The sequence below is a fragment of the Centroberyx gerrardi genome, chromosome 11 (assembly GCF_048128805.1).
Source record: "Centroberyx gerrardi isolate f3 chromosome 11, fCenGer3.hap1.cur.20231027, whole genome shotgun sequence".
In the NCBI taxonomy this organism is placed as follows: Eukaryota; Metazoa; Chordata; class Actinopteri; order Beryciformes; family Berycidae; genus Centroberyx; species Centroberyx gerrardi.
In genome coordinates, this window is record NC_136007.1 from 21657150 (window position 1) to 21795789 (window position 138640).

At 43.5% G+C, this 138640-nt stretch overlaps 5 protein-coding genes across 7 annotated transcripts; 4 read left to right on the plus strand and 1 right to left on the minus strand.

The window, feature by feature from the left end:
• The first annotated feature begins 2063 nt into the window (after positions 1-2063).
• On the plus strand, positions 2064-9043 carry ube2g1a (ubiquitin-conjugating enzyme E2G 1a (UBC7 homolog, yeast)). The gene is made up of 6 exons (XM_071901397.1): positions 2064-2235; positions 5699-5801; positions 5964-6061; positions 6769-6947; positions 7516-7635; positions 8704-9043. The coding sequence occupies exons 1-5, from the start codon at positions 2190-2192 to the stop codon at positions 7600-7602; spliced, it is 513 nt and encodes a 170-aa protein (XP_071757498.1). The 5' UTR covers positions 2064-2189; the 3' UTR covers positions 7603-7635; positions 8704-9043.
• A 3868-nt stretch (positions 9044-12911) lies between these two features.
• Positions 12912-28697, plus strand: ankfy1 (ankyrin repeat and FYVE domain containing 1). The gene is made up of 25 exons (XM_071900978.2): positions 12912-12951; positions 15156-15363; positions 16496-16614; positions 17277-17412; positions 17572-17695; positions 18531-18680; positions 18806-18971; positions 19398-19602; positions 19819-19887; positions 19982-20184; positions 20292-20389; positions 20848-21049; positions 21296-21394; positions 21551-21704; positions 22250-22418; positions 23334-23452; positions 24568-24724; positions 24892-25092; positions 25213-25389; positions 25499-25646; positions 26238-26328; positions 26550-26674; positions 26818-26964; positions 27058-27148; positions 27488-28697. Exons 1-25 carry the CDS (start codon positions 12942-12944, stop codon positions 27618-27620), a joined length of 3501 nt encoding a protein of 1166 aa, XP_071757079.1. The 5' UTR covers positions 12912-12941; the 3' UTR covers positions 27621-28697.
• Positions 28698-29488: 791 nt separating this feature from the next.
• cyb5d2 (cytochrome b5 domain containing 2) lies at positions 29489-30813 on the minus strand. The gene is made up of 4 exons (XM_071900986.2): positions 30558-30813; positions 30175-30315; positions 29878-30064; positions 29489-29694 (listed from the first exon to the last, which is right to left on the minus strand). Exons 1-4 carry the CDS (start codon positions 30811-30813, stop codon positions 29526-29528), a joined length of 753 nt encoding a protein of 250 aa, XP_071757087.1. The 3' UTR covers positions 29489-29525.
• A 234-nt stretch (positions 30814-31047) lies between these two features.
• On the plus strand, positions 31048-66110 carry zzef1 (zinc finger, ZZ-type with EF hand domain 1). Of its 3 annotated transcripts, none has more exons than XM_078286584.1 (54): positions 31048-31514; positions 32539-32683; positions 32837-33031; positions 33223-33406; positions 33556-33755; positions 34189-34399; positions 34608-34724; positions 36109-36287; positions 36546-36644; positions 36760-36851; positions 36944-37089; positions 37998-38103; positions 38265-38483; positions 38808-38920; positions 39102-39322; positions 39774-39907; positions 40003-40073; positions 40171-40285; positions 40812-40977; positions 41217-41338; positions 41436-41558; positions 41738-41907; positions 42004-42085; positions 42203-42404; positions 43147-43280; positions 43410-43650; positions 43807-43886; positions 43985-44075; positions 44164-44665; positions 44785-44949; positions 45518-45637; positions 45790-45951; positions 46485-46617; positions 48149-48287; positions 49861-50026; positions 50157-50419; positions 51014-51186; positions 51800-51995; positions 52111-52274; positions 52789-53069; positions 53349-53523; positions 53647-53779; positions 53873-54099; positions 54831-55139; positions 55220-55320; positions 55412-55547; positions 55793-56152; positions 56321-56464; positions 56719-56887; positions 56995-57093; positions 57321-57486; positions 58309-58459; positions 61416-61487; positions 63329-66110. In XM_078286584.1, the coding sequence occupies exons 1-54, from the start codon at positions 31101-31103 to the stop codon at positions 63407-63409; spliced, it is 9159 nt and encodes a 3052-aa protein (XP_078142710.1). In that variant the 5' UTR covers positions 31048-31100; the 3' UTR covers positions 63410-66110. The 3 variants fall into 3 exon arrangements, with proteins under 3 accessions (XP_078142710.1, XP_078142711.1, XP_078142712.1); XM_078286585.1 differs by having other exon boundaries at positions 38829-38920; XM_078286586.1 differs by lacking the exon at positions 58309-58459.
• A 27778-nt stretch (positions 66111-93888) lies between these two features.
• On the plus strand, positions 93889-136659 carry atp2a3 (ATPase sarcoplasmic/endoplasmic reticulum Ca2+ transporting 3). The gene is made up of 21 exons (XM_071901725.2): positions 93889-94303; positions 107214-107231; positions 107616-107698; positions 113123-113227; positions 113515-113653; positions 118300-118380; positions 118915-119000; positions 119329-119793; positions 125132-125220; positions 126695-126797; positions 127996-128127; positions 130049-130165; positions 130279-130497; positions 130810-131145; positions 132603-132823; positions 132917-133119; positions 133547-133632; positions 134015-134148; positions 135294-135411; positions 135712-135829; positions 136173-136659. The coding sequence occupies exons 1-21, from the start codon at positions 94186-94188 to the stop codon at positions 136214-136216; spliced, it is 3015 nt and encodes a 1004-aa protein (XP_071757826.1). The 5' UTR covers positions 93889-94185; the 3' UTR covers positions 136217-136659.
• Positions 136660-138640: the final 1981 nt, after the last annotated feature.

Sequence of the window (138640 nt, forward strand, 5' to 3'; positions counted from 1 at the left end):
TCAGTTTGCTGTTTAAAATCATCAATTCTAATGAGATTAGGAAGCTTCAAAGATTTTAAAGTACATTCCAATTGAACAACTCCTGTTCCAAGAAGTGGCCCTCCAACAGAGTCAATTATGTCTGCTGGTTCAGAAACTCTCTTGTCTTGCCACATCAAACATCACAGACTTTCCAGACAGAAACTTAGAACAAACCAAATCATTGAACAAATTAAGTATTCCTATTTGGACCAAATAAATATAACCAAATCAAAACAAGACAGAGAATACAAAGTGGAAGATTATCTCTTTCCCATCAGTGCTAAAAAGCAGAGTCGTGTCCTGAGCAGGTACACAGGCCCATTGACCACCAACTGGAAAGAGACAGAACACACAGCAGAAGACTGCTACCTAAAGAGGAGTGCATGTGTGGCCACTGCTTGACGGGAGAAGCTGAGATAGAGATCCACTTCCTCCTTCACTCCGAGACGTTCTCACAAGTCAGAACACACAGGTTTAACAAGCTGGTCAAGATGAGATCATTTCTCATCTTTAGATGAAGAGGAACATGAAGTGATACTGATACTGATACTGATAGGTGGGGTGAAGCAGTGAATTCTGCTGCCCAATACGTCTTCATGTGCCATAGCCTGAGAGATGTGAAAAAAAAAATCGAAAAATATTTGCCTATTACATGTCACCACGCTTACTCAGTTTTATATATTCTATTAATTTATTATGTTCTGATTCTCCATTACTTGAAATTTACATAAGTCTCATGATCACTATTTTCCTTTATTTTTATTGATATTATTATGTTTATTTTATTATTATTATCAAATTGAATGTCATTTTTTGATGCTATTACTTATTTGCTATTGTTATTTATTACTATTATGATCCATATGTAAGGGACTGAGGGTCATTGTGCTGGAAGGCCGTTAAGTTGCCGTCTATTGCCGCCATGCAGTGTCAGCTGGGAGCATTACAGGTCAAATACAACTGAGGCTGCTGTCCTCTGTGTGGCTGGCTGGATATCAGTCTAACCCCTTAAAACAGATTGTGGCACAGCCAAGAGAGTGAACAAACAATTACATTTTCCAGAGCACAAACAACTGCAGAACAACTTTAAATTCTGCAAGGGTCAGAGCCATCATGCCAGGACAATAAATGTAGTAAATCCATAGGAAGTGCTAAGCCTAGAACTTGTTTTTGCTGCTGTCCTCTTCTTTTATCATGTAACCTAGTTTCTTGGATGACAAATTTGCTCATGATTTGCCCAGATGACCATTCCCATTTTTCAATTTCTTTTCCCTTTGCTTCTTTTACATCCCCCACCCACTCCCCTAAAAACTCCACACTACTATTGAATGTGTGTCTTAACTCCAGCTATGGCACATGTAGACTATGACCCAACCTGCCCTGTGACCTTTAAACCTCTACATCCCCCACATACAAGACGCAATCAAATGAACTTACGAACTAACCACTGATGAAGAATTCCTGACAACCTCCATGACTTGTGTAACATTGAAATTATCCCCAGTTGAGAAAAGAAATACTCTTGTAATCATAGGTTTCACTCTCTGCATTATTATCTTCCACGTACAGTGTACACAGATACATTTGAATACAAAATCAATAATTCTTCCCGTGTGGGGGTCCCTGTGACAAAATGCCACTGATTGGGAATCCGTGGCCTAATCTGTGCGTTTACTTGGGGGCCCATGACATGAAAATGTTTGCAAACCCATGATATAGGCCAACTATTATCTCAACTTGCTGACAGTGTGTCAGGTGGTGCAACTGGAATGCAGAGCATCGTTTACAGAGGGCCTAATTTTAGCGACAGACTAGACTCCACGGCTGCAGCTGGATAACACTTGACACTGCATATGTTTATAATTTAACTTACAAAGCAGAAAGCCACAATTTTACGGTTTATAATATAGAGTTTGGTAAGCATCGATATTTTATCAGTGAGCAATACATACTCCGGTACAGTAAGTGGCGATATAATACTGTTTTTGACCCGCTATAAAATTCAAAGAAGAAGAAGTAGAAGCCTAAGACGAAGAAGACGAAGAAGAAGGATGACGAGAATGCTAAACAGAAAATAGAAGGCACGGAGCAGTTTATTGAACGTTAAGTTAACGCTGTCGCCCCGAAATCTTGACATTGAACATAGCTGCATTTACACTCGCTAAACCATGACGGAGCCTCAGTCAGCCCTGTTACTCAGGAGACAGCTTGCAGGTAATTAAACATTAGTGCCAATTGGATGCTGGCTGCCCAGCTAACGTTGGCTAGCTGTCGAGCTAACGCTAACGTTAGCTTTGATTCAAGTGATGCTGCTGGCGCAAACTGTTTTCTTGAACCTTCCACACTAACGTCCCATGACATTATAATTGCATGGAGATTGTTGCAGTGGCTATCGACAGATCTCTTTCTCAACAAGCATAAATGAGAACGTGAACGTTTTCGTGAACCAGTTCATTTGTTTGTTTGTGTTGACGTTGCATAAGGATTTGAACTGAAACCCGCTGTCAGAAGTCTCAGCGACTTTCCAATAACGGGCTGGCTGAAGTCAGCTAACCTAGCTAACATAACGTTTCTAGCTGGCTGGCCCAATATGTTTACAAATATGATAGCTGACATAACACTTGGTGTTTTGTATTTTTATATCAGATGTTTGCTAGCTAGTCAACTAACGTGATCTTATCATTTTATTGATTTAGCTACCTAAGTATAGTAGTTGACCTATTTTTCCTTGCTTACCAAATTGATTTGCAAACGTTTTTAGCCAGCTAGCTAAATATGTAATCTAGCGTTAGCTGCTGTGACTCTTGTTAGCTGTGACATGCCAAGCTAGTTAGTTAGCTAATGTTAGCATCTCGTGTTATGTCTTTTCTTTACTTTAACACAGCCCACTGCGCATCAAAATTAGCTACCGTAATATTAGTCTCCAACAGTGACATGGTGAAACACGTATTACCCAGTTTTCTCCCACATCATATGGGTTTGGCCTCACATCCAACAAAACAATTTGGATCAGAAGCAAGCCATTACACATGGTTGTCAACTTAGACTTTTTATACAAACGCATGTCACTGGCATGCCAAAGTGCCCCCCTTGTAAAATTCTTTACAGATATTCTGTAAATAGTGATGGCCAGTTGACTCCTGGACTCCTACATTGTTTAGAGTAGGGGTGTACTCTTGATAGTGACGTGGAGATTGTAAAATATGGTGGATTTTATACCATGGCCCCATAATTCTCAAATTTCAATGCACACTCAAAGCTGATATTGCGAAAATTTCCTAGATGCTTGATATCAATGTAGGCTAGAGTTAGGGTTATGCCTGTGAGCAGAGGAAGCCCTCATTTCACAGGCTGACCAGTCACCAGGATGGCCAGCTTGCATCTGTTTTGAATGTGGGAACCTGGAGGTCCATATCATTCAACTTTTGAAAGTTATGAAAATATTGGAATGACCATATTGTAGTTGACAAAAATATGTCTTGTCTTGTGGACATACATTTATAACAGAGGAACTCTTAGAGAAATTACATTTTAACCACACAGGTAGCTACGGCAATGTTGTCACATTTGGTTATAGAAAAGCAAGAACGTGCCTCTAAAATAAGTGTGGAACTTCATTCAAATTAATACCCTGATGCAGCTGCATTTACAAATGGCTGTAAGTGAAAGCTCAAAACAGAGGATTAAACCAGCCTGTTTTCTGTTGATTTATTTCTGGCTATTTTGCTAACTGATTTGAATAACCATACAGCAGGGTTACAAACTTATCACATCCATGAAGTGACACACACACTTTTACCCCTAGAGCACCATGAACAAATCTCACACAGGATTTCTGATTCCTGGACAAAATCAAAATTCCAACACCATCTGTGTCAAGATTCAGACATTTTAGTGCTAAAAGGGCTGATTGCCTGCAAAACTGTGTTATTCTATTCACCACAAGGGCTACATAATATGGAGAAAAAAAATCACATAGTAATTATTAAAAAAAATTGTGATTTCAACAATTTCAAAATGATCAACTGGAGTCAACAATGATTTCCTTGTGACATGGCTAAAAGCAGTCAGTGGTCATAAAAATAACTATATCAGTATTGGAATAACTGACCCTTTTGACTATTTTTATCTTATTTTACTGCAATTGGCTGAATCACACAATACAACCACTGACAATACAGTAGTCACATTAAATAAACTTAAATTGCTTAATTTTTCAACAGCAATATCTCTAATACACAAGACATTAATGGGCGTAATAGAAATGCACTGCAGTAGAAGGGACACTGAACATCTTCAAGCTGCGCTAGGCAACTTTGCATGTTGGCGGCTCCAAATGGCAGCGAAAGGTACCTGAAAACTCTTACTAGTGTAACTTTAACAAAAATAGCCTACCTAAAATAAAAATATGTATTTTTAATCTGAATCACCTCTATCTCTCAGAAATCTTGTTTTGTCCAATCACTATACACCATGTACACATTGTGCACTGCCTTCTCCATCTCAGAGGTCACTCTGTCCTCAATGCTCTGGATCCTCTCCTCACTAATGTGGGGATGTAATGTTTTGGGAGGAGTATAGAGATTACGTATGTGGTTAGAGAAATATTTCCATTCACTCTTGGCCAATTTAGGGCCATAGTGCATCTCAACCACCTCCAGAAGTGGTTTAATTGTGGATAATTGCAGTTGGATTGCTGTCCAATCACTCAAGATGCATTTTAATGCTAGATGTAAATGGGGTCTTAGATAGTTCTCACTGGAAAGCACATACAGTATGTGAGCTCCTGCGAGGGACCCTACCCAGTTCTCATAGATTCAAGGACCTCCATATTGGCACCAGGTGCCTTGCTTTCTGGTCTGCAGAGAGAACCTAAAGCCTCTGTTGCTCCAACACCTTCCTTATGATCTCTTGCCTTGAGATCTACTGGACACTCTGTACAAGCTGTGAGTGCATGCTGAGGGAGGTTGTTTTTTTTTCTGTGCTTTGTTTAAGGCTACTGTTTTGTTTGTAAATTTGATTGTTTTTCCAGCCAATTAAAAAAAGTGGTTTACTGTCTTCTTGCCCAACCCTGCTGGCCAGTCTCATTGTCAGTTGTAAGTGGAGTGGGAATTCAGCACAGTATTTCTACTTAGTTTTCTCACTGGACAGGATATTTCAGTCATGCAGTCCACTATGAATAGTAGACTATGGCTGGGTCTGATGAAGAGCATGGAGCTCAAAACATTGCATTTGTTCATGTTAATAATGAATACACCTTGGCAGGAACTTGCAGTATGCAGACTCTACCTACCTGTTCTATGCTTTGTATTCTGTGTGGCACCTGGTTAAGATTTGATGTACATGTTTTAGCAATAATGTATTGGGCTTACTGATGAAGACCAAATGACACTATGCATCAACTTAGCAATTGCGAAGTGCAGCGTATGTCTGGAGCATTTGAGTCTGGTCCAGTGACTGAGTGTGATTCAGCCCAGGACTACCGGTGGTGTGTGGTTACAGCAGTGTGCTGCTCCTTACTAAACCCCCAGCCAAGGCCTCTTAACACAAGGGTTACGTTGTCTCCTGTGTGGTCTTCAGAAGAGCACAGTGTCAGAGTTTAGTTAACATGGGTACTTGATATGACCTGACAGTGCTGTGGCTTATGTGGGCATTTGTTGTCTTTTTTTATCTCTAGAGCTGAACAAGAACCCAGTGGAGGGATTCTCGGCAGGCCTGATTGAGGATAATGACCTTTACAGATGGGAAGTCCTAATCATCGGCCCCCCAGATACACTGTAGTAAGTCTAGCACTTTGTTTCTTAATATGGGATTTAGAAGGAGCTTTTGTTGTTTCAGCAAGTTATTTCTCTCAACATTACTCACTTCCATAGGTCTGGATCTTTTGAAACTTGTAACTACTAATGATATTGATTTTTCTCTTTGCTCTTCTTTGTTCACAGTGAAGGTGGTGTATTTAAAGCTCATCTGACATTTCCCAAAGACTACCCTCTCAGGCCACCTAAAATGAAATTTATCACAGATATTTGGCATCCTAATGGTATGTACAAATGTAGTGCGCTATGAATTAAATTTGCCTTTGTTTTCTCTAGGTCCTGTTCGGAAAGTAGAGGTTCTAGCTCTGTTAGACGTACATTCAGTGGAATACTTGTCCAGCAGGGTTTACCAGGGCCAGGGTGAGCTTAAAGCGTTCATAGCACAGTAGTTATGGCGTGTTTTTATTTTTAAACTGTAGCACTGCTGAGAAATTCACTGTAGGTAACAAAAATATAATGAAACGCAGTTCTGGTTTTGGAGAAAATTGAGTATCTTAAAGTCTGGTGGAAATACGATTTGGATTATTTAGGACATGGACATGTTAACTTTCATGCATTTTACTCTATTTTGAATGATTAAACTAACATTTGGTTAAATAATGCATTTATTACACTGTATAACTTTGGTACATTCATATAGAACATACTGAATATAAACAATATTCAAGAATGAAATTGACAGCTGGTTTCTAATGATTCTTATCATTCCAAAAACATTACATCAGTGACAGATAGCTTGACAATCCACACTTTCACCACCCCATTAGACACGGCATACACTTTGTGTTTGCACATTTTGAGTAGCATTATGTCATGCAAATGAGCAGAAAACATGGAATTTCATAAACATCAGTTTATAACACAGGATTTGCTACCTAAAACCTTTTCTCCCTCATGAATTCTAATTTCTCCTCCACTGTTTTGTTTCCAGTTGACAAGAATGGAGATGTATGTATTTCTATTTTGCACGAACCTGGGGAAGATAAGTATGGCTATGAGAAACCAGAGGAGCGCTGGCTGCCCATCCACACAGTGGAAACCATCATGATTAGTGTTATCTCTATGCTGGCAGACCCAAATGGTGACTCACCAGCCAATGTGGATGCTGCAGTAAGTTCACTTGTTAAAGGTAGATGATTACCAATGTTATTCGAATGAAATGGATGTGCTTCTCTTTCAAAACAACTTCATACTGTCCCTATTTGGTAAATATTATTCTTCATTTTTACACAAAAAGGCACAGTACGATCCTTAAATGTTGTTTTGCGTTTTGGATGATATACTATAGTAAATCCATGACAAAAAAATAACAATAAATAAAAAAAACTAGAAATTAATACAGCAAATGTCATAATGATGGCAAATATAATGATCATAAAATGAGAAAAACAAATAAATTGGATGATTGCAGCAATGGGACACAGGCAACACAGGAGAAAAAAACATATAAAAATATATAAACTTCTAGGAGCAGAAGCAATATTGCCTTTTAATTTTAACCTGAACAACATGATCATATGATATAATGATCATTTTATGATAATTTAGAATGGCTAAGAAACCCTTGTACAGGGATGTCGGGCTATGTTCCGGCTCATTAGGGGTTGGGTACTCAAATGGGGCTTATGTCATATTAATCAACCACCTTTTCTTATTTCACGTTTTTTTTTCTCTGCAGAAAGAGTGGAGGGAGGACAGACATGGAGAATTCAAAAGGAAAGTGGGCCGTTGTGTACGAAAGAGCCAAGAGACTGCGTTTGAGTGATATTTAGCAAGGCTCTAGCTTCATGTTTTCAGGGTATGTGTTGTGTTCTGGACTCTTGAACCCTTTTATAAGCTAGCCAACCTTGTTGTTCAGAACTGACTTCAGCTGCTCAGGAACGGCTGCCAGTTGCACCAGTTAAACTTAAGTTTGAATGTCGGCTAGGTTGAACAAACATTCTCACAAAGTCTGAGTTTACGCATTACAAAGATTTTAACGGTTGTACCAACTAAAATAGTTCCAACGTAAACATAAAACTTAAATCTGCCCCCTAACAACATCGGTTTGGTAGATGGGGAATCATGCTGGAGGAACAAATACAGGATGGTTTTTGTTGGCACCATGAACTTAGATCACTAAACCGATGAAGAACCAAAGTACAATTTTAGCTAGCTAACAATAAAATAATGTTTTTGTTTACCTCTAAGTGATAGCGGTAATTGCATTAGGCCTAACTGCATAGCTTTGACCCTGTTGAAATTCACAGTTACACCACTTGATGTCACTACTGTTGTCCGTATTGGTTACATATAGGTGTATACATTTGTCTGTGGTTGTAATGTGCATGGGAAACAAACTACAAATGAAGTCTAGTGTTAATACTACTACATAACATACCTATTTAATATTTGGTGTTTCTAACTCAGCCATGTTTATCCTCTTTTTCTTTCACTGTATTACGTAAGTCAGATGATATTACCTTGGCCATTAATAGGGGTACAAGAAATTGATTTTGGCACACGTAATTGGCCACTGAAGGTAAAAACGTCATTGTCTGCAACAGTATTTTGGTCAGTGGTCTCTTTACGCTCTACTAATTAAGATGCACCGCATGTCTCCATGGTGCAACTCAACAAAGATTATCAAACTAACTGGTTTCACTGTATGAATTAGTGTAAACTTTACACCCTGACTTACGATCAAACGCATGTCCAGCTGGTGCAACAGGCTGCCAACCTTTTACTGCACATTATTTCACTCATTATGTATGCCTGTTTTACTACAGTACTGTCTTTGTAATTAGAAATTATGGCGGTGCAATTGACATTTCCATCACTGCTTTATTACTAATTCTCCTGTTATTTGCTGTTTGTTTTCCCATAGGTCTCCAATTGAAAATCAACATGGCACTGTTCCCTGCACTCTTCCACCCTGTTGCCAGGCTTGTCCTCCTTGACTTCAGCAGGAACAGGCTGGCCACAGTAGGCTGCAATAGAACATAACAGTGACTACAAAGGCTGACAGAAAACCGCCAAGCAAGTGCCAACTCAAAAAAGAAAACAACAGAAGATGATAAAACATTTTTTCAAGTCTATGAACTGCTTCAACATTCAGGAAAATATTGTAAAGACGTGTATATAGCACAGACTAAACCGGATAATATATAAACGCCCTTTCCATCCATCAAGACACTTAGACCAAATGAATAGCGCTGGTTTAGATAGAACTTTGAGGTTTTTTTTGTGTTTTGTTTGTTTTTTTAGTCCATTTTCCCTTTATCAACTCCAGTGTGCATTAGTTCTGCTTAGATTGTTTTAACAGGAAGTCTTATAGAGAAAGAAAATGCGATGCTGTTGGAAGAATCTCACCTCTGAAGAGCTTGATTGATTCAAGCAAGACATGAATGACTGGTGAAAAGTCTTTGGTGGAATACTGGCGTATTGGAATACACATAGCATGTCTCATGGGTTCTCATGCTCAGAACCCAACACTGTATGTGGGTACGTGGATGATGTTTTGTTTTTTTTGTTTTGTTTTTTTTGTCCTTCTTCCCCAGTTATGGGTCTTGCCATCCCGCTCAGTTGCCTTTAGAAAGGGAACATGCCCGTTATTGTTCATGCATGCTCAAAAAAAAAATTTTGTGTCTTTTTTCAAAAGTGCCTCCTGATAAAATGCTTGGCCACTTCACCCTGCATTGAACAAGTGTTAAAAATATCAGAAAAGATGGAGAAATTGTGTACCACCTTGAAAATTGTGCGTATGTTTGAATTTATTTAACAGTCCAGTTCACCAGGATGCTGTATATTATATATATACAGCATATAATATTAGATTATCAGTAACAATTTGGTGTAGCAATAACTCCCCTAGTGTGAAGTGTACACATCTTAATTTTTGATGTCCTGATAAAATTTGGGTTGATTTGGGGTCCACTTCTCCAATATTCTGTTATTTTAGCAGCCTCTACTCCTTTTCTGTGTTGTCCTAGTTAGGAATTGTTATGCATGCTTTATCTTTAGTTTACCTTTTTTTGCTGAATGTTTCTGGGATTTGGTTTGCGAATGTTTGAGTGTTTGTGTATACAGTATGTGTGCCCATTTTATTTTCTCCCTCTCTCCCCTGATCCCCAATCTCTTGTTTATTATGTTCTGATGAACTATTGCAGTTTTTGCCTAATGTACAAAGACAAAATACTGATGTATATTTTTCATGTTATGGAAATTGTCACCTGTAGTGAGCTCTTCTAAAATATGACTTTTTTTTTCAATATTTACTTGTGTATTTAATTCAGTTGTATTTTGGGTAAGACTTGAAGAATTACATATTGCTTATGAAAAACAGTGAGCAGGAGGAATTCCAACAAACAAGCTACTGATGTTAGATGTTTGTGTTTTGTTTGGCTGACCAGTCATCTGGTCGCCTTCACCAACTTGGTCCTCATGACAAAGTCAACAGAAACCATTAGAGTATATGAAGAGTGCCACTGAAAACACGCATGACCTATTTATTGCTCAATATTCAAATCCTCTGAAATGTTGCTGTTCCATTAGCAAAGGTTCAGACAGTTAATAAGCTCATTAATATTCCGTATTGAGTTTAACTCTCATGCCAGCAGTCATTTCCTCAGAGAGACACTTCTCAAATGCTAAATATCTGATTTTGGAGTAACACACTTCATGTGAATATTTATTTTGGATAGGATTAAGGAGATTGTGCCAATAGCATGTCTAGACTGTAGCTCTTTATCTTTATCTTACTCATCCTTTTCACTTATTTGCATTCAAACTGCCAATCAGTAATTGTTATCATTTAATGATGTCTCCATCCTTCTGAGTCCTAGCAGAGAACACCTTAACTCACCAGTAATTCTACCAGCCTCTTTATGCCCGATGGCCTTTACAGAGTCACTAACTCTTAGAAATCTGCAGTCTTTGACAGGGCGGACAGTCAGATATTGAAGTTGACACAGCTAACGTCATGACTGGTTAACAAAATGCAGTTCATTTTTTGATTTGGTTCACGGACGATTTAAAATCTGATTTGGATTGGGATGTATGAGTGTGTGCCCTGCACTACATCACACTTCCCCATAAACCCCGTTAAACCTTCTGCTCACAGGATGCAGAACTTCTTGTCATTTCCTGTATTCAAAGGAAATCATCTGGAGGCAGAGTCTGTTCATCTGTTCCCACAAGGCCCCCTCCCTTTAGGACCAGGTTCCTGCTGATGTCAGGGAATAAGACATGTCTCAGTGTTTAAGTTTGCACAAGACCCACTTGCCATTATTTCCGCCTTGCCAGCCGTTAGTGTCCCTCCCTTCTCCACCCTGTTTAAGGTCCTCTGAGATGCTTTTGTTAAGTCTACCATGGTGTTGCCAGGTCAGGCGTTCTCTTACACACATATGCACACACTCACTGACCTCATATGTTTGTGTTCCTCTTGGTTTTAATTGAGTTGTTTTATTTTGTTTTCTCTGAAAAGCACTTTGCGACAAATGTGTTTTGTTAGTCTTAAAAATTAAATTGATTGATTATGAAGCAGAAAAACAAAAAAAACAAAAAATCTTCAGTTGCAATTTTTCCCTCAAAATTATGTACTTGCATGAAGCCAAGCCCTTTTTTCCAATTTTCCTCGAAGGTCTAGCCACCAAATTTCACTTCCTATATAGTAATTTATTTGTTTATAGTAATTTACAGCATCTTATTTTTATTTTATTTAGTTTTTTATCCATTTTCTACTTTACTTGAAGTATTACACTATGTAGTAACTAAACAAAAAAAACAATATTTTGCCAAATGCTCCATTACCACCTGTTAGTTATTTCACCCATTTAAAGAACTGACTTTCAATCCCCCAAAAAGTGATTTAACCATGGGTTCGCCTGGTGTTTCATACAAACATCATACACCCTCATTCAGGCGACCCAGCTGGGTCTGATCAGTCCCCAGCTTCTGTCAAAGTTGTAGTCAAAATGCCCAAGTAGTATGTGTACAGTTCCTCTGTTTGCTCTTAATCCACACCCATACCGAGGCCCTCTGCAGCATCTGTTTTTAATGGCCCCCCTCTTATGCACTGTAGGCCCTGCAGAGAGAGACTGACCTGTGAGCCCTCTGTCACCCACCCTGATGGGCACACACTGTCCCTGTCACCCCAGCCTGCAGCACTCATCTGGGCCCTTTTCCCATCATTGGCCTCCTCCATCTGACATTCCCAGGGAACAACCATGTGTGCCCCCACTGGCCCCCGAGTCCCGCCAAAGCTTTGTCTCCTTGTGGCAGCAGGGTAGCAGCCTGTAGTTGTTAAAGAGACTATGTTGTAACTGGAAGGTCTCAGATTCCATCACAGCAACAGCTATGTGTCCTGTTGAAGTGTCCTTGAGCAAGGCACCAAACTCCAACATACTCACTCATTGTAAGTGACTCTGGATAAGAATGTCAGCTAAATGGGCATCAGTTGGGTATGGTAAGGTGGCACTTGCCGCTTTGCTTAACTGAGTCCAAATCAAGCACAATTGCCAGAATTCTATTTGAAAGCCATACAAAGCCATGTCGAAAAAAGGGACACCAGAGAAGCATTCATGATCAATGTTCATTCTAAGCTGGTTGTTTGGTGACCTATGTCTAATCATTTATCACATTGACCACATAATAAACATGTTCTCAGCCAGCATCAGTCAATGCTCCACTTTGTCCCCATTAATTTTGTCGATATGAGCGGATTTGGACGTTTTGATGGCAAATGATATTAGATGCGGTTGCTTTGCTCCGCTACCTACAGCGTCTATTTGCGTGACACATCATAATTATGTTATTTGACATCAGAAGTACGAGCTTACTAGGAACACCTGAAGGCAACATACTTTCGACAGTCGTTCAATGGACAATTTCAGAAACTTTCCCGCTTACAATGAAATGTAATGTGTGAGTTGTAACCTGTGACTAACCTTTACGTTATATAGTTAATTCAATTATTACAGTTAAAAATGGTCATGTGATAAATTACCAACTAACGAGTTTTTGAGAATCACTTGAACGCGGCATCAGTGTCCACTGGTCCACTGCCAGCCTCCTCGTCATATCGCGATAGAGAACCACCAGGCCACGGAGCTAACGCTAGGCAACATGGCGGAAGGTATGAGATTGGCTTTTTTGACTATTTAATGGTACACTCCCTTTCATTGTGGTATGCGTGTTGAACTATAGGACCGAAGCAACTAGTGTCTAGGCAATTTAATGGACCATGCGTTTACTGCAGTTGAAAATACAATGCACCGCGTTACTCGTCTTGTCACATTCAGCTGGTTAGCAAGCTGTCGTTAGCTCTCGTTGATGTTGCTAGCTATATTTTATTTGACGGCTACTACGAGCTAGCCAAGCAAGTCAGAGGTGGTGCTGGGTTGGACTGCGGAGATCAAATTTAGTCTGGGCAGCTAACTGGTTAGCTAGCTAACTAACCAACCTAGTGTTAACTGACAGAATTGGCATGTAATGTTAGGAATGATTAGCTAGCTCAGACGTTTAAATGTCAACGTTATGGATCGCACTAACCTCTACTGTCATACATGATCTACTGTCTTAATAACACTTGAGTAGCAACGACTATGTTGTGCATGAAGCCATGAAGGCATGCTTGTTGTCGTTCTGAAGTGTCTGTTCTGAACAAATCTGTAAGGTTAGTGGTACGGGACAGGAGACCCCACAGGACAGGTGTCACTCCCTGTCAGGTATCATCTCCACCACTAGGAAGGAGTGGCAGTGCCAAGTGCACCACATACAGTATATGGCTTAGTCACAAGGGGATGTGTGCTCTGTGTGCCTGCTTAAAGAAAATCTACTTAAAAGCTTGAATCGAGAGAACGAGCAGTCCAGTCTGTGCTGTAAACCAGGCACTGCTTGTGGAGCTCCTCCATTGGCAATGAATCAGAAAGCAGATTGTGAGGACTTGTTGAAGTCCACAAAATCTGCTTTCTATCTCTTTCCTACAAAACAGAGAATGCAAATATCTCCCTGTAAAGTCACCCTACAACATCTGTCTTCTGTTGTCAATTGGAAATCTCTAGATAGTTTTATTATATAACAGCCCAGGGTCGTTTTTTTACTAAGTTTGGGAGAGACTAGATCATGGTCACACCTCTTGACTTAACTCCTCAGTATCATATGCTACATGCAAGTGGTGTTTTAGGTTGGATTTTTTGCTTAAATATAAATAATTCATTGTACATGGGGCCAGGCTATCAGAGTTGGAGATAAACCCTTACTTTATAAGCATCAGAAATGCACACAAAATAATAGTCCTGCAACATTAAAGTGGATTGTAGCATTATATGGGAATTGGTCCGCTGGTTGGTCAGTGCAGTTCTAAGCTGCTGCCCCAGCATACAGCCCTTCCTGTGTTGGGCTGATCAGGTGGTGTTGAGAAGCTCCCCCTCTGTTCCTCATGACCAGTAGCAATGCCAGTAACGGTTTACGAGGGAGGACAAAGTAATGTGCCTCCTCAGCATTCTGTCTTCACTAAAACTTTACTGGTTGAAAGGGAAGGAAATGGGCCTCAGTGAAATTATGTGCAGTCTTGGCTCAGGCATGAATCATGCTTGTGACACCAAGCTCTGTAGAAAGTCCTATTCCAATTAGAAGAAAGGGAAGTTATTCACCAAAAACACAATTACTCTTATTTGATTCTGTTACAGTCAGTTTTTAATAACATACATTTTGCTCCATGTATGCCATACACAGGGGGTTGCTTAAAATCTAGGGTTTTTGTGAAAGTGGCATGACATGGCAAAGTGCTCCTAATAAGAAGTTATGCTATGAAATATTGGGGTGGCTCAGCTGGCAAAGTGACATATGATGAACACTTGACTTTGTAGGTGCAAAATCCAGCTCACAACCTTTGTCACATGCCGTCTCCTCTCTTCCCCCCTCTCTTCCATCTTCACTGCCATAAGAATAGTAATCTTGAAAAATGGTTATGTTTTTAGCTTGTTGTCACGTGGGTGAAAGTGTTAAATTGCAGACTTTAAATTGGGAGACCTGAGTTCGATTCCCGGCAGGAATGCTTCCACAAAATTCAATGTTGCTGGCTGTTAGACTTAGTCTTATTAGAAGTGTGATGTAAGCCCCAAGGAAGCTTTAGAGCCTTCCAACACTGCTTTGGCTAATAGTCATATTGGTACAATTGTGTTTTGGAGTGTCTTTATTAGCTGTAGGGTAAAAAAGGCTTTAATTAGTCCAGTTCAACGCTATGTTCAGAAATAGTTCTTCTCTAACCTGCTTTTTTGTCTCCCTGCATCCTCTGTCTTGTCCTTCGTCTGTCCCCTTTCCCTTGACGTGGGACAGAGGAGGTGGCCAAGCTGCAGAAGCACCTGGCCCTGCTCAGGCAGGAGTATGTGAAGATGCAGCAGAAGCTGGCCGACACAGAGAGGCGCTGTGCCGTCCTGGCTGCTCAGACCCCTGGCCAGGCCTCTGCCTGCCCTGCCGCCGGAGACACCTTCATCAGCCGCCTGCTGGACATCGTGGGCGACCTCTACCAGCAGGAACAGTACAGGTGAGGGGGGTAGTCCTTGGGATGGATGAGTGACAGTTTTGGTGGAGGTTTTGAGGATCCAGCAGTCCTACAAATTTTATGATGGAGTTGGGTGTCTGTTACATGGTTAATTAATGAAGATGGGCTGTTTGTTACTTAGCATCATAAAACCTGAGTCTGTTTGCAGACATGGACCTACATATGATTACTAAAAAAATGTTTTTACTTTTACTAATAGGACACATACTAATTTGCAAATTATTCAAGCAATTAAGCAGCCTTCTATCACGGACACGTAACTTCCACACACATTGTGGCCCTTGACAGGCTAAAACCTACAGTCTATGGATAAAACCAACTGTAACTGCAAGTCATACATTTAAATTGTGGTGAGTGCAAAAGCCTCTATCATAAGTTATGTTTTTTCAGCAATAGGTCTACATGTTGTTTATGGGTACACTCAGTTTGTTCAGTAAACTAATCCAACAACAGCAAAAACAGCATTACCCAGACAAGTGGCAACATGTGCCAGTCTACCACTGTTGGAGCTATTTAAAGCTTTTTGTTGACTTCATAAATGATGATCCTCGACCTCTCCACCTCTGGCTATGTCTGTAGAAGAGACAGTTTAAAAGGAATTAAAATATAAAGAATTATTAAAGTTGAAAGGACAGCTAATGACTGTTTTTAGTTCTTGGTACTTTTATGCTCAGGTATTTTCCATAGACCTACATTATGTTTTGTTGATTGCAAACTTGCTGCTACAAGTTCAAGTAAACACGTTTCATAAGAGATTGCACAGGCTGTTTTAATTTCCATTTACCCACATTGTAATACGATGATTGATGTACTTTTTATCGATTTGGAAATATGCACTATTATGCTTTCAAATGTTGTATACTGTCCTCTTTAGATTAATGGTAAATGTAAGCAAAGCTAAAGATTTATTTCTACATTTATGAGAAAAATTGTCCCAGCCCATATATGGAAAAAATGTCCTGTAACATTACAAAAACAGAAATTCCTAGTGTCTAGTTTCTATATTATTGCAGACCTAGAACATTTTTCTTGTTTTTGAAATGCTGTTGTCAGGACTAATATTACCTTGGAAAATGGTTTCAGGTCTCAGTGATGAGTGTCTGTTGTTTTGCAGTGATCTGAAGGTGAAAGTCGCAGGGGAGAAGCTTAGTGCCCATAAGTTTGTGTTGGCTGCTCGCAGTGATGTCTGGAGTCTGGCCAACCTGGCCTCCACCTCAGAACTGGACCTATCTGGTGAGCAGCCCTGGTGCAACACTGTGTTAAAGGATTAGTTCACCCTAAGATGAAAATCCAGTCATTATGTACTCACCCCCATGTCAGTGGAAACTCCACTGAGGTTCGTAGGGCCACGAAACACACATCTTACTCAGCCCTTACAGTAGCAAGCACTTCTGCCATGTTGTAGAGTTCAAACACACGTGCTGCATGTTTGATGGTCCTACAGATTTCAGTGGAGTTTCAACAGACATTCGGGTGAGTAGATGATGACTGAATATTCATTTTGGGGTGAATGATTCCTTTAAGTAGACAATTAACATCACAAGGTCCATTATTGGACACAGCTAGCTCTGGTGAGGTTTTGGCCTTTCTGCCTACATTCCAATAAGCTGATCAGTTAGGTCAGCATAAACACAAGCACACTACTGATTGAACAATGTTAAACTAGTTCTAAAAATTTCTATCCATTGTTAATTTATGAAATCTATGTCTATTTTTTGTGTCATTTCCATGATTTACTAATGCAGCACATAAAACCTCTGAGTCATACTCCTAGTTTATCCAATTGTATCTAATAAATATATATATTTATTGTTTTGGCCTTTTCCCCTTTTCTCCCTTTTTACAATTGATTACTCTGTGCAAATTGCTAACTTTATCACATGATGGTTATCCAGATGCCAAGCCTGAGGTTGCCATGGCGATGTTACGCTGGGCATACACCGACGAGTTGGAGCTTAGTGAGGATGATGCCTTTCTTATCGACTTGATGAAGCTGGCCAACCGCTTCCAGCTCCAGCTGCTCAGAGAGAGGTGAGCAGGGTCATACACTGAAACGTGCTCTGTGGGCTACACTTCAGTTGTACCTGTCATTTCTATAGCTGCAATGTTACTGTCACATCTTGTGTTTCTAGTGTTTTAATGCATGCGGCTTAACTGCTTGAAAATGTATTTGTGTCTCCATTGGGGCAGGTGTGAAAAAGGCGTGATGTCCTCGGTGAATGTCAGGAACTGCATTCGCTTCTACCAGACGGCTGAGGAGCTCAATGCCACCACACTGATGAACTACTGTGGCGAGATCATAGCCAGTCACTGGGTGAGTCCCTCCAGGCAGAGTTCTTAAGTGGCTGATTGGGCAACTTGGGCTGTGTGTGTGTGTGAGTGGGTGGTAGCATACTTGTGTTGGGTGGAGAAGCGGTGGATGAATCACGTGTAATTTCTTCAGTGATGTACAGAGAGAGCTGTTGGACCATGCATGGAAAATTATACATTATCAGACCATCTCAATTTGCTCTGCTATTGATTTCTCTGTCTGGATGATGTGATAGCCTACATACTCCTCTTAACAATGTTCTTTAGTGTTTGAGGCATCAGGTATAATCATGACCCTGGCATTTATTTAGGAGTGTGCATGCCACCTCTGTTTCTCAGAATCAACCAGTAGTTTCTCACCTCAACTTGTGTTCCTCTGTGGGTTATTGCCCTCCCGTTTCCTCCCTTTCAGCACATTTAAGTTATGTTTTCTCCTGACTATGATGGACCTCATCGTTTACGATATAATAAATCTCTCGAGGCCATGACCGAGCGTTGGTCAAGGTTATGTTTATGACTAGGTTGTAGAAAATAATTGCTTATCTGCCACTGGCTTCTCACACCTCAATCTGCTTTTTTCTGCTTTTATTGGTTGAAACTCTGATCACCGCTTTTCACTGTGCAGGAGAGTGAAGAACTCTCAGGCCAAAGAGTCTGTTATACATTATAGAAAAAAAATAGAAATAAGTGTTTGGGTTTTCTAGCTTAAGAAAATTGGTGACACAAAAAAACACAATTTTTCTGTTGACCTTTTTCCATCTGCTGGTTTTACTAAGTGTGCCAATTCTGATATTTTTTCCTGAAGTCTTTATTTTTGTCCATTGATGTTCTCTTCCCAGGATGACCTGAGGAAAGAAGATTTCAGCACCATGAGTGCCCAACTCCTGTACAAGATGATCAAGTCCAAAACAGAGTATCCTCTCCACAAAGCCATCAAAGTTGAGCGGGAAGATGTCGTCTTCCTCTATCTCATCGAGATGGACTCGCAGGTCAGATCCATACGGCCCTTTACGAACAAAAAAAAACAAAACAGCAGTTGCTTTTCATTTGGCATTCATTACAATGTATCAGAGATTGGAATCAAAACACTTCTGTTCATATTTCCTGTTTTCAGCTTCCCAGCAAGCTGAATGAACTGGACAACAACGGTGACCTAGCACTAGACTTGGCGCTATCTCGTAAATTGGAGAGTATCGCCACCACTCTGGTCAACAACAAAGCTGATGTGGATATGGTGGACCAGAGTGGCTGGAGCCTCCTGCATAAAGCTATCCAAAGAGGTGTGGGGGAGTCACTACTTAAACATCACCTTTTCTATTACCCATGATGTAGCATGTATTAGTGTTTCCTGTAGACAAAGTGTCCAAAAACCTTTTGGCTCACCTGTCAAGGTCTGGTCAAGTAAAAAAATGTATCTGCCAAGAATAATTTTTACCAGCCAAATTAATTAATATACATTTTCCATAGAGAAGTGTTTTTAATGCTATTTCACGTACAGAATTGGGTACTAAAGTATTTAGAGTTTTGATTTAATAAATGAAAGCAATAAAGCCAGTTGATGAATTTTCATTGGATTTACCTTTTTCTAGCAGGATCACTTGTCCAGCTCTGGGAGGCCGCCAAATGAATGGAAAGGAAAAACTGCATGTATAGAAACTTGAACTTTGCTGAGTGCTAAAGGTAAATCCTTCTCCCTCCCCCTCCAGGTGACGAGTTTGCCTCTACCTTCCTGATCCGCCACTCAGCCCAGGTGAATGCAGCCACAGTGGGGGCGGTGGAGACCCCCCTTCACCTGGTCTGTTCCTTCAGCCCCAAGAAACACTCTGGGGAAGTGATGAGCGGCATGGCACGGATTGCAGAGGCCCTGCTCAAGACTGGAGCCAACCCCAACATGCAGAACAGCAAGGGCAGGTGGGTCACACAGCTTTCACCCTCTAAACCTATTTGGATTGCATGAGTCAGGAGTGTGATTGTTGGCTGCATTTTATGACTTTTTGTTGCATCAGTGGCAACATTAAGCCATAACTCTGAAATCTTGCCTTATAATTGGGTGGGGAAAGGTTTGTTTGGGTCACCTACACTGCAACAGTATGATGATGCTTAGGCTTTGTTTGTTCTCTTCTATAGAACCCCTTTGCATGAAGCTGTGGCATCAGGGAACGAGCCAGTGTTCAACCAGCTCCTACAGTGCAAACAGTGAGTTGTATTTGAGAACAGAAGGTACCCTGGTCATCATTGAACTCTGTTATCTGTCCTGGTGTAACCTGGTGTTATCTGTCTGTCTTGTTAGGCTGGACCTGGAACTCAAGGACCATGAGGGGAGCACGGCTCTGTGGCTGGCCCTGCAGTATATCACAGTGTCTTCAGACCCCTCAGTAAACCCATTTGAAGACGATGCACCGGTGGTGAACGGCACCTCGTTTGACGAGAACAGCTTTGCAGCCCAGCTCATCCAGAGAGGCAGCAACCCCGATGCACCTGACACTGCCACAGGTACGGCTTAATAAACTCACTCTACAGGAAGCCTGAATGGAACTGTGGCTGTGCCTTTAACACATTTTCATCATCATCTTCCTCTCCTTTCCTCCTCTCTCCGCTAGGAAACTGCCTCCTGCAGAGAGCGGCCCGGGCAGGCAGTGAGGCTGCCGCTCTGTTCCTGGCCACACACGGGGCAAAGGTCAACCATGTCAACAAATGGGTGAGTATTCACTTTAGGCACATCTCAGCCAAACAATGACATTGTTTCACTAAAGCAGAACCACATTTTGCAATTAATATTTATACATTTCACACATTATTGATGGGCAGCAGGGTGACGTAGTGAGTAGAGAGACTATCTGCATAGAATTTACCATTAAGAAATTATGTGGCTAAAGTGCATACCATGTAATGGTATGTCCCCACAGCGTCTGCAATGTCCCGATCCTGCCCCCCCCTCCAATTTCATTGTGTGGGCGACAAAAAGATATTAGTATAAAAAAGAATGTTTGTGCCTGCGTTGCCACCTTTGAATCTCCACAGTTGGAACTTCCAGTTTTACAGAGGCCTCTCTATCACATACTAGGACTTGAGAACTTGTGTTATGAAAATGTGACAAAATGGATAAATTCTCATCTGTTGTAAAAATGTTGCTTATCTCTTTACCCTCCTCTACAGGATGAGACCCCGCTGCACACAGCATGTCGCTCTGGCCTGGCAAGCCTGACAGCAGAGCTGCTCCAACAGGGGGCCAACCCCAATCTGCAAACCCAGAAGGCCCTGCCTGACGACACCCAGGGTGTGGCTCTGCAGAGCCCCCTCCACATGGCCATTGCTCACAACCACCCAGATGTGGTCTCTGTCATCCTCGAGCAGAAAGGTCAGCATGTCTGGGGGGAGTCTGAGGGACTTGGGTTTGTAGGAACACACTTGTGTTGTTTTAGTTGCGTGCAAAGCTAAACTACCTTTCGGATGGATTTGCACACTTGTTGCTCTTGAATGAAGGGTAGGTGTGTAAAGCAATGTCTTATACTACACTACGTGCATGGAATGTCTGATGTCCTTGAAGTTCCTCAAATGTATGCACTTATTGCTTCCTAATTCTTTTTTCCTGGTCCTATTGCAGCCAATGCACTTCATGCCACCAACAACTTTCAGATCATTCCAGACTTCAGCCTCAAAGACTCCATGGACCAGACTGTGCTGGGCTTGGCCCTCTGGACAGGTACACTGAAACAACATTACACCTCCGTTTATGGTGGAATTCTATCACAGTTATTTCTATCTGAATAAAAATGTCTCTGGATTGGATAAACTGGTTGCAAATATGCAAAGTGACATGTATATGTGATCCATAACATGTACAATGTGTCCCTGTCAGGTATGCACACCATAGCAGCTCAGCTGCTGGGCTCAGGGGCTTCTATCAATGACACCATGTCCAACGGGCAAACCCTGCTGCACATGGCCATCCAAAGACAGGACAGCAAGAGCGCCCTGTTCCTACTAGAGCATCAGGCGGACATCAATGTTAGGTAACGCCTGGGTTACACTGCAGCTGTAATGCATTTGTGTTGCTGCAAACTGAGCCATGAGGTTCTTGCATGGAAATATTTAGACGTCATTTTTGGTTGTAGAATTCCAATGCAAATTTGCGTTTTAACTTTGATTCCTGACAAAATGTTTTCATCACAAAATTTCGCTGTAAGCTAGCAAAAAAGGGGAAAACAAGCCGTTAAAGTTTATGCATATATTATCTACTCTTAATAAGAACAAATCCAACACGTGACACCTTCACTGAAACTTAACACATCTGCAGTGGAATGATGCAGGAGTAATGTGATGCTTGCCTAAGATGGGACCAGAGGCGGTTTAGGAGAAGGAAATAATTTTTCTAAAATTATATAATTAGAAAGGGCCCCTGAATGGCTAATTTATCAGACAAATTAATTTTAGGCATGAATTACGCTGTCTGCCAGTATCTAGTTATTTAATACTCATTAAGGGAAATTGTTTGGTTCTTACCAGTCTGGCATGTCTTAAAAAAAAACAAAAAACTGTCATTTTCTCCCCATTCCAGGACCCAGGAGGGTCAGACAGCACTGCAGCTGGCCATCAGTAACCAGCTGCCCCTGGTGGTGGATGCCATCTGCACACGGGGAGCTGATATGTCTGTGGCAGATGAGAAGGGTGACCCTCCGTTGTGGCTGGCCTTGGAGAACGGCTTGGAAGATATTGCATCCACACTGGTGAGACAAATGCATACACAACCAATTTAGAGGCAATAGGACCACTCTGGTCCATCATGAGTAGTTTATTGAAGATAAAATGAGATGATGCTTCAGAGGTGGACAAATTATAAGTGCATGTGGTTGTCCTCTGGGCAATATCAATATTGCAATTTCTTGCAATATTGATACCAGTATATTTTCATTATTGTAATGTACTTTTAATTTTCCCTCTGCCAGGTCAACTTCTTTGACAAAAAATCAGATCTATCTACGCAGAACAACTATACGTTGCTCCTGACATTTCATTTTCAGACCTCATTTGATTCAAGCTCACTTGTTAATCACTATCTGTATCTGCATCATCAAAAACATTCACATCTTGCTCTCCTGTGTTTTTTTTTTCTTGAGAGCATCATGTCCATGTATGTGCCGTGTCCCTTTTTAGCTGAGACCACCCAGTGATCTATGCACTCATCTGTATTGAAATCCACCACATTTAGATGGAAGTTGACTGCTGTTAATGGGACTCGGCTGCTCATCCTCACTGCTCTTCCTCTCACCTTGCTTTTGAAAGCCACTAACTCTGCACACTCCATCGGTGATCTCCTCAAAGAGTCTGTCCTTTTCTAGTAATTTAGTTTAAAGGAATAGTTCACCCAAAAATTTAAATTCTGTCATTATCTACTCACCCTCATGTCAGTTTAAACACTGCTGAAGTTTGTATGTCAATATAACACACAGCAAGTTAGCTGACGCAGCTCCCTGTCAGCCTTCTCCAAAACATCTGGATATCCACGTATCCTATGATACAGATGCTGGCCAGTTTCACCAAAAAATCTGCACCGTTCATGTGAGAATCTGCGAACAGAGTAGACTGTCTGGGAAATGAAGGTGTTCTCTTGCATTTTAACACCCCCTGCTTGTCCCCACTAGGTACGCCATGGCTGTGATGCCACTTGTTGGAGCCCAGGTCCCTCAGGCTGCCAGCAGACCCTCCTGCACAGGGCTGTGGATGAGAACAACGAGGTCTCAGCCTGCTTCCTCATCCGCAGGTCTGCCACTTGTCACTCACCATCACTAGATAAGGGCAAAAATCTATGCCAAGCAAACATCACAGATTATGTCTCAGTTTTTAGCCAGTTAAAATTGTGATACAAGAGAGAAATATAGAAACAGAAACATTTGCCAAACTTAAATGTCCATATGTTGATTATTTGAGTATATGCAACTGTTAGAGTAAACAGAGAGGGCATGTCACCGTAGTTTGTTGCTTAAAGATGGCCCTCTTCTTGAATTGCACTCTGTGGTTGTATTTTATTAGAATACAGCGTTGTTGTACTGTTGGTGGATGATTTGCAAAGGGGTTATGGTATGTTCAGGTCAAGATTATATCCAGCGCAGCTCCAATGGAGTTTGATAACAGAACATTTTTCAACTTTCTGAAACATCAACAGTAAACAGCAGGTTTTGGTATCAGTACCAAGAGCAAGGTCTCTTTATAGACTCACCATTTCGCACCGATGTTCAACAATCATACAGGGAGAAATCCATCGAAGAAGAGGCAGAGAGAACAATTTCTCCACTGACAGTAGCCTCAACAGTCCATAATGCAATGCAGCCACGAGACATATTGAGTTTTGAGTCTTGCTTTTTATCAACTGGAACCTCTCGCTCCACTATCGCTATCTCTATTGCTCTCTCCACCTACACAACCAACAGCTGAATACAACCAGGTTCTCTGGGAGTTGTGGAAAGTCATTCAGGAAAATGTATGAAATCACCAACTGGAAGTAGATGAGGCAGGTTGAGGGGAAAGTGGGTTCACCAAAAAAGTTAATTACAACACTTCATCACCAAATAACTCCTGGAATGTATCAAGATTGATGATATCTAACAGTATAGTCGAGTATCTGAGGGTGAATTTTTCCTTTTAAGGTAGCTGTGTATAGGTATGACATCACAACATGTCTCATTTATGGGTAGACAGTAGTGGTTAAAAAAATGGTGGTTTAAAGGATAGAGAACATATTAATCCCAACCCAAGGGGATTTACTGACCTGGTATAGAGAACAACCAGTTTGCTTCATTAGTCTTTAGCCTTTATGTTAACCTGATAGAGGGAGCTAGCTGTCTAACTCTCTGCCTGTCCTCATCTATGTGTGTGTAGTGGCTGTGATGTGAACAGCCCCAGGCGGCCAGGCCCTAATGGGGAAGGAGATGAGGAGGCCCGTGATGGACAGACGCCCCTCCACCTGGCAGGCAGCTGGGGACTGGAGGAGGTGGTGCAGTGCCTTCTGGAGTTCGGAGCCAATGTCAATGCACAGGTCCGTCCCACCCTGTCACTGGGCCCAGCTTTCTCTGATACCACTCACACTTCTTCCTCGCAGAGAGCCTGCCACTAAAACATACAGTTAATGAGCGGTTACGACATGCATTTCAACTCATGCCCTTTTCTCAGTGTTTAATCCCAGTGTGTGTCAATTTCCCCCAGGATGCAGAGGGCCGAGCTCCCATCCACGTTGCCATTAGCAACCAGCACAGCGTCATTATCCAGCTGCTTATTTCCCACCCGGACATCCGTCTCAACATACGCGACCGCCAGGGCATGACCCCCTTCGCCTGTGCCATGACCCACAAGAACAACAAGGCTGCAGAGGCCATCCTCAAGAGGGAGCCGGGCGCTGCTGAGCAGGTAGCACTCAGATTGTCTCTATCCACAGGGATCGATTAACACTGGTGTAAAAGAAGTGCAGCTAACTGACCGCTCTGTGTATGAAGCTCATCTGACTCTGACCTTTTTCTCTCTGTCCAGGTGGACAACAAAGGGCGTAATTTCCTCCACGTGGCCGTGCAGAACTCCGATATCGAAAGTGTCCTGTTCCTCATCAGTGTCCAGGCTAATGTCAACTCCAGGGTTCAGGACACGGCCAAGCTCACCCCTCTCCACCTGGCTGTCCAGGCTGGGTCTGAGATCATTGTCCGCAACCTGGTAAAACAGCAGAATCTTTTTGGTCCTCAGTATTTACTATTCATGCCAATTTAAGTATTGGAATAGTGGTACAGTTGATAATGGTGTGTGTGTGTGTGACTGCTTCCAGCTGCTTGCTGGGGCCAAAGTAAATGAGCTGACCAAACACAGGCAGACGGCCCTGCACTTGGCCGCCCAGCAGGACCTGGCTACTATTTGCTCTGTGTTGCTGGAGAATGGAGTAGACTTTGCTGCTGAGGATGAGAATGGCAATAATGGTAACTTATTACATGTTTCTTTTTTTTCTTTTTAACTGGGGATTCCCCAGTTGATAAAATGGTGACCAAAATTGACCCATTTTCATTCTAAACAACGACAGATGATCAATCAGCTTGAAGGCCTGTTGATGCTCTGATCCCTCATTCAACTCCATCATTCTTGAGAAACAGAACAGAAGCAGAACAGCTGAGCTATCAGCTCTTAGCCATCATACAATGGGTTGCATGGGTTCTTTATTTAGCAGTATGAACAGAATGTTATACCCCCATATCAAATTCAAAGTAAGGATTGTCATTCTTTTGATGGCAGTACACTGCATTTTTCTTTTACAAAAATATTACTCCAAAGGTAAATAAAAGCACATGGAGGCACTGTACACTTTTTTTTCTTCTTTGTATATTAACACTGGGCTGGTTTTGGACTGGTGTCTACAGATATTGCTTTTTTCAAGTAGGTCAATAGTATCAACTCCAAAAATTCCAGTCAGAGCTTCTCTAATATATGTGGTGTTGTTCATCTTTATTACTGTTTTTTTGTTTATTTTCCCTTTGTTCATAACATTGTGTTGTCTTTGTTCCTCCTGTTCCCAGCTCTGCACCTGGCTGTGATGCAGGGTCGCCTTAATAATGTCCGAGCCCTTCTCACAGAGTCCAACATTGACGCTGAGGCCTTCAATCTCAGGTACACTCGGTCTCTTAACAAAAACAAAAAAAATGGTAACAAGATACAGCAAAGAAAAGTAGAATAAAAACAAAACAGTAGAATATAAACAAGAATGTAGCAAATAGGGGTTAGATAAACATGCAACCGACAGTTCCAACACTAGAGCATAAGCTTAATGTAAGTCTCTGTAGACTTGTGACTCCTTATTTCCTTATCCTCTGATTGTTTCGTCTGCCCAGGGGTCAGTCACCAATGCACGTCCTGGGGCATTATGGGAAAGAGAATGCTGCCGCCATTTTTGAGTTGTTCCTGGAGTGCATGCCTGAATACCCTCTGGACAAACCAGATAATGAAGGGAACACAGGTAGAGGAACCTTTGGATTCATCACTGTGTGACTGGAATTGGCTTGCTTGATTGTTTCCATTAGTCAAAGTAGAAGAGTAGTCCTCATTATAAAGTGAAAGATGCTCTTGCGATAGAATAAACATTTCCTGATTATCTTGCAGTTCTGCTTCTGGCCTACATGAAAGGAAACGCTAACCTGTGCCGTGCCATCGTGAGGGCCGGGGCTCGGCTGGGCGTCAACAACAATCAGGGCATCAACATCTTCAACTACCAAGTGGCCACCAAACAGTTGCTCTTCCGCCTTCTAGGTCAGTTTTCTAACAGTTACCATATTCTAAACACAAACAAATCTAAACACAGTTGAAAAGTTCGGTAATAATTCAGTGTTTTTGTTGGTTTAGATATGTTGTCCAAAGAGCCCCCATGGTGTGATGGGTCCAACTGCTATGAATGTGCTGCCAAGTTTGGTGTTACAACACGGAAACATCACTGGTTAGTAGTATTTTTTTTATATATATACAGTACTGTGCAAAAGTCTTAGGCACCCTAGATTTTTTTATATACATTTTGTCATAGATGTTTATGTATTTGTTTTCTGCATTAGTGTGTCAGTGACTGCTCTTTATAGTAATTTTTTTTTTTATATTTAGAAACTTTTCATTTCATTATTTTTGAAAGCATCTTTGCTTTATGGATTTTTTTTTTTTTTATATGTGCCTAAGACTTTTGTACAGTACTGTATATGCAATAGATAATGATTTTTATTTATTGTTCATGTTTGCATATTGTGTGAAACTATTAATCCTCTGTCTCCTCGACTTTTCACTCCAGCCGCCACTGTGGGCGCCTGTTGTGCCACAAGTGCTCTATAAAGGAGATCCCCATCATCAAGTTCGACTTGAACAAGCCTGTGAGGGTGTGCGACATCTGCTTTGATGTGCTAACTTTGGGTGGGGTATCCTAATGCAGCGGCCCGGCTATCCTCCACCCTCCCACGCTGGCCACGCCAGGCCCAGCTGGGCACCGTTTGTCAGGCTTGCCAGGAGAAGGGACATCAGTAGCAGGACATACTAACAGGAGATCCCCAGACAGTTATGGACCACCACCTCTATACTATTCCAGTCTATGAAAAACTATTAATGTTCTAGAGGGACTTTTCAAATAGAAAGTGAAAACATTGTCTGTTTTTTTTGTTTGTTTGTTTTTGATCCAAGTATCATGTGAAAGTGAAAATGAAAAGCTCACCAGATCGGTGACGGCGGGACTGAGTTTGTTGGACATGGAGATGTTAATCAGGTTGTCTTTCCAAGCTCAATGACGTTGATAATGATTAGATCTAGTTATCACTAGCAAGCAATTGCTGCGCACAGTCAGTTCAATTCAGTGATGAATTCAATGAAACATGTATTGGATTATCAAATCAGCTTTCAGAGGGGTTTACCCTGTTCTCTGGTGGGGAGTTGATAATGGATCATTTCACCTTCAGGAGCTTTCTCGCTTTGTGACCTTCCCACTGATAAACACTTTATGGCACTGCATGAATACATACATGAGGGAGCAGAGGCTGCTGCCGACCAAGAGCAGAGTAAACCACCTCTGAATGTCAAATGCCCACAGATCACTGGATTCTGGAGGGCCGTGCTATCGGCATGTATTTTTCTCATAACCCTTCATCTTTCACTTGTCCATCGCCCCAATTCTGTATTGACTGGGTAAAGTGTGACAGACCAGTAGGACTTTAAGGGACAAGACTTGAGCTTTGTTTTGTTTTTTTTGATAAACAGAGGTTCCAGATGTGTTCATATCTACTTCAATCAGAGATTCAGAATTTAATTATAAGATTGACACTGTATTAATTTACAGTTACAGGTGAGAGATGACACTACTGGATAAATATGTGAAATGGCTTATGTTAATTACTCATTTATAAAAGGTTTTTTTCCACATGGTTGGTACATGGTGTACCATTTATAAGCATCAGACCAAGTCATTTAGTGGTAAAGTGCAGTTTTTAACTCGGTAAATGAGGAAAATGTGATCTGAGAAACCCTTTTTTTTTGTATCACAACAGTGGAATATAAACATTGTCCCAAAAACAAAATAATAATCTTCATGAAGTTACAAAAATACCTATTATGCCTATGCATGTCATATAATTTGTAGCCTTTACATGTTATTATTGTCATAATCATGAATCATGTTTCCAAAATCAGTCACCAAATGATTACATTCCATTTTTGACCTGTCATGAGGTCTTCGTTGGAGTTGTGAACATGATCCCTTAATGTTGCCTCAAGTCAAGTTATTGTCTTGACCCGTCATATTTAATGCTTCTTGATTTCTAAGCCTAACAGGTGCACTTTATCAAGATTACATGACATTTCTGATCATTATGGAGAATGTGGAGTGGAGGGATGGCCAGGCAGTGGGGCCACTTTAGGTATTGTTAAATTGTACAGATAAATGTGTGATATTTTTGACCACTACAACTGTTTTGTACTTAATGCAGTTTGTGCTTGTCATTGTGACAAACTTAAATCTTGCCTCTGTTAATCTTTTATGCACATTGTTTAATCTTTTATGCACATTGTATTGTATCTGTATGCTCAGATATCTAGCCTGTTTCTTCCTGGTGTATCCTTTTAGAGAAAGGGAGGACAACTTTACATAAAGGTCATCAAAATAAGAATAAGGTGTAGAGTTTTCTTCTTTCTACCTCTATCCTTGTCTTCACTTTAGGTGATTTAGATCATGTTTGTGAACAAGTTCATCACTTGGATTTCCAGAAAAAAGTCCCTGAGTTTCAGACTGTGGTGTTGACAGGAGTCTCATGACTAGCTCCATATCCTCTGGGTCCGCTCAGAGCCCACTACTCTCCGATCGGACATGAGTCAGCATGTGGAGAGCAGTCCTGGTATTCCTGCAGGTTGGGGTTTTCCGCTGTGGAGGGGTCTTGTACACACACACAGCGAGAGCCGCTGGAGCCAGGGGTGAAGAGCTTCCTGGGGACACCCGTCCAGTCTCTTTCCACTCCTCCACTGGAGAGAAGCAGAACAAGGGCTCAGTATTGATCATGGTGCATACCAACTGCGCCCACTAGTGTAAGACATGCTCCATTACAGGTAAGCAGCAGCAGCATCATTACATTGCATCCTCATACCTTCTAGGCCTCTCTTTATTTGATTAGGCCAGACTGTCTGCTTACAGAACTATTTCAATACCTCTTAGAGGAACACCAAACCCTTCCTCCCCTGGCAGCACTCCACTCTGAGTTGCATGCTGGGAAGTGTTCCCTCTCAGCCTGGGACTGGGCCTTGAGTCTCTGGCCCTCTGCTAGTGATGCCTCTACCTGTAGCAGGGCCTCTGTGGGCTGCCCACTGTCAGTGTAGAATCGGCCTGTTACCCGACCTAAAACACAACACATGGGATAGGTTGGTATTTTACAAATGGAGATGGACACCAATATGAGTAAATAATGTAAAAGATGTAAGTCAGTTGTAAAACATCATATACCCCACCTACAGGGTTGTAGTCTTTCTGATAGAAGGCTAGCCAGTCATACAGGGCCACCACCTGCAGCGGGGACAGACCAGACACATCATCTGTCTGCCCACTTTCTGTGAAATCACCAGTGATGAAGGCCAGCGAGGCATCTTTACCTGAAAATGCACACATTTTATCAAGTTTACACATGAGCTATTGGATGTTTATGTGCTTTTGTTTGTTGATTTTATTTCATGTTTCTGCTTTTGGTTTCTCTTCCCAGTTATGCCTCTAGTCTGGTGACAGTGGTGGGACTGAATGTCATATCAATAATACAAACATTAAATTATCACTCTATAGGCTACTCCACTGTTAAAGTAAATACAACATGGACATTATATGAGAGAGGAGGAGTCACCTGTCATAAAGTGATAAGCACCACCAGGTCCATAGTGCTTGTGTCCCTTGTTTACATCAAAGACCTGCCCAAGTATAGCCAGGTAAAGGCCCCTGCTGCCTTCCTCCCCGTCGTACAGTGATAATTCATGCCTGCTTATGAGCCGCACAGGTGGCGCTTGGGGCAATTCATTTCCAAATTTTGTGGACCAGTCGCGAGGAATAAATAGCACTGCCAATAACACGGATAAACACGCGAAAAATAAAAAGCCAAACATGTTCATTCAAGCTTCCCCATCAATGTATTGCACTTGCATCACATCAGATTCTAAATTGAAACAGTGACCAAGCAGGTATTTCCGTAATTGTGATCGGTACCGCGCATGCTCGAACTACGACGCAAATGACGTAGCAGCCTGGTTGACGTACTGTACGTCAATGCGGTAGTAGTGAACGGCAGAGCTCTAGGTTAGAGGTCTGTGTACAGACCAGCATAGCTGTTTCAAAACTGACTCCAACTGGGCCGCAGAGAATTTAGGGGAAGCCCTAGGTCGCTGAAACCAACATGGGGAACGCAGAGAGCGGCTGCGGAGGAGGCAGCGGCGACGAGGAAGACGTTGAGACAGAGAGCCCCGGGTTCGCGGAAGACAGTCCGGCCTCTGCGGCCACTGGCGTCGGCGTTGGAGGCGGTGCAGGCTCCGGCTCTGGGAGAAGCGGAAGGGGATCGAATAACCTCCCGGTGCCAACCGGTGGACCACCCAGCCCCGGGGTCCTCTTAGAGCAAGTGAAACTGAGGGAAGCGGCGGCTCGGATTAGCGACTCAGGGGTCGCCATTCCAGAGTCTGTCCTGGCCGGGAATGAGGGTGTACTGGTGCGGTGGCTGGAGGACCGGTTAAGCCGAGGAGAAGAGTCTGTCAATGTGGAACAATTTTGTGAAATGTTGGAGAGCAGAGATGCTCCGAGAGATGAGTGTGAAGAGGTATAATGTGTGCCACACAGCAAATCAAATGTGCCTGTCACTTGAGTGATTTGAAATGTCAACTATGTCATGCCTATCCCACATATGGGGATAGTTGGCAGCCATTTATTTCCTAGTGATGTCGGCTGTAGACATAAAATACCCTGTTACCTTCTGTAAAAATCTTACAGGTGTGTGACAGACACGATGATCTGTCAGTTGGCAGCCACCTTTGCTTGTCAGGTCCATTGTCATTTGGGTTTCAGGTTTGGCCTCTTACAGCAAAACAAGCTGCTTTGTTGTCTGTAGGCCTACATTTGTTGTTCAGCCAAAGGTTGTGTTAACTAATGAATGAGTGCATTAGTCTGTGTTTGGCTTTGTGTGGATGGACATGGAATGCCATGGCTATGCTTTAAATACCATAGCCAACATTGCCTCCTCAAAAAATCCAACTCTTAATTGCTTTCACATTTGATAGAACTACCTGTCTCTTTCTTGGAAAGAATATTTATGAAATGTAAACGTAAATTATACATTGAAGCAATATCATACAAGAGTGCTGTCATAACAACCTCGCGTGTGAGATTGCTTTTATACAACAGTGTATGTAATTGTAATGTAAACAAAGCTATTTATCAAGTAATGGTAATTTGAGACAACAGATTGTGATTTTTGTCTTTTATTTGTCAGTTCTCTCAGAATTCCATTACCAAGTGTTGCCAAGCAACACATAAAATGTTTAGGCTATATTAGAACAGCTTTAAAGCAGAGTGATGCATATAGTAAAATGTCCCAGTGCTGCTATACTGTATATCAGCACTCATGGAATGCCTCCTGTCCAGTCAAATTACTTGACGGGAACTAACTGTTGTATAAGATAGGCTAATCAGTTATCAATCCTTTTGTGTTGTCATGTTTGTTGTCTCTTGTCTATGTCCTTCCACAGCTTTATTGCATCCATAGGGTTTGTTGTTGGTGTGCTATGGGGCTAATATTGTCATAAAGTTTAGTAGCCTGGTTTACCTTGTCTTTGTTCCTGTTTCAGGCCTTTGGTCAGTTTGATGCAGAGGGGGATGGGGTGGTGGATGTGGAGAGCATGCTGATGGCTCTGAAGAACTCCAATGGAGCTAATCTACAGGGAGAGCTGAGTCATGTGATAAGACAACTCCAAGCATGCTCCCTAACCCCAGGTAGGAGAAGTGATTTGTTTATTGTGATGAATAAGGTCAACCTTATTTGAATAGAAGGCTAGGTGTTGTTGACAAGTGGCAGAGAAGTTAACCTAGAATCTGATTTTTCAAAGTTGTGTTCATTCCAACACTACTACTTCTATTTCTTCCCAGGTTTTGTTGATATATTCTCCAAGTCCAAAGACCGGTTAGGGGCACATGCCTCCAAGATCCTGAAATTCCTGCACAGGAACCGTATTCCCAGCAGTGCCATCCCTTTCCCTCTCTTAGAGGGCTACAACAGTATCTGCACCATGAGGTCCACTGTGGTCCAGGATTTCTTGGAATTCCTCTTGCAGAAGGAGAAAGGTGAACACCAGAGATTGGGATGATGGGCATGGCCAGCCAGTGTTGAATGAGCAATTTGAACTACATGCTGTTCTCCAGACAATTTTAAGGATGTGGCAACATTAAAGACATTATATCCAGTAGTTCAAAACTGTCAGACAATCCTCATAGTCTGTCTAATTAGCCTCTCAATCTGTTCTTGTTCCTCTCAGATTTAGATATCCAGTACAGAGCAGAGCTGAACCGTGATCCCGAGGTGGACAAGGTCAAGGTGGTCACACAGTGTTACAGCGCAATAGAAGCCTCATCCAACGTCACAGACATTTACAAGATGACTAACGGGGAAACTGCATCTTTTTGGCAGTCGGACGGCAGTGCACGCTCGCACTGGATAAGGCAAGAGCGTCTGTTCTGGCACATGTGTGACTCAAGACTTTGCGACTGACTGCTCACCCGCACCGATGTATCTGATACTTGACTTGTGGGGTTTTTGTTCCATATACCATCCATTTTAAAGTGGGCTCTTGTCCCTTTGGTGTTCCCAGGTTAAAAATGAAACCAGATGTGGTGTTGAGACGTCTGGCCATTGCCGTGGCCTCCAACGACCACAGCTACATGCCTCAGCTGGTGTCGGTGGCCGTGGGTAAAAACCGGCGCTCCCTGCAGGAGATCAGAGACGTCCGCATTCCCAGCAATGTCACAGGCTACGTTGCCCTCTTGGAGAATGCCAACATCACACACCCCTGTGAGTCACCATATATCAGTCTGTCTGGCTTGCTCATTTATCATGGGCTCTTGTGTTGTTAAATGTGATCCTTGATTGATCCCCTTAGGGAAATATATTTTTGCTTGCTCCGTTCCAGTGAAGCTAGAGTGCAGTTTTAGCTACAGAACAGCGCCCCTGAGTTCAGGGATAGTTGAGTGGTTAAAGGTAGTATATAGTTCACCCAAAAACGAAATATCTACTCACCCTCATGTCAGTTGCAACACTGAAGTTTGTATGTCAATATAACACACAGCAAGTTTGCTAGCAGCTCCGTAGCAGCCTTCTCCAAACCAACTGGAGTGAATGGAGACCGTGTCTTCAAAAAAGGGCAAAAAATTACCATGAAATTACTCCAAACAGCATTTTTGCATCATCGGTGTATTAACGACGTTATCTCTGCACAAAACCCCAGACATCCAAATCAACATCAAGCGCTGCCTGAGCGACGGATGTGACACGCGGATTCACGGCCTGAAGACGCTGGGCTATCAGATCACCAAGAGTAAAGAAGTGTCTGTTTCGGACGCCTCGGCCATCTGGTACCTGTCTCTCCTCACCTCCCTGGTCACCGCCTCCATGGAGACCAACCCCGTACTGGCGCAGACTGTCCTTCAGAGCACACAGTGAGATGCAACTCTGATGCTTTTTATAAAGGAATCTAACATCGTGTTTTAGAAAATCATTGCTTGTGTACGGTAAAAGTTTGTTACGTATAAAAGGGGTGCAACCAAGTTATGCAGACAATCATGAAGATGTTGCGATCTCATTGTGTTTATTTGAGACTTGACCAGTGCTGGTGTTCTGAGGTTTTGTGTCTTGTTCTTCTCCTAGAAAAGCCTTACGTCACATGCCACCGTTGTCCCTAACACCGTCATCCACCGAGTTCCCCAAGTTCTTCTCTATGAACATCCTGGAGGAGGTGGATGGATTTCTCCTCAGGATAGCAGAGTAATGACCCACCCTCCTCTGGGATTACATCAGCACACTGACCTATCATTGCCACACTGAGCTCATCATGCTGACATCATGACAATGAGTAACAGGCTAAAATCCAAACATTGATCCAATGGGATGATGACACACTATCTCCATTCCATTTGACATAGAGAGCAGACCTTTATCAGAGACAGGCCATAAAGTTTTTTTGGCAGGTCCACAGTATCCAATATGCCTAAAACTGATCACCACTACTACTGTAAAGAATTGTGCTGCTCAAATTTATATTTAATTGCCTTTTTAGGATAACTGTAACTGAAAAATAATACTGCATATGCAGCTGATGTCAGATATCACTACCACTAATAAAAATAATGATGATGGTGATGATGATGATGATGATGATGATGATGATGATGATAATAATAATGAATATCTGGCTGAAATAATCATGCCAAACAATTAACTACTTTTTAAAGCCACATTGCTCCTGCCAAAGTGGTTTTGGCAGGAGCAATGCAGCATAGCAATCCAATCCAATCCAGCATGTTCCACTAGATGCAATTTCTCTTTTTGGTAATATATTTTGTGATATTTTAGTAATTTTAATGATATTTTAGGCTATGAAAATAGTATGAATGTAGACTCCTTTCTGGTAATTCTGACATTTTATTTACACTGCTTTTATCATGGACTGGCCTTTAGTCTGGCCTTTATTCACACATGCACACAACACTTACCAGCTATTGTTCAAACAATGGAATTGTTGCAGCTGCAATAGTTTTTATTTGTATGCATTATTTGGCTCAGGTTTAGTTGTAATTTTGGACCACAGAGTGGGACAGTGGTCTTGGGCCATATTTCTCCCTTATTGATAGACACAGAGGTAGGCTATAGGTTACAGTCATGTCAAATTGGTTATTCAATATTTCAAGATTGCTGTACATGCCAGTCTTGAAGCTCTGTAGCAGGAGCATGATGTTTTGAAGCTGGATGAGCCTTTCACTCTTCACTTGTTCAAATTCAGCCCAACTGTCCTCCATACTGTTTCAGAGTAATTTTGAGACAAGCGTAGTCACAGTGTTTGTGGGTAGCAGACTAATCAATGCACATTTGGAATCTTTGACCACATATGAAAAATGACGACTTTATTGAATATACTTAGTCTGTCCAAATACCTTTGGCACCCTGAAATAGACATTCCTTAAGTGTTTATTTTGATGTGGCTGAAAATACCCCAAAACTTTCTGCACATTAAACAACATTGTCATTGTATCATTTACCATCCAAAGTAATGTAGAGGATGGAGTCAAAACCTCAAAACATGTGTTGCTGTCTAAATACTTTTGGAGCTCACTATATACTAACTTTCATTTGTTTCTTTGTTCTTGTGAAGCTGCTGTGTGAGCCCTGATGCTGAGTTGACCCTGCTGGCCTTTGCTCTGGCCAGAGGCAGTGTGGCCAAAGTGCTCCAGGCCCTGTCCTGCATCAGTGATCACCTAGAGACCGAGTACAGAGCCTCGTCCCTCATCTCCTCTATGGCCTCCGTTAGGCTGCGGCTGCTCTATCGCAATGGTAATGTGACCAGCCCTCCTCCGCTGCCATTGGCAAGGGGAGATTTGAAACCGTAGACTTAGGAGATTAAGTGTACGGCCTACAAGAAAGAGATGCATTAGTGGACTGTAGAGTGGAAAATCTATTGCAAAGTTGCAGTGCGGTGTTAGATCAGACCATTTTATGAATTAGAATTATAATATGTATGGAAAATGATCAGATGTTTACCTGTGGTGCTGTAGAAAATGCACTGACATCCTTATTTCTGTTCTGCTCCAGGGAAGCCCCTCCAGCTGCACCTACAGGCCTGTGATGTGAAGAGTAAAGAAGAGAAGTCAGGACCAGAGAACATGCTCACAGAATCCTCCACTGGAGACGGTACAATAGAAACCACTCTCAGTCAATGAGAAAACAACAATGAATGTTTTTGTTTGACTATGAGCTTGTGTGCCGTGTCTTCAAGTACGACTGAATGTTGTATGTTCCTCCAAAGGTTTTCTCACGGAGAGCGGCAGGAAGAAAGCCAGTGTGATCCTGTCTACAGAGGACCAGAGCAACTTCCAGGTCACTCAGATGAAGATCAAAGTGAGGCTCCTTTTGATTACCCCATTTCAGTAAGAATGCTGATGATAGAGCATTACTGTACACACCACCTCATCTTTTCTTTGTGTGATAAGGTGCGAAAAGGAGCCATCGGAGCAAAATGTGGCTTGGTGTTTGCGTACAAGGAGGGAGACCCTTTTGATGCAGAAAAGCATTTCAAGAGGTTCAAAAAATATGACTCGTGGGACTTCAAGGACTACAAAGACTTTGTACAGGACAAGTAAGGATCTCTTAGTTGTTGTTTCTGAGTTGGATTCCTTTGTATTTCAGTGCAGTATCCCTTTGTGCTAATGATCTCAGTATGTTGTCAATAGGAGCAGCAAGCTGTCATTATAGTTCCATGGTATTCACTGCACAGCTAGCAAGCAACATGAAACTCTCAGATCCTTGATTTGTGTCTCTGCAAAATTATTTCAAAATAAATTGGCAAATACAATACCCTAGCATATCACAAATAACACCTTGTCTAATACATTTGCAGGTTTTCCAATCCTTCTTATGTATATTTGGCCTATACTCTTTATGAGAATCTTAACAGAGAATAGTTCTGGCCCGAAAAAGGTCAGGTTGAAAGCCAAAAATTAAGTAAGAAAGCTCCACTATATGGTTGAGCATTCAGGAAGTCAAAACATGGGCATGAATAAATAAGCTCTCCAATGTGCTCTTTCACAGAACTGTATGAAACGGGCTTACCTATAGCGTGGACAAGCACTACAAATATGATCTTGTAGAATGCAGTGTAGTAACATGGCTGTGAATTGTGATTCGACCCAAATCTTAAATAAGATAATATAAGATAAGATAAATGTTCCTTTGACCTATATAAGAGGAGCAAAGTTGAGCATAGCAGATAACAGATCATACTGGGCAACTTGACAGCAGGGTAATAATGCAGCAGGTGATATGTTAACTATGTTGTAGGAGGATGGCTGGTGCATGAGGTAAAATATTACATATAGGAAAATGGAGCACTCCATTGAACTGTACAATCTAAAAAGTAAGTCAGCAACACTCACATAGTATAGTATAGTTAGTTTTTCTGTTATGGAAACCCCATCAGCATTTGTAGGGGGGTCTGTGTCAGCAGTGTATGTGAATGACGGCCCTTGCTGTCATCTGACCCTGCAGTGTGAGGATTCCAGCGCAGTCCGAGGATGAGCCCATTGGCTGGTTTGAGCTTGAGGATGACTGGAACGACGTGGAGATCAAGCTGCAGCAGTGTCGCATTGCAAAGGTACATGCTGCATCCACTTAAAATTGGTCAGTTACTCCATAACACTCTGTCATGTTTGTCATTTGCTGCTTTATGGTGCCAGCCCTAGTATTTAGTATTTTGGTTGCCATGATTATCAATTTGCCACACATTTTCTCATCTTATTCCGCTTGTCTACCCAGTTCCTGATGGTGAAGTTCCTGTGTGCCAGGCAGGACTCTGCTGAGCGCCTTGGGGTGCAGTCCCTCAGCTTCAGTGGCTACCTGTGGCCCGGGGCAGAGAGACTGGGAGACCTGGACGACCTCAGTCCAGAGGGAGAGGGCTCCGAGGGCGATGCTGTCACTGGCCTTAGTCTGCTAAACAAGACCCTATTCTTCATCCAGCAGCTTACACGAGACATGGTAACTAGTAATTGCTGCTTAAAGGCGCTGCTGTATGTGTAACATTTTAACATCAATAAATCAGTACTACATTAATTTTGAGACATTTGTATAATAAACATAAACAAGACCATGGTGAGACCATTGCATTACAAGATTGGCAGCCTCTGTCGGCCTCTACGCTTGCTTTACGGCACAAAACAGGAAGAGAGCGCTGTTCTTCCAACACAAATGGAGTTAAAGCTTTCAAAGTTTCTCACAATGGCAGATAGTGGAACACGTTTTTTTTTTCTTTTTTCTTTTTCGTTTTTTTTTTTTTTGTTCTTGTTGAAGACTGTTTTACAGTGGTCATCTCCATCTCTGCAGGATGTCTCCCAGTTCAAGCAGAAGTTTCTGCTGGACTTCAGTGGCCTCAGCCTGACGCTCTTCTGGAACTTCTACAGTAAACTCAGGGAGATGTGAGTAGCAATACTGTCAATGCTATTTTTGGTACCTATTACAGCCTCACTGCAGCCACTACTACGGCAGGAACTGCCTTTGGCCTGGCAAGTCTCTTAGTGGTCAGTGTGTGTGAAGCATTCAACACATTAAGGTCTCGCCTCTGATTGGACATGTGTCTGTGTATGTGCTCATTCTCAGCGAGGGAGAGGAGGTGATGAAGAGCAGAGTCCTGCTGCTCCAGCTGCTTCAGAACTGTTTCCCCATGCTGCCAAACCCACTGGAGCCCCAGGGCCCAGAGGAGAGCAGAGGGGCAGATGAGGGTGCCGCAGCAGCAGCTTGTCCATCCACATCCAGCAGTGCAGAGCCTCAGCCTGATGCTGCTCGGGCCGTCTGGGAGCTCTACACTCACCTCTGCCACAGTAAGAACTTTGCATTTCGCAAAGCTGGCAGGCTTACTTACAATGTAGATGTTAAAGGATAAGGCCAGAAACTATGTCTTTGTGAGCTGTATTTCAAGGTTTTTAGCTTACAATTGGAGCCAATGACTTCCGGGTTGACGGCTAAAAACGGCAAGTGGGAAGTCAGAAAGTAACGGGAGTAGAGCAAACGCATTGTTGATTTTGTTATTTTCATAGGATTTGTTGACAGTAAGCAATGCATTAAAAAACACCAGCCTTATCCTTTAAAGAGCTGCTTCAAAAGTAGTTCTTATGTTTTTGAAACATTTGCTGCAGGGGAGCACAATTTGGTTATCACTATCTCTCTGTGGAGACTACTTGCATTTTGGCAGCATGTAATGGAATTGGTTTCCAAGAATTGATGGAAATCTAGTTGATATTTGCGAGACTGAGTTTGGTTGTGTTGTTTCAGTTGTGGATGGTCCAGAGGCCGAGGCATTAGTGGAGAAAGCTTTGCGCAAGGAGGCAGTCAAGGCCATACTCAATGGAGCAGCTGTCTTCTTCCCTGATAAACACAGCAGGAGGGACAAACTCTTCCACATGATGGTGAGACAAGAAAATCCCAATGTCAGAGCATTTTATATTCTTTTTTTTTTTTTTTTTAATAAATGTTTCACAATATTTTTATTTTTTTGTTTCAGAAAAATATCACAGAAGAGGATCAGCCCGAGTCAGTGAAGGTGACCTTTGAATCACTTTGTAATTATTTCAGGTAAGCATACTTAGATGCATGCATGTTAACATACTCATAGGTATACACAACCAGGTCACTGTGTATTCACAGTAGTTGCTGTTGTTTCTCCCTGTAGCGACCAAGATCCAAGTGGCCTTCTCCTGCTCCCACCTAAAGGAGCTCCCTCAGACTTTGACATCAGCCCCATACTGTCTGTCATGGAGACCCTACAGCTGGTGGCAACTAGAGAAGTGAGGCCTCCTTCGTGTCCATAACAAATCCCTAACACAGCTGCTTCCTGTCCCGCTGATACACAAAGTGCAACAAACACCAAAATACAAAACCACACTACTGTTCTATTATTCCTACTACAGCACAATATTTCCCTTTGGCATCACTTTTAATAAGCAATGCAGATAAATGTGTATCCTGTGTTGATTTAATTTGCAGCACTGCATGGTAATGTTTTAGTACACTGTCTATGTTTAGTGGATGAGCTATCAATCAAGCATTTCTTGGTATATTGCACTGAATATAACATTATTCAATTGTATGTGGCCCATTACTCTGAAGTTTCAATTGATGTCAACAATTGTCAAGTAAAACATTATTTGGCCCCTTACTCTAAAGTTGCAATATAATTATTTACCATTTATGTATACCTTTAATTTATATTTAAATTATATTTAACAGCCCTCTCTCTGTTTCTTCCTGTCTTAGTCTCCAAATGAAGTGAAATGAAATGATGCTCACATTTCTCTATCTCTGTGTTCTCAGTGTGAGGTTATGATGGTGGATGAGAGTGGTGGAGCCAGTAGGACGGTGTTGCTGTCTCTGTTCTGGGCTCTGCAGGGCAGCCTGCTCTCCTGGTGCTACCTGCAGCTCAAAGGAGGAGCACCCTCCACGACTGCTATGGACCTGGCCAGGGACATCCTACTAAAATGTGAGTTGGAGACAACACCACATTACTGGCATTAATTATTGTATAATTGACCTGATCTGTATGCAGACTGTATTTATCATTAGGAAATACTGCAAGAGAACACAGTCTTGCGTAGATCAGTCAAGTCTGATGATTCAATATAAACACACACTGAGTGGAATTCATCCCAAGTAAATAGATGAGAGGGTATGTATTTGGAAAGAATATAAAGGGTTTACTTCCACCTGCTCTCCCTATAGATGTGGATCAGTTCCTGGGCAGCACCAAGACTATACTTAGTTCCCTGCTGGAGAGGTACAGTGGAGCTGAAATTACTGACAAACTGTGCAGCTCCATCCTGGCCACGGTCACCAGACAACTGGTAATGCACTCTTATGTTGTAATACTGAATTGCCTTCCTGCACCATAATTGACTTGACGATGCTGAGTGAATGCTATATTTGTTCCGGTCCTGCCAGATGATTTTCCTCCTGGAGCTGTGCTCCTTGGACATCCCTCACAGTGTGCTGCTGAAGAGCTTCTCTTCTCTGGTGGAGCTGCTCAAAAACCTGTCCAGTGATACGGGAGACATCTTTTCTAAGGTCTGTCTACTCTCTGGCCATGTTGTATGTTGTTGTGCTCCGGGATTTATGCAACTTCCCATGCCAGTGTATTAACATGAAAGGAGAGATGCATATGCTCAGCTATATTTTATGTGTGTAGGGTTGTGAAGGACTGTAATACCACTGTGAACGTTGTTTGCGCACCATGTCTCTGCCAGGTGGACCAGGAGAGCTGCCAGCAGCCCCAGCAGCCAGTGGTGCTGAGGACCTGGAACATGGAGTCGCCTCACCACTATGAGAACAGCCGCCATGAGACCACCATCTTCGCCTGCCCCGGGGCCACCTCCTTTGAGGTGGAGTTTGATGAACGCTGTGAGACAGAGAAGAGGTGATGGATGTAAAATCTTAGATATTTCGTTTTGGGTTTTTTTCCTCAATGAAGATTTTAGAATGACTCGTGCTCTGTGCTCTTGAATTTTCACAGATACGACTACTTAGAGTTCACTGATGCCAGAGGTGGGAAGGTCCGCTATGACATGAAGGTTGGGACAGAGAAATGGCCAAAGGTAGGATACGGGCAACCTTTGAATTATCTCTAATGGAAATACAAGAGAAGACTATATGAAACGCTACAGTCTGTTACTCCACTCATACAAGTCTGTCTCTTCTCTTGGCTCCCTCAGAAAGTAACATTTGACGCGGGTCCTCAGCTCCAGTTCCTCTTCCACTCTGATAGCAGTAATAATGAGTGGGGTTATAAATTCAGTGTGACAGCCCTCGGCCTGCCAGACATCACTGTTTCCTGGATGTCAGACCTGCAGCTGCTGGTGGCTCGCCTGATGGGCCGTCTGGCCTCCAGAACCGTGGCCCTCAAATCTCCTCATGGTGAGACTTCTCTATTAATCCATTTGTGTCAAACCAGTGGTTTCCAAACTGGGGTCTAGGGGCCCTCTGGGGTCTTTGAGGTGGTTCCACGGCTTCTCCAGCAAAATGAGGATAAATTAAATCTCACAGTTGGTTCATTCACTAGAAGTGAGCCCAGTGTGAGAATGTGCAAGAATGACTATTTTGATCAGAGGTTTCACTCTTTCCACTATTACTTTCCACCTAGAGACAGACAAGAAAAATCCCTTCAGGGTCCCTGAAGCAAAACCTTTATCAAATGGAAGTCTGTGGTAGGCATATCTCTCTGTGGGTCCTTGACAGAAAAAAAGTTTGGGAAACCCTGCGTTAGACAGTTGGACCTTTTCTCAACTTATACATTGAGGCTTATATCAACAAATCCTGCAGTGTTAAGAATTTGTTAAACCTGTTATATTGTTTAAAGCCCCCTGTTTAAAGCCCTGAAGAAGACCTACAGTGGTCGAAACATGTTGGCTTTTTTAATGATTTAGCCACTACAATAAAGGCTTTTTAAGATTTTTTTTTTTTTCCCCGTTTCCAAGAGCACCCGATACATTTTTGATCCCAGCTTGACAATATAGAGCAACCAGTTATTTCCTTTTTTCTGTTATATTGTTGTTTGGGTTTAATCATTAATCATTATAGACTGCTTCTGAGTTATATTTTACTCAGGCCCACAATGATAGATTGGTATGCTAATAGTGTGGGTTGCTGTCCATTCCAGAGATCCGCAGTGTAAAAGAGCTCCCACCAGGGAAAATGTCCCATGTTCAGTCTTCCCCTCTCTGGAAACCCATCCTCAGACACGGGGTGTGCGAAACAAGGAACGTGGCTCAAACTAACACACACGCAGACCAGGTATGGTCAAGCATGCTCAACCCAGTTATGTATGACTGGTATCTACTGGTATCTACTTATCTCACTGCTTAATATTCACCTCAGCTGCTCGGTAGTGCTCTGAATTAATGCTGTTTTTCTTTGAGGCAGATAAAGACATGGACTTATGATGAGTTTATGAGCTTCCTGGAGGACTTTGCCCACTGGAATCCTTCTCAGGAGCCAGCTGACAGCAGAACAGAGCTGATGAGGACCCTCATGCAGTCCTGTAGAAAACAGCCAGTGAGGAATGAGATAGCTGCCGGGTCAAAGGTCGACCAGGCTGTGAATGCCATCTGGGCAGCCATGGTGTACCACACACCAGCCCTAAACAACGCCCTAAAGCTCTACGGTAATGCATAATCATTGGCCAAAGGGCAAAAGCTATTGTATTTATGGATGGTATTTCCTGGAATTTGTTATGGTAATTCTGCATGGTTGATGAATTTGGGTGATTCACACAGGTAACACATGATTCCTCCCTTCTATTTTGTCTTTGTATGAGTAGTTAATCAGGGCTGCAAGTCGTGTCTGAGTGAAGACTTTGTGCAGGTGTACTCACTGGCAGAGGGCATCAGAACATGGATGGTGAGTGTTATTGGATGGACTCATCTATTTGGATATATCTATTTTACTTATCTGCTGCTGAATTATTATGCTGATAATGTATTTTTCTTTGTTGTCAGTTGGAGATGAAGCAGAGATACCTGGTTGGCAAAATGAATGTTCCTGATGAGAAGGAAGGGGGTCCCGATGAGGTTACTATGGAGACACTGGGTAAGGACTCCAGCTTAAGTGATGCCCAACCTCATCCTTTCTTTCCATGAACTCCGTTGTGTTGCTCACTGATGTTCTTTCTCTCTAGCTGACGTGTGCATAGAGAAGAGCCTGTTGCTGTTCAGATTTGCCCCTAGTGGAGCAGCGTGCCAGGACAGTGACTCCTCCAAGGCTGCAGAGGGCAGCAGTGCTCCACTCCTCCGCTCAGGTTCGATCTCAGAAAGTGACTTCCAGGCCAGCCCCTCGCCAGGACCCCAGGCCCAGGCCGTAGGGTCCGAGGTGGACAGTGAGGCCAGGGTTGCAGCTACAGGACAGAGCCAGTCCTCCAGTGCTCAGGCCCCAAACTCATCTTCCTCTGGGCCCAGCAGCCAAGGCCACAGGGGCTCCACAGAGAGCCTCTCCTCCCAGACTGGGGAGCCAGCGTCCCCCTCCACGTTCCCCCGCAAAGCCCCCTTCAGTCGTGGACGCCTACGCCTGCTCTCCTACCGTTCTATAGAAGAGCCCCGCATGGCCCCCTCTGTCAAGGAGCGCTACCCCATACTCAAACACATCCTCAACTTCATGCGAGACCAGGCTCTCACAACAGCAAGGTGACTGACCACCAGTCTTCTATTTGTTGGCACGGAGGCTTGTTTCAGGCTTGTTTGCATCCTGCATTTGCATAATTCCTGTTGTAGAGAGTTAAGTGATCTGATTCTTCTTCCTGCAGCATTCTGCAGACCTTGTCCCTGAACAAAGCCCAGGCTCTGAGTGTGTGCAAGGTCCTGGAGACGGTTCAACAGTGTTTACATTCCCTGGGAAAGCCGCACCTTTTCCAGGCCCCCTGCATTCTGTTCCTGCAGGAGTTGCTGGCATGCCAGAAAGACTTCACTGGGTATAGCCATAGATAATGTTTTAAATTCAAATGGAATTCTAGTCAATTTCAGGATTCATAATACATGTTATTCCTATGGTCTATGACAATTCAATAAATTTTCTTTCTCATTGTAGCATGAAAAATTAAATCTGTGAAGTCTGGAGTTGTTTCATAGTTGCTGAATAGGAGACTGAGATTTTGTGAACCTGCAGAATGTTTGAGTTTTTTATACTAAAATAGGTTTGCTCCTATAGTAGTGTTATCAATGCTTTTGTACTTTTCTTCAGAAAGTCCCTTTTGGTTATCTTTATCTTTTCCCTAATTGTCTATGGAGCAGCTCTAACCTCTAATCTTGAAGACATCACAGGTGCCCGTCTTAGGTCTCTTTGGAGAGAGTTGCTCATCTTGATAAATATCAATTTGACTGTCCTACACCATAGGAATACCACATTAAATTTTGAGGTAGAATGGGAATTTGCCTTGAAGCATAATCGCTCTGCATACGTTTGAATACGCTGACTTATAACGATGCAGTAATATTCCTGTTTGTTTCATTCAAGCTTTTCTTTTGCTTTGTCTTCCTCAGTTATTTCTCTCAGTTATCAGGCAGTGGGCAGGAGCTGAGGGAGGAGGTGAGGCGCTCCTACCACCAATTGGTGCTCATGCTGGTGGAGGCAGTACAAGGTTTCAGCAACCTCAATGAGAAGTAAGGCTTTAATCCTTCATACCCACCATGTTCCATTCACAACTAGATTCACTTAAATTAAAAAGTGATCGCAACAATATTCATGATTATTGTAACTCCTATGTATATATGTGTATGCAGTGTGTAAACTGTCCCTCATCACTGCTCCCCAGAGCCTTGCTCCCGGCCCTGTCTTGCGTGCAGACCTGCTTGTTGCACCTTCTAGATATGAGCTGGGAGGTACAGGACCTTCCTCTCTTCTTGAAGATCAAGCTTCCTGACCTCCTGCTCAGCATGTCCCAGGAGAACATCAGCGTTCATGACATCGCCATCAGGTAATATCAGACATATCAGAAAATAAGGCACCGCCTAGTGGACAGGAGGGGCTCTGCAGTTTGTTTTTCCTTATGCTTAACACCATTTTAGCATTTGGTCTGCTTGTTGGAATTTCTCATTAATGCATTGTAACGTCTCATTCTGTCTCATTCTAAGGCTAGCAAAAAAACAGAATTGATGTTCTTACTGAAAGTCAACACACTCAATTGATTTGTGCCTTATTAGTCCATTTTCAAAGCTCTCAAGCTCCATGTGATGCCAAACTTTAGAAATCCTTTTCAGGAGTCTAGATCTGCTATGCATCAAAAGCAGTTAAGAGGGTAAATAATAGAATATGCTTATCAACATCAGCACACAGGCTACAGAACATATCACAGATCATTGTTTTCAGTATTCATTTGACCATTAGATATTTAAATAAACTTCCTATACCTGTTACCCTTTGATATGATGATAAGATCTGAAAAAAATGAGCCAGACACTGGAGTTGCAGAGAAGAATGATAATTTCTCTGGTTTAAACTCATTTCCAGTCAATGGACAGAGGAGGATGAAATATCAGACTACAAGAAGAACCAGGACTGGATGGATGAGTGTGTGGACGGGATGTTTGAGAAGTGGTATGACAAGATCGACGAGGAGGGCTCCATGGAGGACAGGAGAAAGGTACAGCACCGGACAAAATGGACAGTGTATTCATTAGCGCAAAAAGGAAATTGTCTCTTGTAGGAGCTGACTGGAAAAAAAAAAATTGGCACTCAACTTTGTGCCTGACTGGCCCATGTTCAAGCGTGGCCCTCTTTTTTGTTCTTGTGCAACCCTACAATAGACTATATTGTCCTGCAGGTAAAACATATAGAGAAAACATTCTCTGCCATTTTAAAGAAAACTGATATCGGTGTAAATTATGTGGATATATCTACCATTTGTCATCAAGGCTATGCACGAAAGCATCACACACAAAAAAAACATTAAAGCACTTTGGAATACATGACTAGACGAAAACCCTAGCAGGACATCAGTAGCCCTGTAACTGGCCAGTCATGGTGATGTTTGTCATGTGATGGGAAAGGGAATAAACCTTTTACCCAAGCACGTTTTCTTTAAGTAACCTATTGATAAGTGAAGCAGACACGAAAAACGTCATAGCAACCAGCTTGCAGAAGCAGACCCGCCCTTTGCCATAAAAGGTTTTTTTGTTTTGGCAAAAATGCAAGCCTTACCTTGAAGTGTATAAGTATAAGTGCATGGGGGGTAAGCCTATGGTCTCATGCGCACATACACATACAGAAGTGGTAGACAGAGGCAGATTTGTCTACTGGCACAGCCAACCAATGCCATTGAACAAAAACAATAATAGTAAAAGCCATGTAGAAAACAGGTACATTATAGGAGTACTTTGAAGGGTCAATACATTATTTTGTTGGAATGATTAATTATTGAATTAATTAACCAAACTTTTTCTGCTGTAAAATGGGTCTCCTCGTTAAATGAGGCTGGGGTTTAGATATTTCACAGTAGACCAGTTTTGACCATAGTCCATTAAGTTTCTCTTTGAATCGTGATAGCTTATGGATCTTGTTTGGGACTGATCCACTGTGGTAGGGCTCATCAAGGCGGCTGTTACAGCGGCCAAAAAAGAGAAGTGGTCACTTCTGTTCTTTGCCACAGGGCCTTCTGCTGAAACTGTATTTAACCAGTGGGCTGGAGAACAGAGATCAGTAGGTTGCTCTCTCTGTATTGTTCTGGTTCCATTGACTCATGAGTTTACGGCTCACTTGGAATACTACCACTGCTCTAGCTAGCCTGTTCTACTACTGGTGCACTGAGGAATGGAGATATGGTGCAAGAGTGTCTTTGGTTTGCATTCAATATTTACTGTAGGAATATACCCTGCTATCCAAAATCCAAACAAAACCTTCTGACAGCACCTTTTGTATGGGATGTAAGTTTGATAAGTTGTCCTGGGTCAGTAAATATTTGAAGGCATTTAATTTGCTTAGAGGAGCCAGGATCTTCACAAAGTTGTACTGAGTTTGACAAATATTTACTAATGTCTTTTAACAACAGTTTCTAAATATTACGTAGTCACATCTATTTTAGCAAATGGTAAATGAATATGTGTTTGCAGGAGCAGGAAAGTCAGTTGATAATCAGGCTGTGTACATTAAATGAATTTTCTTGGTCCTGTCCTCAGATGCACATGTTCATAGCACGCTACTGTGACCTGCTGAATGTGGTGATCTCCTGTGACGGCTGTGAGAGGATGGCCCCCTGGCACCGCTACCGATGTCTGCAGTGCATGGACATGGACCTCTGCAAGACCTGCTTCCTCAGTGAGCTCACAGACTCCAGTATACTACATGAACAGACACACAGCAGGCACTGGTAGCCGAGAGGTTAGAGAGGCAGGCTTGTGACTAGAAGGGCTCCGGGTTCAAATCCCAGGACCGGTTGGGGAAAAGGATGAGTAACGCTCTCCCTTCCCTCAACAGCTACTGTCGAGATGCTCTTGCGCAAGGCACTTTACTACCAAGTCACTGCTCAATACTCAGTGCCCAAATAAATAAATAAATGTTAAAGTACCTGCTTGCTAAGCATCCTATCCTCATTATGACTTGTGGGTTATCTGATGACTGTAAAATCCAATGCAGAATGCACCGACTGCCATAGACAGCGCAAGTTAAAACGTGTTAGCTTTTGTGCAAAGTGTTTCTTTTTTCTAGAGCAGCAGTGACTCTGCTTGTCTTCTGTCACAACATGAAAGCTCTGTTCAAGAAACACCTCACATCACCCCCCCCCCCCCCCCCCCCACCCCCCCATTACCTTTCTCTTCCGCCTAAATCACATCCCCCTCCTCTATCTTCCTCCTCTTCTTGCGTCTAATCATACTCCTGTCTTGTTAAATAAAAATCTGAGAGCAATTCTCTGGAGGATTTGCAGTGTAGTGCTATGGCAGGTTATGAGTCTGAGGTTGTAAAGAATGTTGGGGTTCCAGTTGAGGTTCCTTTGAGCATTAATAAAGCACTTTGGTTTTCAGATGTTAACAGACAGCCTAGTTTGTCTGTACAATGTTACAGCTGCTGTAACAGAGATTGGAACCTCCTGGTGTGAAGGAGAGTCCCATCCAAACTAAAGTCTACTCTACAGACACTTTAGTCTCTGTTTCCATGTCCTTGTTCAGGAATGCTATGACACATAAGAGGAAAATATCAAATAGCACTGGCCCAAACAGATAGTCTAGACTTCTGATGATGCAGGAATGTGTCCATATTGCGTGGGCCAGCACATCACCACCGGGGACAACTGCAGCTCCAAGATCCCCCATCAGGGGTAGCGAAAACACCTATTTAATGTGTATGGCTCAGCAGGAGTCTTGGTGATTGAGAGTCTTAGAACTGACAGTGGACACTTGGCTGCTTCCTCCACATGGGCTAGCCAGCAGCACTGAGCTGTAAGCAATGAGGTTGCAAGCAGATGGGAAGAATGCATGCATCTTTGCTTCTAACAGCTGCGCTATTGCACGAGGAACATTACAACGCTCCATGTGCAAGACACATTCTGTATACCGATACACAGTACAGAAATGTACAGAAACACGCGCATTTCCTTCTTACTTGTCACCGATTTGCTCAAATGCCCAGTTTGAATATAGGAAGTTCCTGTTTTGTTTTGTTTTGTTGTTGTTTTTTTAAACCTGTATATACCTCATGTTGCCTTTTTCCCACTGAATGATTTCCCCTCTCTCCTCACTCTATATTTTCTCTTAGAAATCCCTTCTATCTGTCTCCTTAGCTCTTATTCTGTTTCTTTTCCTAACTTTTACTCATACGTAATTGCTCACAGGAATATTGTGAGCATCAGCTAAATGCTTTAAAAGTAAATGCAAATGTTTGTATTTTAACCCAGGTGGTGCGAAGCCTGAGGGCCATGAGGATGACCATGAGATGGTGAACATGGAATACGCCTGTGACCACTGCCAGGGCCTCATTGTAGGCAGCAGGATCAACTGTAACGTGTGTGAAGACTTTGACTTGTGCTTTGGTTGTTACAATGCAAAGAAGTATCCCGACAGGTGACACACTTTTAAATTTAAAGTTAAATCTCACGCTTTCACTGTGCGCACGTTTTTTACTGGTTTGCTGTTGAATTCCCATTAACTCAGTTCTCCTTTTCTTTTTTTTATTTGTTTTTCCCATCTCCAGCCACCTGCCTACTCATCGGATCACAGTGTACCCCATGGTGACCATACGCATCAGTGACCGCCACCGTCTGATCCAGCCCTACATCCACAACTACTCCTGGCTGCTGTTTGCTGCGCTGGCTTTGCACACATCAGACCTGAGCAGTGAGAAGCAGCTGGAGGGAGAGCCTCTGGACGCCGACACCCTGACCCAGGCCTCGGCCCTGCAGACACGCTGCTCCCAGCTCATCACTGAGTGCTTGCTCAAGGGGCAGACTGGCAAAGGTAGGCGGCGGGCGGAGGGGGGCTATTCATTCCTCCATCAATCACTAAATGCTAAATTTGGGGTAATGATGCATTTCATCACTACATTCTGGCATTCTCAAAATTACACTGATTGGCCCAAAAGAGGCGCTACAATAACAGGTCAAAACAAGATTGCATATCTGTCACCTATTGGCCCAGAGGGGGTTTGCATCATTCTGGGGGGAGGAAATGTTTATTGTTGCCTTGCTTTCTTTACTGAGACAGACGGTACTAAAGGTGGAGACAGACTAGGGGATACACAGGAAAAGTAGTTCTGGCAGGATTCAATCAAAGGCTAGCAGGGGCAAGTGTGGGTCCAGAGACGTGGTCTTTAATGACAACACCATCACTGTACACAGGGCCAGAGTATTAAATCATACGGTCTAGCGAAACCTAGTAAATGGATGACATGTTGAGGCTTCTTCCAGTGGTATTACATATTGAGATAGAATATCCTTGGTTCTATACTTTTGTGTCTTGTCCTTTGTTACTGTCATTGGTACTGATGAGGATTATATCCATGCTGATACAGTGAGACGGTGTCTTTGTGAAACCTCTCTATCCTCTATATAGGTCTACGTTCCTCAGCCTTGCTCGCACTGCTGTCCTCCAACGAATCGGGTTCTGATAGTGAGCTGTGCCCAGTCTCTCCTGAGTCCTCTCAGGAGCTCAGTACCACCACCGACACCTCGTCTCTACCTGGCAGCACAGCAGCGATCTGCTCCCCTTCATCTCCCAGGGACAAGGTGAGGAACAGCACCTGTGTTATAAGATAACATGAAACTTTAATGATCCCTGTGAGGGACGTGGGTCATTGCAGCAGCAAGTAGTACGATATAGATGAGAATGCAACAAATAGAACTGATTGAAGATTAAAGTAATAGTGTCTTCATCATGTTAATTGGCTTGTTTCCTGTTGGCTTGAAAGAATTCTTGCTAAGTGGACTATTGACAGATTTACAGGTTAAAAGATGTTTGCAGTTTACAGATCTATAAATTTACAGTCCAGTGCAAGAGCATATTTGCAGGCTGTGCAAGTACGCATTGTTGACTATCTCCATAATAAGATTTACAGAGTAGATGTGCAAGTGTGCATCAGCTGTTCACATTATTGGATTTACAGATAGACACACACTGACAGTATATACAGAAATGTGTCCAGAAGTACGTACTAGCTCATGAACAGAGATAGGTTCAGAAACATGTACATAGGTATATCCTGTCAGTAATGTGCATGAATGCAGATCAGATTACAACATTCAGTCCACAGTACACACATTTCTAACAGTGACATGGTTCATGAGTTCATGCTGTTTACGGTGCTCCCCTTCTGGATCGTTTTTATCCTCTCACCACTAGAGTAAACCCTCAGGGAAGGAAAAGAAGGCTAAGGAGGTGAGCTCTCCTCCTCCTGCTCCTCCAGAAGTGGCCTCTCCCCCAAACACTGGGGAGGAGGGAAAGAGGAAGCTGGTGACCCAAGACGCCCTGGACTCCTCCAGCCTCAGCCAGACGCCTTCTGTGTCCAGCGAGGACACCCTCTCTCCTGTGGTCCGACGTAAGAGCGCCGAGATTTTACCTCTACTGGGCTGACGATGGCACTCATCTGTTCATTAATGGTTTAGATTATCACATAGATAGTTGGATCAACCTGTGTTTTTCACCATTCTCAGCTTCAGAGTCTGGTTCAGGGACGGTCACCTCTCCAGCGTCCGACATCGTCAAGGATCCAGAGGAGAGACTGGCCCAGGTTCCCCTCCAGGAGCATGTGTTTTCAGAGTGCTCCAGAGAGAGGATCTTGGGACTATTGGCAGCCATGCTGCCTCCAGCCAAACCGGTATGATACTCAGCATCTACTTTTTTTGGGGGGAATACAAAATATTCTTTAATTCCATCAAACAATGATATTGTTGCATGGATACAGCAAGATTCAAACTCTGACACACAGGCCCTTTATTACAAATTTAAACACGGAACTGGGCACAGGCAAATATTTGACTTCACAGAGCAATTATGGATAAAGTACATTACAGGCTGCACTGACAGGAAGGCTATACGGCACTTAAGACCTCAGCCTATAATGTGCAAATAAGTCATCTGAAACAAAGAACAAACATTAAGCACTTACTTCAGTGACATACCAAAAATCTTAAAACTCTTAAAACACACTATTGAATCCAATTAAAATACTCAAATTATTTTAAAACCATTGCTCAAACATCAAAACCACCACTCTCCCTCCTGTAACAGTACACACTATTTGCACTATTCCACATATTGAACACTTACTAATATTGAAATGTTACAACGTGTCCCCAGATAACATTTTGTGCTATCTGTTGTATCCTCAGGGCAGCACACTGTCTCTGTCTAGTCTGAGCTCCATCCTGCCCCAGCTCTTCAGGGCAGTCATTTCCAATGCTGGCTGTCTCAACGAGACCTATCACCTCACCTTGGGGCTGCTGGGACAGTTGCTGCTCCGTATCCCTCCTATGGAGGCCGACACTGCCGTCACAGAGGCCCTGGCCGACAAATACGAGTTGCTGACCCAAGGAGAGGCAGCCGGTGCAGACACCCAGGGCTGGAAGACCACCCAACTGCTCTTCAGCCTAGGGGCCGTCTGCTTAGACAGGTACAAGAAAACAGACCTGATAGTACCATGGAAAATATTGTAGGTGTATAGATCCTTTTTTTCGTTGACACATATCCAGATATTACTAGGAGAGTTCTGGTCCTAGCACTTATAGCATCTACATGGATTTCTACCTATCTATAGCAACTATGTCAGTGTTTTTCCCCAACGACCCTGGCTACAGTGTAACTTTGCAGACAGTTGCAGGAGAAATCATCGGCTGTCATTGTTATCTTAAAAAAATATCTTCTCTTTCTCTTGTTTTTCTGTGTTTTGTAGTCGTATTGGTCTGGATTGGGCATGCTCAGTGGCAGACATTTTACGCAGTCTGAATGCTTGTCCCCAGTGGAACACGGTCATCGCTGCCTTCACTGACCATTGTATCCATCAGCTGCCACACACTCTTAAACGCACCAACCTGTTCACCCTACTGGTGCTGGTGGGCTTCCCTGAGGTAAACTATTAACCAGTAACACTCTTACAGAAACCATTTGAAGTCTTTTCTGCACTGCATAACCCTAGTCTTGTGCTTCCTGACTTTCAAACCTGAGTGTGACTCCCTATGTCTATCTATCAGGTGCTGTGCATGGGCACCCAGTCTGTGTTTATCGACAACGCCAATGAGCAGCACCACATGATCCTGCTCAAGCACTTCACAGAAAAGAACCATGCTGCAGTGGTGGACGTCAAGACACGCAAGAGGAAAACGGGTCAGTGGAGTAGTAGTACACCCATAGCATTGCTAGTGTTGTTGTATAAATAAATATGCAGTAACCTTCTGTGTGCTTCCTCCTCTTTCATAGTGAAGGACTACCAGCTGATCCAACCCCAGGACTCCAGTGCAGCTGGCCTCCCAGGGCAGGCAGAGGGCCAAGGCTCCCCAAAGGCCCTGCTCAGTCGCTATCTCAGCAATTTCACCTCCATCATCAGCCACCTACTGCAGACCAGCCAGGACAACAGCTCCCCTGATGCTGTGGAGGCCTCCTGGGTGCTCTCCCTGGCACTTAAGGGCCTCTACAATACACTCAAGGTACCTGATCTGGCCTGTGAATCTTCTGCAATCTTATCAGCATTAGCATTTAGTATTAGTTATACTATTCTTATCAAGGCATGTCAACTCTTACTTTCGCAGTATGGCTTTCAAGATGAGATAAATGACTAGCTCTTCTCCGTGTAGAAACTGTGACAAATGACCTGTCAAGATAATATATAATATAATATATTACAGTGTATAGTGAGATAATATAGGCATAGTATAGATCAGTGGTTCTCAACCACCAAACATGACAGCTGCTGATTAGTTCCCAAAAAGTAGAAAAGGTAGGAAACTGTATAATGCTTGGCGCTCTTCCTGAGGCAGCATCCTGAGGAAGGGCACCAAGCTTGAAACGGGTTGCAGAGTAGCTGTTAAGCCAAGCCTATATTTGTGTTCATTTATTGCTTTGAAGTGCTTATATTTGTTAGCACTATTTCTAGCAAATAAATCACTTGTTTTATGCATTTTACAGTTTCCCACCTTTTCTACTTTATGCTCACTAACCCATTCGGAACCGACTTTTCCACTGCCTGTTTTTGTGGATTACTGATTAGTTCCCCTCTTTCTGAATGAAGGTGTCTTAATTAGCTGGTGTAGTGCTCGGTTGGAATGAAAACCTGCATACTCTTGGGTCACAGTGGCACATGGTTCAGAACCACTCAGTATAGATGATATTAGATAATATTGGAGGTAGATTTGTCACACTGTGTTGTTCCTGTGTGTAGAAACACGGAGTGGAGCAGGCTCAGGAGGCCATCCAGCAGTCGGGTCTGACCCAGCTGCTGGTCAGGAAGTGCAGCAAGGGGACGGGCTTCAGCAAGCTGTGGCTGCTGCGAGACCTGGAGATCCTCTCCATCATGCTCTACTCCTCCAAGAGGGAGATCCACTCCATGGCCCAGGACCCCGAGCGAGACGAGAGAGAGCAGGACAAGGAGCACGACTCGGACCACTCCAGCTGCTGCACTGATGACCCCGACCCCAACCGGCCCGACCCCCTAGAGGGCCTGGACGAGGAGACGAAGATCTGCTTCCAGGTGAAGAGGGATGCTATTCATAATACATGCAGTGCAATATGGTGTGAAGCAAGTGTCTAAAGTCCTTCTGTTCGATGCAGATCACCCACGATGCCTTAAACGCCCCTCTGCACATCTTGCGAGCCATGTACGAGCTGCAGATGAAGAGGACAGACTCCTTCTTCCTGGAGGTGCAGAAGAGGTGAGCGTCAACTTCAACACCAAATACTTTCCTTCTAATTTACATTTGTTATAGGTCACGTTTACAATGGAAAGCTTTTTGTGATTTTCAGATTTGACGGAGACGTGATCAAAACAGACGAGACGATTCGTACGCTGGCCCAGAAGTGGCAGCCTACCAGGCGGCCTCGCTCTGAGGAGAGGAGCACCAAGGCTGTGGACACTGACATGATTGTGGTGTCCTGCGTGGTGGGTTGTTCAAGAAAGTCCTCTACTACGGCTGTTAAGAACATTACAACCATTACTAATTGCTAACTACAGTATGCAAAGGATTTCAGTCATTGCTTTGGTTAGCTGGTGAAGTGTTTAAAAAAGAAAGAAAGAAAGCTCCAGAATAGCTGTTGGGGGCATTACTAATGTTAATGTTACTAACTACTATAAGCTGAAGTCCAGTCCTGATCCATCTCCTCCTCCCTCCCTCCCTTCTTCCGCAGTCCAAGCCTAGCCACTGTGAAAAGGCCACAGAGGAGATCAACGTAGTGGCCCAGAAGCTCATCACCAACTCTGAGAGCGACTTGCAGCTCAGCTACGCCAAGCAGCGGCGCACCAAAAGCTCAGCGCTCTTGCACAAGGAACTGGATGTGCGCAGCAACCGGGCAGTTCGTCAGTACCTGGTGAAGGTCAACCAGGCCATCGCCACGCTGTACGCCCGCCACGTGCTGGCCTCGCTGCTGGCCGACTGGCCTGCAGGCGCAGCGCTGAGCGAGGAGGCCCTGGAGCTGAGCGGAGCCTCCCACATGGCCTACATCCTGGACATGTTAATGCAGCTGGAGGAGAGGCCGCTCTGGGAGAGGGTGAGCAAGAAGGAGGGGTGTTGGTGTGCAGTTTGTGTTGTGTTCGCAATGGTGAATTGAGAGCGTGTCTTTGTAACCAATGTGTATATGGAATTTTCATGTATGATACATTAGAGATTTGGTTAAGTGCGGAGATTGATATGATCCTAGTATGCCATGATCCATCAGATTCTCCAGAGGGTGCTGAAGGGTTGCAGCCAGAGCATGCTGTGCAGTCTGTCTCTGACTGCCTGCCAGTTCATGGAGGAGCCAGGCATGGCCGTGCAGGTCAGAGAGTCCAAACACCCCTATGACAACAACACCAACTTCGAGGTGGGTGAACTACTTCATATCAGTCACTTTAATCAGTAACCATAACTGAACATGATATTTTGTGGTGGTGCTATTCCCTCATTTGTCATGCCATCTTTGAAAATGTAAATTTTTGTCTAATTTAGGAAAATGTAGCAGATTTGTTGGATATTACTACAGATCTTTGTTTGAAAATGAGCGTGTGCCAGTATGTTTTTTCAAGTTAATTGATTTTAATTTAAATTTTGTGGCATGTCCTTCGTGTCTCTCTGCAGGACAAGGTGCACATCCCGGGGGCTATCTACCTGTCAGTGAAGTTTGACTCCCGCTGCTACACAGAGGAAGGCTGTGATGAGCTCATCATGTCCAGCAGCAGTGACTTCCTGCAAGACCTCCACAACTTCAGTGGCTCGCCTCAGAAATGGTCCGACTTTGAGATCCCTGGTAAGAGAAAAAAATCTTGAATCTTGAAGCATTTGAAATATTTTGAGTGACAGAGTACGTTTGAAACATGTTTACCGACATGTGACTTTTGTGTGTGTTTCTCTCAGGTGATACCCTGCACTACAGGTTTGTGTCAGACATGAGCAACACAGAGTGGGGCTACAAGTTCACCGTTACAGGAGGCCACAGAGGACGCTTCCAGACAGGTACGCTTGGACAGATACACACTTGTCATGCATTTGTGCAAACCCAAGTTAAGAAAGTCCTGGTTAAGAAAGTGTGACTGCTAACAGTATGGGTAGGGAATCACTCTCTGGGAACTACTTACTAAAATGTGAAATAACATCAAAATGTGAAATAACATCAGAATGTGAAATAACATCAGAATGAATCCCCAGGCTTAGCTGTGTCTCTGCACTCTTGGTTTTGTCAGGTTTTGAGATCTTGAAGCAAATGTTAGCTGACGACCAAGTGCTCAGTCACCTGCCTTTGGCTGACATCTGGGAGTGGCAGGTGGGCGTGGCCTGTCGTCAGACGGGGAACCAGCGACTCAAAGCCATCCACTTGTTGCTCCGCCTCCTGCAGTGTCAATCCCAGACGTAAGGTTCTACCCTTGCCTATACATTTTCTTTCATTCCTTCTCTTCCTTTCTCACGCACTTATACTCAAACACACACCTCGTTCTCTCAACAGTACAATACTTCTAGGACTGTAGGCTTATCTTAGTTGGGTATGGGTGTCTAAAGTAATATGTGCAACCATTCTCACCGGCGTCAAACCCATCCACCTGCACTCAATAAATACTGGTTGGCTGAGAGAATCCAATGCACGTTTTTACCTCGGCAGTGTCTGCTTTCCCTGGAGACACAGGATTACACTTCCACACAGGGTTTGCATAAAGGCCTTCACAAATGCCTAATGTCCTATCAGTCACCACGGAAATGAGGTAAAGGATGTGTTTAGGGATTTGCATAGTTTCAGACTCAGCCTCCATCTGGCCATAGTGACAACATCACCGTGACCGAATACACTAGAAGCTGGTACTCACACAGACTGCAAATACAACATCTATAGCATCTTACAAGTACTCTTTTTTTGTTTTCCTATCTGTGGGTAGATGTAGCCATTATGAAAGTCCCACTTTTTACTGCATGCTTATTGAACTATTTTTGCTTTATTCCTAAGAGGAATTGTTCCGTTGAAGTTGTTTGAAAGTTGGTTGAAAATAGAAAAATATACCATTCAATTCAATAATTGTCTGCAGTACTAATGCAGTATAAATGTATGAAGGGGGAATTCTACAATACTGTAGTTACCACTGTATGTCTATGAGCCAGGGCTTGACGTTCCCAAGATCTTACATCTTTTGGTTGTCTTGGTCTGCTTGTGTACATCTAACTATTGATCTGCCTGCACTCCAGAGCCTGTGAGCTGACTCTGCTGCGACCTCTGTGGCAGCTCTTCATGTCTATGGAGAACAGCCTGAGCCAGGATCCCACCAGTATCACTGTGTTGCTGCCCCTTCACAGAGCCCTCACCGAACTCTTCTTCATTGCAGAGGCCAGGGCCACCGTGAGTGAGACACACACACCAGCACACACACAAACACATGCACACACGAGCAGGCCAGACAAAAACAATCCGGTATTGTGTAGGCATTGTCGTTTGAGCTGGAGGTGTGGCTACGTGAGATTATCTAGGCATTTCTCCAGTTGTGGGAGAATGATAATCTAATAAGGGTAAATTTCACATGGCATTTTAGCTCCATAGTCTTTACTTCTCTCTGTCTCCCCCTCTGTCTGTCTCCCTCTCTCTCTCTCTCTCTCTCTCTCTCTCTCTCTCTCTCTCTCTCTCTCTCTCTCTCTCTCTCTCTCTCTCTCTCTCTCTCTCTCTCTCTCTCTCTGTCTGTCTGTCTGTCTGTCTGTCTCTATTTTCTCTCTGTCTGTCTCTATCTCTGTCTCTCTCTCTCATCTCGTGTGAGATGAGCATGTTTTTCCTGGGCCCACCTGTTCCCCGCTGGGCTCGGGGCCAAAGCCCGGCCCCGCCATCTGCCAGACAGCACAGTGCCACACTGGCTCCCCACAGAATGGCTGCGATAGGAAGAGATGCTATCCATTTTGTGTGATGTGTGTGCGTGCTCTCTCTCAATTGTCTTGAATTATTAATTAAGAAAAGTCTTAAGGATTATGAGCGTGCCGTCAGCCAGAAGTTAAAGTTTCCCATCTGTAGATGCGGTTTTACCAGACATTCCCCAGCCAAGCAGTACCATTTCTCTTCCCTTCAAGTCTGGCTGGCGAGGCCTGAGGCTGCCACTCTGACGGTGAAATTACATCAGTTGATGTGTCGCTCAGGATGGATTTTCAGTGCTGCCCGCTGGGTGTATGGATGGTTTTTGTGTCTGCATCCGCTGGATGTTGTTGCATGTGAGAGGAATGGGAGGCTCAGCTGGAGCAGTGCCTGTCAACTAACACCAGGGGGCAGTAGCAGTACTCAGCAGGACAGAGACACACAGGAGAATAGAGGATGGAGTTTGGCCTGGGATGCCCTCCACGGACACACAGGCGCTCATCCACACAGTGAACTGGGTGTAAGCAATGATAGACACAGGTTGGTGTGTGGTAAATCCCAGCGCCTCCATCCAGCAGCCTGTTTGTCATCCCAGAGAGCATGACCTGTCTTTTAGCAGTACCTCACAAATGTGTTTGCCGCAGAGCCCATTTAACGCTTAGTCACCTCCAGCTCTTCACCCCCGGCTTAAATGTTCAGAGAGGACGGGCTTAGCAGTGGTGAGTAAGATGGATACAGTACATCAATTGAAGGAATGGATGGATAGATAGTTAGCTAGTTAGTTAGTTAGTGAAGGAGATAAATACTGGATGGCTGTCATGCCAGGTGGTATCCCATGCCACATTCACATCTGCAAATCAGCCAGTACAGTTGTAGCAGTAAGGGGTTTCACAAAGGCACGCTACAGTAATTTCTTCACAATGGAATAGTTAAGTGGTTCACTTTTCCCATCCACCTCACCTCTCATTACCCATTGGGCTGCAGCCTCTGTTGGTATCTGTGCCCCTCAGACACTTTAGTGGCCAGTTTGAGTTCACCAACTCATTTCTACTACTGCCTTTGAAGCACAACACTAAACCATCAAAGAAGCACAGTTGTTGGGCAAAAAGTTGAGCTTTTTGCTAATAGGACAGTCAATTTCCTGGTGCTGGTTTGAAAAAAAACACTCAGTGCTGCTTGCTGCGGCTCCTCCCTCTTCGCCTCTCTGTCACACTCTGAGTGGTGGTTGGTGTTGCAGTCTGGTTGGATCAGGATGTGGTTCAAACTATTACATGAAGTTTCAAAAGGGGGTTGTCAGTTATGCTTGAATAAAGCCAGTGAATTTGATAGAAACTAGGTTACACATGCTGCTGCTGCTGTGCAGCGCCTAGACTAGATCCAAGTGAAACTGGCTAGAGCTACACTGTTTTAGCACTTGTTCGCATCTGCATTCATTCACAGATGATGTTGTAATGACTAGTGCCTAAAACATTTGTCTGTTGTGAAATCAAATATTGGAAAATATATTTGCAGTCAAGTGTGACCCCATTGAATAGACATTCTGTGTAAGGATCAGTGGCCTACCTACAATATAAGAGGTGAACCACTTGTCATCACCATGCTCCTAAAAATAAAGGATTAGAGTAGACTGGTTGGTGGCTCACACTTCATGTTGACTTATGAGCTCAACTGGAGTGACGACATACAGCCTAGTTCAACAGTTCCATGTTGACACTGCTGCAAAAACATGGCGAGCTGATGAGCGGTTTGACACGCAGTGGAGTCCTCTATGGCCTTATTAGGACTGGGACTTGAACCAGCATATTGGAAAGGTTTAGTGGCCGGTGCTGTTCACACTTTAGTATCAGACCTCGTTCTTTGTGCGCAAGTGCAGTTGAGGCCAGGTCCATTTGAGATATAATGAACTACCCCAGGAAGCGAAAGTTATATTTAGGAATCAAAATGGGATGTCATGCACTACTGATTGTACAAATCGTCCTAGGATGTTCCCCAGCATAAACATTTGGGGTGCTGCGAGATGGATGGTGGACCGGGGCTCTGGACTGTGTCTCCTGCACCGTAAAAAGTTCCATTTGACCAGTCTCAGCCCATTTAGCTTCTATTTAGTCTTATCTGTGTTTCCCAACTCTCTGTGCTTATGTAACCCGAGGTATGTCTCTCCTATGGGTGCTTTGGTGGAAGCTCCCTTCGATTTGTTTGTAACTTGGAATGACTTTTCCAACATTCCACAGTGTGATTTGAAGCTGAGATGGAGATGAAGAGTGGTCAGGGAAGCAGGCCTCATTTATAACTGAGTGCATCCTTTATGTAACCTCGCAAGCAACTCTGTCTCGGGAGTTCCTTTCCATTCATGACGATGACAATGATCTGGCCTGCAAGGTTATCTGTGTTTTTTTTGCGAGTTGCACTTGGGAATGTGGCACAAGATTAATTTGAAACCAACCTTTGATGTGTTGTCCAGGCACAGGGCATCCTCCAGGAGTACCTACTAGCCATGACCACTGATGAGCAGCTCCTCAACCACACTGCACTGGTAAGACTTGCACTATTCCTTTGTCTTTGCACGTAATTGTTTAGTCCTAATGTACGATATATTGCTCACATGACCTTTTTTGCAGCTCTGCCTTTCTGACTTAAAAGTGATCTATTCAGCCATTCTTTCTCAGATCTTGTTAGAAAAATATGTCATTGTGCAACTGATGTAGTCAACTCTGCATTGCTGTCTGACATGGATGGTAATAGGCTCAAATCAGGTGTCCTTGACGAGCACTGTGAAGTGTTGTGATATTATGCAACACTCTTTCTTAACCACACAGTCCCATTGATTGAACGGTCTTCAGTTGCTGTGAGTCAGCTGGCAGCCCGAGTCTCTTTTTACTGGTGAATCACCAAGCTGTTGACACCCAGCAGATCCCTCGGCACCCCCTCCCCTTGTTTTGAACGTGTGTGGGCTGCACTCAGGACTAATGTATTTGGTAATTACAGTCCATTAGCATTCGTGGCGAAGCGAGCCACAGCATTCTCTATACTGTGGACCCCGTAATATAGCAGAGGAGCCTGCAGGCAGTTAAGAGGAGGAGAGGATAGGGGGGTGGTGGACAAGCATTGGAGTTGTGGGTGGTTCGATCGAAGGGTTACTTAATACCTGTCAGGTTGAAAACAAAATCATAGGTGACTTGTCAGTCTGTCATGATGATGACGATGATGATGATGATGCACAGTTTAGGATTGAGTGGGCTGGGGTCCACTTTAAAGGGGCTGGACAGACATGTTTTAAAAGCTCTACTTCCACCAATACAATATAGCCTTCAATATATTAGACTTTCACTTACTAGAGACTACATGTCTGTTATTTTTTTCCCATGCAGTTCCCTGCCTGAAGGCGTCTAGTATTACATTATTTTTCCAATTGGCTAATTTTACCATAACTCATGTTGCACGGCGTGCTGAGGTGTGTTTTTACTCTACTACTCCCTGGCTTTTATTTCTTCCAGTGTCCACTCAGTTAAACCTGGGTAATGTTGTAAGATCCTTGCATTTTTTCATATAATATTGTAGAAGAATTTGTCCACTTAGCCATTTGAGCATGCTACCAAAGCCTGATCAGCAGGTACTACACAATGTATTGGAGTATTCATCTCCAGGGCAATTACTTGGGCAGGAATCCTTTAAAGGAGCACTGTTCAATGGTTGTGGATGATTGAATGTCCTAAATGGTAAAGGGGCAGAAGAGCACATAGTCATTGGCCCTCAGACTTCTACCTCAATTTGGTCTCAAATCCTGAATCCTTTGACTGCCCCTTGTGACTGGGAGGCGGCTCCAGTGAGAGCTGGCAGGTAGATGTGTTGTGTCCCAACTCAGCCAAAAGTCTTTGTTAGTCTATAAATGATATACAGTAGGTTTAGATAGCTCATAAACAAAATCTCAATGAACATGATATTTTGTTTTTTTCCACAAGTTTGGTTTTGTCCACGCAAGACACACCAGCTCTATTTAATGCATTGCCATGGTAACAAATATCCCTCCAGCAAGGCAGCACTTGTCAATCATAAAGGTCAACAATGAACAGAGGCGGGAATGGGCAACACACTGCTGTAAAACAGCTCAGTTATTAGATAAGATGACACAAACGATTAGTTTATCATAGACTGCATAAAAATCCCTGTTTTCATCAATAAACAGCACTTTCTTGCCTCTATCATTGCTCCACATGCCGTACGCTGCACAGGTGCTGCTGTAAAAAACCATCAGTCTCTCACCTTCGATTTTATAACTTCACTCTCCTTGCGTTTCTCTCCCTCCCCCCTTATTCGTCTATATTCTTTCTTTCACGTACCGATTCCCTCACTTACTTTTTTTTTATTATTGTGCAGGCTCTGAAGAACATCGCTGCTATCAGCCTGGCTATCAATTACCCCAATAAATCTACCAAGCTGCTCAACATGTCCTCCTGAGACCCGGAGGGAGGAAGAATGAGAGCAGCCTGAAGGGGACATGTCCTGACTCAGCTGGTTCGTTTTGAACAAGGAACGCAAGGGGTGAGAGAGCAGAGCCTCCCCCACCGTCAGAAGCTTTCCTTCTAACAGGACGCCCCTCCACACCGTTAACTGTATCCATTACTCTGGATTTCTGCTGCGGAGGGGGGGCTCGAAGAGCACTTTCCACACTTCTTCACAATCCTTTTTGCCTTAGGTGAATCCAGTATATCAGCATGTGCATTCACTGCAACAGGAACAATTGCCGAGTGTCTTTTTTTTTTATTATTTGAAGTTAAGTTTTTACTTGAAGATGCTGTGCTAAAGTAGATGAAGTGTGCCAATTTTGCCACTTTCAAGGGGAAGTATATTCTGTTTTTTTGTTTTTTTTGTTCTGTCCTTTTTTTTTCTTCTAAACAAAAGCCACCCTAGGTTACGCAATTGATCATGGTGAAAGCAGGTCACCTTGCCGACTTGCCTGTCTCTGTGGACATGTAGAGCAGCCTAAAAATACAGTCCAGGACAGTGGAGTCTCATTAGTCACCATGGGGAGAGTACTGACCTACTAGCTCACTCAACTCCTCTCCTCCTTCCTTCCTCCCTTCCTTCTCTCCTCTTTGGAGAACAAAAGTAGATAGTGGTATTAAGGAGCTTTTGTTGAAGGATAGTATGGGATTACTTGAGAAATAACCAATTTTTGACTACAAATTCACAATTATGAAACACATATATCATCATACAAGCCTTACACATATATAACAGCAGTTATTTGTAACGTTTTGTTATGATAACGACAAGTCAAATTCCAGCTACACCCCACTTCAGGATTGTTGGCAGTATGGTGGGGTTGAACAGGACAAAGATTATACTCACAATGACCATAGACTTTGCATAGGATAAAGATTAACATTACAGCTGGGGGGAAAATGGTGATGGTATAACATTGGAATATATTCATCGATGTCATTGTATCAATATGTTGATATGTTGATTGAAGTATTTTTGCTCCATTACTAGGAAATTAATGAAAGACCATACTGATGTCAAATGACATTCATGAAAATGAATAATAGAAATAATGGTCCTTGAAAGACTCTTAAAGGCCTTCAGTTTTATCCAGTGCTTGATTCATGATTCTTTTTTCTTTTTTTTACCCATGGGTATGATTGAGTTTGACATTTTATTGCCCTAAGGGTTATGATTTCATCTTTTTACGGCAATAAAATGAAAGAAAAACAGAATAATAAATCCCAGTTATCACAGTTTTGAATCACCATACCTCGTGCATCGCAAAAAATGTCAGAATATTATTGTGTCGTCGCCTAAATATCTTGATATCACATAGATTCCCACTAATGCACATAATGGAAAGTCTTCTCACATTGTTTCTAAAAGCTATTTGACTGTCATTGTTGAGAACTGAAGTTGATTAATATAGTACACACACGCAGAGGTGATTGTACAACACACACACTATCCCACTTGTTCACTCACTCACTAGTAACACACCTATTATGTGGTGAGTTGGCAAAGTTGAACACCTTACTGCTGAATAGTAAGAATTACCTCAACTTTTATAATAACACAGATATTTGGTGTGAGGCTTCCTTAAATGTTCCTTTAATGTTACTTTAAGTCAAGTCAGAATTTCTTTGAAAGCTGGGATCAATCACATGTGCTTTCATGCTAGAGACTGCATAGCAACAACATCAGAAGATTCTGCTTCCACAGTGACAAAATGCCCTTAAACATCTCTGTAACATCGCATCATCTGAGGGAATTGGACTTGATTTGTAGTCATTTTGATTTTTAATTTAGTTTGGGTTTTTTATTCGTCATCCAATAACCTGTCATGAGTCAAGTAGACAAACTCAAGAAATTCTTTATTATAAAGCAGTTTCAAAGAGATTGGGTGGGGGCTTGTTTTTCAGTGATTATTCTATTACTGAGTTTGGATGGAGAGTTGTGTTTTTGTTCTAGGAAAACATGGTGGTGTATGCCAAAGAAACCCATTGTGAGCCATGAAATGTCTCTCTTTAAGAGCTCCTGGTGGAGCTTCCTTCTCTGTTGATCACATATCAGATAGTGACCCTGTGAGAAGCTGGAGCGAAGGAAATCTTTAGAGATAGTCTTTTTTTAATTATTTTTTTTTTATTTTTGAAGTGGTCCTATGAGGACTGTAGGATAGTTTGGTGTTTTTGTTTACACAAGCATCAGCTGCGATGGGAGAGCGGGAGAGATCCATGACCTCCGCGTGGCTTCGTCTCTCAGAGAATTCAGTTCTACGACGCCTCACCTATCTACCACGTGCCTACGGTTAAAAATGAAGCAATCATAATTTAACTCATGTTATTGGAAAAGTCTTTAATTATATTTTAAAAGAGAAATATATTGTTTAATTTGAGCTTTTTCTAACTTTTTACTTTTAATGTGTTTGTTTCTTTTTGTGAGGATGCTTGATATTTGAGGCTGACTGATTTGAATGTACATATCTGTGAATATTGTTAATTGCACAGGAGAAAAAGAAGACTTTCATATCAACCCCTTACAAATATGAACTTTAATATATTGGTCACTAAAGGATAGACACTTTGATTCTGGTTTTGTATGCATGGCACATTGGAGAAAAGGTAAAAAGTACTGCTTGGGTTGAAACGTGATCCATTTCTAATTAAAAAAAGAAAATTGATGTGAGTATGTCTTTCTCTGTCATCTTTTTTGATGTGTAGGCTCAATAGAGAATTTCTGTGCAACAACAAATATTCTCTTGATCACTCAATCACCATTGATTACAGCTTACACATTCCCAGCCGATGCTGTATTTTAAACCGGCTTTCCCTCGCTGTGAGATTGTATTGAGTTTGGATCTATGGATTCAAACAACACTGACAGCATGTGCAGGCTGGCCCAAAGCTCCAACACTATCAATAGTTCCCTTTCATGTTCCTGCTAGCCTTTCTCTCTCTAACAATACAATCCAATCTATTGCATTTTATTGCAGCCATCCCTCCTCATTCATTCAGATAATGGCTCCATCCTGCCATCTTTAATTCTGTGTTTTCTCTCTGCTTTTTGTCCTAGCAGGACATTGGCATGCCCTCATTCAGTCTCTTTTTGCCCTCTGAAGCAGCGCACTGGGTTTTACCTCAGAGGCACCTGCTTCCGCTCCCGTCTGCCTCTCTGCCCCTATAATCTAGAGTCTCAGGGACAGCGGTGATGATGGGAGTGATGATCACTGGGGCGATAATGACATCAAATGGAGAAAATATTCAATAAGGTTCCAGATGATTCAGTGCCCCTCTGCGCCACCAAGCCCCCACATCGGAGTGAGTCAGCTCTCCTCCCTCCTCCTCCTCCTCCTCCCTCCCTACCGACCGATCTATCTCCTTTCTCCTTCTGATTGCTCACCCGGGTTCCCAGTGCTCTCACTTACCCGAGGTGAAAAGAAGCAGTTGCCCAGCTGCGAAGGTAGAGAAAGAGAAAGGAGAGAATGAACCGCAATGCCATCGTGATACGGGGACGTGACGGATGTTATTAGAGAGAAAATAACCTCTGACACCCTGATGGTGTGACGTCCACTCCCACAGGATTTCACTGGTGAGAGCCGCATTGAAAGATGGGCCACATATATGGAGTAGAATGACAAGAATGATTAGAAAAAACTTCACTAAACAAGAAAAGAGAAGTTTTACCAGGCTGGGTGGCTAACACCGACTCTGCAGTGCTAACATAACCTCCATGACTGATATGCAATATTATGTAGTATTAACTAAGCTTTTCATGAACATCCCTCTCAGCTGTATACAGATAGGCATCACAAACCATTATGTGTGTCAAATTATTTATAATGCCGAATGTTAATGTTTTCCAAAATGTCCCCAACAGTAACATACCACCCTCGTACTCGCATACCTAAATTAATATGCTGCCCCCCTCTTCGTCTCATACCATGTTCCTGTTACATGATTCAGATAAATTAGGTAACTATGACTCAATTTATTAAGGTCAGCTGTGGGACAAGCTGCCCGTTTGAATCATCTGCCTCCTTTTTTCTCTCTAGCTGCGGATCTTCCCTCCTTCCCCTGTCGAGGGACTTTTGCTGTCACCAGACATATGCTAAGTGTGTTATTTGCGTCATTTCGGAGGCACATAGTCAAAGGCCTGTTCATGTGTGGTCACTTGTTTTGAGTGCGAAGGCTGCCCGTCGTGATGCTGCCATCGCGAGCCTCTTCCTCAAAGGCCCATTCCGATTTAGCAGTCTTCTTCTGTTCTCTTGGATCTCTGCGTGTCACTCTTATTATAGAGCCAAGTGTGCTGGGACGTGGGATGGTGGCACTGCTAGCATCCTCCCTCTCTCTCTCTGTCACTCTCTCTTTCTGTCACTCTCTTTGTTACTTCATCTGAGCGTTTGCATTTGGCTTCATCGCTTGTACGATGTAGTCTTCCCTGCTGTCACATCTCAATCTCTTGTTGCTGATCCCTCACGGCCGTTTTGACCCGGTCCAAGTCCACAACCCCGGTGATGGAACTGGAACCGGTTTGCAGCAGATGGCCAGGTTGGTGTGAAGTCTCCTCCACCTTGTCTCTTGTCATAATGAGACCTACTTCCTTTTGCCCACCAGGGACAGGAAGGCCAGTGTGGGTCACCTCCCACGAGGCCCGGGGATAATTGGGTAGTTTAAATAACCCGGCAAGAATAATACGCACTCAAGCCCTATACCCATATTTAGCCGCTCCACACGTGCTATTGTCTGATTGCATAGGGAGAGAGAAGCTTGCTGTTTTTGATCTCATTTCTCGCCTGTCTCCTATCTGGGTTAGAGGCAGGCTGTTATTGGAACGACCACCTGTGGCACCGGGGGAAGGTGGACTGTAATGGATAGCTGGTGCTGCTAACATGACAACCGTGCTGCTAAGCCTGTTAACTAATCTAGATCATTAGGACTGGGGCTGTGTATGACTAAAAGCAGGCAGTGACACTACAGTGTGATGGAGATGAGAGGAGATGGGCTGCCCTGCCCTGCCATGAGCCTACGTGAAACAGAAGCCTCTATGTTTATGCCTGACCCAGGCAAGCAAGGAGCACCGGTTACTGACAGCCAAATTGGCCCCTAGGACTTGAGATGGCAGACTGACTGACTGACTGACTGACACTGGGTCAGTGCCAAGCATTTTCTACACAAGCCAGAATGACTGAGTAATAGAGACAGCAGCTGAGACTTTGGGTGGTAGATGTTTCCTACCTCACCCACCCCCAGTCTGAAGTCCCCATGACAATTTTTTTTTTGATGAATCACTGTTGTTTTGGAAATAACAGCGCCAAAATAGAGTTTAGTCAAGTCATCTTTACCCGTTCATTCTCATAACCCAGCTTAAGTTCTGGCTGCACTATAGATGCTCTCCACACTCACAAGTGCAGCAGCAAGAGAATACCAACTGGGAGAATATAATGGTGGACAGAATAACAGAACGACACTGTCCTAAACTATATCTCTCTGAGCACAATGTGGCTGTTGCAGTTACGATTTAGGGGCTTGGAGCCAAAGGGGCTTAAGTGCGTTATAGTAGATTTTACAGGAGAGCCAAAACAAATTTTGATCAAACTTGGATCAGCTGCCGTTACCACATACTAAGCACAATATTTTAACTTTTTGTGTTATCAGATTGAGCGTTACTATAAAAACAATACAGTTTAAGTGTAATTATTTTTGTTAACTTTTTTAAAAATGGCAAAAGAGTGAAATACGCCTTTTTGGCACAAACATTGTCACAATACAGCCATGCAGAATATGGGCATATGTAAGTAAACAATTGTAAAACACATTCATTTTAATATAAATCTAGCAATTACACTTCAATCAACACTGAAATATAAAACAAGATCAGAATGAATATCTTTATCTTGAAGTAATGCTCAGCAACTTTCACCAAGGCCTTTAAAATTGTAGGCTACATGGAACATATCAAATTGATTGATACATTTTTTCTGTTAAAAAGTTTTAATAAACCTTTTTAATAAACCTCTATAGATATAAGAAACTACTTTTAATTGTAAACTACTACTACTTTTTTTTTTCTTTTGCTAGTATAATACATTTTTGTATGTGTCCCAGGACACATCACTTATTGATGTGTCCTGGGACACATTCAAAGACCTGTAAAACTCCTCATAACACTGAGGGATAACTTCAGCTACCAGCAGTCTTACTATCAGAGCTCATCTTGACCAGTTCACACTCCTAACATTATAAAATAACATTTTGAATCTATGGGCCTAAGTATTTCATGGGAATATTAACATATTTACATTCATTTAATATTGACCTAGAATATTAATTAGGATATGAATAGGATACTAAAAATGATGTGATCATGCTGCCATGCTAGTATTACTTATGTTAGCATGCATTTTGAGTTGACCTAAGTGCTGTTAGAATCCTCAAAAAGTGGGGTTTTGCTTGGTGTGTAGTGCAGTTACGCCCTTTTGGCAGCAAACAAAACCCTACTTTTACTGTTACGGCTTTCAGGTTTTGTTTAATTAAAACTTATGGGTTATGATTTCAGTTGTGTCCTTTTGGCACTGAAAAGATCTCACTGAGACCTTTCAATTGATATATAATACTCATATCCGCCCAAAATCGCACTTACGCCCCTTGTCCAAGCCCTCGAGGTAAACACAAGGACTGTGAAGAGTTAAATTTCCTCGCATCCTTTTGGCATTTTGTGTCTGGACCAGGAATTTGATTGCTTCTGCAGAGCAGTTGGTGTAAGTGAAAAGTTCAAACATGCATACACAAACACACACAAGCTCTGATCCCATAGCTTAGATTTATGATGTGTTTGTTCTTGTGTTTACTTCTTGTTCTCTATGTTCTAAGTGCCTCATGACAAACATGTTTGTTACAAGCAACTTCATAATTAACTTTGACTTGACACTAATTGAGGCTGATGTTGCTTGAGGTGGTCTCAAGCGGTTTTTACATCTTTGTTTGTGTTATGTCTATAGAAAGACAGTAAAGATTCAATAATAAATGCTTTAAGCCAAGTTTCAAGGAAAAGAGTCAGGAATATGACAGACTACGCTGCCACTCCTCACTGGTAAAGTATTATAATTGGTGGATACTCAGTGTCATTGTTCAGTAAGTATATGTTCAAGGTAAGGATTGTACCTGGTAATACGTAACACCCTAACAACCACTAGTAATCACCTAGCAACCACATAGTAACACCCTAACAACCACTAGTAATCACCTAGCAACCACATAGTAATCACCTAGCAACCATATAATAACACCCTAGCAACCACATAGTAATCACCTGGCAACCATAACACCCTAGCAACAACTTACAATCACCCAGCAACAACCTAGTAACACCCTAACAACCACTAGTAATCACCCAGCAACCACCTAGTAACACCCTAACAATGACTATTTATCACCTAGCAACCACATAGTAACAGCCTAGCAACCACTTACAATCACCTAGCGACCTATAGTAGCACCTAACAACACCTAACAACCACTAGTAATCATGTAGTGGCCATCTAGTCAAACAGACTCACATTTTATTCATATAATGTACCTAATCTAGTTTGAGAGGTGCAAGGTTGTTCATTTGTTTATAACAAATACAAGTGAGGGTAGCCAATGCATGTTTGCATGGTAAGGAGAGCCAAACTAAATGTGTGTTACCCAATTTCAAAAGTCTACAGTGTGTTGATTCTGTCTCCAGATACAGTGTAAACTTGGCTCAAAGAGAAAGTGGGGACTCTAAAACCTGTGGGTCGTCATTGGCTTCCCCCTTTGTTTTTCAAACAAACGTCAAACAAAGTTGAGTTTGTGTATTATGCTTCCTCCTTACTGGTGGAAAAAACATCTCTAGGCATCTAACTCACGCAGCAAAGATCAAGAGAGAAATATCCTCGGGATAACTTCAGCTTCAGCTGTGCAGTCTCTCTCACTGCTTTCTCTCTCTCTCTCTCTCTCTCCATTTCTTTCTTTGATTTAGCTCATGTTCCGTGGCACAGGAGGCCCGCTTGTTGTGATGCTATTTCTTGTAGGAGGCAGAGATGGGTTAAAGCCGGGAGAGAATCATAAAACTTCCATTAGTACCTGCTTTGTGTCTCCGTGCTGCAGAGCTGGTTGCCCACGCCAGGTGAACCTACCAACCTGCACGCCCGGAGGACATGGATGTCTCTCCCTCCTCTCCTCTGTCTTTTTTTTTGTATTTTGTCTGTCTTGCTAACCTCTCTCTTTTCTCTCTGTCTCTTATCCTTTGTCTTCCTCGCTTCTTTTCATCCTTTGTATCCTAATGTTCTTTACGTTTAGCTTACAAACATCAGGGCTTTATAAGTCATGGGAAAACATTTAACTCATTGCTCCGATGTTGTCGCTTTGTGCTTCTGGATTGAATAACAGAGTAGCTCTTCTCTTCTTGGCTCCTATTACCAGATTAAGCTTCCACATGTGTCCCAAGTTATTTCCAGACTAAGGGATGTTATTAGGCTGAATACATAACTAACTGGTAAACTAAATCTGGGTAATGACAGTTATGGCCTCTATGACACACACACACTATTACACATTATACATATACAGTAACTCATTACAGTGATCTCTGGGCAACGCAGAAGCTGCACACATGCACTTTGTTTGCTTTCATGCATCCGAAACAGATGCTTTTGAGAAAATGTCTGGAGTATTCTCTAGGAGATCTGCCTCCTGGAGGGATAAAGCTTGTTCATCTGAGCTAATAATCACCATATATCCCCACACTGGTGTATATTAGGGTTATAGATAAGACAGAGAAAGCGAGAGAGAGGAAGGGAGGGTGGATAATGAGGAATTGAGAGGTAGAGGTAGACTGGTTATATTACGCATCGTTATATTATAGCATCCTAGCCTCTGTTCTGCAAGGTCACTGCTGCTAGGAGAAGGGGAGCTGCAGAAGCATTGCAGTCAGCTTCCCAGGGCCAACATCTCAGTTTAGCACACACACATTTAGACACACACACACACACACATACACAACACAACAAAATATATATAACACACCTCAGCTTCTTTTTCTATCGGGGCGGTACACATTGACATGGCTGAGGGAGCAACAGAGGTCAGATGAATGGACCGAGGCATGTGACATGGATATATGTGTATTACAATGTACTTATAGTGCAGGCAATGGATCTGATTAAGGTAATAAGCTGTGCATGTCATCAATGACCTAAGTCTCTTAAAGGAATAGTTCACCCAAAAATGAAAATTCTGTCATCATCTACTCACCCTCATGCCAAATGAAACACCGGTGAAATTTGTTAGTCCATATAACACACAGGGAGGTTGCCAGCACAACTTCGTAGCAGCCTTCTCCAAAACAACAGAAGTCAATGGGGACCAGTTCTTTAGAGTTCCAAAACAAAAACAGCCAAACAATCACACTGAATAGAAAGACCTATACACCATTATTTGTTGCAAATCAATCAGCTGTAGTTAAGATTTGCACTAAATTATGATGTAAATATAGGTCTTTTTGGAACTCTGAAGAACTGGTCCCCACTGACTTCAGTTGTTTTGGAGAAGGCTGCTATGGAGTTGTGCTGACAACCTCCCTGTGTGTTATATGGACAAACTTCACTTGTGTTTCAACTGGCATGAGGGTGAGTACATGATGACAGAATTTTCATTTTTGGGTGAACTATTCCTTTAACTGTGTTGTTTTGTAACAGAACTACACAAGTCAGAGGTAAATCAGCCAAGCAATGTCGAACCGAGAATCATCTCACTGATTTTAGCTCACATGTTCACAGTTTATACAGAAAATTCAGACACATGTGAAGCATGCACACACACACACACACAGAGAGACTTATAAATATATGCGATTTATAAATATCCAGTTTCAGATAGTCAAGTCCATATCGGCTATTTCCACTTTGATAAAGACTTTCATCCCACGAAACCTAACAAAATGTACCAGACTGCTGCAACTCGTGCTTCACTTGTTCCACATCCACTCGCCCAGATTCAGGTCACACTTTGATGCTCAGCAATGTGCTGCAGTGGTCTACTTGTAACTCTATCGCAAACTCATAGCCCCGCTGCACAGTGCGATGTCCTGCTGTGCTCGCTGTACTAGAACCCATTCTGGTGGATGTAGAATGTCTAGTGGAGTCACGGCTATGAAAGATGATACTTTTAATTTCCCTCTTTTTTTTTTTTTTTTTTATAGAGCCCTCCTGGCTTTGTATCCTTTTCCTCCAATGACCTTGACAGACAAAGCAGCCGTAGCACAGATGAATAGGAGCTGGTTAATAGTTAATGGCCGTGTCTATTATTACTGTGTTAAGTTGGAGCATTGGGGCAGTGGAGCTTGTACCTGTGCATGTGTTAGTGGTTTGTGTGTATGTGCGTGCGTGTCCCAAAACCCATGATTTGTTTTTTTCCGGGAGGCCGAACCTTTTGTTAATATTTGACGGAGGGAAAAGGTCTTTTATTCTGTTATTATGTTAATGGTTGGAAATTATAGCGCTCAGCAAAGTCACAAGAGATGACTCTTTATAATGAATGCATAAAGAAAATCACATCGTAGGGGAACATACCCCTCGATTATCATGACATTTCTTTGGGGTTACCCTTTTCCACATTTTCACCTTTTGCCGCTGAGAGTCTGTGTATGAGTGAGTGTGTGTGTGTGTGTGTGTGTGTGTGTGTGTGTGTGTGTGTGTGTGTGTGTGTGTGAGAGAGAGAGAGAGAGAGAGAGAGAGAGGGAACGGGTGAATGCACTCATACTGTAGTGAGCAGCTTTCTGGCTATCTGTCAAAGGCAGCTGGTGTGTCACTGCATTTAAGAGTCTGCTGTCTTAGCCACCTGTGTGAGAGCAACACACATAAACCCCCAAAATTTTCCATTACACACTCTGTAATGGAGTCCATAAATAGGTCGCGCACACAGGGAACTTCCTCTCGCCGCATCTTTATACTCAAACTTCCTTTCAATTCTCTCAAATTATTTATTCCCTCTAGACACAAAGTATCACTATCGCATCAAATGGGCTCCGGCTTATATTTCAATGAGTGGAAAATTTGCACCTGATTGCAATGGTGCTGCCATGCCAAGAATATCCCTTCTCAGACAACTTCACGTCAATAGCTATGCCTTAATTTGAGGACTAATCACATAATCAAGCCATTACGATTGCTCATTAACATCTAAATTAGAGACAGATACCCCTAAATCTAAATTAGAGCCTGATATCCCTCCATACATCTCAGACTCTGCTCTTATGTCCTCTTCCAGTGCTAGAAGGTCAACATAGAGATGAAACAGAACAGCAGAGGAGGTTTGACACTTTATTTATATATTTTTTTATTAGTTTATTAGTTGACAACTGAACTAGTTGCTTAACACTCAGATGTTGTGATATTGGTAGATTCTCTCCTCAACTGGTAATCATTTATTCTAACTGAAAATGCCAATTTTGCTGCACCTTCCCTGAAATTGTTTTACCTTTTTAGGGAGCGGTCACTGGGTTCACTCTAGTGTGTCTGACACACACAAACCAGCCTCTCTCTCTCTATTACCTCAACCTCTTTTGCGTGTCCATCCCCCGCCTGCCATCATTTGTTAGTCAAATACAAGGTTCAGGTCAACCAACCTTCACCTTCTGTCACCAGTGAAAAGGTATATTCTTTTTTTCCTCCATCCAGGTCATAAAAAGGGTTATATGGTGATGAAGGGTGCGTTTGTCTACACGGCAAAAATGTCCATCTTGACAAGTCATTTAGTGTAATCTTGTTTTCTTTAATGCAAGTAGAAAAAATCTGCCAATGGGTGGGATAATTTTGTTTGTTTTAAATGCAACTGCTTCAAAACTTTACTTTGAACAAGAGACAGTGTCTTGAAATAAAGTGGATCACTCTACTAGTATTAAAAAGATTTCACTTGACTGAGGAAAACTGGATTTGGATTGGAAACAAGTGAAATCATCTCACCCCAGTGGCAGATTTTAATAGTAAGATTTTAATAGTAAATTTAAGACTAAATGACTTGTTTAGATATTTTTTTAAGATATTGATCTATTAAATATATTGATATGTTTTTGCAGTGTAAGTACAGGCTTTGACTTACTGTGTAAAATGCCCTGTCATCCCCCTGTAATTTACTGTAAATGACGATCACCAGGATCACTATAAGCCGCTCACGCTCTCTTTTATGACTTTCAGCTTGGATCTGTGTGTTGTATCCACTTCCTACCCTGTCCTGTGTTATGTTGTGCTGTACTGTACCGAGCTGAGCTGAACCGAGCTAAGCCGGGCTTTGCATCTAGGCCATGCAGGCGAGCTGCCTTCTGCTGCCTGTGTCTGAGGCTGAGCGCTGTGCCGGGAAGAGAGGAGTATAATCAGGGCAGAGTTTTATTTAAAGACTGTAACGTGGGCAGCAGCAGTCCTCTGGGGCCTCAACGCTTCACAGCACAGCTCTTATAGAGGTGATCAGACCTCCTACTAACTTTTACCACCTCAGCCCTTTTCTCACCCAACTTGGAATCTGGCGCAGTCCGGAGCTGGACAGTGGCGTTCTTCGGAGAGCGTGTTGTGGTTTCTTGAAGCGTTATGAGTGACAGAGAAGGGAGAGGGAGGCAGAAAGAGATAGACAGAGAGAGAGAAAGAGAGCAAGGCAGGATGGGGTAAGGCAACTGTTTGGATGGACATCTTTTTTGCGTACAGACAAGTACATCTGTCAAAATGTGTTTGCTGATGTGCTTGGGAAAACATGACGGGTTTGTTGTGTGTGTGTGTGTGAGGAGGGTTTTTCGATGAGAGCGTGACCCTGTATGGTGCTAACAGCTTTGTGATTCACCGAGCTCTGCATCAATATTGTAAGCTCCAGAAGAGCGGGAAGGCCCACCAACTGAAATAACACCCACAGCCATAAGGACAACAACAACAACCACCACCATATCAACAACAGAACAACAGCTGCGACGGCACAAAGGACGAAGAGCCATGGACGCTCGCCACGCATCCCACAGAAGGCAGAAAGATGATGTGCTAGTGCGGCTGGCAGGGAGGGACGATGCTCACTCATCAGGAGGATGGATAGATAATGGAGACTGATTGCATCTTTAGAAGCTGTGCGTATGTCCGAATAACAATTACCTTTATGTGCCAGGTGTCTTACAAGGACAAGGAATTTGACTTCAAGAGTTGAATCCACTGCTAGAAGGACAAGTATACAAGTGCGAGACGTAGCTCACCATATAAATACGCTTAGAGACAAAAACATTGTCATTTCAGCACAACAGTGCATGTAGATGCAAAACTGTAGCAACAGTCGACAGTGTGTCTCCATGCATCAAGCGCCGGGTCTCAAGGTGTCTTTGTGGTGTGCAGTTCCACGTGTATGAAAAGGAATAAATAACACTAACAGCTCCCTTGCATGCTGTGCCATGTTTGTAAAGGTGTTGGAAGACATTGCAGAGGCCTATACTGTAGTTCAGAGCATCACATCCACAGAGCTGCTGGCCCCATGGGTAAACTGGAGGGGGTGAAGGAGAGGATCTGGGAAATATGAGAAGTCTAGGGTGTGAAGTGTGAGAGGGACAGGTGCCGGATTCACAAATGTGCTTTTAAGATAGATCTTAAGAAGTTACCTGAGAAGAAATTCTAGAAAAATAAGTTTTTCAGAAGGCTCTTGATCCCTCAATATTTTCTCAAGATAAGTCTTACAAACTTCTCTTGGTTTCTTACTTACCTACCTAGCAACCATGCAACATGACCTAGCAACATGATGTAAATATGTGATGGCAATAATGTACTCTGTCTGTTAGCTAGCAATATAACCTTTGTTGGTCTGAAAATTGAAATCCACTCACGTGACCTTTAAGAAGAATGTATAAACTATATGAGCTAATACAAACCAAACTAATTTGAGAATTTAAGAAAATACTTTTGATGAATACAAATTTTTCTCTTTAAGACTAAAGTTACAAGAAAAATAGTACTTAAAAAGTTGTATTTTCCTAAGAAGGCTTTGTGAATCCATTATTGCTTTTTGAATTGTGAAGGCATTAGCTCACATGATGTAATACCTGTGTCATCCACACTGATGTAAAGGATAAGGATCCTCATCTTCTCACTACAGCTCCTGTGTTCATCATTAACCCAGTGCAGGAGATCACCAGATATACAGTACAGTAACGATCCATATTAACTTTTGTAAACATACTACCTAATGGGCCCTAATGCTTGCCAGTGCTTATTGGCCTGCATCATGTCTTTGGCGCTGTACCACTGAACCAGGAAGGAGGAGGGGGTGTTACAGGACTAGAGATGACTGTCAGGTCCTCTGATGAGTGGTTTCTCTGCACTCTGTATCAGTGATCTCTCCTAATCAGACACATCGCTGCTTCCTGAGCTGCTTCCCCTCTGGAGAAATAAGCCTCCTGGTCTTCTGCTTGTCAGCACCGTCATCAGTAAAGTGCTGACTTGCTACAAACCGACCTAACTGCTTCAAGAGAAGATCCAGCTCCAACACATCTTCTCCTCTGGGTAATGTGGAAAGGATCGTGGTAAAGAAGGCCTACTTCTGTGCAGCTGGCTTCTTTGCAACATTTTTCTTTGAACCACATGATATAGTTTTTGTTTTTTTCTTTTTTTAATCCGATTTCATTTCATGGCAGAAAATATTTTGAATTGAGGATCTAAAGCAAGACTGAGAAACTGACTTTAGGTTTGAGTTCTGTGGGACAGAAACTTTGTGAAACGTTCAGTATATGAGGCACAGGTTCACATCGCTGTGTCCTACCAGCTGAAGTTGGGCTGCCTTGCATGCAGTGTTTTGTTTGTTTTTCCATACATAATCCAGAGCGTGCAGGGTGGTTCCCTCAAGGTATTTGTGGTTTTGTTAGCGGTCGTCAACATCCACAAGCTAACATAATTGTACTGACCGAGAAAACAAATATGTATTAAATATTAAATGTCATTATTATGGGTTCAAATCCTGTAGGCGCTGAAACCATTTTGTTTTGCTTCAGATGATGATGACTAATATGAAAAATGATTCTGGTTATAATAACAACAACAGCAAATAATAGCAATAAGCTAACTCTTTTGCAGCTGTATTTTCTTTGTGATATTGTCATGTCATGATCATTTGTTGTACAAGGCACCTATGGTAATTACTACAGAAAAGAAATGCTTCCTTGGCTTCATGTCATGGAGAGATGCTCCCTGGAAGTCGGGGTTCTGCAGTGCATTAGCTTATTAAATATACCCCTTTTTCTTCTTTTTCTTTTGTCTTTGATATAATTTGTTTTCACCTTTCTTTTGGTGTCATCAGCCCTTTCTTTTAATATACATCCCCCTAGTGACACAAGGGGAAATGTGTTGTTAACAGTTGTTAGAACAGTGGTTTAGCTATCACATCTTTTTGGACACAGGGAAGGAGATAGTTTCCATTGATACACAAATTAATGCAAAACTCCTCAACACCCTGCCATCTAAAAATCACATTAGTGACTGGGGTGTGTGAGTAAATGACTGACTGTGTGACCGGGTGGCTGACTGGCAGACTGCTTGTGTAACTTAACACCATGCTAAGAAACCCAGATCAAGACAATTGCCTTTGATGGCTGTGGGTTGTATTATGTGTCCATCCCTCTGCAGCTCAGTCTGTCCATTCAGACTCTGCTAGAGCTGCCTGCCTGTCTGATCTCCACATGGAGATCAAAGAAAATACAGGGCTTTCCCTTTTCTCAGAAGAGATCTAGTCTGTGCGTGCATGTGAGTGAGTGTGCAAGTGTGTGTGTGTGTGTGTGTGTGTGTGTGTGTGTGTGTGTGTGTGTGTGCCAACCTTCAAGGGGCTTCATCCAGCTCTCTACTCCTCAAGAGCTTCAAATCTCCTGGCAAAGACAACAGGAGATTTGCAGACCTACAAAAGTAGAGGGGGTATTCACCATCAATACATCACCAAGGCCTGGGAGCAGGAGGACATTCCCAAAAATAGAGGGATGAAAACATTTTACCATCTACAAGAACAAGAGTGACAAGTTCAGCTGTGGAAAAGGTAAGGGGAATATCATCTCAATGGCCTTGATTGACCTCTCCAGCGCCTTTGACACTGTGAGCAAGGGAGTGTTTATGGAGTGCCCTTTTATGATGGCTCAAGTGACCTTAGGTGACCAGGAGTCAATGCGGTTCGGTGTATGCACTGGAGTAAAACATGAATGCATGGTAGCACCTGTACTCTCTAAAATATTTCTCTTGTGTATCATTATTTTTTCCACAAGGAATTTGAGGACCGCAGGCTCCAAGCGATCCTCAAACTCTGTCTGTGGGTTCTTGCATTGCTGTATGCAGACGACTGTGCTCTTGTGGTGCATTCTGCAGAGGACCATCAGTCCACCCTTGTTGTGGCTGTCAGGACCCACAGCAGCATGGGGCTGTCTCTCAACACCATGTCTTCATCATGTGCTACAAACCACTCACAACACTCCTGGCATTCAACTACCTGGGCAGCATCCGCTCTGAAGATTTCAGCTTTGGTCATGAAATTCAAAAGCAGATCAAGCAAGCTTCAGCTGCCTTTTGGGAAACTCCAGTGACGGGTGTTTCAAAACGAGATCCTTGATCTCCACACAAAGATTTGTATATGGTCTGATGCCTGCCACATGAAGACCCTTGACTGATTATGCATAGGATATCTGCAGAGCATCTTTGGAATCGCCTGGCATGCTCCAAGAACCTCCACTTCTGTCAGGAGACAAAAGTGGAGGTTATTCTTGGATTTGATGGACAATACAAGCAAGTGTGTGTGTAGATGTGTGTGTTTGTGACAGAGAATGGGACATGAAGGGAAAGACAGGAGGTGTGTGTGTGCCCTCCCCCTCCTTGGTGCCTGGTTGGAGTGTGTAAGCTCCAGCTCAGCTCACAGCTTGTTTAGCTGGACTGCCTGCTCATCTTGTCCCACCCACAAACAACATGCAGCCGCCCACTGTTCTCCTAGCGTGTGTGGCACTATGCCTGCGTGTGTGTGTGTGTGTGTGTGTGTGTGTGCGGTACAAGAGTGGGTTCTTGTGCATATCTCAAAAGTATGCCTGTTGCCTTTTCTCACATTCCATTTGTGAATTACACTTTTCGTTGCATAACTGGTGACTGTGCATTCGTCCTCTTGCAGACATTCTCTCTCTTAAGATTTTTAAACATGGCTCTCAAGTGTCGTGCCATAAATGCCATTTATTTCTCATAACATGAACATAAACACAGACTTTCCCAAGCCTGTTCCTCCAGAGAGTCTAACAGTGTGTGAGAGTCACACACGTGAAGTGTTTATTTGAACAATCTCCTTGGCCACTATAAGGGAAAGTGACAGGAGCTTACAGTACCTGGAATGGATTAATACAAACACTAGTGCCATGCTCATTTTATTTTAGAGGGACAGGGACAGATTGTCTACATAGGATTTAAAAGTGAAAGTTTAGTAGACATCTAAGTCTTAGTTTAGTACATATGGACTCCTCTGGTGCATATTTTCTTATATTTACTGCTGTTTATGCATTGTTTAAATATCTGCTATTTACTGCTTTGTGTAAAACTGGGCTATACTTGGCCAAAAAAATTAGCATACTGCAAAATATAGCTTCCAGATACTATATTGACACCCCCTGTGCCTTCTTGTGTGTTTGTGTGTCCTTTTGTGATAAAAAGCATTTGTCAGGCCAAAATGTCAATAAAGTATTATCTGGGAGCTATATTTTTTGGTGTGCAGACTCTATTTTTCTATCTATGTGAGCACTAAAGCATAGAAGACACAGAGAGGCAAAAAGAAATGAGGTGTCAGGCCGCCTGCGTGGGGATCTCATCAGCACCTCCAGCCCAGCCGCTGAGCACCGGGACAATAAAAAGAATGAGACTTCCCAGAGGACCGGCGCTCCCCCGGGGAATCAACATCCGCTGGCCCAATCTCTGACCCCCATCACAATTATTCCTCCTCTCTTCCTCCTTTCCCTCTTCTGCATCTCCTCGTACCTGCAGCCAGGAGATACAGAGATTACACGCTGTCAGCTGGAGAGCGGAGCATAAGCATAGGAAGCACTGAATCAGGTGGTTAGACACAGAGTCCAAGGCACACAAAAAGGGGGCCTCTGTTGACATTGTGACAAGACGGATTATCAAGGTTAATTATCCGTCTGAGTGTGATGTGAAGACAGCTCATTAAAGCATTATATGACCGCATAATCTGCTCTGTCCCCTTCTTTCTCTGCTTTATCAGTCGGTGATCCGTGGCCTCCATTCAGGGGAAAACATCCAAGGCAGCACATGAGAAAATGAGCTGAGCCAAAGATACTGAACATGACCAGACAGGCAGAATCAGGAAGTGAAAAGTACAAACTCATATTCACAACTGTGCATACAATACCGTCTCCCATAGCCACGACGAGAAAAGAGTCTGTCCCACCTTTAACATGTGATATCACACTGATGTAAGGCCTACAGCTCCATAAAGAATTGACTGGGGAAAGATGGAAAAAGGTGATTGTAAAAACACTTTTTCCGGGGGTAAGGGTACATTTTCTCGGTCGGAATGGATCGCACCACTATAACTTGAAAAGTCGAATTGTTCTGGCAAACTGTCCGCAAAGTTAATGTCCTTGTCATTGTGAATGGAGCAGCTCCGGACTGCACATCAGTATGTGTTCCGAAAAATATGAAACAGTAAAACAGAGACGTGACAAACTGATTTAAACTTTCTTTCCATAGAAGAAGTCGAATAGTAGAGCTTAGTTATAGAGGAAGTGAATTAGAGTGGGATAGCTAGGAGGGGAGAAGAAATGATGAGAGAAGCAGCTTAATAGGAAAGAAAAATAACTGCGGAGACAGAAACATTTTGAAAAGAAAGACAGAAATGGACAATGGACCAAATGGACAGGATTGGAAAATACCAATAAAAAAAGAGCTGCTGATGTTAAATGAGACAAACAAGAAGGCCAAGACACCAAAAGATGATAAGATTGAGTTTCTGGCATGAAATGCTGCCGTTGTGTGCTTACCCCGTCTTTGTTTATGTGTGGTTTTCATGTAAGCCTTGTGTTTTTGACTTTTGCTTTCACCACGATGAGGTGCTTTGCGTTTGAGAAAAGTGATTCATAAATAAATAATGAATTATTGTTAATATTACATGTTGGATGAATAACAAACAATCTCTCTCCATTGGGACTCGCATGCTTAGCGGTGTTGCTAACAGGCGGTACGCACTTTAATATTGGTGAAAATAATTTTTGTATTTGATATATATCGACTTTGGTAAAACCTCCATTAACTGCCGAGAGGGATATTTGCTTCAACGATGAATAGAAGAGAAAAACTATTACAGGAGAGAGGGTTACTCTCATTGTGATTCATTTTGGATCTATGCTAAAATGTCTGTGTTGCACTGCGTCTCCTGAATTTGATTCTGCATATTTTATCACTCACAGCATAAATTTCATGTCAGAGTTTCCTGATGCTACGCTGCTGGCTCGTCTGTCAGGCGAGTGCTTGCCTAAAGCAGTGAGGTTTCCTCTCTGTCAATCATGTGCTTGCACCAGCCTGGCTGTGGGCTATGGATAGATTTTCAGTCCTTTCTGAGATATAGCTTCAGCGTTCATGGAGGTTTTTCAATAGTTGTATCTATGACAAGCAGATAAACCATGTTTGACCTACTGGAGACTGGTGTTCTTTTGCTGAAATATAACAGGTTCAGGGGAACTTACACTATTAGAGACAGGCTGCTATTTGAGACCATATCACTCACATTTTTGTGTTATTTTTTGGACTTCACAGCCTTTTAGTCTGTTAGGAAGTACACAGTTCATTCATAAGATTAGACTGTGTCTAAATATGATGCAGCTGAATTACATTTACACCTGATATTAAAATGGGTCTCTGACACTGACATTGGATTTCTCTTTCCCTTGCAAAATTGCAGCTCACGTCACTTCCTCTTGCAATACTTACATCCTTTAAAATTGACAGTAAATGCTTGTTCCCCATCCACGAGTATCCTGGCAACCCATTCTTTTGGACACATTTGTTACTATCAGAGCTGCCTGTCACCTGTTTTGCATGTGTTTCCTGGTTGGATCCATGTGTGAAAGTTTATTTTTGTTTATGTAGCTGCTATATATGGATTGGAGATGCACTGCATCTACATTTGGTCTACACCTTGGTTTACACCTGGCATCAACATGCATCCTGGGCGATTGGTTTATATACAGATAGAGAGAAACACATAAAATCCAAGTGGAAACGCACCCAAACCGCATTTAAGAATTTATCACCCAATCTAGCTCTGGAGGTGGTTAAAGACTCATTTGGCCTTATTATCAGCAAAGTGTACACATATGCATTTGTTGAGAGAGGTCAGATTGTTTGGTTGCCCTGGTGCAGTTTGGGGGGTCAGAGACATTCAGGTGATTGCAGGCACTTTTGTAAAATGCAATACTAGCAACCTTTTTTCTAATTTTGCTTTGTTTGCAGCTAATTTGCACACACCATCTTGATGGAAAGCTCTATTGTAATCTGTAAAATTGTACTTTCCATCTGGGCTGTGCCATGTTCCTCAAGCATAAAACATGTAACATGGTATGCTACATTTTGTTAATCCCACAAATTTACATTTTCACTGTTGACAGTTGATGGACTGAATTCAAATGCTTTGTTTTCCCACAGTTTTGGTTATGGGCTATCTCATGGATGACTTGAGAGTGAAATTTGAAATATGGTGGACTTCCACTGTAGCAAAAATTGATTTTGATTGATTTTCATTGCTGCTGTTGCAATGTAGAACCACTCAGTTTACTCCTATTTACTTTTCCACCTGAATTATTTCTCTATAGTTGGCAAGTTTAGATAAAGCTAGCTACTGTGGAGAATGGGCCTGATGGTGATAGATTGGCCTGTTAACATTAACTGTACTTTCCACACTGTAGTTATTTTCATCGCATTGTGTGAGTGGAGCGCCAGCAGCCTGTGGCAGCATCTTGGACCCACCTGCCTTCAACTTACAGACTCGCTCCTCCCCTTCCTGTTATTCTTTCCTCTACACTAAACTCTCTAGCCGTGACTGGCGGCGCCCAGCCCTCATGGCTGTGGTTAAAGCTCGCTGTTCCCCTGTGTGGGGTGCTGTGGCTGAAAACACATTTGCCCTACAGTGTCCTTGTATGACAGTATCTCATAGCAGACAGTAGCCTAGGATGTAGATAGTGACTCAGGGGGCTATTTGAGGGAGATGGGCATTCTCACTTGTTTTTGCATTAAAAATGTAAACAAAAAGGCTGAAAAAAATCATCCCTTTTGCTTGTAGGCAGGTGAAGAGGCAGCTATACTGCTGAGGGGGACTATTCTGTTATCCAATCGTTTTATGATCTGCCAAGCAGTTGTTTTTTTGTACATTTTGTTGGGCTAAAAAGTCTTTCAATTATTTAAATGTATTTTACTTAAACGAAGCAATATATTCCACCAAGCATGAAAAGGACATTCAAAAAAAATCAAATAAGAGAAAAACCTAGCTGAAGGCTTCATGCCCTTGTTCCTTTTGGGCTAAGAACACTGCATAAAATAATATGTTAGACCTCATTGTTAGTTTGTTGTTAAGGGTTTTGAACGATTTACATCCCAAATTCTCTGTTGCTAGCAAATGAAAACAGGTCTCTTCAATACATCTCAGTGGGATTTTAGGGTGTGCAGTAGATGCTCCAGAAAGCTTCAACACAGGATGGAAAAGATGGTTTACTTATGAATGTGGATATGAGTCCCGCTTCTAAGGTTTTAAAGAAAAAAATAAATGATCCTTTTCCCTCCACTATATGTTAAAATACAGAGGGTGCACTGCACAGCCCACAGTGTCTCATTTTTAATGGAAGTCAATGGGGTAAACTGTGACTCACTATGTGGGGAAACTAAGTCAAGAAATCAGCTGGTGTAGAGTCTGGTGGCACCGATGCTGTAAGTCCTCTTTGTTGACAAGGCCGTACTCAAAGAAAGAGGGGAAGTCTGTCTCTCGTAGCTAGTTTGAATAAACTCACACATTTGTTCTAAAAGAGGAAGTGTTTAATATTCAAACTGAAGAGTCAATGTCCTCACCCATCTGTTCCATCTGACGGCATTTGTCGTGTCACATCAGTCCCAATACCCCGACTCGTCCCCGAGCACCATCTAAACACATCTGTCTACCCCTTTCCATGTGACCGTTCATTAGGGAGGGGGTCTCCCTGTGCGAACAGCCATGCTCTCTGCCTCCAGAGCCTTCGTCATTAAGCTGTCATTGCTCCCCTCCGCGTTGTTACAATGCAGCCCGCTAAGGAGATGATGAGCGGAAGAGGTGCTGACAGAGAGGAGCCATCTGTCCCTCATTAAAAGCCATCCGACTGAGGGGAGAGCCAGGTCACCGCTGGACGCATGGAGAATTCTTCCCTCAGACAGGCCTGACATGCGTGAACACACACATGCACGCACACTTTGAGGAAGAAATCTCCCCCTGGGATGTGGGATCAGGCGTGACTCCCTGTCCCTCTGAGAAAGTGAAGACTAATAAGAGCCGCTGCCTTCTTGGGAAGCTGTGAGAGTGCATGTCGGGAGCATGTGGTCATTTGTGAGATGTGTCAGAGGGAGTTAGTGCTACGCCTGATTTGCATCCTACATCGGGCAATTTGGTAGGGCAGGCTCGGCTTGATCTGCACCTTTTTAAAGCACCTGTAGTGTGATTTTTGCAGGTTTTCTATTCAAATGACAGACTCTGTGGAAGCTCTTTGAAACTAACTTTATGAATGACAGTTCGCCAGCCAGAGGGAGAAGTCAGCTTGCTCCTGCCGGTCTGGTGGAGCCCCAGAACATTTCCTTTTATTCCTTTTATTTCTAAAAATGAGGACTGGCACCCATGTACTGTTTTTCAGTCAAAGGTAAAAGGTGCTGTACGCTGGCACATGCAGGGATGTAGTGGAGGGCAAACCCACATAAACTCTATTTACCCACCTTCAAAAGATCTGATTGGCTACCAATGTGAAAATACTGTCGGCAGTTCTCATCGCTCTCCTTCATTTGGATCTGGCATTATTGCTTTGTGCATCACCTGCTCCTCCCTGCCTGCCCCTCCCTCCACTGCACCATCTATTTCCCAGGTCAGTGATTGGTAATTGGAGCTGTCTGACAGGAAGTGACAGCCTCTGTTGTTGTTGTGCTCTTTCTGTTGTGATGGGAAGGAGCATGTTCATTGGTAATTTACATAAAGGCCCTTGGGGGAATGAGCAACCCAACACTTGATCATCTATAATGGCCCAGTCTGTCCTTAGTGATGATCAGTCTAGAGAAATGATTGGAGGAGGCAGGGGGCCACTCCTAGAGCAGAACCGACTGTTGAGACACGACTTTGACTGCATGAAGAGAACGTAATTCTTCAAAACACCACTTTTTTAAAGTTCTAGTAACACTGTACATTTCTCCAGCCATGGAAAACAGGCACAATGCCTTTCTTACTGATGACAGAGAGGGGATTTTCTCTATATCTGCCCCAAGACCATTCTCGATACAGAGCACCCAGACAATGTCATTCTTCAAAGCGTCCACATAGACCTACTGATCACACTGTATAATTATTCATCATTGCTCCGTCTGGATGTTCATACCGGCAGCTGTAATGTCAAATCAAAGTCCAAAGTACTGAGACCCCCGCGCTTGTTGACAGCGTTTCATGCTGGAGTTAATTGGTCTGGATGACCCGTCAAACTAGCGGCCCCTGGCCAGCACTGAGGAGCCGAGGAGGAGATGGAAGGACGCTTCAGAGGTTGATCATCACCGCTATTAATAGCACCAGTCGCCCATAGCCTAAGAAGCTGCAAGAGCAAATCCCAAATGCAAAATAACTAATTCAATCCATCACCTTGACAAGGGAATAGCACTGACATTCATTATTCAGTGTTGTCTTTCCTATGCCTTAGGACAGTTCAACAATTTGTATCTGTGTGAACATTCACTACTGTCCCCAATAGTCAGTTTGTCCTGCATCTTAATCTGTGCTAACACTGATGTGCAGCTCTATAATTTTGACGAGCAATTGAAATAGATGGAAAAAGGGACCGAGAAATTTTCCAGAGGTATGGGTACATTTTTTAGTTTCGGATTGGTTATTACCGCTATAAAAATGAAGTACATTTGAATGTTAATGTACTTTGTATGCAACCGCAAAGTCAGCCTCCCATTTGTCATTAGCGGGAACAGTTCGAAGCTGTACATCTTTACGACATAAAAAATTAGATTCTTGGTTTTTCTTAGTTTCTAACTTTGAGTGAACGTTGTTCATATTCAAAATTATTGATTCCACTGTTCCAGGCCTGATGAATAATATATGGAACTGCTTAACTCAGTGATAAGATTTTAATAAACACAGCGTCTGAACAGAACAGAACATAAGCGCTCTTTCAAAAGGTTTGGCAGAACTCCTTTTTCTGAAATATTTTCTTCTGATGATGTGCCTCTCCCTCTCTCTCTCTCTCTCTCTCTCTCTCTCTCTGTCTCTCTCTCTCATTCATTCACATGCAGGTGTGTCCACATATTGTGACCTATCTCTGTTGGCTAACCATACAGTCTATTTGACAGGGATTTAACATGGTGCAGGATGCTTTAGAGACCCACTGATTTGATTGTGGGTTGGTTGGACTGTGGGTTGAGCTCTGAGGCACAGATATGAGAATTATTACACTGTGATGTGGATTTCGGTCCCATTGCTTTAGGAGCAATAAACTAGAACATCTCAAATGTTGCCAAAGCCTGGTATATCAGGTGGGAATATGAAGAGAATGTTAGGACAAAGCGTTCTGTTATATTCGGGGTAGGTGATAAACCTAGTTTCCTCTATCTGTCCTCTCTGTCCTTCCAGGATCTCCTCTGTTCATCTGTCTGGGACACTGTGCAGCAGCACAGGCCTCCACTAGGCTGCCGGTTAAACAGACACCATCACTGACTCGGGTAATTGCTTCATATGCAGTGTTTGATTCCATTAAAGATTGACTGATTGACAGGATGAGCCAGTCACTGCGCGGTGACTCATCCTGCCCAAAAATGATTGAGTAACAGAGTGCTTGGAGTTGGTGGGGGATGGTGTGTGTGTGTGTGTGTGTGTGTGTGCGCCTGTACAGGGGTCTGACTAGCCCATTCTGAATTGAAGCGTTGGCTTTGGAAAGAATGGAAAATGAATTGTGACAAGTGTAGAAAATGACCTGTCAAAAGGTCAATCACACCACACACAAACATCAGCATTAATCAAAACCAATGGAAAGGTTTTGATTAATTCAAATGGTTTATTTGAGCAACACTGGAGCCGGCAAAAGTGACAAGTGAACTAATAAAAGGCTCACTCAAACAATCTGAACAGTTCTATAAAGGCACTGAGGGAATATCAGAGTTGAAAGTAGCCACATAGGGTTCCCACAGACTCCCACTGGTGCCTCCAACTATAAAGGCAAACCTATCCTAAAACAAAGCGGATATATTTTATACAATAGTTCCTACCTATCACCAAAACTGTAGACAGTTTTTAACAACTGTTTGGCTAAAGAGTTAAAGAGTGTGAACCTGTCCAACAAGTGATGTTATCCAGAAGACCCTTGCCGCTTCAGTTAGGATACAATCTGGAAATTATTTGGACATATACATTTTGGTTATAATTCACATGCTATTGCAAAGTTTGGCTTGCAAATGGAAAATAAACTTTTTGCAGAAACATACATAACTCATGTTCAGCCGTCACTGTCAAGCCTTGTAGAAAATTCAGACAATAAATTGAGTGAAAAATGTCTCAACTCAATTAATCATTATGTAAATAATGCCTGTAGGGGGGTGACAGTATTTCAACAGGGGCACTATATTGCATTTACAGACTGATGAATTCATGTACAAAAAATTAGCATAGCCCATGGCCTCAGTGAGGGATAGGGTTGGAAAATAGTTTCCAAGTTTTTTATACTTAGAACTATATAAGGGTTATATAAAACATAGAAGTACAACCAAATACCTTAGGAACTAAAGAAGGGAAAAACCTTCATGGGGTAATCAATCATACACTTAAAGAACAAAATAATATTTTGGTGAATTACTGGTGAACTGCCTGTTTAAACAAAAGTTGTGTCCAAACAGAAACAAAAATGATTATCTAACAGCCTCCTTGTAGAAGACCACAGACTTCAGATATCCTCTCTCCAGAATCAAGAGGAACCCTGGACTAGCAAGGGCTCTTAATGTCCTCAACACACAGAGCACAAGTCCAGCTCATCCTGACTAATGAGTTGGCAACAAACAGGCAGCAGCAGCTCTGATAGGAAACCAACCTCAAAATGGAGCATCAGGGTTATTGACTGACGCCCATAACAGTGGAAAACTAACACCCACAAGAGAAAATGGAAAAGTTAAGAGCAGTGGTGTCTTTTCTTTGGTTAAGATGGTATCCCCTTTGGCGCTTTGCCATCTCTTTTCAAAAATGATGCCACCACAACCAATGGAGAAGACCTTCCTGGTTAATTATAACTAATTAAAGGGGCTACATGTTGCATTTAACATCAATAAATCATTACCACATAAAGACATTAGTGTAATTAATGTAAACAAACAAGACCATTTCCGAGAAGACTGACAGCCTCTATCAGCCTCGACACTGTATTTTACATTGTGCATTACCGGGTCAGATTTTGGGAAATGCTGGATTGCTTTACAATACAAAGGATGATTGCTTTATGACACAAAAAAGGAAGAGGGCGCTGTTCTTCCAGCACAAACAGAGATAAAGCTTTCAGAGTTTCTTGCCATGGCAGATGGTGGAAGGAGTGAACAACTTTATCTTCGTTCGTTTATCTTCTTCAGTCTTCCGTTATTTTTGAGAAACATTAGCATTAACAATACTTCAGATATTACCAATTTCAACCTTGGTCTCATTAGTTTACAGTAATATACCAAGGTATCACAATTCATTTGACAATGATGTTTAAAAATGCTACACACAGCACCTTTAACATTAGATATCAAAGGCTTCTACCACAATGTACGTCATTGGGGAGCTGTGTTTGGAGAAGGACAGACGAGTTGGTATTAAGATAATGTAAAATCAGACAGTCCTCCCCTGACATAAAACACTTTGCTTCCCTTCCTGGGGCTGACAGGCTGTGTGGCATCCCTCTGTGCCAGACTGTGAAATGATGACTGTCTCACAGATGTGCAGAGCCCCAGTAAGGGAAGAGGGGAAGGAGAAGGGAGAATAGGGGAGAGGTATATTAATGGAGAGGGGGGTGGGAGGGGTTGACTTGCCACTTGGGCTGCTTGTCAGGTACAGCTGCTACAGACTATGGTTGACTCACATCACTTCTCCTTGATTCAAAGTCAATGGCAGCAGCAGCTGTTTGTCCCCAACACTTAGCACTGTGGAGCTGTCACCAGAGACAAACGTACTCTAGCTCCACAAACATCAAGGACAACGTCTTTTTAATTTGCGCTGCATCAAAACAGTCAAAATGCAAATGCGAAACAAATGAAAAACCTGAATTCTTAGGTCAAGTGGGCGTCAAAACAAACAGAGAATGACGATATAGCACAGAGCGAAGTCTTAACATAGATATGCAGGGAGGAGGCACAGTAGGCTTGTGGCGTATCACATGCGAGAATGAGGGAAATATCTCTTTCATGCTTGGGAGGCCATGGCTCATTTCCCTAATGCAAATGAAAGCTGCAAGCAAAAAGGAAGGCAAATGCTGTTGGACGGCTGACAGTGCTGTGTGGAAAATGTTGTGTGACTGGAGCTGGGACTAGCACAGTCCCCCAGTGTGTGCCACTGAAGGAGAGAGGGGGGGGGGGGGGGGGGGGTCGAGGGGGGGGGAGGGGGAGGATTTCCTTTTCATAAGAGCTTTGGCTTCCAAGGGGTTCTCTCAAAATGTGTGTGTGACCATAAGGGCTCTTGTATTTTCTTATTTGTCTTTCATGTCACAAGGGCTTTAGTTTACTCAGACAGACACACACTGACACACACACACAAGTTGAAGGTAAACTTGTAAACATGTGTTGAGAATCAGACACTGATGACTAACGATTCTCTCACTGACTGTGTGTGAGTGTGTGTGTGTGTGGGGGGGGGGATAAGTGGAGCCTGTGGTTTAGCCTGAGTATCTGCTGGGGATCTGTGGATAGGTCTGGTTTTTAAATAGAAATCTTTGGGTCTGACTATTGACGCAGAGGCGAAGATGCTCAAACAAGGGCTGAGACTCAGATCCTCCAGGCTAAAAGCCAGCGAGAGGGCACTTGTAGGCACTTAGCATCCAAGAACTTCATGTAGCCAGCCACCATCCTCTGGACAGTCGTTCTGGAAGTTATGTAAGCTCCGGTTATAAATATACATTTTTGCTGTGAGAGAGGAGGCCAGCTGTGAGTGAGGACAGAATTGGAGCACCTTGTTCCTTTTATACTTCATGCCCAAAGAGGTCCCAGTCCAGTGCCTATGATCTCCTACAGTAGACCCATTTCAGCCTCTGCGTACTGTGGGGAGATTGTGCTGCAGTAACCTTACACTCAGGATAAGGTGATGGAAGGGAAATCTGGAGCACTGGTTTCCCTACTTGCATTTAGTTGGCTGATTCTTCCCCAGCCAACCATGAATGGGCAAATTCATTAAACTTCTGCCCTTACTTCAATAAACCAATGATTTCCCCCAAAAGGCTAAGTCTACAGGGGCTTCACATTCACAAGATATGTTGCACTGTAAACACTAAAGACATAATGTTGCATAGCCTATTTATAATAGCCTAGATGAGGACAGGCCAGCCTATAGTGGTTTGAGACACCATTATGTAACCAGAAGGTCTAAGGTTCAATCCCAACAGAAGCCATGTGTCCTGTCAAAGTGTCCTTGAGCAAGACACTGAAGCTCTACCTGCTTACTCATTGTAAGTTGCTCAGGATAAAAGCGTCAGCTAAATGCCTAAAATGTAAATGTCCCATAAATGATGTGCAGAGTAAAGTTTCTGTGCATATGCCCTTGCACTTGTTTCTGATTCTGTGAGGCACGTTCGCCAGAGTCTCCAACTATTGGGGCGACCTAGTGCTTAAAGTCCCAAGGAAAGGGCATTTCGATGGTGTCCTGCTTCTGTAATTTGACGTATTTCTGGTTGAAACAGGATGTTAGAACAGGACATAAGGCAGGGAGGTAGGGACTGTTGAAAGGTGGGCGTGTTTCTGTTTGACCACAACAAACATGGAAAGTGACTCAGTGCTTTGTGCATAAATGAGCTGTCACTAATGATGGATTCTGAAAAATGAATAAATTCCAGCCACAGAGATGCAACCAAGGTGTCTTGGATGAACACACAAAAATGCATCATGTACCATGTTGCCACCTGTGTCACTTTGATAGCTGTCAAGTTGCAGGTTTTATATGATGGGAGGGGTGGAGGGGGGATTGTTCAAAAATCTGTCATGGTATTATTGGTCTGTCTACTGGTAGGCTACACAATGAAGTAAACACTAAAAATATACTGGAAAGTACTCAAGACGCCTGTGCACAGCCACTTATAATCAGGTGCTGGTCAGTTGCAGGAATACAAAATACTGTGAGACTTTGCTGACAATATACTCACATCATTTTTCCTATAACATTTGCAAAATAGGCTTATAAAAGGAGCAAACAACGCGTTTCGCTTGTTGCTTCCTCAGGTTTGCTTACTGCTTACTAAAAATATGCTATTTTCCAGGAAGTAACTAATGGGATTTTGATGGAAAAATACAAGAAAATACAAATTTTAATTCCCCCCCCCCCCCATTTATTGTTAAACAGCTGCACGTTATGATATGGAGAATTAGCTAGCAAGGTGGAAAAGTCATTTTTCATTTCATTATGACTTTAAGAAGACTGTCCTTCAACTGGAGGACCTGGGTTCAAACATCCGTTAGCAGTAGTTGCGAATCCTGGTCCTCAGGACTCAGAGTCCTGTTGGTTTTCAAATCAGGGATTGATTTACACCTGGGATGGAAGGTGAATGCAATTAACAAGCTAGTAGGATATAAAACCAGAAGTACTCTGGGCGCTGAGGACCAGGGTTGAAAGTGTCCTTGAGCAAGGCACTTTTCCCCTACCAGCTGCAGGATCTGACCAGGCTGCACCCTGACCTGCTGAGAGGAAGGCTGCAAGCAGAGAGAGAAGTTCCCCACAGGGAGCAATAAAGTACCACATTACATCATTAACTACACTCTATCCAAGTTAACCACTTGCACTGGAAAAAAAACAAAAAAACATGATCGTGCTCATGAAAAGGAAGGTTTTCGAGCCACCATGAGGATGTAGGGAGCGGAAGCCTCCGCTCAGGTAAGCGGAGCCAATAGGAGCGCAGGAGGGAGTGCTCAGCAGCAGAGAGGCGGTCCGCCCCGCCACAGCCACAGCACACCTTCAGATGGAGCCGAAGTAGGAGCAGCAGTCAGATCTACCGAGCCACAGCAGCGTCTCTCACACGGATCCGGAGGTTTTGCGTCGGGGGGACAGGTGACAGCCCAGCCCGACCTCGACCCAGCCGTCTGAACTGAACGTCCTTCGGTGGAAATTACTGCTGTTTAACCCCCCTCCTCCTCCTCCTCCTCCTCCTCCTCCTCCTCCCGCCGCCGCCGCCACACCACCCCACCTCCTCCCCCGATTGCCACAATAGATGTTCCTCACAACTACATGCATTTCGATCTGATCATCTAAGCCCAGTCCGCCAAGATGGAAAATGCGCACACTAAATCGGCGACTGAAGTTTTAGACAACTTCGGTGTGAACGAAAACACCGGGCTGACGCTGGAGCAAGTGAGAATCAATTTCGAGAAATATGGACCGAACGGTGAGTAGTTCTGTTTTTATAATTTCTCCTCCTTCAGTTTCAGTTCAAAGCCGATGCGCACACATCGATTAATCTGCCAGAAAAATACCCTACAACTAGTTTCCTTATCTTCTGAGCTATCGCAAATAGTGCGTTGACAAAACATTAATCATATTCCCTCTGGCGCACAGTCAGTGGAAATGTTCTTGTAAGTGGCAGATCCACTGATGCATAGTCTGTGTTGAAATCATTCAGTGCACATCACACTGGTTAAAGTTGTCGGTACGCGTACAGGCGCGTTCAGATAGAGATCAATACAAATTAATCAACTAATTGGAATAATGGATGCTGAAGGACTTTTTGTGCAGCCTGTCCTCCCTTATAGGTCGCATTTCTGCTCTCTGTCATGTCAACACTGCATTGGAAGTCAGTCAGCTGATATGCAATTGTTCTTAATGACTGTTATGAAAGCTGAATTCCCATCAAAAACCAAACCTGCCACCACCCATGGCGCGAGTATCTATATTTCTGTTAGTGGAGCCTCATGTGCTGCACTGCATCTGAAGACAGGCAGAGACAACACACTCCCCATCCCTGCCTGGCTGTCATGCGGGGATCAGGAAGTCCAGTGCAGGATATACTGTAGTGGAAGAAGATAAAAAACAGAAAGAACTTGAACAACCTGTTTTCGCTTTCAACAGTTGTGCTCTGCATGGGCCAATACTTCTCAGTTCAAATTACATGATCTGAGAGGGAAGTATATTTACAGTGATATTAAAAAAAAAACACAATTTAATCATGATTAAAAACATCAGTCTGTTACAATCAGTCCTCTGCTGTCAAACCAGTAACACTAGTAAAGTGCGGCTCAATGCACAGCCCTTGCATTGCTATCATATTAGTGTGTGTTGTATTGGCTGAAATGTATCCATGTCGTGGATTATAACATGTTGAGCCGCAGAAGCTTTCACAGTCTAGTCTAGTCTTGTTTATTTATACAGCCCTTTATCACAGTCAAGTCTCAAAAGGGGTTTACATACCATATACATATACACATCATATACATCCTATACTAGGTCATATACAGACTTCACAGCAAAGGGCCCCCGCTAAGTCTCCCTCATCTTTTCGTGCTGCGCTGATGTTTGATGAGTGCTCGGTGTTGAACTTGGACCTGACATCACCACCTTTCCCTCCTGGCCTGTCATTTGCATGTGTGGCCAAGCTGTGGAGCAGAGCGGCATATTGTGCCAGTCAAACAGTAGCCCTTTTGTTGCGAGCAGCCACTCTACCCAGGGGCTCGTGATGACTTCATGGAAAAAGCAACGTCTTGCCACAGATAGCATCTCTTTCGCTTTTAGCTGTGAACTTCCTGCCTGTGTGAGCGCGCACAGATAAATGCCGCAGGGAGGGAATACCCTTTCCTTTTTTGGGGGATGGGATGGGGGGTGGGGGGGGGCTGATTGGAGGGTTATCCGTTGTAGCTGCTCCTCCACGGGCCAAAAAGGAAAAAAAACCATTAAAACGGCCGCTGTTTGTGTACTATTTTAGTACGTGTCACTGCTGAGTGATGTATGGCTGCAGAACGCCTCATCCCCCCCTCCTTCTCAGAAACCACAGACTTTGTAGTCGACTGCAAGGACTTAGTGTGAGTCTTGCTGTTTGTTCCAGCCAGCAGCGTCTGTTAGCGGGAGGCACGATCGCCCCTGCTCTCTCTGACACGGATCCACTGTAGTGTTTCACTTGGAGGCACGGTTAGCCGGATCTCATTATCGGCAGCATTATTAAATCAACATGTCCACAAACATGATCTCCCCTCCGCCGTCTTGACTGGGTCAACAGAGGTTCAGTGTTTGTCACAGTCTGGGACACGACGGGGTAAACGGAAGGTCAGAGCGACATCATCCACTGTAATTTCACCACCTGTATACAGCAACTCCCAAGTGTCCGCGGGAGGAGGCACCGGCATTCCAGGGGATGATGTGACACGCTGCTCCCTCGCGCTCAGACACAACACTCATCCATGGGACCGGGGGATGGGGGATAAAGGGGGGGGGGGGGGGGGGGGGAATTCACACACTCTGTCTGCCTCTGGAGCTCTGGGACGGAGGAGGGAGTTTAACCAATGGGAGCAGACGTGGTGAGGGTCCGCACAGTGGAGGGGAAGAGGGGGGCGAGGGCAGCTACTGCGTAGGGCGTCCAGAAACATGGTGGTTATATTCTGTGTTTTAGGTTAGATGTCTCCTCGACTGGGGGGAAAAAAATAATCTTTACTGAAAGACGATGAGAGTCTGTGTCTCGCCTCATTAGCTCTATAGATAATTTCAAGTTGAAAATGTAGTGGAACATTGGCTCTGAGGTCAGATGCTTGAGCCTGGTTATAGGCTGTTATCTCTATATAATCGTGGCAACATGGCAACATCTGTTAAAAGCTGAGAGTATCCATGCGGTTTCCCAGTAATGTGGCCTCAACAGCAGAGTGATTCAAGTGGTTTTGCACTGATGCCTAATTAGAAAGTTTAGTAAAGCAGGAGGTTCAACTTATCGATATGACCTTGTCTTTTTGTTTGGCGCTGAAGAAGCTGTTTGTGTTTTATGCTCCTTATCTCTCATGTGGTTTTATAAAATGCTGTGTTTCAATGCCGCAAGAAAAGACAGGTGAGCACTCACGATGCTTCTTAGCTTCATTTCAGTACTTTGATGTGCTGTAACAGAGAAACCTCAGTGAGCAGCGTGTTCAGAGTATCTGGTCCCTTTCTGAGATGTTGGAAAATTGGCTTGGCGGGCGCATCTGGACAACCTTTTCTACAAAGCAGGCTGTGCGGGAGGAGGGAGGCGGCTGACCTTTTATTCACATGTTCCATTTATGGTCCACTCAACTGCCTTATTTGCTACTTCATGCCCCCCTAAGACACACACACACACACACACACACACACCTCCATACTAGTCTAGTTAATTCACTGTCCAGAAACACAAACACTTCAATTTGCAAGACAATTTATCACTTTCACTGAGCTGGTGCGATCACACAGTGTGTAGTAAAGGAAGTCGCAGGCTCCCTGTGCTCTGTGTGTGGGTGCAGAAAGAATGTTTGTGCTGTTAAAGCTTGTGCTGCTTCGTGAGTGTGTCCTGTACTCTCACAACCCCGATTGAAGGCGCACTTTGTCCTTCCTTAGAAAGCCTCAGTACAGAGTTTGTGTGGGCATATTGGCACATTGTTGCTAGATCCCTATTGATGATCTTTTCACTGTGTGCCCTACTGTACCTGTACTTATGGTGCACAACCACAATTGCCAATTTCTCTGTGGAAGAAAGATGTGCGAGCAACCAGCCTTTTTTTCTGTGTGATGTTTGACCTAGATGGCAGTTTTCACCAGAGATGTTCATTTTCACGGACTTCATTTATTGATTTCTCTTCTTATATAACATTTAAGAGATTTTGGTGCTTGAAAAATTATACAAACCGCACCTTCAAAGCTATTTGTAAGATTTTAAGACTTGTAAGGTTTTCCTGAATTAAGAGACATCATTAATCAAAGTATGTGAAATTAATCATAATACATTGCTGCTCCTCACTGGAGACCTTTCGAAATCTGGCGTCCAGGTTGCAAAATGCAGCTTGATGCTTTCACCAGTAAAATTGTGCAAGTTAAACAACCTACCAACACATGTTATCTCACCATCATTATAAAATGTCTATCACAGAATACAGATGTTCATTTCCATGCGTTGTGCATTCTGAGTAAATACTGAGATGAGTAAATACTCAGAAGCCGATACAATTACTAGTAATGCCCACCACAATCTGCCCAATCTACCCAAAATATCCCGGCGACAATGGCAGTAACAAAGATAAGTCCATTTCACTGTCTACTAGTTAGAACATATTATCCTCAGTTGACCCGCAATTGCTTTAATTTCCATTATACTATTTTAATTCCTATTACTGATCATATTCTAAGATGTGCGAGCATGTTTCGTAAGAGTGGAAATGTAACGTTTGAGTTTAAGGATATATTTCCTTTCAGAGGGATGATTTTCTGACGCTGATGCAATCTCAAACTTGTCTGAAGTTGTTACCGGTGATCATTAGGCCATACGGAACTCAGCATATTATGCAATGCTACACTATAATGCTATCAGCACCATGGTTGCCACGAATAATAATTACAACTTCCTCTAGTGGGATCACACACAGTGTTGTTTCTCTTCCTGTTCTACAACTTAAAAGCAAGGCTCTCTCAGTCTGACTTGCTCGCTCCTGCGTTTGAAATGCGATTTCAACATGTGAGAGTTATTCTGCCGTTTCCTCCTCCTCCTCCTCCTCCTCCTCCTCCTACAAAGCAACACGCTCATGCACAGTACAATACACTCCTCAACCGGCGGCTTTCTACTTCCATTTTACTATCAATTATTCTGGAAGTTGTTCAATTGAGAGCCAAATTCTTGTAACAATGTTTGATTTGTGTGGGCTGAAAAGGGAGAGTTGAGTTTGAGAAAAATAATAAGAAGTCCTTTGGGGCGTTGAGTCACTTCCCTGTTCTAGTGGGCTGTGTGTGCCTGCCCAGCTGCCTTCAGAGAAACCGTGATCCTGTGCTAACTTGTCACTTGTCTTGGATTCTTACCTCCCACCTCTGCAGTTGTCAGTCACCATCAAGCCCTTATGGAGAGATGATGTTGAGTCACTGGGCTCTAAAGCGCTGCCACCGCCGCTCTGCTGTCCGGACCGTCCGGACAGCAGAGGTGTGTGTGTGTGTGTGTGTGTGTGTGTGTACAGTAAGATGTACTCAAAGGTGTTTGTGTTTCAAGGAGTGTATTGTGTATACACAGAGCATGCTGTACAGTACTATAGCTGCGAGGAGGACCTACTGTAAAGTCAACATTATGTCATAGCACTCAGATAAATCTTAAATTATCTGAATCTCGTGACTGAACCTATCCCACTTCAACAGAGTGGGTAAATGAAAACATCTGGGGAGAAAAGAAACATTAAAGTCTCAGTGAGATTAAGAAATTGCCTTTTTACCTCATTCGCTAATTCTCCATATCATAACCTATTTAACAATAAATGCCAAAATAATTCGTTTTTATTTTGTCATTTTTTTCTATATCAAAACCCCATTACTTTTACTTCCTGGAAAACTATGTATTTTTCTTGGTTACTTCATGGCGTACCAGTAGGCGTACATAAAAATTCCAACCAATAAAACCATTACAGATATTTGAACAATCCCCCCTCCGCCCCCCAATCATATAAAACCTGCAACATGGTGCATTTTTGCGAAAACCCCATTTCCTTTTCCTACGACACCATGGTTGCATCTCGGTAGCTGGAATTTATTCATTTTGAAGCATCTGGAATTTCTGACAGCTCCAAGATTATGTGCAAATCATTTTTGAACTTCAACACTTTACAACAGTCCCTCCCCATATTGTTGTGTCCCGCCTCTACATCCTGTTTCAACCAGAGATACATCGCATTATGAAAGGAAGACGCCATCGAAATGCCCTTTCCTGGTGAATTAAAAGCTTTTGGGTGTTCAGTGACTTGCTCCCCTGCAGAGAATTCATAATACAATTTATACAGGGATTCCACTGTTTAAGCCGACATGGCTAAGTTCAAGATGTCAAGCTGCCAAGGGTTTAATACAGTATGGGCATGTTAACAGTGTAGGTTTTGAGAGTCACAGCATCTTTTCCAGTGACATGGATATCCATTTCCAGTGTGCATATGTGTGCTTACTCTTTCTCGTGCACATTTCTGTGATTTCTTTTTTTTCTTCCACCATTTCAAAGAATTTCCATCCATTTTGACCATTTCACTAGTTTGAACAACCTCTGTTTCTATGGGGTTGGGATCAGTAAGGCTTTACTGTACCAGGCATTTGATTGGATGGAAGTGTCGCTCTGGTTTCTAAACCTAGAATGAACCCTATAAATAGCATGGTGTTAACACAGATATTTCAGTCTTTTGGGGGACTGCTGACTGTTTTACACGGCATTCAGCTTCTCTAATTGGCTACTGGGTGATTGGGTGCGATCTTCCTGGCTGGCCTGTTGGGATGTTCAGAACGTGGTTCTTCTCAGACCTGTGACCTTTTTAGAGAGGAAGCTTTGGGCCTTGACGAGATATCAACTTTGATATCATCATCTCATGCGTGTCCTGCTCAGTTGACAGCCTCTTCCTCTTCCTCTGTGACTTGCCAGTGGAGCCGCTCATTTTACTGCACATGGTAAAACGTGGAACAAGGCTATTTCATGGTGAACTTACAGTATTTATTCCAGCTGAAGCTGATGCACGAGGAAGTATTAAAGTGTGTAAAAGTGAGTGCATGCACGCAAAAGTCTTGTCTGTTAATCATCAGCATTTTCGGTGATGTGCAAATTGTTTAATAATTAATATATAATTTCATAATGGGCCAAGCCAAAATTAATTGATTTCAAGATGAAGCTGGGCCAAATTGCCGGCTCTTCAGTAAGATATGGTTTGCACTGTGATCTCCATAGTCATACAGTAGGTTTATTCTTCTCTGGCACCGTTTGTCAGAGATGCCAAGTCATAAAAATGTTGTAAAATGGATGTACGTGACGTGTGTGCGCACCATATATTTTAGTCATATAAAATAAATGGTGCGCACAGTCACGTCCACTGGTAGAGTGCGCCACTGTGGTGCTGAAGAGCGGACGGCTGTGTCCTAGATACTATTGTTGAAAGACTATGGGAGTGAGAGGTGCTGCAGGATGACCTGAGCCTGCACTGTCCTGTGCAGCCAAGTAAGGAAAAATCCAGTCTCGTTTCCCCTGACCTCACCAGGCTTGATGATCCCCCATCAGGACCAGCACTTCCAAAGCACAGGCACAGCAGCAGTTGAGCTGAGTCTTCATGTCATCTGCTGTCTTGATTGACCAGAAAGGATAGCATCTTGACTTGGAAACACTTTTTTTTTTTACATGACAGTCTTTCAAAGATGGACTCATTTCACATTTCACACAGTTCAGGTTGCCTCTCCCCTAGCTCAGTGAACATTGTCAGTTGCAATGTTGTCAATTGACGGTATTGGCTCTCTCCTCTCTGTGTCTCCAGCATGGTGAGGACTACAGGTTGATCAATTAATCAAAGATGGCAGCCAGTATTCTCCTCCTCTCCACCACTGTCCTTTTATTTTTGCCCTCCACATGGCAATGCAATTCTTTGCCTCTCATTGAAAATCAAACCATTTTTCCTGGTTTTGTCCACAGTACTCAACGCTAAACGGAAACCAGCTTGGGAGCCTTGATGTGTCAGCTGTTTTTAAACTTTTGCCTAATGTTGGTTGGGAAATGCCACTGCTGCCTGAGACTCAGTTTATTACTGTGAATTGAGAGCGCAACGGATGAGAATTGCTCGAATAGACTCCAACAGCTCCTAATCACTTTAATCGCATTTAAAAATGTCTATTGTAATGCCTTAAAAATTATTCATGAGGTTTATTGCCATTGAATAACAAAAAAAATCACCTTTTAAGGTATTTATAACCTGTGAATATATTTCAAATGATTTATAGAGCATTACAGCTAATTACAAACTATTTCTAAACTATATAAACAAGTTCCAAACTATACTATACGGTTAATGAATTATGAATTGCTTAGAAAGGCTTTATAGAGCATATAACTTGATTATAAACAATAATGATGTATAAAAACGAATTTTGAACTATAATTATTATTTTTCAGCCAATAGAAAGCGGTTAACTCTTCACAAGCTCTTTACAAAGCATGTAAGAGTTTATAACATTTTTTTAACTGCTTTTATATTTGTTTATTTCTTTTATAGATTTGGACATAAGACGATTCATGTGTTTGTTTACAGTTGATATCGCCACTTTAATCCAGTGTGAGAGGATGCTGGGCTTTTAATAATAACTGAGGAATAGCTGCATGTCAAGGATCCTTGTCCTTGTTTCATTATACTGGAGAGAAATGATAAGTGACTTGGTCCCACTGCTCCCTCTGCTCCCATTCTGCCCCATAGGTGGGTTTTTACCTGAAGATAGCTGGTGCCACTCACCCACTTGACATGGTTACACTTCCTCCGAGAAGGGAAGCCCTCCATTGAAATTTATGTAAATGAAGGGAAAAAAACTGACCTTGTCGGACTGGAGACATTTTCATATGCAGCTGCCTGCGCTGCCCCCGTGTAGCAGAGAAAATCAGGTTAGGCAGGAGAATGGGGTACATTTATAATTCACATTTGATACGGTTAATGCATTCGGACCTTTTCCGGCGGGAGAATACATTAGGAGGGTGAGTGGGCGCAGGAAGGTATAGCATGTCAGTAGGGGTTACCATCATGGCATTTATAGTCCTATTTCACATTCCCATGGTTTGTGGAGGGAGTCGGGCTCCCTGGACCTTTAGTCAGAACAGGTCTCGCTACCTAGATGAACCCACTCTTCTTGTCCCCCCCCCTACTACAATTAACTGACTGGCTGCTGGCTGTTTATTTGGTGGAGTGCATGTTTGCCTAAATGCTACCTCACGGCCAACTGTGTATTAGCAGTCTGAGGAGGCCAGAAAGTGAGCGTGTTCACATCGAAAATGTGTCGGGTATGATGCCTGGAGTCGGAGCATGCTGCATCAAGGCCCTGCTGATTGCATAACAGTTATTCTTGGTAAATTTTGATAGACACTGGCACATTACCTAGTGAAACACAATTTTTCCAGGAGCCTTCATGAGCCAAGTAGCCATGGTAACTCTTCTGAAAACTTTCTCATATTTGCAGTTTACACAAGAGGGCCTGAACTCCAGCTTGTTATTACTGCCTAACCATACTCAGATGTGACGTTTATTGGGGGTCCTTATAATCTGGCCTGTAATTTGTTAATAGACTCAGTCAGACTAGAGAGAGAGAGAAAGGGGGGGTGTGCAGTGAAATCTCCTCTATCAGCAGATCATTTGCAGTGCTGATGGATAGATGGTGAGTTTCCTGCTTTTCTTCCCGACTCTCTGGACGTGGAGACCAACTCCCCGCTGTTGTTGGCAACTGTCTCCAGGAAGTGTCTCCCCTCTCGCTCTGCGCTGCTCACATTGCTGCGTGTAAACAAGCTGGCTCTTTTATTCATTGTCTGGATCTGGGACGGGAGGAGGCGGGGAGGTTGTGGTGAGGGGAGGGGGGGGGGGGGGGGGAGACGGGGAGAGAGAGCGAAGAAAGAGAGACAGAGAGAGAGAGAGGGAGAGAGAGAGGTGAAGTCAGTATTCAGGAATGTGCCTGGGCAGGCCTCGGGTTGACACAACCCAGATGACTGTGAGGGAATCCTTGGCAGAGGGAAGCCGGGGAACCCCGTTCAACACCTCCAGCCCTTTCCCTCCCTCCCTCTTTCTCTCTCTCTCTCCTTCTCTCACTCTCTCTCCCCCCCCCTCCCCCCCCACCCCCTTCGTCTGTCTCGTCCTTCCAGTCGGCCCCGTCTTTGTCTCCAGCACTAGAGTTGCAGCCAGCCTGTCTGCCATAAAAACATTATACAAGTAGGGAGGCACAGTAATGGGGGAAAAGGGCTTATGTCAGACTGGTGGAGCATGGAAAACAGCAGGACCCACTTCTCTCCTCCACATTTCTGCTGCTGCTGGCAGAGTGCAGCCAGAAGTCCCCGGCGAGTTCAACCGTGTCCAACCTGAACTCTGAAAAACCCACCAGACAGCAAGTTTGAAAGCCTATTCACAATGACTCATCAACTATTATTACACAGGCCGACGATGATCATTCGTGGAGCCATGGGAAGACTTCCGCACAAGGGTCAGAGTCTACCCAAGGACGTTGTTGTCTAATGGATTAAGCATTTCAGATTCTAATACGCACCAGATGATACGCAGGGTTGGCTGAAGGCGTTATGAAATCAAAGTTTTAGCATGACATTTCATGCAGCCTACTCAAATAGCAAATCTTCGGAAAAGAAGAAGAGGCTTCTGTGTTCTTAAATAGGCTGTTTGTATTGCAACAATCCCTTTTACTTTTAATACAAAACAAATTAATTACAGGCTGTTTCAACCTGACATGATCAAAGGAAAAGTTTTCCATCCCCGCTGGCAAAATTTGAATAATTCCCCCGATTGCTCTCGCTCCCTCGTAACCGTGGAACAACACGTTCGATTATGAAGCTCTTGAGTGATTCCAGAGGTCATGCTGTGAAATAATTTTTTCTTTCCGCCGGTGGCACGTGTAGCGCGAGTGGCTGCAGGGTTTTGTTTTTGGAAGGAGACTGCGGGCTCACGTCATGGCCCGTCCTCTTTCCAGCTCCTCTCTCCACAGGGTCACGTTTGATGGTCGTGTAGCGCGGCGTTCTGAACCCCGCTGCTTCAGTCTGGTCAAAACACGCTGGAGGAACACGGGATTTCCACCGGGGAAGAATACTGCTGTCGTTTACAGTTGTAGCCCGTTTACTACCGTCTCCGTCTAGTTTACATTTCCCCCACTCATTTTGCATTTTGTGTAATTGGATTTTTTTTAACATTTACTCCTTTTTCATTGTTTTTAAAAGACAGATTTTACAGTGTCAATCCTTTACCTGCTGTCCCGGCTAACAAAGACGCCCTAACTAAAAAAAACACATGGATGTGACAATAACATTTTTAAGGCGACATGTTTTAAGGGATTATTTCTTGGCAGAGATTTCCATTTCTTAAGCAGAGCGTAACGTAATGATATGAAAACACTCAACTCTGGCACAATGGAATAAGGATAAAGCAGAAACTTTGACAAAATTGAATGAAGGTTTTACGTTTCAGCTGTTTTTGATACTGTACAAAAATGAACGGCAGCAAGTGGCTTCCTCAGATTTCTCCTACTGTGCTGACTGTGTGCAGACTCCATCAGGAATAATGTAAAGGAGAGGGGCAACCTAGATAATTAGCACAAACACCAGGATTATCCTTGACTGATGCCATGCATTTCAGGAAGGAATGTTAAAGCTTTCTCCTGGTTTAGTTGTGACAGGCGTGTGAAACACTTAAGAACACTAACATGGAGCAGAAAATAAGCCCTTCAGATTGGTTTGTTTTCATCACTCTTCGGCTTCTTCAGATGTGATTGATGTTGTTTGGTCGGAGCTCTCTGTTAGACTTGATGAGGACCTGACAAATGACATGACTAAGCAGGCCTGTGCCTCATTGTGGTGGCACTGATCAACAGTACTTGTCAATTGGAGTGTTTTTAGAACATGAGTGATGTGTTTTCTACATGCTGCAGTGACTCATGTGTATGGTGGGTGTTGTGTTCTGTTCATCAAATCAGAGTTGATGGCAAGATGCTCTGCTTGCTGGCTGTATCTTTTTTTTTTTATAATGCCAAAATGCAGCTTTTTTTCCGATGATAGATAAATGACAAGTTCATGTGAAAGAATATAGAGACGAGCTGCCGCGATTCCGGGGTTTAATTTTCGGGAGCGAAACCCACAGTTTGATGCAAAAGCCCTGGTTTACTGCAGCTTCTGCACCGACCACTGAGGCTGAGAAATGAACTCTGTCCAGCAGTTTAAGGACTGGGGCTGCAGCGTGAATACCAATTACATCACCATAGTCATGAATAGGAAAGAGTCCTGCCTGTACAAGCTATTCTCAGTGAGAAAACAAGATTTATTTCTATACTAAAAGTCAAGTTTACAGCTCGCATTCTCAGTCAGTTTGTTAACATGGATTTTAAGACAGCTAATCACTGAGCTGCAGCCCAGTATTTATAATGTTAGACTAAGTAAATTAGCATTTCATTTGTAGCTATATAATGGAACTTGAAGCAAAACCAAAACCTGCCTGAAATCAGCTAGTCATGATGTTTTGTTTTTTAAAGGGGCCCTATTATAAATAAAAATGTTCTCTACTTGCATACATTATATGATCAAAGATGTTTAATGTAGCCATTGGTAAAATTTGATTGTGTTTCAGTTGTTCTGCCTGTGAGGACTTCAAACTTCAACTCATTCCATAAATAGCCTTTTTTAACAAACTACATTTATTTGCAAAACATTCCGAAGAATGTCATTATTCTACTAAGCCATAGTATATTTGAAAATAGAATAATGAAAACTGAATAATAGGGGACCTTCAACAGAATTGAAAACATGAAGATTTATAAAAGCCTACGAGATTAAGGGTGCACTAGAATAGACAATATTATCCATATAACAAAAGAAATTAAAACGGTATTAACACAGCCCAATATTATTTACAGAAAATAGAACTGAGCCAAGGTTTGAGAAGCGAGGTACACCTTTTGTGATAAAACACTCAATATGAACTTAATCCACTTCATCTAAGATACACAGAGTCCCATTTTACAGTTACTTTTGAAACCATTTGCAGGCTGACTCTGCAGCAGTAATGTCAGTTAAACTTTTGTAAGAGCAGACAATGAGCAATATTATCTATAGCAAAGGCCTTGGATGGGTCTATGTAGGGTGAAGCTCAGTGCTGTTTGTAATTACAGTAGCTGTGTTCACAATATTGCCTGAGACTAATAATGCAGCCGAGGTGCTGCTGGAGGCCTGAAGCCAGACTTAAGGTGCTCAAGGTGGAGTTAACAATTAAAAACATCCTGAGTTCAGAATTCATAAAGGATAATTTCTCTCAATAGGATAGCCTAGAGTTGGGTTGGTAGTTATTTCAAGTCAAGTCAATTACAATATGACAGCAGACACTAATCCTCCATCTAATCCTCAGTTTGAAAAAGGCAACACGATGCTGCACCGCCTTCCTGTATTGAACATTTAATCATCATAACCGCGCGGAACGGCTCTGCAGAGATGTTTACGTGTTGTTGCGTCTCAGAAGTCAGGCTGAGTTAATCAAATGTATTAACTGCTCTTTGTCTCTCTCTCTCTCCCCCCCCACCCCTCCCTCTCCCTCCCCTTCCTCCCTCCACCCAATTCCTTTACAACTGGCATGGTGTGACATCCATAGAGCTCCCAGCTGAAGAAGGTAAATATTGATTTTTCCACTGTGCTGTGATCCTCCTCCCTTTTCTCTACCTGATTAATTGTCTTCAGCCAGGATCTATTGTTTTCTCTAGCCTGGGAGGTAAACTTTGAGAGTGTACACTGCTGCAGCATTCCACCCATGGACACACACCACAACTCCTCTGTCAATACAGGGATTCTCTCGCTTTGCAGATAACTCAGCCGCTTGGCATATCCAACTCAACACTAGGAAGACCTAAGTCAATACACCCTTAAGTATAAGGGCACACTTTGAGTCCACGGGTACAGTGTGTTTACTGCTGAAACAGTAACTTTACAATCCAGTTTTGTGCATGAAGGCCGGGGCGGTCTCTGTGAACAGTGTTTTTGACTGTGCGTGTTTCAGGCAAGTCCCTGTGGGAGCTGGTGGTGGAGCAGTTTGAGGACCTCCTGGTCAGGATCCTGCTGCTGGCTGCCTGCGTCTCCTTTGTAAGTACCACCCAGCTGCTGAAAATACCACCGATCAACAATAACACCACCGCTCTTATGTATATGTAGAGTTTAGTTGTAAGTGGCCCTCATCCTGTTTGTTCCTACAGATCTTGTAGAGAAGTAGTTCTCCCCTGGCGGTGCATTGGGACCCAAATTAGACATTGGCCATGAAACTACTACCTAGGGCTGGGCGATATATCATATAATATCAATATCGTGATACGAGACTAGATATCTGGGATTTTGGTCATCATAATATTGTGAATTGTTCTGGCTGAGCAAAATGAACAATGATTGGCTTTACCTGCTCATCATATCCACATTACTTATTACTGATTACACATTACTGATTACTAATGATCATTACTAATTTTCAAAATTTTCTTGTGTGTGAATATCTTATGAAGGCACGAATACTCATCCCCAAAATATCATCACATCGATATCGAGGTATTCGGTGTAAAATATGGTGATATTTGCCCCAGCCCTACTGCCACCTAATAGATGGCACCATTACCTTTTTAGATGGTGTTATTTCCTTGTGAGAACATTGCACAGCCCACTTTGTGGTCCCTTTTCATGTGGAAACTTGTATATTATAGGCTTTCTTCTCCCCACCCAGTGTTGATATGCTTCCAGTGGGGGTAACAGGCAGAGTGCTTCGGCCAAACTGGAAACAAAACTATCAATCAAAACTCCCCGAGCCGCAATGCCTCAAATAGTGACCCTGGTTAGAGCCCGGGGGTGGTGGAGGTCGGAGAGGGGTGGAGTGAGGAACCCTGACTACATAATAACTTTTTTTCCATCTATTACAGTAAGTCCCTGGTGCCTCGGCATGGAATTGCTGTGCTATTTCTGAGTAGGAAAATCGCTCTAAAAATGTATATGACACAATACATCTTCCCCAACTGTTCTTGTGTTGCTCCGGCTTTTCCGAGCGCGAGGCCTGGCGTCCAGGCGTGGGCTGTAACTGCAGGAGTTTGGAGTGTGGGCTTTACTTTTCCTCATGTAAATTGGGCTGTCCTTACTTGTAATTTAAATGTGTTGTTTATAGTGGAACACGGCCCCTGTTCCACTGCCGCACCGCTCCGAATGCTTTACAATATCATCGCTGCCTGGAGTGGTTTCACTGTTCAGCTTGCGTGAATTTCCCATAGACCTCCATGACTTTCACCTCTGCCTCTATAGTCTTTAATTTATGTGTTTGTTCACTGTACCGAGTGTCACCAGTATATTCAGGAAGTGGCTAGAGTTGTGTGAACGGGAGTGAAACCTGGAACTCATTTGTCTGCCTTTTTGAATATATTCAAATTGAGATATTGGACTCACCTGCCTTCTTTGCATGGCATGAGAGCGAGGCTTAAAACCAGGCAGCACAGGTCAAATTGGGCTGCTTTAACTCTACTCATCATCCCTTGGTAACTTATGGAAGACGTTGCAGCGAAAAGGGGGAAGATTTGATGCACTCAGCAAGCTATTCAGTCAGCCAACTCTTTAATTCTGCCTCAGTTAACTGAATCATCTTGTCATTTCTGTTTATAATTTCATCTATTTGCATTTTGCTGGAACAATAAGCAGCCAGCTCTCAGGTTAAGAGAGCAGAGCCGCAGATAAAGCCGCACTGGCCACCTGAAACAATCAGTTCACTTCCTCCCTTTGAGTTCAAGGAAGGAGGAAGGCTGGTCTTTATTTCTTTTTCCACTTCATTATGTGAGGTTGAGTTAACATTAGGGAGTTTAGCAGTGTGCAGGAAGGGAGTTAAAAAGTCAAGTGTCAGTCAAATTGGATCCCATGCCTCCCTTGTTCATGGTACATTTTTGATAAATAGATGCCCTTCAGATTTTCCTCCTTATGGCTTTGATATGAATTATCCTGTTTTTTCCCTTTTTGGTTGCACACTGTCGTGTTCTAAAACTCTGGAGGCATTCAGATATAATGGGCCATCTGTTGGCGTGCTTCTCAGTGCTCAGTTATGCGTGTGGGGTGTGAAGAGTGCAATGTTGAAAGCCGCAAAGAGAGGTTTATTTTGGTGTTGTAACTTTGATTTCAGAATCCATTGTCGAATTTGAGCTTCTTGTTGGTGTCTGGTTTCATGGTGGATTTCTAAGCTATACTGTGAAGATATTTGTAGTATTTTCAGCTTATGATTGTAGATTAGTAAATGCGAGCAGTTCAATTTCCACTAGACTCCCGCAATAAGTTTTAGATCTCCAGTAGAAATCATCTCTTCACTGGAACTCCTTTCACTAGCAAAGTAGGAGCTAAGTATTCAAACCTCTCTGAATGTGTGCTGATTGTGTGAAGGTTTTTTTTTTTTTTTAAACCGGCTCCAGTGAGAGGAGTGCCATTGTTGCCCTCCAATCTCGGCTCAGTCAGAAGGGAGATTTACTGTCCCAAATGACGGTGAATGATGAGGTATCGACCGGGCTCAGGCGACTGTGACGCTCAATACTCTGCGTGCAGAATCTACTTTTCTATGATCTGATGAAGCTCGGCACTGTTGTCAGCAATGATGCGTTTCTCTGCCTTTCTCTGCCTCCCTTTTCTCTCTCTCTCTCTCTCTCCAGTTGCTTTTGTCCAGCAGTAATTTCAGTGTCCCTACCTCAAGTACCTCAACGTCAGCGTAAAAGTCACTTCTATGTTGCAGTGTGGGAAGCGTTTTGCTTGTCATGCCTTTGGTCCAGTCATCTAGTGCCTATTGCTACTGCTAACATTGCGTGGCTGAGTGATCAAAATGTCATCTCAGACGCCATTACAGAATTTCCCATAAATATTCAACTGGCATCGTATTATCTAGCTATGGAGAAGTCAAAGGTAAAAGTACTGGGACGTTAGAGTGACTGAAAACTGATGAAATTAGTATATTGTGAACAAAAAATGCAATTGCTGTCTGTTTTTTGTTTTTGTTTTTTTTGTTTTTTTTACTGTTATCAGTATATTTGTTGCTTGTATGGTATGGTGGAAACAGTTATCACAGCCAGTCCTCCCAGTGTCAGGTGAGCAAAAGTGTGGATGCAGATTTGCCTCAAAAATGTTAATCATATAAGCTCCTTATTGTGTGTGATAACTTCATCTGATAACTTCCTTTTGAGATGCTTTGGAAACTCCTAATAGCAGCCTCTTGCTTCCAATGCAGCTCAATAGAAATGTAGTTGTATAATGGATTCTCCCTACAAACAAGTACATTTTAAGTCATGCAAGGTCAATTTTGGTCACACATGCGTTACATAAAATAAGTGTGACATTTGTGACTCATTAACATTACCGCAGTATTGATATTTCCCTTTAACTCACCCCTCAATGCTGCCTCTTTCATCTCTATGCAACTGAATGGGGCTTCAGCCATGGAATAAATTAAGTTGCACAAAACTTTGCTGCAGAGTGGAATAAAAGAGACTATGTGACTGACTTTGTGTCCGAGGGTTGAGCTCCTGCACAAACCAAAAAGCTCTTTTCTTCCTCGACTGTGCGGCGAATGGTTAAGGATCACTTGAGCACAAGGACTCCCTCCGATTGATTTTCCCACAGGAGCAACCGCTGCTAAAATGACCCTTATACAACTTGAGACAGTGGTGGGGGAGTAAAGGAGTTTTAATGGTGCACACTGTCAGTACCTGAACATTTAGTCAGTGATGTGGTCACCCATGTATTTCACATTACCAAGCATCCATTTTGCATTTGGGATTTGCAAATCTCAGAGATCTGCATCACACCTGAGATCTCAGAGGGAGATGTCAACCACCTGCTAATGCTGATGAGTCACAAACTTGACAGTTATTCCATGTTCTGCAAGGGATATTTGACTGAAAAAGGTTTTATACTTAGTTCAATTTTCCTCATAATTAAACTCTCCAGAAATAATTTGTCTTGTTTTTTCATGTTTTAACATGCAGTAAATGAACCTCAGTAATCACTAGCTGAGTTTTCAAGAAAAATAACCAATTTCACTTTTTTTCCCAGTATTTTTGCCACTGGCTGTATGACTGTTATGCTGTTCAAACCACTCATGCCTTGTGTTTGGGTACATAGTCTTCCCTAAAAGACACTGCACCACAGGAAGAAGTTGATCACTCACAATCCTTATGTAAATAGCGATTTGAGTGTGATTTTCCTACCCGTCTAAGAGCTGAGGAATTATTGGACCTAAACCACGCTGGGAAATGCATCCCTGCAACAGATACTGTAGGGCCCACCACATGTCAGCTGTTGTGGTACTAAATATAAAAAATAATAACATCATGTGTTCCCATGCAGCGTAAGTAATTCCTACATAAGAATGACAGTGCTTTAAATTATCCCAGAGACGGCCCTTTGAGTTCATCCCATGTAATCCTGCAGAATCCCTATGATTTCATTTCCCCTATGATTTAATTTCCTGCATGAGGGTTATGTTAAATTATTTTGATTTCCCTTGCCATTTTAGGCATCTTCTTGCTGCTCTACTGTTTTCCCACCATGTTATGTTCTGTCGTCATTTAGATTTTAGAAATGTGACTGTTTGCTTGTTTCTTTTGTTTGTTTGGAGATATGTTTTAATAAGCTCTTTTTTTAGTTTTGAATTTTACCTGCACAACTTGGCATTTTGCTTCTGTCTTTGTTTTGTTTTTTAACATATTTGGATAGTTTTTTATCACTGCTAATTAACTAAAATAAGACATTAACCTATTGACTGGATTGAGAGAAGTGCGTCGAAGGGACCGATCAGTAATTAGGCGTGGCCTTTAGTGAATCGCATCATTTAATGCTGTTTGTTTGGAGCGCACACAGCCACCGGCAGCCACGTGCTAAACTGGTATTTGTTATCCTCCGCAAGCCTTCTGGACGGACACTTCGGTACTAGCTTTTCCTGCTGGATGAGAGAAATGTTAGCTTTTCCCGCCGTGTTCTGCGGTATCTTGACCCTCTAGACATTTTCAGTCAGAAGAGGCTTTTGTTTGCAGCGAGCACCTGTATTTACCGCAGAGGACCGGGCCTGGGCCCTCTGGCCATTTCCCCTGACAGCGGCCTACTTGTTGTGAATACAGCAGACGTCGAGTGGAAATGCCCAGACTTAAACCGGACTCCATCGCCTCACAAGCGGCTGGGGAGGTCAGAGGGCTGCTGCACCCGCTTCCCACTACACACCACACACTATCACTGGGACTGACCTCGGCCCGCCCTGTCGAAAACACCTGAGTGACATTTCATTTCGGCGGAGCGTATTCATTACTCTGAATACTCACCTCGGCATCAACAGTCAACTACCAATATTAGCTTTTCCTGCACCAGCATTCAGGCTTTCTTCTTTTTTTCACCCAGTCATGTTTCAGAGAAAGCTTCCCCCCCGCCGGTAACTGAATTACCATGGGACTTAAGCAGATCCAATAATACAGTGTGTCTGATAAGGGTGTGTGTGTGTGTGTGTGTGTGTGTGTTCTCTAGGTGTTGGCTCTGTTCGAGGAGGGAGAGGAGACCACCACCGCCTTTGTTGAGCCTATTGTTATTCTTCTCATCCTCATCGCCAACGCTGTTATCGGGGTCTGGCAGGTGGGTTGCACTCGTTATTTTGTGCCTGTGGGTGTTTGTGCGCGGGTGTATGTGCACATGCATATTATTGTTCCCTTCCATTTGGTATTGACATGGTTACGAAGGCTAAGAGGGCTGCTAAGTTACAGAATATTTACTACTTTAGCTACTCCTTCCCTTTCAGTGTCCTTCGATGCTTCCGCCTTGTTTACTGTTATGCTGACACCCTCACACGGAAAACATGCAGTTTCAGGATAACCTTTCAGTCCAAGAGATCCGGCAAAATTTCGACCCCTCTCCCCCAACAGGAGAGGAATGCAGAGAACGCCATCGAGGCTCTGAAGGAGTACGAGCCGGAGATGGGAAAGGTGTATCGCATGAACCGCAAGGCTGTCCAGAGGATCAAAGCCCGAGACATCGTCCCGGGAGACATCGTGGAGGTGGCAGGTAAGCAAGCAGCAGCTGGCCCATGAGACACGCTGGATGCCACTCACGGACACAAATTTATGCCTCGTCTACTCCAACTCGCACTGTCACCTAGCCGCCTGTATGCCTAGGGGCTGGTACCACTGCCACTCTCTCACACACACACACGCACACACACACAGACACACACATAGACTCACACAACCCGCGCCGCCGATCCAATGTGTCTGGAAACACCATTGGAATATCTCAAACTGGATTACATAAGAGCCTTTTCTCTGGACCTGCAGGTGCCAGGGCCGGTATCCAGTTGTGTGCGTATCTGTTTTTGTGTGTGTGTGTGTGTGTGTGTGTGTGTGTGTGTGTGTGTGAGGTACTGTGTAAGTGGCTGTGGTCGCCCCTGTATTTAGGGGCCTATTTAATTTTCCACAGCTTTCCCCTTCCCTTCGCTTTCCATGCTCTCAGTCTCACCACCTGGACGCTGCTGGATGTTTGTCAGCTTCACTCACACTCCCCCACATACATGCACACACACACACACACACACACACACACACACACACACACACACACACACACACACACACACACACACTTCCCCTGCTGTAAACTCGCCCATGTGTGGGCAGCCTCGTCTAAAAATAGTCTTGTTGTCACTCTGGTTCCAGAACATCTGTGTATGCCAGAGTTAATACGCGAACACACACACACGTACAGTACCTACAGTACACACACATACACACACACACAAAGGGGATCGCTTCAGCATCAACATGACCGGTTTGTGAGCGTAATCCTGGCTAATGATTCTTCTCAGAAGTAGCAGAGCGATGTCTGGGAAAGGAGGGAGCGAGCGCAGCGTTCATTCATAACCGCTGCACTGCCGGCCTCAAAGACATTCACAGCACAAGGCGAGCAGCGGGGCTGTAGGCTCTGAATGAGCTGCGGATGGTTACAGCGAAGCCTTGGCTCTATTCAATTTCAGCACAAGGTTTTAAGAAATGAAAAAGAAGCCATCCAGCTAACTAAATATCACTGAGAGCTTTTCAGACCTGCCCACACAGAGGAGGCAGTGTAAGATTCGTGGTGTAGCATTTAATAAAATGGAATCAGATTTACTAAATTGACTCTTATCATCATGCAGAGAGAGCGGGGTTTGTATTGCATGTGTAGGAAAATAGGAAATAGGCCTTTTCTGTGTGTGTGTGTGTGTGTGTGTGTGTGTGTGTGTGTTTGTGTGATAGATAGTGCTTCACTGGAATTTGGGCTTGTTAGAGCCAGTGTTCGCAGTCACACATGCGTGCACACACAGCCAGACACAGACAAGCCCACACAGGTAGGATGTACCAATATGACTCTACTCAAACCCCCCTACCACCACCACCACCACCATCACCGTCACCATCAACAACACCAACAGTGTCACTATGACAACATCGCTCCGTCTCTGCGATGCCCAAGCGCACAAGGTGTCGAGGTTTAATGGCACCGAAGGGCGAGAGACATGACTAGCGTGTGTTTTGATCGCCGTGGTTGTGGAGAGGTCAACTGCTGAAGTGAAATGAACCATCTGCTGTTCGAATGAAGGGAGGACGTTGTCTCGCATGCACACTCGTTCACAAAGGCTGCTGTCAGACCCCCAAAGCAGGGACATAAACTCAGTTCATCTGCCTTTTTATTTGCGGAATTGTGTTTACCCACTTTTTCAGCCTGGCATAAATTGATAGTCTACATTATAGTAAGTATTGATGTAGGGTATATGAGGATAGAGGCTTTTGTGGGGAAAAGCATCAATTAATGCTTTTCTGGAAAAAAAACAATTTTGGTTCTATTGGCACCTGGAGGTTTAGTTTACCCTCCTTTTTATTTACCACCATATTACTGCCCTAAAGGAAGGTAGAGCAACTGTGTAATAGCCAATAGAAGTGGCTGGATCTGGAGTTGAAAGGGGGGAAACTCTCTGTCAAGAAGATTTGGGATCGACCACTGGGATGTGTTTACTGTTAAAAAGCTTACTTATACTGAAGAGAATGTGATAGTGGTGTTACGCGCTCTGGCACATTTTTTTTTTCAAATCTACACAGTCATATATCCAGCCCTCGGTTCTCTCTGACATAATCTTGTTGCTAAGCAGTGTTAAACAGTGGTAAACACTTGAGCTAGGTAGCGCACCACACGTTTTTTTCTCGCTCAGAAAATGTGTGTCAGGGATCTTGAAGCACATGCAGCCCTCCTGACTGAGACATGTAGGGGTTTGGTGACAAAGAAAACAAATTTAGATTTTCCTTTCCTCCATTGATTTCCCAGGCTTTCCTGTGCCTCAGATCAGCTCAGTGTTTGTTCCATGGGAACTCGATGCTAGGGGGTAAAACAGGCTGTTTGGAGGTATCGGAAAAGGACACTGCTGACCACAAGTGCCTTTTGAGGAGAGAAAAGAACATAAATATATTTACTCACAAGTTTCCACCCCTGCTGCCCGCCTGTCTTCTTGTAGGTTCATTGTCGGCCATGCCAGCTACGGTTACGCCATAGTTGTGATTTGCGCCTCCACTGGAACTTTCCTGGGGTTTTTTTAACGGAGTGACTCCAGTGGTCAGGGTTTTTCAGGAACTCCTAGAGGGTTTACACAGGACCCGAAGAGATGGAAACCTGCGATGAGCTGTTCCCCATAACCAGTCACGGTTATCCCGCACGTGAACCAGCGTCCCTTTGCCAGGACGTTATGCAAGACGTTCCGATTTGGTTTGGAGTCCAGTTTTACCAAATGGAAGGAGAAACCCCAGCTGCCTAACCAGCTAACTCACTCATGTGTTTTGATCAGCTGTGTGTGTGTGTGTGCTGCGTTACTGAACCACAGCGATGAGTTATGCCTGGGGTAAACTTTTTCTGTGCCCATGTCAGTTTCTCCCGCTGGTGTGAAGCGTCATCCCAACAACTCAATACATCGTACGAATCTGTGGGATGATCTTGGCGTTTGCAGATCCCAGCCTGAAATAGTAGGCTTCCACTGTATTAGGGTTTACATGTTCTGTTCCGGCAGATGGAGAGTGTCTGTGGGAGGCCATGAAAGAAAGTTGAGGGTTGATAGGGAAGCAGGCGTCTGTGGGTAGGCGTTTTTTGAAAAGCCTCTCTCTGCTGCCCTCGGCCTGGCCTGCTCCTGTGAACCTACACCCCCCCCCCTCCCTCCAGCCATCTCCCACACAAACACAACACACTGCTCCCTCCCCTCCCTCTACCTCTCCACCTCCCTCTTGTTTGCTCACAACCTCAGGGCGTCCGAGGCAAAGTGGGAGGTGGAGAAAAATGGAGCGGGGCCTCCGATGTTGTGAGTCGTAGAGGAATATGCAAACGGAAGGAACAGCAACATGCCGCGACTCGGGCTCTCTCTCTCCGTCTCTCTAAATGTTTGTCGTCTCTTTCTCGCCGTCTCTGTCCCTCTCTCGCCCTGCGGGGGGGGGGGGGGGGGGGGGGGGGGCGGGGGAGTATGAGAAGCTCCCCCTAAGGGTCCAAACAATGAGAAAATGTGATGGCGAGATGATGGAATTCGGAGAGAAATAGAGAAAGGCACCGCAGAAACTCATCAGTGACTGGAGGTGTGGGATCACTTTGAACTCGCAGTGAAGGATGTTGGTAGGAAAGACGGAGTGTGTGTTCAGTAGATGAAGGAGAGCAAAAGCAGCAGTTCAAAAAGATGTCAGACGTTATTCACCTTGAAGCCTGAACAGTATATTTACTGGGAGTCCTTGTTTTTGTTGCGATTAGTGCTGACGGCTGAGGACTTGGCATTAATGAGACACATATTCCACAAAGTAATGAGCAGATCTTTTTCTCTGTCTGTCATTCGGAAGCAAGTGAAGAACATTGCATCTGTTTTCAGAGCATTTGAAGTGATTTCCCCACTCAGAACATCGTCTTTGGCTCCCGTTTTCAGAAGCTACCGCTGTCCTGCTGTTATGAAAATATTTCCATTAAATGTTCATTGTCAAGCTCTGACAAAGTGGAAGCAATAACCGTTTTGTTTTGGGGCGTTAGATACTTATAATGCTCTCGCTATGAAATATGAGTTTAATATGCCGGCTTAATAAATCCGACAGTGGTCGAGAAGAAGGAATCCATTTTATAGATTTAAAGCGGGCATCATCTCTGGTTTATGTCTGTCATCTGTGAGAAAGTGGTGTATCAGAACAGAGAGATTTAGAGAGAGCAGAAAGAGAACAAGAGGGAAGGGAGAGAATTGATTGTTTTAAGTCGGCAACGTGACTCCGTGGGGTTGTATCGAGCCGTTGTTTACCTGTGGCTGCTGCCGGAGCCCGGGCTGAACCTGCCCACTGTTTCTTTGCTCAGGGATTTATTGTTTGAACACAGACATTTGATAGGCTGCAACTGACTGCTCACCTGCAGCTACAGCTACAGTTACTGATAGTTACACAAGAGATCTTTCCTGTGGGGCTCAACCGCACGGCCAAGCTCGCACCTTCACAGTCCGGCCTCAAAAGCCAAACTTATTGAATTCATTTCTCTTCCTTCCCCTCTTCCTTTCTTTGTGTTGTTGTTGCTTCCTGCTGGATGGCCCCCTGTGCTTTTCATGTTCTGTGTGTTTTCGTTGCATCTATTTTTGGTGATCCCATCCTGATTTGTTGTTTGGTTTTTTTTCTTGTTGTTGTCAGTTGGTGACAAGGTGCCTGCTGACATCAGGGTGACCTCTATAAAGTCCACCACCTTGCGAGTGGACCAGTCCATCCTCACAGGTACTGCTCATCTCTCATCAAGCACCAAACCTTGCTTCCAGTCTATGGCATGATGTTACCAAACAGAGAAGACATAATGCAGTATTAACAACAGAACAACAGAAGCCAGATTATACTCATTATCCATGTTAATGATGAGGGTGTCCCGCAGATGCTGATCTGCGGGACACCCTCGCCACCACATAGACTCATTTTATAGCGGTTTTAGGATCTGCTATCCATGTATTGTATTTTTTATTATTTGAAAAATTAACTGCTGATGCAGAATGTTGTGCTTACTGGCATCTTTATCTCTGCTGTAAGGTCATAATAATAGGCATTTGCTAATTTTATTTTTTTTACAATTTTTCCTAGACATTTTGCTTTCATTTTTAGTATTGAGTTTAATTTTTAGTGTTTTGCTGGTCAGGGCCTAGCAAATTGTATGAATTGTCTCTTTGTTGTGAGTGCAATTTGTGTCCCATCACCGGTCTAAATATCAGCTGTAGCACGTACAGATCTAATCCTGTACAATTGTGTTGATCTTTTCCTTAGGGGAGTCTGTGTCAGTCATCAAACACACTGACCCTGTTCCCGACCCCAGAGCTGTCAATCAAGACAAAAAGAACATGCTGTTTTCTGTAAGCACGCCCTTCTGGGTCACTTCTACTTTCCACTTTCATATCAGGATGCAGTGTTACACTGACCTCCACAAGCCAGCCTTTTAATCCCGAAAACATAGTTAATCCAATCTTCAAGGAAGCAATATGAATTACTTGGTGATCTAAAAACAGCATAATGTCTGTATCTTTATGATTCATGGTTGCAGCGAATGAAATCACAGTCTTCTATGTACGGCTATATGTCTGATTGTATAACAGATTTGGTCAGACAGATGACTAGTGAGCGTCTCTAATATCCTTTCCTGCTCCTCCTCCCCTCACCCTCTCTGTCTCTCTCCTCTCCCAGGGCACCAACATCGCCGCAGGCCGCGCCATCGGCATCGTCGTCTCCACCGGCGTCGCCACGGAGATCGGCAAGATCCGCAACCAGATGGCGGCCACCGAGCAAGAGAAGACGCCGCTGCAGCAGAAGCTGGACGAGTTCGGCCAGCAGCTCTCCAAGGTCATCTCCCTGATCTGCGTGGCCGTGTGGGTCATCAACATCGGCCACTTCGGGGACCCGGTCCACGGCGGCTCCTGGGTCCGAGGGGCCATCTACTACTTTAAGATCGCCGTGGCCCTGGCCGTGGCCGCCATCCCCGAGGGCCTGCCCGCCGTCATCACCACCTGCCTGGCCCTCGGCACGCGCCGCATGGCCAAGAAGAACGCCATCGTCCGCAGCCTGCCCTCCGTGGAGACGCTGGGCTGCACCTCCGTCATCTGCTCCGACAAGACCGGCACCCTCACCACCAACCAGATGTCTGTCTGCAGGGTGAGTGGCAGTTAGGGATCTAAAACAAACCAAAACATCGCCTTTGTTTGAGTGAGGGTCATACTACGCAAGTGTGGGACATTATCAACAAAGCAGCAGCGGATACTTTAGTCTGCATGTCAGGTAAACGCGCGCTCTTTTAACACAGGTGCATTTGTTCCAGTACAGGAACCGAAGCGTAAGCATTTAATTTCCACATCCTGCCGTTTGATTGACACTTCATGAAACGCTGCAGGGAATTTCCTCGGAAAAAAGTGTTGTGGGGGTGAATTCTACAAGGGTTCGCTGTTTGGTGTTGATGCCAATCTCCGTGCTTCATCTTTTCAGATTTTTTTTTTTTCCAATGTGTTTTTTTGTTTTTTTTTGGAAGGCACGCAAATGGGGCTTACAGACGAATGGAAAATCCTTGTGGTGTTCTGATGTTTACCTTCGTTTGCCAGGGTTGAGATAGCTGCTGGTGGAGTAGCACAGGCTGGCATGACCCAACAGCACCCACAGCGCTAGGGCACCACAACACCTCACACATACGCTGGAGGTTTCCGAAATGTCACATCACCTGAATAAGCATAATAAACAGATCCATATCCTGAATTGTCCAGTAGGTGTTCAGTGTATAAACGGTGAATACATACAGTATAATCACAGTAGAGGACAAACACCAAATGAATACTCTTATCCGCAACTATTCAAGACCAGCTCAGTATCAGTCAGCCCCTCCCTTTTCCTTTGTGTGTGTGTGTGTGTGTGTGTGTTGCTCGTTATGCCGGCTTTGCGCCAACCACAGAGAAAATGCCAGTTCCGCTGTTTGTCTTGGCTCTTGTTGAAGCTCTGACTTCACACACACATACACACACATGCGCACTCACTCACACACACACACACACACACTCACCTGAGTTAACACCTCTTGTCCTTACATCCTCCATCTCACCTCTCACCTCAGTTAATGACCTCAGAGTTACTGGCCGGTCTGTTGACTATCTCTAGCACTAAAGCTAGCTGTTCAGACCGGACTGGTATTGACTACATCGGAAATGTCATTTAATACATTACACACCGGTGATGGCAGTGAATGATCCGGATGGCATATATTACATTACATTTCCGTCATATTGCGGACAATACCTCGCAAAGTATTTGTAATATGAATCTGCATTCCATCCATCTGGACAGTATTGGAACTGACAGAGGGTGTGGTAGTTTGCTGGAAAAAAGGTTATTACTATACTGTTATACTGTTATAACTATTACTCCCGCAGAGATGTGCAAATAACACTGATCCACACAGGACTGAAATCACCTGAGGGTAAAAACTGCATCACCAGACCTCCTCCGATAATACCACTGCCGTCCAGACAGAGCTAAAGGCTGTGAAAACCAAAGTCTAAAGCGCTAGAGAACAACACTTTTTTTTTTTTGTATGGCTTTAGACGGCTAACAGAGGGTTGTGGTGCATTTGAAGTCGGGCTTTGTCTGAGCTTTCCGTGATCGCATGGAAACAACTGCAAGGTAGTCCGCGTCCAAGAGCCGCTTCTCCGGAGCAGTGCAGCTCATGTTTTCAGAGCTTCCACTGTTATCACAACCTGAGGGCTGTTTGTTAAAAATAATCCGGAGTGTGGAATGAAACCTGGCTCACGGTCAACAGGGAAAATTTAGACTCGTTGCAAAACCCGACCGCTGCACACGATCTGCTGCTCAATTGACAGGGAAGCCGAGGTCTCTGCTCAGCTGAAAAGGAGAAAGGAAACGATATATATATATATAGACTAGTATATGGGCTCCTTTGTGCCTGTGTGTGTCAGACTTGGCACTGCGGGACCGCTCGACCCGGCGTGCGTTTCCTGTAGAGCGGATACTCCATTCTTACTCTGAGATGACGTGGAGTATCGGTGTGATTAATGTGCAGCAGCAGGGAGTTCCCTCTGGCAGGAGGGAGCACCGGGCTGATCTCACCGCCGCTAACCCTGAAAACCCCCAGAGAGCGAAACCGGAGCGAGGCCGAGCAGCGCGGGTAAATATTGACCTTCTGCTCCCACTTATACTCCCCGGCCTGGTTCTCTTTGCTCTCTGCTGGGAGATATGGGTGCACACACACGCGCACACACAGACAAATCAAACTTCCGCTTTATAATGTTTTTTTTTTAGTCATGGTGTTTCCTGGTGATAGCCGTTTGAAGGTTGTGTGACTCGTCCCTGCTCCTCCTCCTCCTCCTCGTCTTATGATTGGACCACTGTCACATGTCAGCTGCTATACGTGTCCGCTCTCCTCATGGTTTATGTGCCTCGTGGTTTATATGTTCACATGAATGTTTGCCCACGCTTATCCATCTGTGCTGTTTCTCTGGCTGGTCCCTAGCCAGCGCCCCTGATAGCAGTGTGTGTGTGTGTCCCCGTCCAGCTGTTCCCCTGGCCGCGAGGATATCCCCTATCCACAGGATTTCCAGGGATTCCCTCCATATCCTAACGCCGCACTTCCCTTTTCCCTACACACACACACACACACAGACAAAAGGGTAACCCGCATTATGTCGCTACCATTCATCCCCATATGAGCTCGGAGGAAGTGAATAGAAGAGCACAAACTTCTGCCACTACTACTGAGTCACATGGATCACACTGCGCCTTGTTTCCTTGGAGACCACAGCGGATCAGATAGTGAGGGACTGACTGGTAGGAAGCGTAGCTGACCGCAGATGCAGGAACAGGCTTGTTATATTCCTCAGTTCGTGTTTTGTGCCGTCACGGAGGATATTTTGATGAAAACCTCAAAAATGCTTGATTCTGCAACAGTTGTGATGCATATTTACAGAGTTTTATGTGTGTTTTGCAGTAAAGGGTTAGGGTCAAAATTGTAAGTCAAGGAAAAAATGGCACTTAAGTGGCATAAAGAGATACCAAATAATTGTTATAGTCCTTTTATAATCACAACAGAAACTAATTGAAATACAGTTTTTTGGGGGGTTTTTCTGAGCAGAAAAAACCTGGACTCAAAGTTAGAAAGAAAGAAAAATACTCTGCTTGGATCCCGGTCCAATTATTTAGAAATAACCTTCAACTCTACATCAGCACAGTAAGCACCAAATAAAATCAGTCCGTATGTGTATCATGATTCATGATTATACAACTGTATAGTTTCATTTAAAAAGTGCCCATTTATGTTGGAGGTAGACTTTGTGCTCTTGTGTCTAACAGTATGCAAACCAAAGGCTCATGATAAATGGAAACTGTAATGAAAGGTTAAATGAAAAACAGTGCAGTCAGTTTCCTACACCTGTAGGGGAGAATAAAACTCACAAACTGCAGCTCAAAATCTTTCTCCATCTCCTCACTCTCAATAGCCCCACTGTTCATCGTACTATAAGAAAAATAATGTAGATGTTTGTTGATGTATGGTTTGACTGGACCATTTTATCAAAAAGATGTGACGATTGGCCAAAATTACAAATTCAAATTGCAAGTTCTCACACGTATTATGGGGATTGCTTGAGTTTGCATAAATTACTGCAATCGCAAATTCCTGGAGGGACTGTTTAATGTTTGGCTATATTCACGGTTCAGTAGGACAGTTATTTATATCTGTTTCATCTAATTTCATTCACTTTAGGAACTGCGTCTCGTTCTTTCCATATTCTGACTTTGGCAAGCTCAGTCCAACCTGAAAAGTAGTCTCTGTGTTTGGTTTCCTTTTAAGGAATATTTACTGCTTATTTTAATTAAAAGAGGAAAAAGTTGCCTTTTAGGGTCATGCAGCAGAGGGACAACAACTACCTCTCATCTGAATTATACCAATGATTTTGTGTCCCTTTTAAATTGATGAGTGCTGTTAAGTCAGTCAGCGACAAACAAGTTGCATTGCCTTGGAGCATTAACAGCTACACATACACACACACACACACACACACACACACGCACGCACACTCTAACAGAAGAATCGAAAAGGAAACAAAGTTTAACTGGACGTCTGCTTCATTAATTCTTCAGTCAGTTGGATTTAATTGAGTCTCAAACACAGTTAAGCTAGGTCATTGGGGTGTTTTCCCGTGTGTGTGTGTGTGTGTGTGTGTGTGTGTGTGCGTGTGTGGAGGTATTTACTGGTTGCTTAGGTTCTTAAGAAGATGGAATATTGACAAAGGGGAGGGAGGGAAGTCAAGGGCGCTCTGTTGCCCTATCATGTGTATTCATGTGGAAGTGATTCAGATAAGGTGCTTGGAGAGGCCTTGGACTGTAATGTGGTGTGGTGTGTCCCATTCTTATCAACCACTAGCCTCAACCCTCCCTCCTTTTTTTTATCAGTGTATTAATATGAACAGTCTGTAGTGAACACCCCGTCCTGAAGCTGGGGGGGGGATTTCAGAAGGCAGATTTGCCAACAAAGCAGCCAACAAAGCAAAGCCTGGACAGCTCTGGGACTGCAGCTCTTCCTGACTTATCCTTTGTCCTCCCACAGTTGACTGGAGTATGTATGGCAGTGTGAGTGACTGATGAAGCTTTACATCAAAGCCTGTGAGCAGTGCAACTCCCTTGTTTCCCGCCTGTTTGGAAAAAACTAAAGACGGGGGGGGGAAAGTCGTGAAAGTCCAGCGACTGTTGGAAAGGCATCACACAGGCTATAACTGGTTTCAATTGGTGGAAAGCCCTTGATGGGGGACTTTGTGTCTCTGCATCACTCCTCTGTTTCTGTTTTGAGTCACTGGCCTGAGCTTGAACTGTCCTCTCCTATGGCTCGTCTGCAGCCTGAAGAATGCTTCCTGTTTACAACCAGGGTTTCATTTCCATATACTTTGTTTTAACCTTTGTGTATCTAGGGAAAGTCGACGAGCACGCTCGCTCTTTTTCAGCAACACCCTGCTTCACATTCACACAGTTCGACACATTCACATCTGGGAGCTGCCCAGTTCAACCATAGTCTTCTACTGTTCGTGAGTGAGCAGCTCTACTGGAGCGACTGGGGTTAAAGGGGTAGTTCACCTCAAAATGAATGTTCATTTATAATCTTCTCACCCCCGTGTCAGTGGAAACGCCATTGAAGTTGGTAGGACCACCAAACACAGAGAGTTAGCATCTGTAGTTCCATCTCAGCAGAAAATGTCCATCAAATTTCTTCAGACAGCTCGTGCGCAATCCAAGTGTTTTGTGGCCAAACAATTGCACTGTGGGTCCAAAAGTCCAATATTTACCTTATTATCTTCTCTATTTTCCTCACTGAATATGCTCTGGTCAGCGCACTGTAGCTGTTGGGACTATTATCGAGCAAACTGCGCATCGTCAACCAAACAAATTTGATTAATGTTTCTCCTCATACTCTCTGTTTCTCTTTGCCTTTTTTTTATCTCTCCAGATGTTCATCACAGACAAGGTGGAGGATTCAAGCTGTACCCTTCATGAGTTCTCCATTACTGGCTCTACATACGCGCCTGAAGGACAAGTGTGAGTGTCTCAGCTGTGGAAGGATTCCTCACTTTAACAGGAAAAAGAAAACAACTCTGCACAGCTTAGTGTCCCATTGTATCATCCTTTTAATGGCATTCTTATATTAGAAATGTACGATTAGACCTTGAATTTAATGAGTCCGGGAGTGTGCGGCTTTCGTTCTGTTTTTTGTGGTGTGTGTGTGTGTGTGTGTGTATGTATATATATATATATATATATATATATATATATATATATATATATATATATATATATATATATATATATATATATATATATATTACATTACACAGATCACACTCGGATGTGAAAAGAGCAGCTATTGTGTATTGACCTGGGGAGAACTACAGTATTTTCTCACAGGGTGAAAAATTCTGGGCTCCGCCTTCACCAGCACCACTACTTACCCTGCCTGTCCAAATTCCTTATCACCAGTCAGCACTTTCCCTCACCACTCTATTCATTCAACAACATCCACCCTAAGGAATTACTGTGCTATTAACTGTCTCTCGTTAAGCACTTTTTATTGGTTGCTATGCCAATTCTTGTGGTAACCAGGGAGCTAGTTTGTGATCTTGCATGTTTTCATCTTGTTTCTTAATCTTCTATATGTATATTAGCTGAAGGAAAACAATTCAGTCAGTATACATGCATTTTAGCCATTGTGTAAAAGCCATAACACCCTTAAAAATGGCCTTTTAATGTGATTAAAGGGACTCAGCTGCACATTGTACCTGATGCATCTCTATCATACCCATAATCACAGTAAGGAAAACCCTCTGTTTTATAATTGCTGTGTTGTAGAATGAAGTAGGGCAGAAAAACAGAGCAGAGGGAAGTGAGGTAACATTCTTTACGTTGCCAGGTTTGCAGTAGTGTGGTCATTTGATCTCTGCAATGTCAGAATGACTTTACCTCTGTGAACGTGCGCTCCTCTTGAAGAAAAACAAGTAGGTGGCTAGCCATTAGGTAGGAGAGGAGGTTTATACAATATTAATATGGGTCTGTTCACTGTGTATGCCTGTTGATTGTTTTGCTGTGTGATGAACAGAGTATTCTGACTCTGCATGAACCTGTGGATTTCATAACAGTTGAGTGTGGGTTATTGTGTGGGAGCTTCGCTAGCAACGGTTGCAGTCTCTACTGGGAAGGGATCCATGGTTGTCATGCAATCAGCACTGCTTGTCAGGAACAACGCATGCACGCGCGCACACACACACACACACACAGACCATTTTTCACTGTACAACTACTGTTCTCCAGTCAACTTTGGGATGCTAAACAACTGAATGTCTTCCCCGCTCATAAATATTGATGGAGCTACTCTGTCTGAAGTGTAGTGAAGTGTGAAGTGTTTTTCCCTTGTGTCTTGCTGTGTTGAGTTACTTGTGTGTGTGTGTGTGTGTGTGTGTGTGTGTGTGTGTGTGTGTGTGTGTGTGTGTGTGTGTGTGTGTGTGTGTGTTCCTCCCAGACTGAAAGGAGACAAACCAATCCAGTGTGGAGACTATGATGGACTTTTGGAGTTGGCCACTGTGTGTTCCATGTGCAATGACTCTTCACTTGACTACAATGAGGTCATTAACACACACACACACACACACACACACACCTATATAAGTGGGATGGAGGATTGGCAGCACATTTGCTGCCTCTTCTATACCTGATGCCATCATTAATTTGGAGAAGTAGCAAGCTACAATTAGTCAGTGGTTGCTATGCAAAGTAGACCCGTCTTTAACACATAGAACATTGTGTAGGCAAAATGTCTTTGCAAATTTCCTCATGCATTTACAGCCAGTATATAAGCATTGCAGTACTTTGTAATTAAAAGGTAACACGGGAGTATATACACACACTACAAGCACACGCACAAAGCCTGCCCTACTGTAGCTGAGCTAATTTTATTCTGATGTATGATCTTTTTCTCTGGTTTGGATTTCTTTTCTCACCTCTTTGTCATCACCATGGTATCATGGTAACCATGCTGGATGGAGAGAGACACCAGGGATAAAGTAGCTCTTTACTACCATATATACTCACAGACTAACTGAGCTGTATAATATGTTTCTATTCTCATAAATAGTCGTTTTGCCACCAATGTTGTACCTTTTGGAATAAATCTTTTGTGAAGAGCCAAAAAAAGAAGGGAAACAAAGAGTGAGATAACTGCTAAACCAGGAGGAAGAGGCAGAGCGGCTCTGGTACTCAGAGGAGTAAGGTGTTTTATTGCCTTCTGTGTTTGGTCACACAAACAGATGATGTGCGGTACGCCATTACTGCTTCATCGCACCTACTCCATCTCAACTGGCAAGGGCACGCTTTTGAAAGCACTCCTTGAGCATGACTCAATCGTGAGAGAGGCTGTGGAGTTAGAGGGATAGTGACCCACACATTTGGCTCGCAGCATGTTTGCTCTTAATGTGATTTTTCACCTTTCAGAAGGAGTTTTCAACCAGCGGTGAGAGATTTGTTCACATATAACAATGGGGATGGTGGACGGCTATAATGTTTTCCCTCAGAGGGTTATAAAGGGGTATGCATTTAATGATGTGTGAAAAATAGGGCTATACCTTCATTACCCTTCAAACTTTCTCCTGCCAGCCATAGAATACTGTGCCACTCTGCCTCTATGAAAATCTGTAGCTGTCTAAATCCCAACTGTTGGATCTCACTGAATCTCTTGGACTCACGTTTAGTTCTTCTCAGTTCTGTGTGTAATGTGACAGTTCGACAGCATGTTTCAAGGTAATTCTGCTCTCCGGTCTCTCCCAGGCCAAGGGGGTGTATGAGAAGGTGGGCGAGGCCACAGAGACAGCTCTCACCACGCTGGTGGAGAAGATGAACGTCTTCAAGACTGACCTGTCCGGACTCAGCAAGGTGGAGCGTGCTGGGTCCTGCAACTCGGTAAGCTGCATATAGTGGTGTGTGTGTGTGTGTGTGTGTGTGTGTGATCCTGAAGTGAGATCTTTGTCATGGTATTGATGACAAGTCGATTCTATATGAGGTGTTTGAACCAAGTCCCTTTGAATCTGTATGGGACATCATTCATCTTCAGTGAACACTATATTTACTCTGGGAGCTGGCATGAAAATTGCTTTAGGCTTTGCACTTCTTAGCGTGAATATGCTAATGAAACTGGTAATTACTCCCCTCATTATACCATACTGTAACAGTGTCTGGTTGAGGTCCTGTGCAAAAAGCTCCCCTTTGCCCTACATTGTGTGCCCCTGTATCTACATGTTTGTGCATGATGACATTTTACATTTTAATTGTTTAGCTTGTCTTATCCAGAGTTCAGGGGTTCAGTGTCTCGCTCAAGGACCATTTGACAGGACACAGGGTTGATGGACGCACAGCAGCGGCTGCAGGGCTTGAATCTGTGATTGTTTGGTTATGAGACAAATTCTCTAATCACTAGGCCACTAAAACACCCTCTGACCCATCTCAAAGGATATTTGGTAACTCTTTAAATTACAGGCTATTATGACATAGTAATGACTGGAAATAACAAAGTAATATCCAAGTAAAATAGATGTAATAACTAGTTATAGTATTAGAATTACTGAGTAATATACACATAAAAAAAAAAAGGTGCTTAACTGAATATTTCCAATGTTATCTACCACTGATAAGAAAAGAATTCAGTTGCCCTTACCTACTTTGCTCTGTAAAGTAAAAGAAACTGCTATTTCACGTGCTGCAGAGTTTGTCTTCTTTAAGAAGAACCCAGGTCTATGTGAAATGTGTTGACTTTGGCCTGAGCATGGCCGGGCAAATGTTCAAATCAGTGACCACTGGTTCCAAATTTTTCACTCCACTTTAGATAAAGGTCATTCAAATCCCTGCTGGTGTCACTTCTAGGGAAAAAACAGGTCTTAGGGGTTAGATAAGATGTGTCAGAGGTATGAATGTGTGTAACTGGAAGAATGTGAAGCAGGGCATTGCTTAAAAAGGACATGCATACTCAGCAAACCAAAGTTTTATGGAGAGCTTACCTGAACTTTCCAGATCTCTGCTGGCCTTTCATGACTAGAAAACACAGGAGAGAGGCAGAGAGAGAGTAATTTCCCACCCTGCCATGCCAAGACAAACTCCCACTGCTCACTCTTTTAGATAGAGAGGAGAGTTTTGTCACATTGACAGATTTCAGGACATCCGTCAGATGTATGGAGTCCCCCGACAGGGTGTGTGTACATCACAGCCGTCCGGTCTGGCAGAGAGCATTAACAGCGTTAACCTTTCAGCCAGTTTGAAGCACAGGCTTTGGCTCTGAACGAGAGGGACACCTGCTGGTAGAAGAGGGCTTGACACTAGACGCAAATACTATGTGAGGGATACAGATTTACTCATTTAAATAGCTTCATTCCCAATGAAATTCACACTCACCCAGGTTTGGTGATTAAAGCAGCGGACCATTTAGACCGATTTTTGCTTTGTCTTCATATAGAGCTCACCAATCAAAACGTCCACTTCGGTCTGCCGTTGCACATCGGCGTTCTGTATTTCTCTGCACACCTTCAGCTTCACATTAACATCAAGTGTTGTCGTACACAGCGGGTCGTGTCTGGCACAGAGTGAGCGCCGCCGCTGGCTGGCTGGTTGGCAGCGGCCAGACATCCAGACAAGATGGTTGAGTGCCTGGCCTAGAGTGCCATCCTTCAGCTGTCAGCGGCTCAGCCAAACCTCTCCGTCACCCACCGGCCCCCAGCCTGACAGCTGCACACAAATGAGGCTACTTAGCTCTGGCTCTCACACTTTATCTCTCTCTTTGTTTTGTTTTTTTTCCTTCTTCTGTGCTCTTTTCTCCTCCACTCTAATCCATCAGGTGATCCGGCAGTTGATGAAGAAGGAGTTCACTCTGGAGTTCTCTCGCGACCGCAAGTCCATGTCTGTGTACTGCACCCCCACCAAGCCTGGCTCCCAGAGCAAGATGTTCGTCAAGGTACGAATGAACGATACGACAGCGATTAAACAGATGGGCATGCTTTATATCTCTTGGTCATTATTGTTTGATTTGTTGCTGTCAGTCTTGTGACATGTGATCCCTCCCCTCAGGGCGCCCCAGAGAGCGTGATTGAGCGATGCCAGTACCTGCGGGTGGGAACGGGGAAGGTGATGCTGACCTCGGCCCTGCGGGAGCAGCTGCTGGCCAAGATCAGGGACTGGGGGACGGGGCGGGACACGCTGCGCTGCCTGGCCCTGGCCACCCGGGACACCCCGCCTCGCCAAGAGGACATGGACTTGGAGAACTCCAGCAAGTTTGCGGAATATGAGGTAGAACACCGTCGAACTATCAGGATTTTGCAGAATTATCTTTGTTCAATGAAGTCTGGAAGAATTGATTAATTGTTCAAAAACTTTCATATTTCAGTCGTTCTTTTTGAAGTAATAATCTGCAACATTCCAAGAAAAAAGACGTCACAGTACAGGACACACTGTTTGATTGACAGGTGATCTCTGGGAAGTGTAGTGCAGAAACACCACAGCAATGAGTAGGAGGAGAATTGAATTGAGTTGTGTTGACCTAACTCCTCCTCCTCCACTCTCTCTCTCTCTCTCTCTCTCTCTCTCTCTCTCTCCATTCAGATGGGTCTCACCTTCGTCGGCTGCGTGGGCATGCTGGACCCGCCCAGGAAGGAGGTGATCGGCTCAATGCAGCTGTGCAGCGAGGCGGGCATTCGTGTCATCATGATCACGGGAGACAACAAGGGCACGGCGGTGGCCATCTGCCGGCGCATCGGCATCTTCGGCGAGGACGAGGACGTGGCGGGGAAGGCCTACACCGGCCGTGAGTTCGACGACCTCACGCCGGAGGCCCAGAGAGACGCCGTCAAGCGGGCGCGCTGCTTCGCCCGCGTCGAGCCGGCTCACAAGTCCAAGATCGTGGGATACCTGCAGTCGTTCGACGAGATTACCGCCATGGTGAGGAGAAGGGTTGAAGAGGGAGAGGGGTTGAAGAGGGAGAGGGGTTGAATGTCTAGTGGTTCCCTTTTCCCCCCCGTGCTTCATATATTCCTAATATGCCTCCCCTCTGCCCTAGGACTGGGCAATAATGACAGAATCAAATATCACATTATTCTAGACCGAATACCTCTATTGATAATGTGACGAGATTTTGGGGATGAGTATTTGTGCTTTCATAAGATATTCACATACAAGAAAGTTTTGAAAATTAGTAATGATCATTAGTAATCAGTAATGTGTAATCAGTAATAAGTAATGTGGATATGATGAGCAGGTAAAGCCAATCATTGTTCATTTTACTAAACCAGGAAGAAGAAACATTTAAGTTATTTCACAATATTACGATGACCAAAATCCCAGACGATATGTAGTCTCGTATCATGATATCGATATTATACGATATCTCGCCCAGCCCTAACCCCCCCCCCCCACCCCCCAACCCCTTACAACTGTGCATGATGTGAATGACTGGCTGAGAATGAGAATGCATCAGGGGAAGCCAGTGAGCCGTGACATGTTTCTGGTCTCAGAGAGGCTGCTCCCTCAGACTCTGCTATCAGAGCCGTCATCTGTGGGCCGCTCCGCTGCTTCCTATCTGACACATGTCTCAGAAGAGGGTTTGATGGGGAGGAAAGCAGGGAGGCAAGAGACAACAATATCACCATTTGCCTGTCAGACTGACTCCCCATTCACCGTCAGCACAAAGCTGCTTTAGGTCCTGCCACCAGAGATAAATATCTCACTTGCTCAGCTTTAGCTTTAATCCTGTCTGGATCTAAAATGGTAATGAGACGCTGCATAGCAAGATTACAGTTCGCTTTGCATCTTTGTTAGTTGGTTAGACTCATCTCTGTTAAAAGAATAATCTTCACAGAAATGTAACGTTTGCTCTTCTTATGATATTAGACAATTTAATTAATATTTTTGAGCATGACTGACTTCTCCTTGAAGCAACAGTGCAAAGAACCAAGATTTTAATTTATCTGTATCATTCACGGTCAATAGAGCAGCACTAGTTTGTGTGCTAATAGAAAGTTTGTTTGAGCTCTCATCCCCAAAAGAGATTTAGTCAGTGTTGGTAACAGTTAACGAACCTGAAGATATACGCCAATTCTCAGAAACTAGTTCATGTTGCAGCTCCAGGAAATGTTGCTTGATGACCTCACAGATTATGGTTCTCTATGTTTGAATCTTTTTATCTATACAAATGTCGACTAGCCTGTCTAAAATCGGACAGATAAGGAATAGCATAGTGTGAATTCTATTCCAGGGTGAATTTAGGGTAGTTCACCTAAATGAACCCTAATTTACACAATCGGGCATTCAAAGTAAAGACAGTCCAGTGAGTCAACTTGTCCGATACAGTAATGGCATGTTTCTAGACGAATCATCTCTTCTCATCCCGTCCTCCCCAGACTGGAGATGGAGTGAACGACGCTCCGGCCCTGAAGAAGGCAGAGATCGGCATCGCCATGGGCTCCGGCACAGCGGTGGCCAAGTCGGCGTCCGAGATGGTGCTGTCCGACGACAACTTCTCGACCATAGTGGCCGCCGTGGAGGAGGGCAGAGCCATCTACAACAACATGAAGCAGTTCATCAGATACCTCATCTCCTCCAACGTGGGAGAGGTCGTCTGGTGAGGATGCAGACTAGAGGAATTGATCTGCGTGTCTCACTTTCAGCCCGACTTCTTCAACCGCCGCTTGATGTCTTGTGTGTCTTCTCTCAGTATCTTCCTGACAGCCATCCTGGGTCTCCCCGAGGCTTTGATTCCAGTGCAGCTGCTGTGGGTCAATCTGGTGACCGATGGCCTGCCTGCCACCGCTCTGGGCTTTAACCCCCCGGACCTGGACATCATGGACAAGCCTCCCCGCAACCCCAAAGAGCCTCTCATCTCCGGCTGGCTCTTCTTCAGATACCTGGCCATTGGAGGTAGCATGAGCTCCAGTGAACCTCTGTATATCGTTGCATGATTATGTAATGCTGTAGTTAGCGTTGGCTAAGTGTTAAAGCTGTTTCTACAGATGAACTGGAGCGCTCTCTGGCTTGCCAAAACCCAGTTGAGCTAATGATTGGTGCTTGTAGTTTAGAATAAACAGATATAACGGGCAAAAATCCAAACCTTTTAAGTCTTTTCCTCTTCTAGCTTTCCACCTCCTGTGCTGCAGCCCTCATGGATTTGAAGTTGCATGTGCAGTTTTTCTGGAGCAGCTTTGAAGAAATGCTACCTTTTCATTTAAAGCATATTTTTTTTTGTTTAATTATGATTCTCGTGCACTTTGCGGGATAACTTATACTTAACATAACTGCTACTGCTGCGTGTGCATATGTTCGTCTGACTCTCTGGTTTTCCCTGCAGGATATGTGGGTCTTGGAACAGTGAGCGCCGCCACATGGTGGTACCTGTTTGATGAAGAAGGCCCGCAAGTCTCCTTCTATCAGCTGGTGAGTTGGAAAACGGCATTGCTCCGTCTCTTATCTTCTTCTATTTGCTGCAGCACAGTCCTATCCTCGGAGGATAGGCTTTTATGCTGCGGAGTTGTTCTATATTTTGCTATGTACCCCCTACCTTCCCCCTCTATTGGACACAGTAATGTTTGGATGTGTGATGATCCCAGCAGTGGACAGAAATAGAAAGGGAAGCGAGACCCATGTGGTTTGATTGCAGATAGGGAGGGAACGGGGCCAAGGTTCCCCAGCTGTTCCCCCATCAGATCTGAGCTCTATCAAACCAGGTCACAGGGGTCCTGTTGACACACATACTCACACACACACACACACACACACACACACACACACTCTAACTCCTGTCTGTCTCCCCCTGCAGAGACACTTCATGCAGTGTACTGAGGACAACCCCATGTTCAAGGGGATAGACTGCGAGGTGTTTGAGTCTCGCTACCCGACAACCATGGCCCTGTCTGTGCTGGTCACTATCGAAATGTTCAACGCACTCAACAGGTCAGTCGTCTCCTACTGGGACGGAGGGGTAAACACTGCCTGAAAGTCACTGCTGTCAGAAAATTTAAACAAAGTGAATTATGATTGTGTTTTTCCTGGTTTTTATTCATTTATTTCATAGGTTGCAGAAGCAGTGGTAATCTCTTCTCAATTGAGATGATATCTGGTTATAATTAAGCAGGCCTTTTGCTCTTGAAACCCTTGGATGACTACTTTTACCCTGTTAATAAAAAAAGACATTGTCATCCCTCTGCACTTCTATTTGCGAAAGAATTGCATCGTGGGATGAATGCGACCAATCAGCATTGTTGTTGTACGGTGTGTTTCGCCCTCTGAGGGATGACAGGATGCCGTCTATGCCAGAAAATGCATCTCATCCCAGTACACAACCGCCAGAACTGCTCACTGCTGCAGGACTTTATGTTGACCATGCCCTGTCCTGCATAGATATCTACCATATGTTTTCCCAGCAAATGAACATAACCATAATATTCAGAAATGGAATAATTTCCATAATTTGCATGTTAATTCTTGGTGATAGTGGCAAAGAAATTAAGCTTAGCCGCACTGGAATCATGCATTTTTTTTGGAAGACCAGAACTAAAAGGAAGAACAGCAGTGCGAAGGGAAAACTCCCTGTGTTTTTGCCAGTGTTGCTCATGGAGCAAGCCTGTCAATAGCTCCCCATAGAAACAAAGGCTAATGTCTCATATAGGAAAGAGTTTGGGAAAGGGAAGGTTCAACGGAGGGCTTGCCTGACCAATGAAAAGGCATGCTGTGGTTCCTATCCCAAGCCAAGACAGACAGTAAAACTGACAGATGGACCACATGTTTACATGGTTGCTAGTTACCATGTAAGGAGGGAGGTCTGTTGTTATGATCAGCTGAGTGTTGTTAATTCATTTGGACTCATTGTAAAGTCGCTCTGGATAAAAATGCCAGCTCAGTGCCTCAATTGTATGGTAATTGTAATTTTCCTACTGGAAGATGATGAAATTGGAATCTTTAAGCCTTTAAGCTTTTCCCAACATTTTGTGTGTGATCTTTGCAACGTGATGGAACAACTTCCCTGGTTAGGCCTTAATGTTCAGCTGAACAACTAAAGGGTTGACATGTTTTGTTCTACTAAATCTCCTCCCCGCCAGTCTCTCTGAGAACCAGTCCCTGGTCAGGATGCCTCCCTGGGTCAACATTTGGCTGCTGGGAGCCATCATCCTCTCCCTCTCCCTCCACTTCCTCATCCTCTACATTGAGCCTCTGCCTGTGAGTATTGGTGTGATGTGAAACAGGCATACTGACACGTCAGTTTACACATTTTAAGATGACAGAAATCCACCCACAATGGATTACCAGGATTCAGATGCATATTACAACATATACGTTTTTAAAGATGATTTTGGGGGGTCTTCCTGTTAACAAACTTGTTGTTTTTAATGGAAAGAAGAGAGAAAACACCTCATTTCTGCAGAGGAGTGCTGTAGCTCTGTCTTGTGATTATCTAGACCAATCATCAGATGGGTTATTAGGAGATTTTCTGACTCTTCGATCCCTTCGTTCCTTCAGTTGATCTTCCAGGTGACCCCTCTGCGCTGGTCCCAGTGGATCGTGGTCCTGAAGATCTCCATCCCAGTTATCCTCCTGGATGAGGCACTGAAATACGTCTCCAGGAACCATCTAGAAGGTATGGTCCACATTTCCAATGCGTTGTCCTTTTTAAAATAATAAGTTGATTCCAGTCAATGAATGTCCTTGTGATGTTGAATCCTGTCAATGAATGTCCTTGTGTTGTTGAATCCTAAGTCAGCTAGGATTGTATCTGACTACTGATGAATCTCTTTTACTCTCTTTTTCTCTCTCCTGCATTTCTAATGCAGCCTAAATTCTTTTTATCTCACCTTCTATGAAAAGGTACTCTTCATTTCCAACCTCCTCTCACCTCTTTCTCTTTCCACTTGCAACTCTTTGCTATAGCCTGACTGCACTAGTTATTATGTCTTCTAATTAAGTGTTTTCATCACTGGCAGGTGATGAGGAGAAGAAATATCGGAGGAGACGGCAGCTGAACTAAGACCTCTCCCTCAACACACTCACACAGTTAGACACACGCCTACCCTCTTCCCTCTTTTTTTTTGATTTTTTTTTTTTTTTGCTAGAAACCTTTTCACTCCCCTGTCCTCATTCCCCACTCCTGCATGTCCAACACACCACCACTAGAAATGAGCAGGGCTTGCATGAGAAAAGAGTGTGCAAGAAAGGGAGCATGTGTGTCGCTGCGAGCATGGCTTCGAACGAGTGTGTGAGAAAATGAGCGTGTGTGTGTGTGTGAACAGGCAGATGCATGCCTGTGTTCACCGTTGCGAGAGAGCGTGACACAACTGCAAAAAAACAACAACAAAAAAGACAAGAAAAAAAAAAACAGCCCCGGGGCTCTGCTTTTTAAAGATTTCTGCTCATTGGTTTTTGACTGTACAGTACACATATAGTGGTGCAGTAACTGGACTTTGGGGAGGGAAGGAGAGGGAGGACAGGGGGATCGGAGGTTGATGGGACCGGGCGGGTGGGAGGGCGTTTGAACTCGGCACAGAGACCGAAAGAGAGATTGAGAGGCGAGACCTGCCGAGGAGAAGAAAGACCACAGAGACTGGTATTCACACGGGCAAGAGAAGAGCATCAGCGAGCGTCCTGCTCTCCCTGAGCTGTGTGTGTGTGTTCACTGTCAGGCCGGTGCAGAGAGCCGTTGTTTTTGTCCACAAAAGCATTATCTTTGAGGTACTCCTCTGCCCAGGCTTGTGCCACCCACACTACTGGCAGCTCTGTAAGGGCAGGGCCTCTATCAACAAGGCACAATTGTATCTGACCAGCGTGTCACAGCGCTGTTCCTCCCATCGCTCACTCTCTTTGTCTTTTTACTCTTACCGCATACAAAGTCCTGTTCCGTTGTATATTATGCAGAATTCGTCCTCTTTTTGCCCCGTCTTGCTCTTTCTCTCTCTCTCTCTCTCTCTCTTTCTCGCTCTCTGTTGAGGAGGCAGCTGTGGGCCCGGGCCGTGACTCATTGGGCTCCGGTGTCGGGTGTGGAGGTGTTTCTCCTCCTGAAGGTGTGAATAGCTTTACGCTGCTTGGCCGCTTCCTTTAGCTCTTATGTGAGGAGCTGAGGTCAGCTCACAGACTCGGCTAAAAAAAGAAAGAAAGAAAGAAAAAAAAAAAGAAATGTCTTACAGCACCAAACCAGCATATGAACAGTCGATTTGCCAGCCAGTCCACCCAGCTGGTCCTGTTATGCCCCACTTTCCTCTCCATCTGCTGTGCTGCCATTGGAGCTTTAGCTGTCACACATCTTGACAGTTAATTTAATTGTCTAATTTGACTTAATGGGCCTTTCAATCTTGGACTCGCACAGCCGATGTAGTAGAAGTAAGTCGAGGAACAGCAAGTAAACTGCTTGGTTGTCTCAGTCTTAAATCATTTGTTCATTAATCATTACAACATTTATATATTGATCACAATAACATCAATGCCTTATACAGCCCACTGCACTTCCACATTGAATATGTGGTCAAAATGAATGTGTTTTTGCTAGCCTTTGATTACCCTTTACCCCCCCCCCCCACCACCACCACCACCACTCATATTTGCCATATCCATCTTTACAGTGATTATTCACACTGATCACTTGAGGTCTTACAGACTCTGAATGTCCACCTCGTCTTGAGCATGTGTAATAGGAATCCTTTACTCCTCTCTGTTGTGCTTTGTGCGCTGCTCCCTCAGCTCCTCTTGCTCCCAGTGCTTTAGCGACGCAGGCTCACTTGGGTATTGTTTTATAATGACTAAATAATATTGTATTTGACTGAATGAACCCAGGGGGTTTGGATTGTGTCTTTAACTCTTAATATTGGGTTTGTTTTGGGCCCTGGTGCTCTGCGGGCTGGGCCAGGCTGATGCAGTGGTCAGCAGCCCTCTGCCACTGTTCTTGGTCTGCTCTTGCATTGCTTTCAGATCTGATTTCAACATACAAGATCAAATTCCACAGTGTGACTTAGAGCATGGTATTGATTTTAAAGGAAAAATCCACCCTTAAACACTTAAACACTGTTTAAAAAACAGCCGATGTACTTTGCATTTCTTATTCTGGTGGTTAACTGGACAAACTTAGATGATGTGACATCACGCTGAGATACTTCCAGTGCAGCTACAATGGAGTTTGATGGAGTTTGCTGTCTATAACATCAGCAGTAAATGTCTCTGGTGTCAGTCCCTCAGAATCAAAGAGCAAGGGCTTCTTTCTAGACTCACCATTTTGCACCAACGTTCAACAATCATACAAGAAAAATCCATTATAGAAGAGGCAAAGACACCAGTTTCTCCACTGACAGTAGCCTCAATAGACCAGAATGCAATGCAACCACAAGATATGTTGCGTTTTGCACATAGACTGTAAAAAAGGTTTTTGCATAAGGGGCGTGACTTGCTTTTTCTCAACTGGAAAATC

Coding starts and splice junctions, on each gene's coding strand:
- cyb5d2 (XM_071900986.2), bottom strand. CDS start 30,813: ATGTTTGGCTTTTTATTTTTCGCGTGTTTATCCGTGTTATTGGCAGTG. Junction 30,065..30,174: donor GAAAGACTACAACCCTGTAG/GTGGGGTATATG, acceptor GTTGTGTTTTAG/GTCGGGTAACAGGCCGATTC. Junction 29,695..29,877: donor GTTTGGTGTTCCTCTAAGAG/GTATTGAAATAG, acceptor GCTTCTCTCCAG/TGGAGGAGTGGAAAGAGACT.
- ankfy1 (XM_071900978.2), top strand. Junction 19,888..19,981: donor CAGCTCCTACAGTGCAAACA/GTGAGTTGTATT, acceptor CTGTCTTGTTAG/GCTGGACCTGGAACTCAAGG. Junction 21,050..21,295: donor TGTCATCCTCGAGCAGAAAG/GTCAGCATGTCT, acceptor GTCCTATTGCAG/CCAATGCACTTCATGCCACC.
- ube2g1a (XM_071901397.1), top strand. CDS start 2,190: ATGACGGAGCCTCAGTCAGCCCTGTTACTCAGGAGACAGCTTGCAG. Junction 5,802..5,963: donor GGCCCCCCAGATACACTGTA/GTAAGTCTAGCA, acceptor CTTTGTTCACAG/TGAAGGTGGTGTATTTAAAG. Junction 6,948..7,515: donor CAGCCAATGTGGATGCTGCA/GTAAGTTCACTT, acceptor TTTTCTCTGCAG/AAAGAGTGGAGGGAGGACAG.
- atp2a3 (XM_071901725.2), top strand. CDS start 94,186: ATGGAAAATGCGCACACTAAATCGGCGACTGAAGTTTTAGACAACTTC. Junction 119,794..125,131: donor ACCAGATGTCTGTCTGCAGG/GTGAGTGGCAGT, acceptor TTATCTCTCCAG/ATGTTCATCACAGACAAGGT. Junction 131,146..132,602: donor TCGACGAGATTACCGCCATG/GTGAGGAGAAGG, acceptor CGTCCTCCCCAG/ACTGGAGATGGAGTGAACGA.
- zzef1 (XM_078286584.1), top strand. CDS start 31,101: ATGGGGAACGCAGAGAGCGGCTGCGGAGGAGGCAGCGGCGACGAGGAA. Junction 34,400..34,607: donor ACTGTCCTTCAGAGCACACA/GTGAGATGCAAC, acceptor TTCTTCTCCTAG/AAAAGCCTTACGTCACATGC. Junction 44,666..44,784: donor CAGGCTCTCACAACAGCAAG/GTGACTGACCAC, acceptor TTCTTCCTGCAG/CATTCTGCAGACCTTGTCCC.